Source organism: Pogona vitticeps, chromosome 1, assembly GCF_051106095.1.
Source record: "Pogona vitticeps strain Pit_001003342236 chromosome 1, PviZW2.1, whole genome shotgun sequence".
NCBI classification, from domain to species: Eukaryota; Metazoa; Chordata; class Lepidosauria; order Squamata; family Agamidae; genus Pogona; species Pogona vitticeps.
This window is the reverse complement of record NC_135783.1, coordinates 183,682,908-183,813,455: the sequence shown is the minus strand read 5'-3', so window position 1 is coordinate 183,813,455 and position 130,548 is coordinate 183,682,908. Positions and strand designations below refer to the sequence as shown.

General features: G+C 40.9%; 5 protein-coding genes across 20 annotated transcripts; 2 read left to right on the top strand and 3 right to left on the bottom strand.

The window, feature by feature from the left end:
• Positions 1-13,627: 13,627 nt before the first annotated feature.
• Positions 13,628-21,865, bottom strand: CLK1 (CDC like kinase 1). Of its 2 annotated transcripts, XM_020811756.3 has the most exons (13): positions 21,667-21,865; positions 20,959-21,116; positions 20,543-20,765; positions 19,197-19,287; positions 18,767-18,833; positions 17,729-17,845; positions 17,355-17,521; positions 16,974-17,068; positions 16,760-16,889; positions 16,338-16,420; positions 14,888-14,967; positions 14,138-14,228; positions 13,628-14,043 (listed from the first exon to the last, which is right to left on the bottom strand). In XM_020811756.3, exons 2-13 carry the CDS (start codon positions 21,114-21,116, stop codon positions 13,900-13,902), a joined length of 1,446 nt encoding a protein of 481 aa, XP_020667415.1. In that variant the 5' UTR covers positions 21,667-21,865; the 3' UTR covers positions 13,628-13,899. The 2 variants fall into 2 exon arrangements, with proteins under 2 accessions (XP_020667415.1, XP_078235931.1); XM_078379805.1 differs by lacking the exon at positions 19,197-19,287 and having other exon boundaries at positions 21,667-21,814.
• A 1,633-nt stretch (positions 21,866-23,498) lies between these two features.
• Positions 23,499-32,458, bottom strand: PPIL3 (peptidylprolyl isomerase like 3). 6 transcript variants are annotated; one of them, XM_078379870.1, is made up of 8 exons: positions 32,322-32,458; positions 31,837-31,875; positions 31,440-31,454; positions 30,084-30,158; positions 29,000-29,093; positions 28,010-28,077; positions 26,541-26,659; positions 23,499-23,830 (listed from the first exon to the last, which is right to left on the bottom strand). In XM_078379870.1, exons 2-8 carry the CDS (start codon positions 31,837-31,839, stop codon positions 23,704-23,706), a joined length of 501 nt encoding a protein of 166 aa, XP_078235996.1. In that variant the 5' UTR covers positions 31,840-31,875; positions 32,322-32,458; the 3' UTR covers positions 23,499-23,703. The 6 variants fall into 6 exon arrangements, with proteins under 6 accessions (XP_078235996.1, XP_078235992.1, XP_078236000.1 ...); XM_078379866.1 differs by having other exon boundaries at positions 32,249-32,388; XM_078379874.1 differs by lacking the exon at positions 32,322-32,458 and adding an exon at positions 32,015-32,122.
• NIF3L1 (NGG1 interacting factor 3 like 1) lies at positions 32,196-42,096 on the top strand. Of its 3 annotated transcripts, none has more exons than XR_012080841.2 (7): positions 32,196-32,442; positions 34,049-34,492; positions 37,561-37,726; positions 38,727-38,853; positions 39,469-39,594; positions 40,718-40,801; positions 41,745-42,096. XR_012080841.2 is itself a non-coding variant. In XM_020811737.3 (7 exons), the coding sequence occupies exons 2-7, from the start codon at positions 34,057-34,059 to the stop codon at positions 41,927-41,929; spliced, it is 1,137 nt and encodes a 378-aa protein (XP_020667396.3). In that variant the 5' UTR covers positions 32,307-32,442; positions 34,049-34,056; the 3' UTR covers positions 41,930-42,096. The 3 variants fall into 3 exon arrangements, 2 of the variants coding, with proteins under 2 accessions (XP_020667396.3, XP_020667398.3); XM_020811737.3 differs by having other exon boundaries at positions 32,307-32,442; positions 39,456-39,594; XM_020811739.3 differs by lacking the exon at positions 32,196-32,442 and adding an exon at positions 32,449-32,872 and having other exon boundaries at positions 39,456-39,594.
• Positions 42,097-55,993: 13,897 nt separating this feature from the next.
• Positions 55,994-111,821, bottom strand: HYCC2 (hyccin PI4KA lipid kinase complex subunit 2). Of its 5 annotated transcripts, XM_072978893.2 has the most exons (14): positions 111,684-111,821; positions 81,202-81,310; positions 77,090-77,188; positions 74,700-74,778; positions 74,414-74,515; positions 73,713-73,892; positions 73,113-73,193; positions 72,756-72,871; positions 72,158-72,253; positions 69,036-69,152; positions 68,241-68,328; positions 64,485-64,644; positions 62,861-63,028; positions 56,046-58,311 (listed from the first exon to the last, which is right to left on the bottom strand). In XM_072978893.2, the coding sequence occupies exons 4-14, from the start codon at positions 74,748-74,750 to the stop codon at positions 57,713-57,715; spliced, it is 1,758 nt and encodes a 585-aa protein (XP_072834994.2). In that variant the 5' UTR covers positions 74,751-74,778; positions 77,090-77,188; positions 81,202-81,310; positions 111,684-111,821; the 3' UTR covers positions 56,046-57,712. The 5 variants fall into 5 exon arrangements, with proteins under 5 accessions (XP_078235924.1, XP_072835006.2, XP_072834994.2 ...); XM_078379798.1 differs by lacking the exon at positions 62,861-63,028 and having other exon boundaries at positions 55,994-58,311; XM_020811766.3 differs by lacking the exon at positions 81,202-81,310 and having other exon boundaries at positions 111,684-111,819.
• A 249-nt stretch (positions 111,822-112,070) lies between these two features.
• Positions 112,071-122,103, top strand: NDUFB3 (NADH:ubiquinone oxidoreductase subunit B3). Of its 4 annotated transcripts, XM_020811771.3 has the most exons (4): positions 112,137-112,210; positions 112,915-113,063; positions 120,784-120,921; positions 121,859-122,103. In XM_020811771.3, exons 3-4 carry the CDS (start codon positions 120,788-120,790, stop codon positions 122,019-122,021), a joined length of 297 nt encoding a protein of 98 aa, XP_020667430.1. In that variant the 5' UTR covers positions 112,137-112,210; positions 112,915-113,063; positions 120,784-120,787; the 3' UTR covers positions 122,022-122,103. The 4 variants fall into 4 exon arrangements, with proteins under 4 accessions (XP_020667428.1, XP_020667429.1, XP_020667430.1 ...); XM_020811769.3 differs by lacking the exon at positions 112,915-113,063 and having other exon boundaries at positions 112,071-112,210; XM_020811770.3 differs by lacking the exon at positions 112,915-113,063 and having other exon boundaries at positions 112,086-112,216.
• Positions 122,104-130,548: the final 8,445 nt, after the last annotated feature.

Below are 130,548 nucleotides of genomic sequence, written 5' to 3'. Positions count from 1 at the left end.
ATCAGCTGCTCAACAACAACAACAACAAATTCCAGTGAGGGAAATCTCTGAAAAATCAACTTAAAGAAATTTCCCCAATATTAGAAGGGGGATTGTCCCGAATCTTTCCTGAATTCATTTGAGAGAGCTTGTTGAGACTTTGAGGTTAAAGATAATGACAGGATGATAATTTTAAGATCACCAATAAGTGGAGTTTTATCTGAGCTTTATTCACAGAGGCCTCTGGAGCAAGCTAGAGATTTTGAGGCTTATAGAAAGATGGTGTATTCCCAATTTGAGATTAATTCAGAGCACTTTAGAAGGAAATGTAGATTTCAAATAAACCTGAGGAGTCTTTTACCCAACTTGGGGCATGTTTGACACAGTATCTCAATAAATGGCTGGAACAGGAACACATCACCTCCTTAGACCAAATGAAAAATGTGTTTGGGTTAGAGCAATTTTATTCAATTTTGCCAGGGGAATTGCATTATCTGGTCAAGTACAAGGATCCTTTTAAAATTTTTATTTATTTATTAAATTTATACCCTGCCCATCTAGACCAAAGTCTATTCTGGGTGGCTAACAATAAAAATGGAATAAAAACAATATAACAAAGTAAAATACATCAATAGTAATATAGTTCAAGATGGGGAAAAGAAAAAAAATTAAAGTGATGACAGGAGGGAAAGCCTGCCTAAAGAGCCAGGTCTTAAGTCTGCTCTTAAAAACACCCAGCAAGGGAGCCAGACAGATCTCTGGGGGCAGACTGTTCCAAAGGCAAGGGGCGACTGCCCGAGAAGGTCCGGTTTCTTGTTCTTTCTCTTAAGCCTTCCTCGGAGTTAGGCCCCTCAGCCGCCCTTCCTGGCTCGAATGAGTGATTCGGATAAATCTAGATGGGAGGAGGCGTTCCGCTAGATATTGAGGTCCTAAACTGTTTAAGGCTTTATATTGTCATCATTAACACTTTGAAATCAATGCAGAAACAAACAGGCAGCCAATGCAAGGCAGCCATAGTAGGGGAAATATGCTGATATTTTCTCGTCCCACTGAGAAATCTGGCCGCTGCATTCTGCACTGTTTCAAGCTTCCGCATCAATCTCAAAGGTAGCCCCATATAGAGTGTATAAGAGTAGTCTAATCTCAAGATTACAAGCGGGCCAGAGTGGTAAGTGTCCCAGCATCAAGATAGGGATGCAGCTGAGCAATCCACCAAAGATGGAAATATGCAGAGCGGACCACTGACACCACCTGGGTTTCCATGGTGAGCGCCGGATTGGGATGGACCCTCAAGCTGCGAACCATACTCTTTGTGGTGAGAGACACTTCCTCAAAAGAGAGGGAGTTTCCCAAACCACCGATGGAGGGGCCATCCATGCTCAGGACCTCCGTCTTGTTTGGGTTCAGCCTCAGTCCATTCTCCTGCATCCATTGCAGTACAGCCTCCAGGCAGCTCTGAAGAGACGGAACAGCATCCACTGTGGTTGGAGAAAAGGAGATGTAGAGCAGGGTGTCATCAGCGTACTGATGGCACAAAGCCCCACACCCCCTGATGACCCCACCCAGCGGCCTCATGTAGATATTGAACAGCATTGGGGAGATAATTGAGCCCTGCAGAACACCACAATTGAGGCTCCACAGGGCCAAAACACTCTCCCCAAGCTGTACTCTCTGAGGACAGTCCTCCAAGAAGTATCGGAGCCAGGCAAATGCCAGACCACCGATTCCCATCTCAGAGACTCCCCAAGAGGATACCATGGTCGATGGTATTGACGGCGCCTGAGATATCAAAGAGGACCAACAAAGACATTTTGCCCCTGTCAGCTTCCTTCAGCAGGTCATCCAACAGGGCGACTAATTCCATTTCCGTACCATGGCATGGCCTGAAGCCCGACTTGAATGGATCCAGGGCATTGGTTTCATCCAAAAGAGCCTGGAGCTGGTCAGCCACCACCCTCTCTACCACTTTGCTAAGAAAAGAAACATTGGCGACAGACCTATACAGTAATTGCCAATGTTGTCCACCGCCAAACTTGGTTTCTTCCTTATGGGCCTAATAAGTGTCTTCTTGAGGGCAAGGGGAACTTTGCTCTCCTGGAGAGACCCATTAATTATTGTCATGGCCCATTTAGTTGTTGTAGGCCTGGCTGCTTTGATTAGCCAGGCCGGACAAGGGTCAAGGGAGGAGGTGGTGGCACAACAGTGGTCAAGCATTTTGTCTAACATATCTGGCGTCACAGACTGAAAGAGATCAAGTCTCATCAGGCAAGGCAGAGCACTTGATGTCTCTGCTCGATCTACTGTGTTCAAAAAAGGAGAGAGGTCCCGGCGGATGGGCTCCACTTTAGATTTTTAAAATGCTGCCAATTGGTCAGGTGAAATACTAGTAGGAGGCCCATCACTTAGACCAATTCCGGATAGATAGCAAACTATACAGAAAAGTTCCACATGCTGATTTGAAGCTTCGCTTATCTGGACAGCGAGGTGAGCTAGACTGCCAGCCCTCACCTTAGTAAGGTAGTGGTTAGTCGTGATCCTGACAGTTTTCCAATTATAATCCATTGGGTTCTATCTCCAAATGCACTCTAGTGTTCTCCTGTTTTGGTTCATAGCTCGCAGCTCCTGGTTAAACCAGGGCGCTGGCCAAGCTCTGCAACAGAGAGGACATTTAGGGGCGATCATGTCAACAGCCCTGGTGGCGGCAGCAAGCCAGCCATCATCCAGAGCCTCGACAGAAGCACCAGTCAGATCAGCCGTAATCCTGGAATCATAATGGATCCAGTAGCCTTCAAGGGTGGACCATTAAAATAGGTCTTTGCTCTCTGCAGAGAGGGAGAGCCACTGAGAGGTTATATTTTATTAGATGGTGATCCGACCATGACAAGGGAACTGACACAAGGTCAGTTACCATCAGACCACACTCACTCTGCTCAGTGGAGAACAGATCTAACATGTGACCACCCACATGGGTGGGGCCGTTAATATGTTGGGACATGTCCAAGGAAGTCATAGTTTCCAAGAACTCAAGAGCCAGACCAGAAACCTCTGCATCTGCATGGATGTTGAAATCACGCAAGACCCAAAGCCTTGGGGATTCCAACAGTGCCGGGGAGACAAAGTCCACCAGCTCCGGTAAGGAAATGGCTGGGTCACAGGGAGCGCGGTAACCCAGCAAGATCCCTATCATGAGTGCAGCTGAAGAAGATCTGGAATCTGAGGGGTTAATTACAGCTGAGGAAAGTGCTGGGCAATCAGATTCACAGACAACTGAATCACCACCAGATTCTCCTCCCTCAGTAGCCAGAGTGAGGGATAAGCTTTGGCAAAGACTCATGACACAAAGGTCTGAAGCTCGCATGGATGCTTCCCACAGGAATATCAGGTCAACCAGCCCTGAGTTTTAGCAGGATGAAGTGTTTTCTAGGAATTAGATTACTGTTGCTGCTATAAAATCTGCACCCAAAAGGCTTGGAAGTTTGTGAAAGCAAAAAGTCAATACTCTGGCTCGCATCCATGCTCCTGCTTATCTTGGACCTTGCTTTCTTGACCCTTAGCTTTGGACTCTGGCTTCTGACTATGGTTTGTGTTTTTGGCTTTGGCAATTTGGCATCTGTTTATATCTTCTGGACTTCTGATACTGGACTGGCTTATTGGACTTTTGCCTTCTGAAACCCCTAGGAACGTGACAGATTGCTTCCACCACCACACTCTCTCCACAAGATGGAGGGGGAGGCAAGCAAAGGTTCTGGTCAGCTGAATGCTGTGGTTACTCAGGTGCAGTTTCTTCCACAAATGGAATGCTTCAGGGATCCGTGTCCACATCTGGTTCCACCAGCCACCTTGGCTGCATCAGGTTTGACAGTTCCGTGATATCCTTGGCATACAGGGACTTTGCTGATGTATTCTAGGAAAAGGGGGGCCGACCAGCTACCTCCACATCAACCCTATGTTTGTGCTATCAATTTGGTGTCTGGAGCACCCCTCCATTCCCAGAGAGGTATCTCATGTTCTCTTTTATCAGCTGCTTTCATTTCAAACAGCACAATTTTTTCTTCACTATAAGAAGGCTTAAGGGCATTCACAGGAACAACCCTTTTGTCTAGTAGTTCAACTCCCTCAAGGATGTCATTGAGGTTACTCATTTCATGAACAACTCCATATGGACTGTTCCTGTTCAGTTGTAACTTGTTCCCCTTGATGGGCCTCACCAGAAAGACCTCATCTCTAGGAATAAACTGAAGTTCCCTAGCCCTTTTGTTATACCACAGTTTCTGTTTGACTTTTTGTGGTTTTAGATTCTCATCAGCCAAATCTAGATTTCTTTCGAGGTTGATTACCACAGAGTCTGCACATGTGAGCACATTTTGGGGGTCTTCTTTAACAATCTGATCCCAATTTTGCTTAATTAGATCAAGCGGACCCCTCACATGTCTCCCAAATAATAGCTCAAAAGGGCTGAAACCAGTACTCTCTTGTGGGACTGATCTGTAGGCATATAAAAGTAACTGTGGGTTTTGGTCCCAGTTCTTATGGTTCTCAGCTAAATAGGCTTTGATCATCCTCATGAGGGTCACATTGAATCTGTCTGCCAACCCATCACTTTCCGGATGATAGGGAGAATTCTCTAATTGTTTTACTCCACAAATCTGCCACAATCGCTTCATAAGTTTGGAAGTAACTGATGTTTTTATAAGGTCTGCTTCAATACTTTTAACAGGTGTAGAGATTTCTGGTAAAGTGCACATCTTAACCTCAGTCTGGTCACTGTTATAACTCTGTTTCTGGCACATATCAACTTTCTGACAGAAATTTCTAACCTGTTTTTCTATTTCAGGCCAAGGAAACTTCTGGGTTATTCTCTGGTTGGTTTCAATTATACCCAAATGTGCATTAACTAAGACTGAATGTCCCTTTTCCAAGATTATTGAATCATATTTATCTGGTACCATTAACTGGCTTCTAATCTCAGGCCCTCTTTTAGAAATATTAATCAGTTTTTCTTTGTAGAGCAACCCACACTTTATAATGAAACGTTCAGGACATTCAAGTGTTAAATCTTTATCATCCACCTTTTCAAAACAGATTTTTAAAGTGGGGTCTGCTATCTGATCCCTGGCAAATACACTTTTCTGAGATATTTCTAAAGAGAATACCTCAGCTTGGGGTATATTTTCCTCTTGTTCTTGAGAGTCAGTACCATTACTAGCTTCACTTTGTTCAGATTGTGATCGAGTAAACACAAAGGCACTCTTGACATGCTTTGTTAAGTCAGTACCAATAAGAAAAGGTGTAGGAATTTGAGAAGAGACCCCAACTCGCCAAACTCCCCGCCATCCTTGATAATCAGCTAAAACTGCTACAGGCAAAATCACTATCTCCTTCCCAATTCCTTTTAGAGTCAAGTTCTGATCCGGAATTATACACTTCTGAGGTACAATATCTGAGTGGCAGATGGAAACCTGTGAGCAAGAGTCTCGTAAAGCAGTGTAATTATGTCCAAAAATTTTTATTCTGTCCCCACCGAATTCCAGTAACTGCGAATTTGCCTGAATATACAGGCAATGTCTAATTTCAGCTATAGGCAGATCTTCATATTCGCTTGTACTCTGCCTACTCAAAGTATCAATTTCAGAAGAGCTAGCTGCTGCCTCTGGTTTCGATTCCATGGCTACAGAGCTCTCTCTAGAGGGAGTCATCTAGCTGTTCTGTATACAATATACAGACTTGGCATCTTTTAAATTCACTCTCTGAGGAGAAATTTCTTTATTTTGTTTTTGTATTAAAACACTGGGAAGCAATGTGTCCCCTACCCTGACAAGCAAAGCAAATTTTATCTCCCCAAGAGCTTTTGTTAGTGAATTTTTCTGATTTCTCTTTTTCCTCCAAAATCTGGTTCCTGGATTGGCTCTGCCCAGAAGTTTTATCAACAAAATGGCCGCCCATTTGAGGCTGACCCTGACCTAGCTCTTTGGAGTGCTTTGGGTCCCATGTTTTCCTCATGCCTCTTCCCTCATAATTTACAGGCCCCCTTATTTGAGAAATAAAATCAGCAATCTGAGCAGCCTGTCTAATGTCAGAGGGTTTCTTTTCCTGCACTAAATATTTAAGTTCACCATGGAGTAAGGAATAGAACTGCTCCAAGCCTACAATAGCTTTTAATTGTTGAAAAGTCTGTACATTCTCCTGTTCTAGCCACCTGTCCAAACACCTCTCTAAGTTAAACCCAAGCTGTGTATAAGTTTCATCTGATCTTTTTGTAAGCTTTCTGAATTTCTGTCTCAGGTGTTCTGAATTTATGCCAAATCTAAGAAAAACCAACTTTTTAAACTCTGAATAATCTTTACTGAGTTCAATTGGCATATCAGCATAGACTTCCGCCATTTTCCCACTAATCAGAGACCTTAAAATTATCATTTTCTCTGCTTCTCTGAGAGAAAAATCTGAGGCTGTTCTCTCAAAACTTGTAAGGAATGCTTCAGCCGAATCCCCTTGTTTATAAGAAGGAAATTTCTTTAAATCTGCTTTTGATATTCAGCTCTCCTCATTTTCCCTATTATTATTATTGTTCTGATTCAATAATTCCATTCTTCTTATCTCAAATGCCATTTTCTCTCTCTCTAAGGCAATCCTTTCCCTTTCTATTCTTTCCTCCTTTTCTATTTGTCTCATCCTATATTCATGTTCCTGGGCTAATTGAATTTTCCTCAGTTCTGATAACTGTTCCCCATTAATTCCTTCCTCCTGCTCTGAGGTAAACCTGTCCCCTTCTTCATAAAACACCTCTCCAGCTCCTTCAGTCATCTCTGGAGACTTTGACTCACTTTCAGCAATTTTACTGCGCGTTAAAGGCATGTTTCTTGCTCAGAAGGCTCCTCACTATTTCCAAGCCTCTGTTTAAAATACTTTTTTCCCTTTCCTGCGTTAAGGTCTGATATATATATTAGCAGTGTGCTCCAACTGATCTAACACTAGAAACTGTAACCAAGCTTCTCTAGCGTCTTTTTATCCCATTTCACTGGCCTCTTGCCAATTTCAGGATACTTTATTTTATATTGCTGCCTTTGGCTGCTTTTATATTCACCACAGCTCTGCCATCCCATTTCACTGGCCTCTTGCCAATTTCAGGATACTTTATTTTATATTGCTGCCTTTGGCTGCTTTTATATTCACCACAGCTCTGCCCTCTCACAAGAGCTGTTCAAAATGGAGATCCTTCAGCTTTGCTGCGCTTGGTCTGTCCTCTCAGAGTTCACCTAACTCAGGACCCTCTGACCAATTTGCCACAGCCCCTGCTTTTGGGCTAATCTCCCTCACAAAATTGACCTTACAGAGGTCATAAATCAGTTGTCCACTCTGAAGCTTAAGTGCCTCTCCACTAGATTTGCTCCCCGTGAGTCAAATCCTAAAGAGTTACCCACACTTTCCACTCCAGGTGACACTAACTGAAGTCCTTTTGCTCTGGTCACTCTAGCCAAGGCTTTACTGGACAACTGGACAACTCGTATCCCACACGCTGGCACCAATTTATATTGTGGCCGCCTCCTCCTACGTCACAGAGGGGACGCCACTTCACACTCTCTTTCTCAACACACGCTGCCACCAACCACACACATATATCTGACTCCTCAGACAAAGGTATGGATTTTAAAAAGGAAAATGATTGTTTATTGTAACAAGTAAATAAGTTAATCACTATAATCAATACATAAATAAAGTATCCCCTCAAACACACTATCACTCAGACCTTAACTAACACAGTACTTCATGCCCTAACTCAACTCTCACTCTAACTCTCCAAAAACTGTCTCACATCATTCACTCCCCCCCTTATATACACAGCTCCACCTCCTGGAGTCCCACCTCCTGCCCCGCTATAGGCAGAAGAGCTCCAGCATACCATTGATAGGCAGGTGACGTCATCACAGCCGTCACACTTTGTGATCATCTATTTGGAGTACATTTTGATTTACTCCTGAAACCCTGCTCAGCACACATAACATGTTCGCCAGGTCTTACAACAACTATGAGATCACTGCCTCTACGCCAAGCTGGAGAAGTGTGAGTTTAACCTGCAGGAAGTCAAGTTCCTAGGCCATGTTTTGTCACCCTAAGGGATCCAGATGGACCCAAAGAAAATAGAAGCAGTTCTGACCTGGCAGAAACCCCAGAACCGTGAAGATGTGCAGCGGTTTCTCGCCTTCGCGAACTATTACCACCAGTTTATAGTAGCCTATGCGGACATAACCATGCCTCTGACCCGTCTCCTCTGGCCCAAAGAACCATCTCTTTGGACTCCGGAGGCAGACCATGCCTTCACCAACCTGAAAACTCGCTTCACAACCAAGCCAATCCTGCATTATCCAGACCCCCGACTACCATTTACCATGGAGACGGATGCCTCCAGTGTGTCCCTGGGTGCAATGCTGTCGCAGTAGGAGGACCCCTCACAGCCATTGCAGCCCTGCACTTTTTACTCATGTCAGTTCACACTGTCAGACCACAACTACACCGTCTGGGAGCGGGAACTCCTGGCCATCAAAACTGCTTTCGATGTCTGGAGGCATTACCTTGAAGGGGCCCATCACCCTGTCCACGTTTTGACTGACCACCGGAATATGGAACACTTGCAGACAGCCCGACGCCTCAATCAACACCTGATCAAGTGGTGCCTCTTCTTCTCCCGGTTTGACTTCTGCATTACCTATATCCTGCAGACCCAGAATCGGAAAGCCAATGCCCTCTCCCACAAACCAGAATACACTGTATCACCCTCTGAAGAGACTCCGATCGCACCTATATTATCACCCTCAGTCTTCGCAGCCACCACAACCTGCTTGTCCGTGGCTGCGGAAATTCGGGCCAGCCAAGCTCAAGATCCCTGGGCCAAGCAACGCTTGCAGGAACTCGAAAAGGGCCCTGCTGGAGACTTCGCTAACCACCAGGGTCTCCTATTGCACCGAGAGTGCCTGTATGTTCCTCCAGAGCCCCTCCGAGCCAATGTGCTCTATTTGACCCATGATTCCTCCTGCAGGACACTTTGGTCGGTATAAGACTCTGCATCTACTCACACGGGAGTTGTGGTGGCCCTGGGTTTGTGCTGACATTGCTCGTTACATTGATTCCTGTGAGGTTTGTCGTCAAGCCAAGGACATACTAGCCAAACCTCCAGGGCTGCTACACCCACTAACCATACTAGCCGACCTTTGGGACACAGTATCTCTGGACTTCGTCACTGACCTCCCATGGTCACAAGGACACACCTGCATTCTGGTAATAGTGGACCTGTTCACCAAAATGGCTCATTTTGTCCCATGTCCCAAGCCTCCCACAGCTCCAGAAACAACTCAGCTTTACCTTCAACATGTTTTTTGTCTACATGGGCTCCCAACACAATTTCAGATCGTGGCTCCCAATTCATCTTCTGGTTCTTGCAAGCCTTGAACACCAGTTTAGGTACCCAGGTGCACTTATCGGCATACCATCCTCAAACAGATGGACAAACCAAGCATACTAATGCCACCCTTGAACAGTATTAGATGGAATTAGATGGCTGCTGCTGCTATAAAATCAGCACCCAAAAGGCTTGGAAGCTTGTAAAAGCAACAAGTCAATACTCTGGCTCGCATCCACCTCCTGCTTATCTTGGACCTTGATTTCTTGACCCTTGGCTTTGGAATCTGGCTTCTGACTACGGTTTGTGTTTTTGGCCTTGGTAATTTGGCATCTGTTTGTATCTTCTAGCCTTCTGATATTGGACTGGCTTGTTGGACTTTCGCCTTCTGAAACCCCTAGGAATGTGAAAATCCCAAAAATGTGCTACAAGTGTCTGAATATGCTATTTCTATTAGTGAGATCAGAGATCCTTGATTCTCTGAGGTAAAAATCAACAGAAAAGGATGGGACAACAGCAGAACATCCCAATCCAATGGAAATTACTTCAGACAAACCCAAGCTGAGGGAAACCATTCTAAAGTGAAATCTTCATCCCCAGAGCACAGTCCCCTGAAATCAAATAGTCCTGAGAGAAAAACTAATAAACCCCCTTAATCGGAGCATAGGGCCAATAAGAAATGTTTTTCCTGTAGAGAAAAGGGACATTGTTTTCCCCAATGTGAAACACAAAAGAATAAAAATGACAATCAGCCTAAAAAGGTATTTTGCTTGCAGCATAATAGGTCGCAGCAATCGGCATTTGAAGTTGAGGCCTCTGCCAGCAGCAGAACTGTTGCTAAGGAAATGGACTTACCCAGAAATTTCTGAAGCCAGAGTGTTACAATATTTTTTATCCAGTGTGATCAAGAATTGCAAAAATTACCACAGTGTCTGGAATGGTGTTACAAGTTCAGACTTCCTGCTTAACCATCAGGTGAATTTGGAAACATCCCATGGCCCCCAAGACATGCTTTAAGTGACCACAGAATTTCCACATAGTGGACAAAATCCTGTGGCATGGTATTTTAAGTTACAAATAGCGTAGCTCCATTGAATCTTTAGAACTTATGGAGGAGCTAACTCATCAAATTCCTGCCAATTCACTGGGTTTACTCTACTGGTGACCTACCATGCTAAGCTACAGGGTTGATTCCATACCATGCTAAGCTACAGGGTTGATTCCATGGATAAACATGGTGATATGTACCATACAGTGGTGCCCCGCTTGACGGCGATAATGCATTCCAGCAAAACTGTACAGTGAAATCGTCAAGCAAAAGTTAAAAAAAAAAAACATTGGAATGCACTGAAAACCCGTTAATGAGTTCCAGTGGGGGAAATACCTGCTCGTTTTGTGAAGATCGCCCATAGAGAACAACTGATCAGCTGTTCTAATACGCTGTAATGTGAAGCTTCCGTCCGGAAAACACTCATTTTGCAAAGGGAAGCCATTTTACAAAGCTGGGAAAATCGTCAAGCGAAAAAACGGTTCTCGAAGCAGGGACCGAATCGATGTAAAGCGAAAAAAACCCATAAAAACATCGTTTTGCAATCGCTATAGTGATCGCAAAAAAAGTCATTGTAGAGCAATTGTGTCGTCAAGCGGGGTACCACTGTATTGTATTAATATAAAGCTGAATTAGTTAGGTATATGGCTGTGGAGCCTTGGGCAAGCAGCATAGTACTAGGGCATCCTTAGAAGAAAGGAATGAGAAACCACTTCTGAATATTCTCTACCTGGAAAACTGGAAAAAGGGTCACCATAAGTCAGAATTGACTTGAGAATACACAAATCACTGAATCTGGCGTAGCTTTGCTTTGAGACACAGAAAGCAGAGCACCTCCCACTTTCTTTTATAGCTGTTACATAGTTGATGGGCGATACAGAAAAGCTATTATATGTATTTTTTCTTATTTTGTTTGCTAGAGATAATAAATCCTGTTTTTGGTTAACACCAAAGGGAATAAACTGAAGTAATCCAAGGCAATTTCCAGAACGTTTGCACATAGCTGTTGTCCCTGTGATTGGGTTTGTTAAAAGGCTGGGACAGTTCCTCATTTTGGGGGAAATGACGATTGAGTCTCTTTGTGAACTTTAACAGATTTGATGGTTGTTGTGGGTTTTTCCGGCTCTGGCCGTGTTCTGAAAGTTCTTCTTCCTCACATTTCACAGTCTCTTTGGCTGGCATCTTCAGAGGACAGTACTCTGTGCTCTGGTGTAGTTTGCTTGGGAGTGCAGTATTTATGGCTGTGATATAGGCTTTTGTCCTATTCAGGAGATGGGTGATTGTGTCTTGTGATAAGGAGAGATTATCTGTCACTGTGATTGATGAGTGTCATTAAGCAGATGTCATTAAGTGGTCTTTTGTGTGTACAGTGGGGTCTCAACTTAAGAACTTAATCTGTATTGGAAGGTGGTTCGTAGGTCAAAAAGTTCGTAGGTCAAATCTGCATTTCCTATAGGAATGCACTGAAAACCATTTAATCCATATCTGCTCTTTTCCGTCCATTGAAACTAATGGGAAGCTGCTATTCCGCCTTCTACCACTAGAGCGGGATATTTTTTTCTTTTTCCTTAGGCAGGGAACAGTTTGCAAAGCACTTTTGAAATCATTTTTTTTTTCAACAAAGCCAATTTTAAAGCATGTTTTAAATCACTGGTTCCTAACCTTGGGTTACTCAGGAGTTTTGGACTGCAACTCCCAGAAGCCTTCACCACAAGCTAGGCTGACTGGGGTTTCCGGGAGTTGCAGTTCAAAAGCATCTGAGTAACAAAGGTTAAGAATCACTGTTTTAAACCATAGTGTGCTGATTTTTTTCAGCACAAAGACACACAGGCAGGCTTTTTAGGTGCTGAGCAAGCCTCCCCAAGCCTCTTGAGCCAGCCAATCAGCTGATAGGCGGGGAGAGGAGGGTGCAGGAGCGGGGGGAGCACAAAATGGCTGCCAGGCTCCCTTCTGGTATGGGCTTTTAGCTGTTTCCTGCTTTTTCCTGCTGTTTGGGGGCCACCAAGGCCTGGTAAGTGACTTTCTTTTATTTATTTTTTAAGTTCCTGACCTTTTTTCCCTCTCCAGAAGCCTCTAAGGGGAGGGGGCACTTTTTTTCCAGTTTGTAACTCGAGGGAAGTTAGTATGTCGAGTCCTTTTTTTCTCTATAGGGTGGGTTCATAAGCTGAATTGTTCGCAAGTAGGGTCGTTCGTAAGTCGAGGCCCCACTGTAGTGATCCCCGGTCCTTGTGCCTGGTTAAGAGTCCGTTGACCTTTTGCACACTGTATTTTTCAGAGCTGGGAGCCAAGCTTTGTTGAATTTGAAATTTTCCTCTTTTTTGTTGAAGTTCTGCTGGTCCTTGTGGATTTGAAATCTGTTTCAAAGACCTTTATTTAGAGCACTGGTTCTTAACCTTGGGTTACTCAGGAGTTTTGGACTGCAACTCCCAGAAGCCTTCACCACCGTGCTGGCTGGGGTTTCTGGGAGTTGCAGTTCAAAAGCATCCGAGTAACAAAGGTTAAGAACCACTGATTTACAGCATGTTACTATAGTCTCTCAAGATTGGATGCCTAATCCAAGTGGTTCCAAACCTTGGCTTGAACTGCAATTCCCAGCCTTCACACAGCTGTGCTGGCCAAGGCTTCTGGGAGTTACAGTCCAAGAATATCTGGGTTACCCAAGGGTGGGAACTACTGGTATAGGCTACGACTATAATAGCAACATTTTCATACTAGCAGGAAAGAGTTGGCAAAACATGGGCCTCCTCTCCTACTTTAACCTTTCCCTGTTAATTCACAGGCAATAAAACTTTCATCAATGGATATACAATTAATTTAGTGGAACAGTTACTATTTCAAACACAGCATGACTATCAAGGCCATACACCTGCCTAACAAGAATTTCTTAAAAACTTTTAAGCTTTTGACTTTGAAGATAATCTTGAGTACAGCCAAATGCCTGGTGTTAACTAAGGAGCAATAATGATACTTTAGTAAGTGCAAGTGGGCACAGCAGATTATGAATCAGGTTTGATCTCAGTTAAACGCATATAACTGGGCTGGTAGACTCCTTCCTTCTCCATGATAGTGGACCATGGCTCTTCAGCAAGCATGTACGAAAACCTCAATCTCTCTTGTTAACTATGTTCATGCCATTAATGTGCAAATTTCACTAGTATGAGCTGCTCCACCACCAATGCTGATCAGAAATGATTCACACAACTCCTGTATTCATGGTCACAATTTATTTAAAAAAGGAGAATAACAACATTAAAGCCTAGAGCAGTTGTCTTTGTACAGAATATCAGAATGAAAAGATGGGATTTATCAAAATATTAACAAACTGTGCTGTCCATTTTTTTATTTCAAGAGCTAGATCAATGGACTGAACACAACAGTATGAAAAGAAATCTACAGAGCTAATTACAAAATAAATATTTAAACATGTTAATTGCTTTTATCGACTGACACAGTCATATATCACCTACAAAATTGTAGCTATTTACATCTTCCCTTTTAATGGGGAAAAGAAAGGATGTTTTAATGCTTCTGCAAGTGTAATTCTTTTGGCAGGGTCATACTCCAACATTTTCTGAATGAGATCAAACAGCTTTTCATGGTCAGCATCATGGCACTGCATGAATTCCTGGAGGATGTAAAAAAAGATAAAAATAAGCACCATTCAACTCAATTGACAGGGGAAACTTCTGTAACACTGAAGTTTCAACATTCTCTCTTACCTTCAGTGGTTTACAACGCCGTGATACATATCTGCCAGCAGAACTATGCTCATCCCAATCCAACTGGTCATGGTGGAAGTACTTGCGTTTTCTGGTTAAGTACAAAGTTAAGTTTACTTTAGGATAGTTCTATAGAGTGCTGTTTATATAAAATATTGGACATGAACTATAGAAGCATTGACAAACTTATTTGCAAGAACACTGGGGTTGGAAACTTTTTCAGAACTATATGCACTCAGTGTAAGACTGAGCAAAATAACAACATCCTTGCTGAAATAACTTAAGCAAAAAAGCAGCAAGAATCTTTAAACAATCTAAAACTGGCACGTTCAAACTGAGAGCAGCAACTTGTCCCCACTCAGATGCATCATCACTCCACCTCTATCATGTGAAAAGACCCAAAGACAAGCTCACTGTACATGGAAATAAAGCTTATTTCTGCAAATATGAATTCAATTCAGAGTAAATTTTTGACATAGCTTTCTGTAATACTTATGTACAAGACTTCTAAGAGAAGTACCCACATCCTTGCAGAATTGCTACTTCAGGCATAAACCCACTTTGGGTACTTTGATTCCATACAATGCAACCAGAAGTTGCATGTTTTGATTAACACACTATCTGATGAGGACTGCCTTTTGAATAGTAATCAGACAAGTCAGACTTCTTAGGGTAGATACAAAAACTGTTGGCACTGTGTTACATTGATATGGGGAGATAGCACTCAGAAAAACAGCTTAAAAACATTACCTGCTTTTCTGAACCATGTGAATAGGTAATGGTCCCAGTATTTTTTGCATCATTGCCAAATGTTCTTTGCTGTCATGTGTCTAAAGGAAAAGAGAAAGTCACTATTTAGTATTCTTGAAAAATTACTGGAAAACTAAAGCTAAAACTCTTGATTAGATAAAGGGTATATTTGTTGGTTCTGCTGGCAAACACACAGCTTTATGGAAAGCTAGTCCCTTTTTCCAGGAAAAGCCACTTAACGAACTTGTAGCTAAATTCAGCAGCCCTCCATAATGGTTCAAAGGATATGACCAGACATATCAATGCCAGCAGATATACTCTGCGTACAGTAGGGGTGCAAAAAAACATACACCAGCCAAGGTCCTGAGACCAGAGAGCAACAGAGCTAACTCCATATGAAGGTTTTTTTCCTCCTATTCTTTAACTGAAGGCATTTCTGAAGCTAAATTACTCAAGTTTCACATGCAACAGGCCCCTTCCACTGGTAGTTTTTAAATGATCATTGAAACCTGCCTTTTTAGACAGGCCTTCCTGGAATTGACAACATCATAACAGCAGTTATCAGTGTTCATATTATCAGTTATGCCACCATGCCTTTAAATTACTTTTAATTATTCCCAGTTAATTCTATGTTGCTTTTGCGTATGTGCTTTGTTGTTTAATTTTAATTTGCTATGTTTTGTTTATTGTTCTTAAATTGCTGTCTTTTATGTTTTGTATTGTAAACCACCCAGAATGGCCTTGGCAGCCAGATGGGCGTAGAAAAGATAGGTAGATACATAAATAAATATCTGCCGCTGGAAAACAAACAAACACAAACAATTCATTTCTAAATATACAGTGGTGCCTCGCATAGCGAGGTTAATCCGTTCCGGATTAACCTTCGCTATGCGAAAACATCGCTAAACGGGAATAAAAAAGCCATAGGCTTTTTTTCCTATGGCTTTAAAACTCACCGTTAAGCAATGTTTTTCCATAGCGCCGCCATTTTGCGCCCTCGGTAAGCGAGGGCAGGGCGTGAAAATGCGGCACGGACCTTCCGGCGGCCATTTTGGAACCGCCGATCAGCTGTTCTCCCTGCTTCGTTCTGCGAAAATCGCTAAGCGAATTGCTTAGCGATCATCGCAAAGCGAAAAAACGCTATAGGGGCCATCGCTGAGCGAACGCTCCAGCGATGGCCCGGACCCCCTCGCTATGCGAATTCATCGCATAGCGAAGCACTCGCTAAGCGAGGCACCACTGTATTTTGGTTAAATAGCATAGATGGGTTAGTAGAATAACACAATAGGATTCAACCCTCTAATCTGTGTACCAGTAAGACTTTAAAGTCTCATTTTACTCAGATGTAAACTAGCAGTAGTGTTTTAATGAAAAATGCTACATTTTAAAAAGCTTCCCACTAAAGATCATCACCTGTGTCTCTGCAACAAACATTTCTGTGGTCACTTACCGGAAATACTGTGAATCCAAGGTAATACTCAATAAGAATGCAACCAATACTCCACACATCACATGGCTGTGACCATCCCAAAGCTGTGGGAAGACATTAAAAATGTGAACTGTTATTCCATCCACTACAACTTAGGTTTACTGATCTGAACATGAACTGCTCTTCAGAAATTTTCTAAATATGCAGATTTTTTAAACTGAAAAATCATTAAGTAACATTACTGAGAATCCCCCAACACTTCCAATGTAAGAACAAAATAACAGTAACAAATAGTGTGGCAAGTTAACCAGAAATGAAATTAAAATTTATGGCAACAAATACAGCAACCAAAACAAACAGAAAGCTCTTCAGCAACTCCAGGGCTGCAACCCTAAGCTTACTATTTTAAAGCATGTTCCAGAAATGACACGTCTTCTACTCACCCAAAATAACTTCAGGAGCTCTGTAATGCCTTGTAGACACAAGAGTACTGTGATGTTCATAGTCATATGTTGCACTCCCAAAATCTACAACTTTAATATCTGGATTTTTCAAGGTGCGTTGATCTCGTTTCTAAAACACACCAAAAATTACTAAGCATATAAGCAAAAAAGTGTATACAATGAATAGTTTTTCACACTATGAAACTGGATTTACCAATTTGTGATTATATTCTTCTATGTAGTCAGACTCCACAAATAATATGTTTTCAGGCTTCAGATCCGTGTGAGTTAGTTTATGTGAATGCAGAACTATGGGGGGAAAAAGTGAGTTACAATTATTATTCCTCCTCTGAAAATTACTTTCAATTTTAAGGGTCTATCAAAGTTAGAACCAAAAAATATTTTATACATTTTACTGTTTACAGCATAAGCATTAATATTTTACTCAGAAGCCACTTTCATACACATTTTTCTTTCTTTTTAAGTTAAATATACAAATGTGATATACTGTATTTTTCTCTTAGCCTTTAACTAGCCTTGAGCTTTGGAAAGAAAGAGCTTAGAAATTATAATAAAGTATCCCATGTATACTTACAGTTTACAGATTTACAAATCTGGTATGCCATTTTTCTGATGTGATCCAAACTGAATGGCTGAAAACTGTTTTCTTTAATGAAATCATAGGTACTAAGTCCCAGAAGTTCGAACACAATGCAAACATGACCATGATATTCAAACCATTCCAACATCTGGACACAGCGACTGTAAATGCAAAGAAGGTCTTTAGGAAGATGTTCCCAGATAAAAGATGCAGAATATAAACACAACTGAAAAACCTACAAATTAACATCATGGCTACTTTACAAAAGGAAAGAAAGACACTGTTACTTAAGAAACATTTTAGTTTTATTTTGTTTTCAAAAGTGAGTTACCAAAAATTACATATTTTCTACTTCATAATATACTTACAATTTGTTATTAGGATCTGTTGCTTTTAAGTGCTCCAATACTTTTATTTCTGAACGAGCTGCTTCAGAATATCTATCAACATTCTTTACTATTTTTACTGCCACATGTCTACCACACCTAAAAAATGAATTTCAGAGTCAGTAAGCATGGAGTTATAGAATAATTCCTTCAAAATAAATTTTATAATAAAAGTTTCTATTATTTTAAAGAAAGAACCAATATTCATTTAATACACTATTTTTCAAAACATGTTTTCTTGGGAGGAGTGGAGAAAATACAGTAATTAATTTCAGCAACTTTACTATATCTTGAAGGAAACGTATTTACCTTTTCTGAAGCCCAAATAGGGTATAAACCCTACTATAAACCCTAAAAAAATAACATAACACTGCTCTGAGGCAAAATGCAACACTGGCACATACTAAATTCAAATTCTCCCAAAGCTTGCAATTTATATAAGAAAAACAAATATTTACACACATGAAAAACTGGAGAAACCCATATAAAAGCAGAAATAACAAATGTTAGAAAAGTGGAAAACGAACGGTGGAATGCCCCAATGAAAATTGGACATACTTGGTATGAGGACCAGGGTAGGAAAAAGAACCTCCCCCAAAAAAAGGAAAATGGAGCACCCTGAACAGAGTGATCCACACAGCATTATTTTACTTTATATCCCACTTGTTTTACTTTTATTATTACTATTCCTACACCGTTGATACTGATGAAACCTTATAAACTAATTCAAAAAAGGACATTCCATTTTCTTGCAATGAAAATTTCAACAGTCTGAGACACATCAATTGGATGAAAGATAGATAGATAAATGCATAAAAATGCAATTTACACACATTTACGTCTCTTTCTGAAGTGGGGATGACAGGACTTAAACCAAAGGCTTCATGGGAGGTGGGTTTTCAGAAAGAAATTCAAAGAGACATGACACAATACAAGACTTATGAAAATACCAATTTTAAAGAGCAAGAAAGCAAAAATGGAACGTGCACAACATAAAGATCACCTACGAACAGAACTTACGCTTTGTGATCAATGCATTCCACTACTTTTCCAAAAGCACCTTCACCCAAGATGGAGATAATTTCATCTAAAAACAGGAATGGAAATCAATTATACGAGTAGTGACAAATTGTAATTATTAACACACCATGCTATGTAACAGGCTGTGCCGCTATATAAAGTGTAACTAAATGTATTTAAAACATTTAATTGGACATCTCTTCAAGATAATTACACCTAGCTTATTCTAAATTAGCTGTTTATTCTTTTGTAAAATTCCAATTAACGTTTAACTTCTATATAAATATAAACCCCCCCAAAGAAAAAAAGAAAAAACACAGAACGGAAAACAAAACAAAGAAATAAAAGGACTTCCAAAAACTCCTGACTTCTTATCTAAAAGAAATTATTCTATCTGAAAAGTGAATAAGTTTTGAAAAATATTCTATACATCTTGCACTTAGTACGTCTCCACTCTGACAGATCAGGTGACCCTCCTCATCATCCTCTACACTCCTCGATCTTTTTCTTCGGTGACTCCTCTGGTAACGGCAAGTGCGCAGCACCAAGATCATCCAGCCAATCAATAAACCCGAGTGAATTCAGGGCAGAATACGAAATTCATTCAGCAGGGAGATATTCAGGCATTCAGATACGCGCCAGGCCACAAACGGTTGGCAGGAACAATTTCAAATTCCCCAGAATTTCACAGGGCAGATAGTTTAGGTTACAGGAGAAAAACATGGCAAGGAACAGATTTTCAGATAAGGTACTTCAAGTGGCAAGGCATCAATACACAATATATATGCTTTAAAAATATGGTTCACTAGAAAAATGATATATTTTAAAATTTGCAATTAAAATCTCTGCTCCTTAAAGCTGTTATGTTCTTGACCCATGCCGGATCACTATGTAGGTCTCACAAGGGAGTTCACAAAAATTTAAGGAATTTAAAGTACAACTCACATATATCTCATTTATTTATAGTTCCCTGTGAGTAATAACATAATTTACAAAGCTATTTAACTACATACACACCTACTGAAAATTTCTGTCTTACATGTATTAAAATCATATACATTCCTGTGCTTGTAGACCCTTTCCCTGCAGCTAATAGGTGAGCAGCACTATCAGCTCTGACAGTGATGATCACCAATCAGAACAGTGGAAACAGGGAAGAAAAACATGAAATATGCTATCAAACTGATATTCCAACATCACTAATACATGCAAATCCCACCCTAAAAGAGCAAATCTGATAGTCTGGTAGCACAGATGTGCACACACAAAACAAATCCATACAAGATCTCCCCAGCCAATTTAAAATGGCTGTTTTCTCTGACTTGCTCACATCAGAAATTATACCCATCTAAGTAAGGAGACATTCAATACTAAAGTGTCCACCAAGATTTGTTTACAAGACATTTATTCCACTTCATCTCTGCACTGCCAATAAGACCTCTTTGGTTTTATAAGAACAAATACAAAACACCTACAGTCACAGCTTCTATCAAATTTGCCAAAATATACCCTATAACTGCATTTTCAGCAGACACCTGATTCAGGAAGCCAAAAGATCAGTGGAATACTGTCTGATAAACAAGTAATAATAATCATTCTAAACAAATATTCACCCAATGTTAAGCAGCTTTTTTTATTTGAGGAACAGAAGACCTAACAGCAGAAATCACACATTTTTAATATTAAAATACATTTCCAATTCCCTTTATTTGCCTGTTATTATCCTGATGAACAGATATATGTAATCATGTACAAAATCTTCTAAATCATACATACCGTGTGTGAATGATGTGAGTTACTATGATGAGTCCTGTGTTTTCTTTTGTAACTGCTTCTGCCACTACGCCCTGATGACTTGCTACTGTGGTGGTGACCATTTTCATGGTCTTTGCAATGGTGCCTGGTTTCAGACAGCTGACTGTAATTGTTCCTGTATTCTTCAACATAGCGACGTTCATAGGGATCTCTTTCATGGAAGGAGGTGGCATCTGAACAAAGGCTAGGGGCAAAACCACACATGCACACTACTCATTCTCCTGCAGAACACACCACAGTTCTTGTACACAAATATCCAATTTGAAAACTGACATATGCAGAAGCTGCAAACTATCAAGCATACAGCTACCTTTAATTAAATCACAATTAACATTTGAAAAACAAGCTTACCATAACTAGGAAAGAAAACACCTTACCTATCGTTTGTTTGAGTGTCCTCATACTTGTAGCGCTTGCTCTCATATGCGCTGCTGTATGATTTTCTTTTTCTCTTATGATGGCTGCTACCTTTTTGGGGATCCAAACATTGTTTGTCATCCCAGTTAGAATAGTCGGTTCGTTTCGAGTACCGCATCTGCAAATACGAATAGGGTCACAGATCTTTAGTCATGAGAATACAATACAAAAAGCGGCGAACTGCGGCGATTACAATACTTGATTCCTACGCGTTACAGAGAAATGGCTATAAAACACCTCCCACAAATCTGTCTATTTCGCCGAAAACACAAGGGCCCCGCTGAGGCGACGCTCCTTCAGAGGGCAAGCGCACGGGGCAAGGACGCAGCTCGGCCGCCGAAGCCATTTCCTCACCTTCTGGGACAGGAAGAAGGACAACATGGCGGGCCGCCGCCGGGTGGGGGAGGGGAAATCCGCGAGGAAGGCCCCAGAAGAGTCCCTTCTCCGCCACCTCACCAGGAACCCTCTGAGAAAAAGGCCTGCAAACACACACACACACTCCCGCCCACCGCGCGCCTCCTCTGGGGCCAGAGGCTTCTTCCTTTCCTCAACGCAGCCCTTCTGGGAGTCCTCCAGGCCCCCCCCCCAAGCACCACCTCTTCGGTCATTCCCCCACCCCGCTTCGAGACCCCCTCAAGGGCAGGGACGCAGCCACGCTCAAGACTTACTGCTCCTTTGGGAAGGCGACGCCGCTCCGCAAAACAACCGCAATCCGCCGCTGACGACCTTTCTCTCGCCAAACAACGACGAAAACAGCTCTCAACGACAAAATGGCGCCGGCTAACGACCTGGAGGGGCAGGGAAAGGCGTCACAATGGATTACGCATGCGCAAACGTATCCCAGCTCCCGCGGGGGGGTACTATTGCGTCACCTCGTGGGCGGGGCGGCGGTTTTTTTCCGGACGGTTTCCTTCCGCCCCTCAGGAACGGTTCGGTCGTGTGAATCCCTTGGGCAGCCGAAGAGGCCTCGGAGTCGGGTGGGGGAACAGGGTGGCTCTTTATTGCCACGACAGCCGGCCCTCCCGCCGCTTGAGCGGCTTTTTGCTCGGCGGAATTGGAATTCTTGATTGGCAATCTAAACAACTCAAGGAGGCAGTGGGTGTTCCTTCATTCGTAACTCTTAACGACCGCAGCCCCATCTTGGATTTGCTCTTTGTTTTTGAGGTGCCAGGTGATGGGATGGATCTGCCCTGCCCTGCCCTGCCCGGGTGTGGGATCAAGGCATCCGCTGACTCATCCGAGCCTCTAAGGGAGAAGAGTGCCTTATTATCCTGCCCACATATTGACTCTGACACACAGCATTTCTTTAAACCCGCCATTAATAACGATGGGTCGCCTTTACATTTTTTGGCAGACTACATATTCGATGTTTTGAAACACAGGAACCCAGGTTGAGTAGGCCACGAACTCGTTGCTTTCTCGGCTGCTTCTTGCTAAAGAAGGAAGGGGCTGGGGAGGAATACTGGCCATTCGCTGTTGCTCCCTTTGTATCTTAAATGGGGAAAGTGCTGTTAGGGAGAACTTCTGAGGGCTTTGGTTCTCACTGTTGCCTTGCAAGACAGCAAATAAACTGCAAAATTTCAGAGTTATTTTTCTTGCTTCTACAGTGCCCCGGATGTCTAAACATCGGGCCACATACAGTACTGTGATTGGTTTACAATGTAGGTTCAGTCTTAAGATGAAGGCTACTGTCTACATGAATCTCTGGTATTGCCCAGTGTGGTGTAGTCAAGTGGATAGAGACTAGGACTTAGGAAGCCTGAGTTCAAATTGCCACTCAGCCATGCAGACTCACTGGAGCATGGAACTGGTAAAACCACTCCTTAAATCTCTCTTACCTTGAAAACCCTATTAGGGTCACTAGAAGTCAGTTCGAACTTGACAGCACACAACACGTGTAGTACTGGTATGGGATTATGCCCAACATTCAAATTCATATGAGCAATGGCTGACCCTAGATATCTGAAAACATAAAAACCAGTTGTAAAATAGCTCTCTCACCAAAGCAGAGAGATACCTATTGATGAGCAAGTCTGAGAGTCCATAGAACCTGTTGTACCACCTGTTCAACCAGATCCCAGACTGGAAAAGGTGACAATTGACACATGAGGGTTGCCTTCTAATACAACCAGAAGCCAAGCCATCACAGGGATGCTGGTTTATCATATAGAAACAGTATGCTGACACATATTGTCTAATCACTTACATGGTGTGCCTTTATTATGTTGTTTGAACACTTTCACTCTGGGAGTATCCACACACACTTCACAAAAGGCAGAGCAGAAAAAACAGTACAGCAGTCTTTCCTATGACTTGATGGAAAGGAAACCAGCCAGAACAGCAACATGTATAGTTATTCCTGCCGAATATGTGGCTAGTCACATGGCACATACCAGCATGCTGCTCATACTTGATAAGCCATAGTTTGAGAATACGTCAGTGTATTTCAGAAAAGCAACTATTATATCAAAACAAAAGAATTTCCAGCCAGAAAAAGATATTTTTTAAAAAACATTTATATCAATTTTTTATTAAAAATAAGCACTTAAAAAACTAGAGACATCAAAAAACTGGCTTTCTCTCCACAGTGTGTGTGAATTAGAAAATCTCAGAAGTCCTTCATTATAGAAATACATGCAGGAATCCATCTGTCTTTTGAAGCCCCACGGAAAGTCCTTCAGAAATCAGTTTCAGAAATACTGCAGCTATTGAGCAAAGGGATTAGCATGGATTGTGACATCTTTAATATGGACATCACTAAGGGGACGGAATGTCTTTTCATTCACTGGCAATTTCTCCAGTTCATCCAGGGTATCCAGACCATCAATTACCCTGTGTAGGAAATGATAAACAGTTACAAAAATCTTTTTGCACAGAAAGATACACATTTTATATTTCAAATGTTTAGCTACCTAGAAGGAACAAAGAGTCTTATGCACCTGATTCCCTCTATGGACCAGTGGCATCAGGAAGAGGGGACACCTCCGATAATGTTGGATGACAGCTCCCCTCACTCCTAAACACTGCCCATGCTGGCTGGGGCTGACAGAAAGAGAGTCACAGACTCCCCGCCAGTTTTGTATGCTACAGGACAGTTGCAACATTAAATATTTTCATTGGAAGTTAATAAATTTCAGTGGAATTTTCTCCCAACCGAATGCACAGACTGCATGAGGCTGTTGATTAAAATGTTTAGGTGTCCTTTGATTATTACATCTGTAAATACTCCGAGAACAACTCAGATAAAGGGAAAAGCTTGTAAATTTAACTTTTGGTTAGCAGGTATTAAGAATAATAAGCATAACTGAAAGCAGAATTAGAAACACTTAAATATTCGCTTAAGGGATGTGGTGGCTCTGCGGGTTAAACCACAGAAGCCTCTGTGCTGCAAAGTCAGAAGACGAGCAGTCGTAAGATCGAATCCACGCGACGGAGTGAGCTCCCGTTGCTTGTCCCAGCTCCTGCCAACCTAGCAGTTTGAAAGTATGTAAAAATGCAAGTAGATAAATAGGTAACACCTTGGTGGGAAGGTAACGGCGTTCCGTGTCTAATCGCGCTGGCCACGTGACCATGGAAACTCTACAGACAAACACTGGCTCTATGGCTTGGAGACGGGGGTGAGCACCATGCCCGAGAGTCAGAAATGACTGGACTAAATGTCAAGGGGAACCTTTACCTCTACCTAAACATTGGCTTAAGTTAGTGTAAGAAGGCCTAACTATGCTGGACTGCAATTTTCCATTACTTTATTTCTGTGTAGCAATAAATTGTTTGCCACAGGTTATGAAGAAGAGTTTTTAAGTTATAACTATTACTGTATTTTATTTCTATTTTTGCTATACAGATTGTAACATGCATCCTAAACCAGCCATTCTCAACCTTGGGTAACCCTGGTGTTCTTGGACTGCAGTTGCCAGAAGCCTTTACCACTATCTGTGCTGGCAGGGGTTTATGGGGGTTGCAGTCCAAGAATACCTGGGTTACCCAAGGTTGAGAATGGTTGCTTTAAACCATGAGTGGACAATCTGAGCCCTCTTGTGTTTGCTGCATTGCTACTTCCAGAATTCCCCACTACTGACAATAATTGGTCACCCCTGTTTTGAATGCGTGTGCGGAAGCATTGTGAACAAACAACACATAGTGCAAACCAATCCACATACATTCAGCTGTAAATCGTACACTTACTCCTATGCAGTTCATAAGTGTACACTATACAGAATGCCAGCCAAAACCTGCCACCGTGAGCAGCGGGTACAATACATCACCAGAAATCAAGGATGTTTCCATTTATGTACCAGGAAATTGAAAAAAGGAAGTAAAAAACTTATTTAATAACAGGTGCTTTAAACAGCTTGTCCCCCACAACCTTCTTTGTCCATCTGCCTTAAACTAAAACTCAGCTAGAGCTGCAACTGTAAACTAACTAGGGAGCAATTCTAATACAGTGGTGCCCCGCATAGCGACGTTAATCCGTTCCGGATTAATCGTCACTATCCAGAATCGTCGCTAAACGGAACTAAAAACCCCATAGTTCCTATGGGGTGAAAACTCACAGTTCAACGAAGATCCTCCATAGCGCTGCCATTTTCGCCACCTCGGTAAGTGAGGAAACCGCGCGAAAATGCTTGCGGCGGCCATTTTGGGCACCCAGCAGCCATTTTGGAATCACCGATCAGCTGTTCTAAAAACATCGCAATGCGATGTTTTCCCATTCAATAGATCGCTATGCGGATTCATTGTTAAACGGTGCGCTCGTTATGCGAGGCACCACTGTACAGTGGTAAAAATCCTATTGCATAATTACGCAAAAGGCATAGCTTTTAGAGGCAAACTGCTGTTAGGAAATCTCTATAGATACTAGCTGTTCTATGCCAATTTGCACGATTCAGTGTGAAATGGAGACTGCTGAACGTATGGCAATTCATCTTTAAAAGGTATGCAGAAGGCGTGAACAGGATTTCAGCCAATGGGGTTTACTTCAGAAGAATTAGGCTGTAGTTCAGTGAGATCATATGGCCCTCTAAACTACTGTAAGATTTTTTTCCCCTGAAAGGTAATTCTGTCATTTAAACCAGGAGCAACCAACTATGACACCACTACCTCCATTGTTAGGCTGTAACTATGGTAAGCCCTAGGAACCATAGCCAATGATGAGGAATTCTAGGAGCTGCAATCTAGTGACATCTGGAAAGCCACACTTTACCCAGATGGGTCTTTGAACAAAGGTGTATTTTTTTTTAATTTGCTACTTTATCTGCATTTTCATATTACATTTCATGGCAATGTCTCAATTCAGCTACAGTTGACCTTTTCTTAATTTCTTGTTTTCCATTAAATTAATATCACCTCCGAGATTTGGGAATCAATTATTTCCTTAATCATGTGAGTATCACATCACCTCAAAAATGTCAACTTTTCTGATCTGTTTTACAGCGGCTCCAAATTATCCTGAACCAAGCAGGTGGGCTGCACAAGAAGGCCCTCTTCAAACTTCTGGAATATCATCCTTCAATTATTTATATTGTTAGGTTCAACAACTTACTTCCCAAATACAGTATATTTCATATCCAGATGTGGCTGTTTGCCATAGGTGATGAAGAACTGAGATCCATTTGTATTTGGACCATTATTTGCCATAGAAACAACTCCACGGACGTTGTGCTAAAAGAGAAAGACACACAAAACAGAGCAACACACACTCATTTGTAGGTGGAAGTTATTTTCCCTTTTTTGTGGTTTGTGACATTCTTCTTTTACCAAATTATATTGACGCACCTTATAGTAAGAAATCCCAGAAAACAATAATTATGTAGGCCTGGTTCATGTTTAAATTGGATAGTTCTCTTTGACCCCTCAAAAGATATGCTCCACCCCTGCAACACCACCTCCCCACTCCAAACTGTCCTCGGGCCAAGGTGACAGCTCAGGGGCAAGGAAGCAGCTCCACATTTTTCTTTTTTAATTTCCTGCCCTTTTATTTCCGACCTGAGAGGCAGCACTAATTGTTCACTTTTATCTGTTGTTGTAACTGTTAAGACTTTTAGATGCTGTAAAATACAATCCTTTGCATGGATAGAGCTACTGATTATCTCTGTGCTCCAGCATGTGTGCATTTGTGTGTTTCCAGTTATCAAGATTCTTATGGCCTGCCCTCATAGTGCAAAAAGTATATTTTTGCTTCCTAATTTACAGAAGCAAACATTGCTTCTTTCATGTCAATTCCCATGCTTCACTAAGAAACTGCTTAGTAAATGTCCCCTTAGAAACTTCACTACATGAAAAACCTAAGTATTTGTCCAATGAAGTGGGTTTGCCTGCAGAAGTTCACATTAAAAAATACAAAAGTTTGTCTTTAAGGTGCTACCATATTTCTCTCTCTCTCTCTTTTTTTTTTTTACCTTTTTATTTCTATTTGTTTTACTTAGAATGCTAAGTACTGCAGTGTGCAGATTTCCTGGTTGCTACGACAACGAGGAGTGTTCAAACGGACTGCACAATGCCCAGTTTGGCTGTGTACATGGCTCTTCAGTGCCTCTGCCTTACAGTGGCCTAAACACAACACCTTTGCAGAAAGACATGACAATGATAATAGTGATTAATGCTACCACATATTTTGTGGCCAGGAAGCAGCCACTATGTCAGTCTGATTAATTTATGCAAATAATATTTACACCAAAGTTCTCCCTAAACTGAATGCTTTTAATAAAATCAAAACCACAACCAAGCATGTGATGGATAGCATGGTTAGTATTATGCCACTGATTTGCCATCTCCAGTAGCTTTCAGCCCATGTTTGAATAACCTTAACCTTAAGGAAGGTGGGGAACTTTGGCCCTCCATCTGGAATCCCAAGCGGGGGAACCACTGTTCTGCTCACTATGCTGGGGGTGCTGACACTTTTACCAGAGACAAAGAAAAGATCTGATCTGCAGTGCACAGTTGCACGAAGCTCAAAGCAGCTTCTTCACAAAATACAGAATATGGGGAAAAAATTGAAAGAACAAAACATACCTTTAAGTATTCACTATACTCATCTTCAAATTTTCTACCCCAAATACTAATTCCTCCTTTTCCAGAACCTGAAAGAGCAGGAGAAGAGGTGCAGAGGGGAAATGAAAAGTTTGACAAATTGAGACACTGGGTCACTCTCTCATTTGTCCGGAAGAAAAAGCTACCTACTCCTACATGTTTTCAGCAAACTGACAAAGGCTCAGCCAAACAGAAAGGTATCCTTATATGAGCATGAAAGCAAAATAGTCCCTTTCTTGAGGGTGAAGAAAGTGGACTAACAAATACCTATACTCAGAAACATATTTTTCTTTAAATTTAACAAGCAGCTGCAAAAGGTTTGCTGAAAATTGTGTTGAAAAATACTTGAGCAACCTTGACAGCTACCTGTAACAATGGAAATATATTGCAAGGGAAGAGAAATATATTTCAAGACTGGAAGATTACATTATCTATTTTTAAAACTATTTCTCTGTTGAACTGGTACTCACTGGTTTTTCATAACAGAACAGAATGGGTGTTCAGGTGGTCTCCTAGGCCAACCTGCTCATCCTCAGCAAGGTCCCTTACAGGTCATCAGCAGGTGCAATTGGACTAGTGGAAATATAAAATTACCTACCCCAGACAAATATATCTGACGTTCTTCCTATTTTCTTTCAAGCAGTCCCTCAAGGGATCTTTATTTCAATTCAAACTGGAATCAAAACTGCTTTTACTATGACTGATTTTGTTTAAATTTGTTTGTAGAATACCTTGTAATCTGCGTTTACCTGCAGGCACTAGAATGCATATTATGCTACTATTAACTATATTCAGGTTTTAAGGAAAAAAGGTTTAAGTTTATTGCTATTTCAATAATATTAATGGCTCTATTGCTTCAGATACTGTATGAGCTTTTATAAAAATAGTTTGATTTGGAAACACTTCTAATTTTGAAAAGTCACATACATATTACTTTAATAAAACAAGCAAACTTTTAACAAAATGAAGTACCTGTTGGATCACCTGTCTGCACCATAAAGCCTTTGATATTTCGGTGAAAAATACAGCCACTGTAGTAGTCGCTAGCACAGAGAGCCAGAAAATTCTGCAGAAAGAACAAGAAAGCTAGTTAAGAAATAACGTAGCAATGATACACAATCTATGAGAGAGACACACATTTCAAGGCCCAGTGCGAACACAACTTTTTCTGGAAATCACAGTCAACTAAGGTTCAGTGAACCACAGAAAACCTAAGGGCTCATGTACATGGGAAAACAGCAGACATTTAAAGGCAACCAAGCTCAGTAATAGTAAATTGAAAACAAGATTGAGAAAGTATGTTTAAAAAGCAAGTAAAGAATAGATTATAAACTGATAAAATAAGACAACCTGGAAAGCAGAAAAAATAACACTTTTTAAAGCCCATAAATGATAAACCTCTGCATAAAGACCTCATGAATATGATGATATCTTTTGACTCTCTGTCTTCCCCTCTGCTTGAAAACTGGACATCATCATGACTCTTCTAACTTTGGATGCAGCAGTTCTAACAGCCATGTTCTGCTGCATCTCAAACAATCTCCAAGGGGCTTCACCCAAGACATTTTTCTCCTTCCTGAACTACTTTACCATGGATGACCAGCAGTGACAATGTGTACATTTCATTTCTCATTATATGACAAAGTATTCTAACTTTTTACATTTTGTGTTTTACATTTTACGATTTCTTGGTCTTTAGCCATTCATGTCCATCCTTTGTTTTGTTGGCATAAACGTTCATGGACCAGACCTCTTCTGCAATTGCATTTTCAGGTGCACTTCAGAGACGGAGACAGAATAGAGTCTATAAACTCTTATACTACTAAAATGCGTTCATCTTTAAGATGTCACAAGATTATGTTGATTTTGCTGCAAACCTTGATTAACAAATCTAAAAGGCTTTGGTTATTGGGTCAATTACGGTATACTGTGATATAAAGGCTATTGAATCATGAAAACACCCAACCTAGCAGCTTCAAGCAGGAGTCACTAAACCAGCAGAACACGGATACTTGTTTACATTACAAACAGCCAGTTTTATAGTTCCATTACATACTTCACAAGCCTTGGGTGTTCGTTCACAGAATAGCTCTATTTTAATATCTCCCACATCGGTGTGCAATGTCACAGCCTGTGGATTAGAGTGGAATAAGATAAATTATTAATTCAGACAATTTAATTGAATTATTACTTTAGTTTTTCCACCAACACATTAAAAAGAATCCCCAATTAAATCCATACAGTTGAAGATGAACTGATAAGAGGAATGAGATCAACATACACAAAGTGATTACACCACCCTAAATGATTTACATGGCTCAACCATTGAGCTCAGAATACTAGAAAGTAAATGTTTTATATTGCCCATCAAATAAGCAGATTTTCTTGAGATGCTACTCCCTTTGCAAGAAATGAAGATTCATATAAAAATCATAATTTAAGATACAGCCAAGTCTGACCCAAGACATTTCGCTATTCAGGCAAAAGCCAAGATAGCACCTTCCTCCATTCCGTGTGCAGAAGCTGCCTTGACTTCATCCCTCCACCACCCTGGAGAGCAGCAGGTCAGTTTACAGAGGTGGAAGACCAGCTGTATCTTCCAAGAGCAGGGGAAGTTCCCCCACCCCTATGTACAGTGGGGTTTTGACTTGAGAACTTAATCCGTATTGGAAGGCGGTTCTCAAGTCAAAAAGTCTGTAAGTCAAGTCTCCATTAACCTACAGTGCATTGAAAACCAATTAATCCCGTAACAGGCCGTTTTTGTTCCATTTTGGGTTTTTTCTGGTCTGTAAGTCAAATCTCAGTCTGCAAGTCAAACCTAAATTTTGCGGCCAGAGAAGTCTGTAACTCAAAAAGTCTGTAAATCAAGCCGTCTGTAAGTCAAGGGTCCACTGTATCTGGTACAGTGGGGTCTCTACTTAAGAACTTAATCCGTATTGGAAGGTGGTTCTCAAGTTGAAAACTTCTTATGTTGAATCTGCATTTCCCATAGGAATGCATTGAAAACCATTTAATCCGTATCTGCTCTTTTCCGTCCATAGAAACTACAGTAAATGAAGAAGCTGCCCCAGTCTACCTAATGGTAGGGGCATTGCTGAGAGGTAAGGAGAAAGTAAAACTAGGAATGGAATTGAATATTCATAAGATCTAAGAAGAAAACTCAAGAGTATCACTGAATGTATCAAAAATGGCAAAGTCCTTTTTCTGAGATCTGAAATATTCTGCAAAATCCAGTGGAACAGAGAGAATCTTGTGATCCAGGTATCATTTATATGTAAGTATTTTTAACAAATATCTAAGTGTCATATAAGTACATGGAATCTCCCCCCAGCCAAGAATATATTGGGTGGCCTTTCAATTCAGGACATTTAGCAAAAGAGCAACAAAAATGCATCCTGCAGCAGGCACTTACTGTATATTCCTTCTCCTCTCAATGTTCAATGTAGAGACAGTTCCAAAGGGGGGGGGGGAGTTTAAAGCAATAAATAAATAAAGAATAAATAAATAAATACACACACACACACACACTGTAAGGCCTTATTCTTTCTTTTGCCCTCAAAAGATGTTGGTGTGATACACTTTGTTGACTCTTAACTCAAGAAACACACTCCAGCATCAGCTGCCTTCCATCAAAGGCTAATTTTAGTTTTCATGAACTTTAACCAATGCCACTAGTCTGTTTTCATGGATTCACTATTCTGAGATAATGTATGAACACAAAATAATAAATATGAAAGGACAGCTACCTGTTTTTCTTTTTTAAAAAAAAACCTCGCAAGGACTTAGGAAGAGAGTGAAATCAGCCTCACCATCTCTGCAGCCAGGAAATCCGCTCCTCTTCAGGCCTCCTGTAAATAACAACAGAACAGCTGGAAACACCTGGAAATGTCAGCTAGACCCAAACGCCCGGGGGGGGGGGGGGAGAAGGCCATCCGCAGACTAAAAGAGTGGCGCCGAGACTCCCCACGCTTCTCTCTCGTTCCATACCTAACGAGGAACTGCTGGGATGGGGAGAAGCAAAGTTGCACTTTTCTTAACCTAGAGTTACAACATGAGGCAGCGACACATTCGTGCGTCACCTTAAAACGCTTTAACATAACCTGCAGCCCATACTGCAATAATAATAATAATAATCCGAGAACTGCAGAGCTGAGAAGGCACCCTATAAATGATCCCGTTCCACCCTTCAAAGAGGCCCCCTTGGGGACTCGAACTCCCAACCTCTCGCTCCGCGGCCTTCGTCTCCTCCTTTCCACCACGCAGGCCAGCTCCTGCGGCTGCCCGCAACGCGTGCCTGTTCTCCACGCCTCCTCCTCCTCGCGTGTTCTGTTGCGTCGTCGGAACGAGCCTCGTCCCACTCCCGGAGGCGGGCGGGGAGAAGCCGCCGCGCGTTGTCCGGGGCTGGGGCGCCATTGGTGAGTAGTGTGAACGCTGCACGCCCGTCTGACGCGCCCTACGGGAGGGCGAGGATTGTGGCGGCCCAAGGGCCCGGGAGAGTCCGCTTTGTGTCCCAAAAACAAAATGGTGGCTGCTCCGTTGGATAGAATGGCGAGGAAAAGCTGCCGGGGAGGAGGCGGGCGGCGGAGGCGGAGGGAGCGACGGCTGCTCTGGAAAGGGGCTTCGGGGGACGAGATCCTTCTCACGTTGCAAAGCTATCTGTATGCCCGAACGGAACAGGCACGGAAGGCGGCAAATTGACCCGCTCTGGTCGATTTATGTTTTATATAGGCACAAATGTGTGGACTCGCGGGGAGGGGGGGAAAGGGGTTCAGATATTTACGGTGTGAACTTGCGCTGCTTCGCCCACGGTCACAGACCCCAGAGCGGCACCAGAAGGAGAGACGGGTAAACCATGCTTGATTCCATGTATATGGGTAGAAACCCCTTGGGGGTGGTGGGTGGTTGAATCACCATATGCTGGAATCGACTCAGTGCATAGAATCCCTATATTATTCTGACACGGATGCACACATCCCCATTATGGATGATTGTGTTGCTTCCAATTGGTGGCAGTCCTCCCAGAGTTTTCTAGGTGTGCAGTCTACTCTGATGTGGTCTTCGGTTCCTCTTTCTGGTGGCATCTTGGAACAGTGCAGCTGGGCCTGGCCATGCAAGTGGCAGGGCATGTATGTAACCACCTCTGCCAGCCCAACATACTCCAGGACAGGTGATCTTGGTTGGTCCCTTCCTTGGAGCCACCGTGGGGATAAAAACTCGCATCCCCTGACTTCTCAGCCAAGCTAAGAAATTCCTCTTAATTTCAGTAGGAATTAATAGTGGGTTTGTTGAGACCAAACAGAGGTATGGCTAGCATGGACCTTCTGTTTGAGCATTTTATTTGCAGGCCAGGGGCTAATGTGGTGCAGTGGCTGGAATATTGGACTACAGTTTAGGAGTCCTGGGTTCAAATTTCTATTGTGCCATGAAATCCATCTTGGACTGTCTTGATATACTTTACAGAGGTGTTTAGGAGATAAAGTGGAGGAGAACCATGCAAGCAGACTTGAGTTCATTGATGAGAAGGTGGAGTGTGCATTGAACAAATTTAAATACTGTAAATAAGACACGCACCCATATGTAAACAAAAAGTAGAGTTGCAGCTGATGAAATGATCTGGATCCACAAAGGCTCATGGCGTACTACGTTTGTTCGTTTTTGAAGTGTCATAAGACTTGTTGAAAAGAGCAAATGGTAGGGTTGCCCAAAAGAAAAAAATCAAAGGAAAATGCTAAAACACTTAAGCACAATATCTTTATCTTTCTGTGCAAGCTTTCAGTTCCCCAGAACTCTATTAAGTAAGGAGTTAAAGCAAGTTTTTTTTAAAAAAAAGTGCTGGAGGTGGCTGACTGTTGTTTAAATCTGCATATAAACTTTTTCTATCTTAGAATGGATTGCACTGAGGAGGGGGTCATTCTTTTCAGTTTTTATAATATGTGTACCTGTGTGATGATGAAGTCTTTTCACACTTTATTTTCCTTTTTTAATATTCCTAATTCTGTTTCTTGCTTCTGAATTCTTTAGAAATCCGCATGCAACCATCTTGTCTGAAACTGATTCCTCAACACTTTCTGCGAGTACAGTCCTGGATTCATTTTCCTTTGCGAGCCTTCATGGATCTGAAAGTTTTGGTTTCTTCCCTAAACGATTTTGCTTCGCTCTCTCTTGCTGAAAGTTGGGACAATGTGGGGCTTCTGGTTGAGCCCAGCCCTCCCCACCCTGTCAGTACGCTCTTTCTGACCAACGACCTAACAGAGGAGGTGATGGAGGAAGCACTGCAGAAGAAAGCCGACCTCATCCTTTCTTACCACCCACCTATTTTCCAGCCATTGAAACGCATAACATGGAAGACATGGAAAGAGCGTCTGGTGATCCGGGCTCTGGAGAACCGAGTTGGTATTTATTCTCCTCATACAGCCTACGACGCTGTACCCCACGGAGTCAATAACTGGCTTGCCAAAGGGCTTGGTGAGACATTCTTCTTATTAAATACAGTGGCGCCTCGCTTAACGATGTTAATTCGTTCCCCAAAAAATCGCTATGTGAAAACATCGTTATGCGAAACGCCATTTCCCATAGGAATGCATTGAAAACCGGTTAATCCGTTCCAATAGGAACGGATTGCCGTCCTTAAGCAAAAAAAACCCATAGGAAACATCGTTAAGCGATACAATGTTTCCTCCATTGGAAGCCTATTCAATGCATTTCAATGGTTTAGCGAAGTCAATTTTTGCAAATTTAAGTGTGCCATAAAAGGGTCAAAAACGGTTTTAAATGCTTGGAATAGTTTCTGCACCTTCTAAAACGGGTGCAAACTTAATTTGGCTTTGATCTGACTTTTCATTAATTTTTGCTGATTTTTTTTCTCCCCCACCAACTTTTGACAGCTGTCAAAAGTTGACAGCTCCATTGTTTCCTATGGGGGAGGAAAAAATTCACAAAAAATTAACGAAGACTCAGAACAAAGCCAAACTTAGTTTGCACACGATTTAGAAGGTCCTCTAACGAACCCAAGCATTTAAAACAGTTGCTGACTTTTTGTTAAATTTTTGTGAATTTTTTTCTCCCCCATAGGAAACAATGGAGCTGTCAAATTTTGACAGCTCCATTGTTTCCTATGGGGGAGAAAAAAATTCAGCAAAAATTAACGAAAAGTCAGATCAAAGCCAAATTAAGTTTGCACCCATTTTAGAAGGTGCTCTAACTAATCCAAGCATTTAGAACCGTTTTGACCATTTTAAGACACTTTTTAAAATGAAAAAACAAACATCGCTAAGTGAAGCAGGGGACCTAAAAACGCATTCGCTATGCGAAGCATGGTCCCAAACTTCGCTAAGCGAAATTCACCCATAGGAAACATCGTTAAACGGTGCATATTATTTTCTTTAAAAAACCATCGTTATGCGAATTAATCGCTAAACGAGGCACTCGTTAAGCGAGGCACCACTGTATATGCAAAACAAGTGTCAAAGAATCACAAATTAGTACAAGGCAAGATCAACCAGAACCTCTCTTTGTGCTTTAAAGATTTTTTGATCCTAGCAGTTGTCCTAATATTTATGAGTCCTGCTGTCTTTACCGTTGAATAGCACTGCAGGGGCAGCAGGCTTGAGTATCTCAAATGATGGTTTGCAAACAGATGGCAATATCAGAAGAAGCCAGATTGCCTCCTGGGTATTTAGAAAAGTAATGAGCAGAATATAGATTTCATGGTTTCAAAACATGACCAGAGCTACTCAGAGTACTGACCACTAGACAGGCAGGGTAAGAATGTAAGAAAATAAATATTTAAATTCTTATGCAATAATTGAGATTATAGGAGTGGACTGCATGCTCTCCTGCTCTGTGCAAAACATTTGTCTCTTAATCATGGTGAGTTATGGCTGAGTTGTCTCTTAACTGTGGTCAGTACTCTGTGTTGATCTTGTCAGACTCTTTCCAGATTTGATTAAAGGGGGGTAATCCCTGTTCAGTGTTAACTGCAACTGAGGTTAGTGCAGGAGGTAAATCAAAGTCATGGTTAGGGGCAGAGAAAGTTAATGCTAGAAAATGGAAGAGCTTCGAGAAGGGATCACGTGATCCCCTCCCCAAGATCTTGACTACAGGGAAGAGGCTGGAGTGTCATGTCTATGTTAGATCTGCACTGACTGTAGAGTACCCTGTCCATGTGGATGGGCTGTATGTGTTAACAGTACATCCTCAGGAACATCTCATGCTCCACCGTACAGCCAATGTGGGAAGGGGCCTATCTTAGCTGGTCCTGATTCTTAACCATGTGCATTAACAAAACATTGCAAACAGCTGAAGTGCCAGGTCCACTTCATTGCCATTCATTCTGGATTCACAAATCTGAAACATGAACGCATTTTACCTTATTCCTGCAAGCAAGAGTTACCTGGGAATTGCTTTGTGTTTCTTTGCATTACAGAATCACGACAGTGAGCGATGCTTAAAAAAGTATCCCAGTCATACCATTCACAGGCTGTCATGCTGCTGCCTGTGAACAGACAGTATCTCTGACCACAATCTGGTTTATACCTTACCAATGTTGCTGTCTTGCAAAATGTGCAGGGAGTGAAGGGGTTGGGGGGAAAATCGCTGCTCTGGTTACTCCCTCTTGTTCAAAACTCTTTGCACATTTTGTTAATTAAAGTATGCAGTTGAGGCAGCTAGTAAGAACCTTTATCTTTGGCACGTGAGGCTTTGTTTACAAACCTCTTTAAATTGTATTAATTGAACCTTATACAGTACTTAAGTCCTAACCTTGTAGCCATAGGAGGCAGACATCCATGTAGGCAAGAGAGCGGATTGGGCAAGGAAGGGGAGGAATAACCTGTCTCTGTTATGTCCAAATAGCCCATCTGAGGAGAGGTACTGCTCTGTTGTGCCCACCCTAAAAGATGCAGCAGATTACTACGAGAGGAGAAAGAGCTATCTTCCCTTCACAAGCTGCTTAATAATGTTTGGGGGTATATGTTAATGCAGGGGTAAGGAATGTTGGGGTTCCCCCCCAAAAAATATTGCTTGGCAACAACTCCCCTCAGATCTGGCTAGCATCGCCAGAGGGCAAGGCATGGAAGGGCTGCAGTCTGACAACGTCTGGAAAGCCACACATTCTCCAACTCTCATTTATAGGGTTGTAACTCATTGCCTTGGAAGGTACGCGTGCTCACTGTTTCATCATCCTCAGCTTAGAACTGCAGAGCTGGAAGGGTCCCTATGGATCATCAAGTCCAGCCCCTGTCAAGAAGGCACAGATGGGGGGAATCAAATTCCCAATCTCCGGCTCTAGAGCCAGAGACCTAAACCCCTGAGCTATCCGGCAGTTTGCATATACCACTTCATACGTTTACGTATGGTAGGGATAATCCCAATAAGCTGGCATGGAACTTGAACAGTCTGTAGATTAAAATTTATAATAGCGGCTAAAATGGGACATTGTTTACTTTAAGGTGTGTGGTTTGGTTTCTGGGTAGGTTCAGCTTTGCCTGTTGTGCTGTATAAATAATTGGGCATTTTGCTTTCTTTTCCCCAAGGAGCCTGCACCTCCGTTCCTATCCAGCCTGCGGTGGCTTTGACTTACCCTACAGGAGGGTCCTACCGGGTTGAATTCAGTGCTTGCCCTGGTGAAAACTTGGAAACAGTTTTGTCCAGGGTGTGTGCGTTGTCAGAGGTTTCGCTCGTCACCACTGTCTCTGCTAGGTATTGGCGAAAGCAATCCAAGGCTCGTATCTCTTTGGTGAACAATGTCAGGTTGCCGGAAGCCATCAAGGTCTTGTAAAGAAACATTTCTCCGAGTCCTGATTTAGTAGCAAAGATGCGTGAAAAAAATAACAGAGGGCTGAATCACATGCAAAACCAGCATAACTTGACTAGCTTGATCTTATTCAGAGACATTTCTGATCAGCTAGGTTTACTGTGTCTTGTAAGAAAAAGGGATTTGACATTGTATTAGTCAAAAACAAAAAAAGTGATTTCCTTCACTCCAGATATATATCTGCTGAAGTATGATTTGTTTCCTAAGAAAGCTTATACCAAATAAATCATTTGGTGTCTGGGTTTTGTACACTGGCCTTTCTAAGCTGGTAAAGTCTATAGAACCAAGCATTTCTTAGGTCTTGCTTCTAGCCTGACCAAGTCAGTGGGGTTGCTCATCTTCTCTTTTAACAGGATAGTGGGTCTGATCTGTCCCTTCTATATGGAGGGGTGCAGCTGGGGAATACAGAAAACAGCCTCACATCCGGTCAAAACAATTTATCCATCTGGCCCAGTGTCCTTTGTTTTGACTGACAGCAGCTCCCTAGGCAGAGAGGTCTTTCCCATCAGTGGCTCCCTAGTATTTTAAATGGGAAAAACTGGGGTTAAGCCCTGTAACCTTTGACATGCAAGGCATGGGATCTCCCACACAGCGGGAGGGGGGGCTGCCCCATGTGTTCTGGTCCTGCATCTGATGCAGCCCAGAGCTGGGAAGACATGTGTCACAGCCTTTATTAGATTTGAGAGCCTACCAACTTGAGCGGGGTGGCTAGGCGCAGAAAGTGTATGACATAAAACAGTGAGATGGTGTAACAGCAATGCCATCAGGGGTTTCCCTTCAAGAGAGAAGTCTAGAATTAACATTTAAATATTAGTCAACATAAGGATGATTAATAGGGCCTAGCAGGCATTTTAACTGAAAAACCTCCACTTTGCTTTTTCCAAGAGTTGACGGTGAAGAGCAGACACGAGTCAGCTTGAACTGTACCCAGCAAGCCATGTTGCAAGTGGTGGCCTTGCTTTCAGAGAACAGCCTTCTCTGCCAAAGGACTGAAATCATACCATTAGAGAAGGTAAGCCACATCCATGTATAGAGAGACGTATCTTCAGCACAAGCCATGTTTGAGAAAGGGCTTGGCCAGGAGGCTGAAAAGGTGGTGGTATGGTGGTAGAGGACTTACCTCTGAGGATGAAGGTGGAACGAATGGACCTCCCAGGAGGTGCTCCCTGTCCAGCTGAAGTACACAGTGATTAGGACCTGCTGAATAGAGTGGAGCTTGCTTCTGATTGAATGTACAAATAATTGGCAGCCAAACGGAATAGTTCTTAGCACAATTCGTAGATCTGCTTTTGAAACAGAGAAAACGATTGCAATCACTTGCTGGAAACAATGACTAATGCATTGGATAACCCTTTAGAGCAGTGGTTCCTAACCTTGAGTAGCCCAGGTGGTCTTGGACAGCCATTCCCAGAACCCTTCAGCACCAGCTGTGCTGACTGGGGTTTCTGGGAGATACAGTCCAAGAACACCTGGGTTATCCAAGGTTGGGAACCACTGCTATCTTATGCAGGGTATTTGTGAAGTGTATGTTTATAGAACAGGGATTTGAAACTCCATTGCTTGCTAAGTGAAAAGGATATTTAAGGGTGCCCAAAACCTTTCATTTCTTCTCAGCCTCTTATTTCAGATACTGGCATGGGACGCTTATGCACGCTGAAGGAACCCATCTCAATATCTGTCTTGGTTGAACAAGTGAAGAGCCACTTAAGACTGCCTCATGTTCGCCTAGCTCTTGGAGCTGGAAAGTCACTGGGTATAGTAATTAATTAACTATCTTATGATTCAAAAGCGATATGGCTGCTAACCTGTGCCCATCCACTGCCTCAAAGGTCCAGGATAAGGTACATCAAATTTCGAAGTGGTTTGTTTGGGAATCAGGTTCAAGGTTTTGATGCTCACATATAAAGTCCTGTCAGAGGGTCTTTCCCAAGTGTCATCTACCTGACCCACCAGATCTTCTCAGGCCACACTCCCAAGAGAGGCCTGAAAGTCATCTGCTAGAGGTAGGGCCTTCTTGGTGGTGGCACCAACGTTATGAACTCAGCTCCTTAGCCCCCTCCCTGTACTCATTTAGGAGGCAGTTTAAAACAGTACTATTGAGGGACGCATTTCACCTCAACCCCAATTGAATGTCTTGCCTCCAGTCTTGCCTCTCTTTGAAAATTAGTTGCACCATTGTTTAAGGTTTTTGACTATGTTTTTGCTATTTATGCTGTATTTAGTGTTGTGTGGTTTGTTTTAACTGTCTGTAACCCGGCCAGAATAGTGCTTCGGCATTAATTGGCAGTAAGTAAGTAAGTAAGTAAGTAAGTAAGTAAGTAAGTAAGTAAGTAAGTAAGTAAGTAAATAAATAAATAAATAAATAAATAAATAAATAAATAAAGTATTCCAGTGCATGTCTGGGAGGACTTACTCAGAGGTAGTTCTGAGGGATCTATTCTGTAGATTAGGGATTGCAGCCTACAATTTGAATACATCTTTTTAATCAGATCCTGAAGTGAAATGAATGAAACTAGTTGAGAACTAGAACAGAAATTGTTGAACCAGCTGGAAATATTTCAAAACGTTTTAATCCAATAACCAGCCTCTTCTGTTTAAAAACCATATGACTCCAAAGCTGGAGCAAACCCAAACAAAGGCATACTAAATAAGACAGGATTTTTATTTTATTTTTTAGTTTAAGTGGAAATGTGCATAGGTGTTCCCATTAACTTTGGGTTATTATTATTATTTTTTTTGGAATGTCAATTCCCAGAACCTGCACACTAGCACAGCCAGTACAATGGACTGTAGTTTACTAACATCAGGGGGCACCTATGTTGGGCACAAATGGGAAGATGCATAGCATTAAAAATAGATATATTACTCTTTTGTAGAGTCTCAGGTGAAAGTTGTTGCTCTTTGTGCTGGATCAGGAAGTACCGTTCTGCGAGGTACAGAAAGTGATCTCTATCTCACAGGTAAGGTCCATTCATGTGTGAAAGCTCTGAATAAAATATATTTTGTTATTCTGGAATCTAGAAGGGGAAAATGTAAATATAACAAAACTGAAACCGACAGGATAGGTGTATTGCTGTATGCAATTACCCAATCACTGTCTAGTCTGAACTGAATAAAATTCCACATTTGTTTTGTTTTTTTATCCTTCTTTTACAGCTGTTCTTTTTCAAATAAAAAAGAGCAGTAAGTAAAACAAACAGAACCCCCCTTGATCATTTGCAGGTGAAAGAAGAGCTTTGTCCAATCATTGTGGAAAAGAGGGGGCTGCCCCCCCATCCTCCACATGGAAAGTGACGTGACTGCAAAGGAAAGGTTCCTGCACATGGGTGGGCTCTCCAAACCAGCAAGAACCTGACACTCCAGAGTTCCTGGTTCTATGCAGGAGCCTTTCCTCTGTAGGTGTGTTGGTCTCTGTGTGTGAAGACAACAAGATGGGAAGGAAAGGGGCTCGGGGATCAGCTCAAAGTGTTTCTGAGGGTACAAAAGTAAGTGATAACTGACTAGGGCTCAAGTTTGACAGGCAAAGATGAGAGGTGATATGCAAGAACTTTGCATGGAACAGAGAAAGAGGCCAAGTTGGGGGCGTGGAAGCCCAGCCCAGTCCTCTTGTTCTTTGGGGCACCCCCCCCCCTTGTGCCTATATCTGTTGTTTCCACGAGGACTCCTCTATCCTGGCACTGCTGTTGTCTGGCCTAGCCCAGAACCTCCTCTCTGTGATACACAGTCGTGCAGCTACAGCAGTTATTTATTTCAAAAATTCTTCTCTGCTCTTTGGCCATAAAAGCAACTTAGAGGAGCTTAACACTGCAAGGAAAGACCAACACGCGTTCTCCAGGGACTTTTAAGGAATGATCAGGGCTCTGTCCCCGTCTTGAGTCACAGGTCTCTTGATTGCTTTTACAGGAGAGATGTCCCATCACGATGTACTGGATGCTGTTTCGAAAGGGATCACGGTGATTTTGTGCGAGCACAGTAACACCGAACGGGGCTTTCTGTTGGAGCTGCAACAAACCCTGGCTGCGCACCTTGAAAACAAAGTCCAAGTCATCATTTCTGAGAGAGACAAAGACCCCCTTCAAGTGGTCTAGGAGAAAACAAAGCCACTGTGTAAAGGCCAGAACATTAAAGTGCCTCCTTGCAGGATTTAATATGGAAGCTCTCATATTGGCAAAAGAAAGAGCTAAAAGAGTCTATTTTGAATTTTGAAATGTTGATAACAGTCTGTCTGGACATAAATAAATAGCTGCTTAACAAACTGGTTTTTAAAACATATTTTTCTTTATCACAGCCTAGAGAACAATTTAAATATTTAGGTGTCTTTATTTCACTACATCCTGAACGACTGAATATTTAATTTTTCTTTCCAGGTTTGTGTTTTTCAGGAGTATCCACCAAGTTATGTTTTCCTATTACAGCCATTTTAGGACAGTAGGCTGGTCTGAGTGAAAGCGGTGTGCCCAGGAAGAGGACATATTTGAACCATCAGTCCAACATTTAATCCACTGTACTGACCAGTGCAAAAAACAGCCAGTATTCCTGGAGAGATCTGAGTAGTTTCAAGAGAAAGTGACTTTAATATCTGGAAGTCCTGAACATCTCTAGCAGCTCAGACAGCAAGCATTAGGTTTCACAACAGCAATTCTTCCTCTGTAGTGCTAGATTTATCCCTGTGACAAAAAAAGCTGTCCACACCAGGAACTGTGGCAATCAGGATGCTGGCTTCCTGATCACCCACGAGGGCCCCAAAGAGGCACTGAGGACCTGGCATCTTTTTATGGTGTCACTGAAGAGGATGCTGCTCTGGCAGAATGCAAGCAGAAGCCAGAAATGGTCACTCTATGTATTGAGTCAGTTGGTATCCTTCTAGACCTTGTTATAGGAGTATTTGGACACTGATTTACTGTAGAGAGACACGATTTACATACTGAGGAATTTGGATAACAAGCAAGAGTTTACTAGCGGGTTAATGTAGTGAGCTACTTTTGAACGACTGTTCTTTAAAGACAGGCAGACTAAAAACCATTTTTAAAGCCAAAGGCCTGATTGCCTAACAAAAAAACCCAATCAGTAATAGGTCCAGCCTGATTTGCTCTGATGGGGAGTTGCATTATTTAGGCTACAGAGAAAGGTATGTCTTGTGTACCCATCAGTCTGGACTCTCAGGGTGATGGGATGTGGAATATGATCCCCACTGAAGAACTGATTCCCAGCACCTAGAAAAGTGAGGAGAAATCGCTTGATTGGATTGCTAAAACATCATGAATGAGTGAGATTTGGAGTGCTTCAGCTGGAAGGAGACAGGCAGACAAAGAAGTCTACAAGTCATCCTTGTTAGATGTGAAAGCTTAAGGATATAGAGTAGATATATAGTTGCAAGATCAATTATGCAGCTGGCAAAGAATTAGTCTTTATTGGTTTTAGCCTGGTGTGTTGGCAGTATTAGGTGTCACCTCAGGAACAGGAAGTCACTTTTCCATCTCTGTGAACAAAAGGATACCTGTGCTGGGTTGACAGAGATGGACAACTGACCCCACATCCCAAGGCCAAATTATGAGACTGGGAGCCATCAAACTGGGTTTCTGCTGCGGATGGGAATAGAAGGACCTAGAAAGATGGCAATCGCCATATTATAAAAGGTGAAGATTATTAGCACACTTGGGGGAGGGGGAAACAAGGCCAAATGGAAAGTATTACAATGGTGGGTGGCAAAAGATGGAGTCCTCAGTTTACTGAAGTAGGCAGTCTTTCAGATAACAGCTCCAACACCTCTGATTCAGTTTGGAAACAAATTATGACACCGCAATTGGGTCAGGACTAGCAGTGCTGCCACATTTTATACTAGCGATAGACTCTAAATACGTTTCAAGGGTGCCTGCACATTGAGTACAGTACATTACAGTAGTTCAGCTGAAAGAATTAAGGATTGGATTTCTGTGGCCAAATAGGCCTTCCTTAGAATTTTGCTGTTGCTGTAGTGAAAGCTGAGGTAAAGTGCTCCTGGCCACAGCAGCCATTTTGACCCACCAAGTGCTGGGACTAGGAGCACCTGAAGCTGGGGGCCCTGAGAGTACAACCCTATCTGGAAAGGCTGTTGCCCTGAACTGCATTTTCTGGTTACTAGCAAAACCTCTGTTTTGTTTGGGTTGAGCCTCAGTTTGTTCACCCACTTCCACCCCTTCCAAACAGCAGTTCAGGATTTCCATAGCACACCCCCCCCCCCGGATCAGCTAAGAAAGAGATAACTGGATATCCTCAGTATTTTGCTGAGACGCAACCCCCAAATGCAGTATGACCTCTCCCAGCAGTTCTGTATAAATGTTAAAAAGCCAAGGGGACAATATTAAATCCTGAGGAAACCCGTATGTTGGAAGCCCTGAGGCAAAAGAACAACGCATCAGAACCATCATCTGGAAATGGTTCCCCAAATAGGAGAAGAATGACTACAAAATGGAATCCCTGAGGTATGTTGGAGTCAAACAGCCAAGAAGGATGTCATGAACAATAGTTATTCAATACCTCTGAGAAAGAAATCCAACAGACCCAACAAGAATACAGAAGTATCTATCCATCTATCCATGCCGGACATCCATCAGTATGTGTACCAACCCCCCAGACCACACCTGAACCCAGATTAGAACCAATCTAAACACTGTGGTGATATAACCTCATATCCCATGGAGATCAACATGTAATAACCAGTGGGCAGAGCACCAGGAATGGGAAATGGCAACTTCCAGAATGCCCCAGCCATCAACATCCTACTTTTACACAGTGGATGCTCTGCTTTCTGTAAAGCAGCACCGACGGCACCGAGAAGCCAGTGCCGATTTAGACAATGACACGCGGAATGATAGTGATGTCCCTCAGCCATGAGTCGAGAAACAGTAGGAGAGGAAGGCAAGAGGGAGTAGATGGCACAGGGAGCTACGGTGCCTGCGGGAGACCATGGGCCACCCAGACTATTGCTACCTAGGGTGGAGTTTGAAAACACGCACCCAGTGATGTTTTCAGCCTGCATTTTAACTCGTCTTAATAAGCAGAACTGGCACAATCATCTGCCATTAAATTCTGGGACAATTCTGTATTATGAATGCATCTGAATCCATCTGGTGGCCCTAGCTAGAGAAAACCTTGTTAAATCAATGGGATTTATATAAGTTTCAGCTTATATAACAGCTTCAACAGCTGGATCTATTTTAGTTGGGACTCACCCGATTGTTGTCCAGAGACACAAAACACTTTGAAATCTGCTATCAGGTATCCTCCTCTGCCATCATCACCAGCAGGCTCTAGCAGAGGAAGATGGAGAGATAAGAAGGGCAATTCAAAGAGTCCTACAGAAAATCCATTCTGCTATTTAATCCTCCATCCTCTTTTCCCTTGGCACCTTCTTGGATCATGAGTCTGCTGACAATGATTGTCTTTTGCCGGTTTTATGTGAATTGCTCCAAGAAAAAGGGTAAGAAAGACTTCACAGCATTAAATGAAAATACCAGATTAATGCACTAAAACTCCATAGCAATTAATAAAACAGAGACTGAAATTAAAAAACCGTCGCCACCTTTTTAAAAAGCTAGCTAGATAGCTTGGTGGTTTAGGTATCTAGCTGGGGAGCTACAGGTTGGAAATTCAATTCCCAGGAGAAGAGCCAGCCTGTGTAAGCCTTGGGCAAGCTGCACAGGTCCCAGGGCGCCCCCAGAAGAAGGGAGTGGGAAACCATTTCTGAGTACTCTTTGCCTGGAAAACCCTGAAAAAAGGCTTGCCGCGAGACAGAATCAACTTGATGGCACACAATTATTATCTTGTTTAAAACCGACACGGATGATGTTGCATGAAGTCCAAAGATGGGTGGCGGAAAGGAACTTCTATAAACATAGGGCCACGCCTAACATTGAAACCACAAAAGCAAGACGGCCTCTGTACAGAAGAATACATTGACACAGCAAGTGGATTAATTAGGAGAATTTGCTGCTCTTTCATGACACCCCTGACAGTGCTGCCACTAAGGATAGGTAAGCTAGGAATGTAGACTTCTTTGCTTTTTCATTTAAGAAAGCCTCCTTTTAAAAAGAAACATGCTGTTTTTATGTATTGGCAAACGATGGCAGCATTTACTAAAACATGTTTGAAATTCAACCACACTGCCGTGAATGAAAACATTTCTTTAAAAATTATATATATGCTTTGTAAAGTATGCTTTGTATAACCTTTCTTATTTTTCCCTGTCCTGAATACAATATATATACCGTATTTTTCGCTCCATAAGACGCACCTTTCCATAAGACGCACCAATTTTTTAGGAGAAGAAAACAGGAAAATATAATCTGTTTTCTTCGCTCCATAAGACGTACAGACTTTCCACCCCTCTGTTTTGTGGGGAAAAAGTGCGTCTTATGGTGCAAAAAATACGGTATGTATGTAAGAAGAAAGGTTATACAAAGCATACTTTATAAAGGTATTTCCAAAGGTAGTATTGACTTGGTACGGTAATATGAATACCCACAACTGTGACATCAGGGGTGCATAACCTGTTCATCTTCCAGTGGGCTTTGTGGTCTCTTCCCCCCCCCCCACAATCCCCTATAACATTTTATACAGGACAAACAGGACCGCCTTGGTGCAAAAGAATAAATAGACACAGACTGACATTAGAAACAATAACAGCAAAGGTGTAGTTCTTTGGAAAATGCCTTCTATAGAGACTAAGGGGCAGAGGGACTACACCTCCCAGAAAGACCTATACCTCCCAGGTAGTGCTGGGAGTTTCTTTCTTTCTTTCTCTTTTTTTTTTGAAAGCAGAATCTGACTTAACAAGGCACCAGTGGAGATAAGGAAAACTAGTCTTTAGACTCTTGTTTCTCAGCTGCACTTCTCAGAATTCTTGGAGAATCTGGGGAGTCAGAATCCCAAAAATTCAGAAGTCCCATCCCTAGTCAACTCCTTAACTAAAGGCAATTCCCTGCACAGATTTACACCCTTTGATTTATACTGGCATATGTACTTAATAGGAATTTGGCCTGTGAGTCAGTGTTTAATAAATCCAGTTCTATGTGTGCAGATATTTTTCCTTCTAAGGAAATCAAAGAGTGGAGTTCACCTCCAGTATTAACCATTGACCCTTGCCCTAGAGTTAATGAGTTGCACACTTTACACAAGCCCTCATCATACACTTGACATTGAATGTTTGGATGCTACAGTCCTTTTTACAAAAATGCTGACTTTTCATGGGCTTGAAGTTTTTGAGACTGGCATTCAGACATAAGTCTTCCACCTGGCTGCAGTTAATCAGTCTAAATTGCATATTAGAAAGGATACAATTTGACAGTTTTTCAGACATAAGTCCTACAGATTCACTGTGTGAAGTGCAGCCAGAAATTCTCCCCCCCCACACACAACCCTCTGCAGGTTTTGAGGGATGTACTGAAAAGCAAAATACTGTATATTTCTGAACTACTGCATAGAATGCGGGTACAAAAACCATCTTTTCTCATCACTGTGGGTGTAACAGTACATGTGGACTGAAATATGACACTGACAGCTTTCCAGAAACAGCACAATATTTATTTAAACATATTTATGTATATTTTATTTATTTATTTATTTATTTATATATATATATATATATTCTGCATTGCAGATTTGTTTCAGTTTTATACACTTGTATTTACAATGATTTAAAATATTCTCTATCTCTGGCAAATATTTACAAGGTCAATGGTTAACTACATTTCACATTTCAACAACAGTCAACAGCATTAACCAGATTCAGTAAGACAGTTAAGATAATGGCTTACATGCACCAATATAATGATCTTCAAACTTGTCATCTGAGTTCTGTTAATACAAGTTTTTTACAGGTCCGAGATTAGGGTTCCAACGCCATGAAGACTGTGTTTTGTCACATACCCATTTTGATCAGCAATTCACCAGCCCCAAATTCTGAATGTTTGGGATCTCATATCACCATGCATATTCATGCTGGTGAAATAGTAACATAATTCAAGTTGTTCTGCTGAATAAGATTTAGCCTACAGTAAGTGGAGTATTTGCTGCCTATGATCCTTTTGGGAATGAGGTAAAATAGGTTACATGTCAAAAGAGTAAAAATCCTTCAAAATATCTTAGTTCAGAGTAAACCTTTATATGACAGATAATAAGGGGGAAACAGGGGGTGAGGTTTCCATAGTAGAAGGTTATATAGCTGTATGTCAAATTGACTGCAATTCCTGCACGATCAAAAGATTAATTGTAAAGCAGGCAATTCTATTACAAATATTTAAAAAAATCTACCAAGCCTTCTCCCTTCACAACCTGTAAGAAACAAGAGTCTGTAAAAGGACTATTGAGATCCAGCTATGTAATTTTAAATTGAATGAAGTGGCTGAAGAATTGTGAATAACCCTGCCTTTCAGAGTACAGTATATGGAAGTGTCTTCTCAGTGAAGTAAATGCTTTACTTTCCATACTAACCACTCTCCAAACAACAGTAGCCAGAAGATAATTACTAATGCCCACCCACAATTTCTACATTAATGTTGTCATAAAAATTTTAAAATAAAAGTTTTACACACACACACACACACAGTAGACACACACACTCAAACAAACATGAATGTTTTCACTAAGATGCTTATATAGAATGACCCATAAAACAAAACATTACAGGCTAGAAGCCATATAAACTCTTGAACACAGATGCAACTTCAAGTCAAAAAGAAGCTATACTGTAGTTGGGCAAACTTTAGGAAATTCAATAAGTTTCCCCTCCACACACTAGTTTCAGGTCCTCTTATAGATATGATAAAGACTTGAGTCATGATTAATGTAGGTTGGCTATTAATTGCAGGAATGAATACTGTTAGTGCCAGAAAGAGAAATATTCTTGGTCCATCTGAATTAAAGCACCAGCAAGTGTTCTATTACTGTTCATCTAGTACCAACATATTTATATTTCGGCATATAAGTATTTGATTCTTCAACATCTAGTATAATAGATAACGATTTCAAAGTCAGCTTTTAAACAACAGAAGTCAAAATATATAAAAATTCTACTGTTTTACGTGGCACAGTGGTTAAACTGCTGTACTGCAGCCAAAACTGTGCTCACAAACTGGGGTTCAATCGCAGATAGCCAGCTCAAGGTTGACTCAGCCTTCCATCTTTCCAAGCTTGCTGGGGGGTGGGGCAATGTGGCCTGCATAATTAACTTGTAAACCACCCAGAGTGTGCTTGAAGCGCTATGGGGTGATATATAAGCAGCACACTTTGCTTTGCTTACTTAGTAAAATGTTTGCCAATTAAAGTCACAAAAAGAAATGGCTTTTTAGCCTAACTTTGTTTATTATGAAAAATTATCATCTACTGCTGCACAGTATTTTTGGGAAAGGGCCATATGCCCTTTCTGAGAACTTTCCTTTAGACCAGGGGGTCAGATGTCCCTCTAGCTTTTGTTAAGTGTAGCCAAGATATCTACGATGAGAGTTCTTTTCAAACAGCATCTGGATGGCCACATGTTCCTGACCCCTGCCCTAAAGGTTACTGATACCTGTTGAAGACTATATGCACTTTTATCAAATATACTCAGGAATTCTAAAAAAGTTACATCCCAATCCCATGCCTATCTAAGTTCTTTGAAGCTCTGCAAATCCAACCAGTTCCAAACAAAGTGTGATTTATGTAACTGCAACCTCCAATTCTGATAATCCAAAAAATCTATTTATTTGCTTTTTAAAATAGCTATTTCTACATACAGTGGTGCCTCGCTTAACGAGCGCACCGTATAACGACGGAATCGCATAGCGATCTCTTTTTTGAGATCGCTAATGCGATCGCTTACCGATGGCCTCTATGGCCAAAACTCGCATTGCGAAGATCGGTAAGCGTTTCGCTTACCGATCTTCGCATTGCGACGCCGGGAAATCAGCTGTTCGGCGGCTCCAAAATGGCCGCCGGATGACCCAAAATGGCCGCCGCAACCATTTTCGTGCCCTGCCCTCGCTTACCGAGGGCGCGAAAATGGCAGCGCTATGAGGAAACTTCGTTTAATGGTGAGTATAGAAGCCATTGGAACACATTAAACTAAGTTTAATGCGTTCCAATGGCATTTTGCGTCCTGTTTAGCGATGTTTCCTCATAGCGAGGGCTAATCCGGAATGGATTAACCTCGCTATGCGGGGCACCACTGTATTCTGCTCTGCTTCTGTTTTTTTTAAAGCTCATGATACTGGAATTAGTCTTGCATACACTGATCAAAATGGTTAAATGGGCATATGCAAATAAGTTATTTTCAAACTCCCTCTGCTTTTCTCTCTAGGAGCTTTCACGTTTGATAAATACATTCTGCTCTGCCTAATCAAGAGCTATTTGCAAGCACATGAGTGGATGTAAACATTCTTTGGAAGCAAACTGGGTTAACTGTGAAAAGTAACATTTTCCACATAAGTATGAATAGCCACGTGGGGTGTGTACCACATAAATTTAGGCATACTTAAGATACATTGAAATCAATGGAATAAGTGTAGAATTCCCACTTCTACTGTTCTAAGCCACAGTTTATCACTGAAAAAAGATTCACAGTGAATATGTGCCTTTTTTTTTTTTACAGGACAACCTGACTTTGCGGAGGCTTCTGGAAGTATGTCCACAAAACAAGGCATGTATTGTCCATGCATTTTAACAAGAAAACCCCAGGGTTTTTACAGCTGTGCCACTGCTGAATTCAGTAGGAGGAATCTAGAGATGGTAAAAATCAGCAGAGGCTGCCAAAAACAATGATCCCCCCAATCAGCTTTCTGACTTAGTATTGTCGATCCCTACTCTGTTTCATTAACATCCCAAAACTGAATTTGTGTAACACATTTAATACCACAGAATCTATCAAATAAAAAAAAATATTGGGGAGTGACTAGAACTTCCTAGTTGAAAATAAATATTAATTTAATCATATCAATATAAAAGCTAATTTTTAAATGCATGCTGTTTTGTATCTTCTTGTCCTAACCAATGAGATTTTGTGAAACCAAATATTTAAAATTACAATTTTACCCAAAGAGACTTTTGTTAGGTTTGACTGCCCTTAAAATATGTTTTTACATTAGAAAAGCAGTCTCAGTTTGAACAAGTTTTAAGACAGCACTTTCTGCCCTAAAATTACTCCTTCAGAAGGGACTGTCTGTAACAAAGTGGGAAATACATTCCTTGACAGGTAAATACCAATAATTAAAATTGATCATGCAAACATTTTTAATACAATAAGGATGCACTAATTTTGTAACTGTGTAGGAATAAGTATTGTCTTATGATTTCATAATTATATTTACATACACTTTCAAACAACTGAAGAAACTGACTGCCAACACATAACAAATGAATGTACTTATTGAATACACACATATTCAACAAAGGAAAAATGTTTCTGCTGTTTACAAAATAGTGCAAAAAGAAGTGTGAAAACATCCTGATTTTCCCTACTTCAGTTGCAGAACATAAAAAGGTACACACTTTAAATCCAGAAAGAGGAAGAAAACACTAATATATATTTGTAAATCCTACAACTATAAGTGACATATGGTAACTGTGATATGAATCCATTCTTCCAGTATGGAATTATATTGCCTCACACGGAAATGTTTTTTAACAACTGAATCAAAAGTTGCCACTAACTTGCACATCTCCAATGGAATTGAATATATTTTAGACACCATACAATACCTTTTTTTGGATAAATCTTGTCTGAGCCTAATTTTGTTTTGGAACAATCTAGTCACTGCCTTTCACACTACTGACTGAATCATGGAACTACTTCTTCCAGCCAAATGTCATCAAAATAGCTTGTGATCAAAGCCTTTTTATTTATTTGCAAATAAATAACAGCTCCTCTTCATGAATAAAAACTGGGCACGTTGTTCAAATGGTTGAAATGCTTAGTCATAACATTGTTCTTCTAGAAAGGTATGGAGGTGGAAAGTGTTGCATTAGATTACCTTCTTACTCACTCATGTTCACAGATCCTTACTAAAACACCTAACATTTTCTCCACCAATATATACATCTACACATGTAGGACCCATAATAGTCTGGTCTCTATCTCTATTTTATGTGGAATACAGTATTTATAAAGAGCTGCCATCACTACATAATTAAACCCAAGCCTTTAACAGCAATAATGAAATACAAATATCTACCTCTCTCTCATTTCTCAGGTAAGTTCTTCCAAAATTAATTGCATAAACAACCTGTAAGGTAAATGGGAAGTGAGGGTTCATTTGGATACTCTGACCCTTCTCGTATTAATCTGGTATCAATTGCTTTCACTGTCACTTCAATTCACCTTTAAAAGCATAATAGCTGAGAAAAATCATGTTTCTTACAATGTTTGACTAACTAGGGCCAAGATCCAAATACAGTGGTGCCTCGCTTAGTGAATGCCTCGTTTAACGATGTATTCGCTTAGCGATGAGGTTTTTGGAGCGATTTTCCTATGGGGAAAATTCACATAGCGATGTTCGGGACCTTGCCTCGCTTAGCGATGAGTTTTAGGTCCCCTGTTTTGCTTAGCGATGTTCCATTTTCGCTATTTTTAAAGTGTCTTAAAAGGTTCAAAAATGGTTTTAAATGCTTGGGATCGTTAGTGCACCTTCTAAAATGAGTGCAAACTTAATTTGGCTTTGTTCTGACTCTTTGTTAATTTTTGGTGAATTTTCCCCCCATTGAAATGCATTGAACCTAAGTTTGACAGCTGTCAAACCTGCAGTTCAATGCTTTCCAATGGGGGGGGGAATTCACCAAAAATTAACAAAGAGCCAGAACAAAGCCAAATTAAGTTTGCCCACGTTTTAGAAAGTGCATTAATGATCCCAAGCATTTAAACCGTTTTTGAACCTTTTAAGACACACTTAAAATCGCAAAAACGGACATCGCAAAACCATTGGAATGCACTGAATAGGCTTCAATGCATTCCAATGGGGGATACATTGTTTCGCTTAGCGATGTTTCCTATGGCCATTTTCGCTTGAGGACAGTAATCCGTTCCCATTGGAACGGATTAACCAGTTTTCAATGTATTCCTATGGGAAATGGTGTTTCGCTTAGCGATGTTTTCCCATAGCAATGTTTTTTTGGAACCAATTAACATCGTTAAGCGAGGCACCACTGTATGTAATTCCGTATCCAGAGCCAATGGATTTCGGATTCTTTCCTCCTGCTGCTTCTGCTCTCTGTGACACCAAATCTACTCCAGAGTTCCCTCCCCTCCTGAGCAGGTTTTTAGGATGCACCAGCAGCTGCAAGCTTCTGATTTTGGTGGATGCAGCAGGATTCTGCAGACATATACCGTTGGATCCTGAGCTAGGAGACTGGAGACCACCCATCACACTTGCCTGCTCTTTGCTTCTTCTCCTTTCTTTTCAAGGGTAAGTGTTTTTAACATTGCCTCTCTCCTAAGTCGACTGTAACTGGCTCACCAACATTGCCTCTCTCCTAAGTTGACTGTAACTGGCTCACCAGAAAGTGTACCTGAAAGCAAGTGTTCTACTCTTTCTATATACAACCACGCGTAAACATACACGTACAGACTTACAGTCTGTATCTGTTATGTATGGAGTAGCCTATATACATACACTTTAAATCCTAGTATGCGAGTAACAAAGAAAGAAAAGGGAGAATCTGAGAAGGAAAGAGGCATATGCAAATGCAAAGAGGAAAGCACAGTGACTTCAGGGCACTCCCAATCTCAACTACAAATATAGTGGTGCCCCGCATAGCGAGGTTAATCCATTCCGGATTAACCTTCGCTATGGGAAAACATCGTAAAACGGATCCAAAAAACCCATTGGAACTCATTAAACAAAGTTTAATGCGTTCCAAATGGGCTCAAAACTCACCGTTCTCCAATGTTTTCCCTTGTTCCGGCAGCCATCTCGGGTGTGCCGGCGGCCATTTTGAGCATCCCGGCGGCCATTTTGCGTGTACCCGTGCCCATTTTTGGTGTTCTGGCAGCCATCTTGGTGTACCGGCGGCCATTTTTGTGTTCTGGCGGCCATCTTGGTTGTACCGGCGGCCATTTTGAGAGTCCCAGCGACCATCTTGGGTGTACCGGCACCCATTTTTTGTGTTCCGGCAGCCATTTTGGAACCGCTGAACAGCTGTTCCCCCATCGTAACGCGAGCATGCCCTCGCATTAGCGATGGGGAAATCCGCATCGCAATGCAGATTCATCGTTCAACGGTGCACTCGTTATACGAGGCTCCACTGTATGCAGTTGACAAAAATGTTACATTAAGCCAGTACTTTCATCTACAAAGCTTTAGTACAGTGCTTCCTGTAAAACTTTGGGACACCTTAGTGTAAAGCAGCAGATAAATCATCAAAAGACACTGAAACAGCACCAACACAACTTGTTAAAACAACTGCTTAACATCAGTAGGTAAAAGTCATGTCTTTAAGGAAAGACAATCAGCAGCATTTATCTGTCACAAGAATGTAAAGATCTCAGGACAACATAAAGCATATCACTTGAGTACCCAATATAATGAATTTCCATACTGAAAGGGATAACATTAGAATGCTACATCAAAAGTGGACAGAAAAGCACTGTGAAGTAAAAACAGCAAGCAAAGATTTGTAACAGATCTGATTTGAAAATATTCCAAAAAGTTACTAAAAACAAATGAAACACAGAATGTTTTACCGCACAGCAAGGGGGGGGGGAACAATCATACAGTTAATTTTGGTGTCAACACCCACATATGAATCAATCCCCATCCTACAACATGTACACATAATTTTGTCTCTTTGATGTGCTGAGAATATACAACCTATTTTGGTTCTCTGTTCTATTTACTTGAGACAACACTTCCACCTCCTTAAGCTGTGTACTGTTGAACACATTCAAATCTGATAGCAGGCCTACCAATAACCAGGTAGCATGATATGCATGTATGCATCTTGTGGGTATGCAACTACATATCAGAATATGCTGGCATTGTTCTGTCAAAGTGCTTTTGAACATCTGCCTTCCATTTCTTTCATGAAAACCCAAAACATACTAAGGCAAAAAAGCAATTTGGTCCTAATCAGAGCACTTTCCTCTCTTTAATTATGATTCTATTTTGGGTTCCTGGGTAGAGTATATCAGCCAGGACACAAAGAGTGGCTTTAAACATATACTTCTGTGTCTAGGCATTTCCAGTGGGCTTCTTTCCCCTAAAATACTGGAATAGCAGGAACCATGCCACTATACAGTATCACAAGCTGCTTTTTTAAAAGTCCTGTCTGTTTTATATGTTTGATAAGTGGCACGGTGATCTACTGAATACAACATCCAAGCCTGAAGACCTTTTGCCCTTTTCATGTAGTTTGGAAAAGTTCCTCTTTTTTCTGCACTGCAAAGCCGAGCAATTCTGGGAATATCAGTCCAAAAAGGAACTTCTCCCAGCTGTGGGACGGCTCTGATCGGTACTCTAGAAAACTGACGGGTTTGAACCATCACCTTCTCCACACACCATTTCTATGGAACAAAAGCACTTTCACAGGAGTGTATCTTCTTGATACTACCTGGAACAATTACAGCAGAGCCACAAAATAAAGCTTAGTCTATACCATACATACTGTTTATTATTACTCTGGATATTTTGTACTTGCATTTCATCACAGGCAAAACCTTCCTGAGCTTCAACTATATGATGTTTAATTATGTAAGGGCTCCTACAGAACAACTTAAGTCCTATTTTTGTTGTTGTTTAGTCATTAAGTCATGTCTGACTCTTCGTGACCCCATGGACCATAACACGCCAGGCCCTCCCATCTTCCACTGCCTCCCGGAGTTGGGTCAGTCATGTTGGTAGCTTCGATGACACTGTCCAGCCATCTCATCCTCTGTCGCCCCCTTCTCCTATAACAATTTAAAAATACTATTTTTAAAAATACTATTAACTAGTTACTATTAACTAGTAAATACTATTCACCAGTTACTATTAACTAGTTACTAATACTATTAACCAGTTACTATTAACTAGTTACTCCTATAGCAATTTTAAAATATTATCTGCTTGGCAATGTTTCTTTAAAAAAATGAAAGAAACCCAAAAACCCAGTCCCCTTTCAAGGGAAGAGCCAACGAAGGGAAAAACAGCAGAGGAACTGGAAGCTGTCGATTACATTTTAAAAGGTATTTTAATTATTCTTTAGCAGAGTAATTATTCTTTAGCAGAGTAATGGCACTTGGTAATTCTGAATATCATGGTCTTTAATTCATCTAAAAATAACCTATTATGTGTCTAGTCATCTCAGTCTTCTTCCCCCACACAATGCATCCAAATTGTTAAACAGCAAGGAAAAGCAACTTACATCTGTTCCTTATATGAGTAACCTGCACATTTCTAGGACAATATACAACAGGGATAAAAAGGCAAAACAGCCTCATTTGATTCTTATATATACACAAAACCATATGAAACATGATGAATATATATATTAGAATAGAAATACAATGATCTTCTATAGCACAGATGTCAAATATTACCCACACACCACTCACATGCATTCAAGATTAGATTCAATGGATGATTTCCCAGATTGGTTAAGCAGGGGGAGAGAAGTCTGTAATCCCCTCCCCCGTTACATTAGCTAGATAAAATAAGCGTAACTGCAATGGATAACCAAAAATATAGGCAGTGAACTGGTATCCTTCCAATAGAGAAGATTGCTTGAAAAAAAAACACAAAACCCCCGGGTTTGGGCACTGAGTTAGAGGGAATCCTGATGCCTCATTCTCCGCAGCAACCATTACCTCTGTCCCTGACACTCTGTGCTGGAGAACATGGCTAACTGTAGGTTGCTGAAAATATTCTGTGACCATATATAGTCACAGCACAGCAAGCAGCATAAAACCTTACAATCTATACTTGTTCTTTTGCATTTCAGAGATGACTACCTTACAAAAATAGCTTTATTTTCAAAAGAGCAGCACTGAATAGTAATTTCAGAAAAGTCGGTATGCCCATTTTATGCATCTCAATTATTTTAAACATAATTCATCTTTCAAAGTCCTAGCATATAGGCAGAGCAACCCTGTGTCCTGGTGGGGGAAGACATGTAACATTAAATATGGCTACAACGCCATTTAAGTGCATTGTAACCTACATTGTCTACAGCACAGCCCACTCTTCTCTGAGGGGGCGTCAACACGAAAACACACATGCCTCAGTTGCTAAACATTAAGCTTTTGAGGGATAAGAGTGGAGGATGGTAGAGATGAAGGATTACTCTCATTTATTTATTTATTTATTACAAAGTGCATTTAAGCCACCAGGAGCAAAGACAGCATTTCCCTTCCTCAGAATTGATTGCACTAACTCAGAGGTCCAAAGTCCTACTAGAATCTCTGAGGCACTCCTGGTTCCAAGAGACACAAAAAAGAAATCACAATCCAGTAGTCTTTGCAGAAACTGTAGACTGAGAAAACTAACCCGTTTCTATTTCTTGAAGAAAAAGAAAGAAAGCAAAAGCTTCATTTCCATAGGGATCACATTCACCATTTCCTCTGATCTTCTCAAGACTCACAGTGTTGAAATGGGACTGGATCATCCTACAATGGATTGCACATCACCCAAGGAGAAAGGAAGGCATGGAAAAGGCATAAAAGTACATTTTATAACTGCATCACCACTACATTTACTGGGGTGGGGGGGAGGGAAAGGAAGGAATATAACACGAGGTTTTATTGCTGTTTCAGTACAAAATATAGTATGATATCTAAAATGAATCGAATGAGCTCACAAAAGCCAGGATTTTCACACTACAGGATGATGGCCTGCAGGTTCTGCTCAAAGAGAGACTGGGTATAAGGGAAAAGTATAGGAAGGACAATGAGGTTAAACCTGGGATATCAGTTGCATATTGAAACTTGGAGATCGGGACTGCTTGGTCAGAGGAGCTCCTGGCGAGAGGCCATCTTTCCCATTTCCAGCTTGGCCTAAGCGGTCCTCCTGCAGACTGATGGTTGAAAATCGATTGGTGTTGCCGGCAGCTAAGTTAGTAACACCATCCCCGCCCATGCCAACCCTGGAACCAGCCTGACTGCCATTCACATAGTCAAATGATTTACTGGAAGAAGCACTAGCAGTCCGGATCAAGCTCACGCTACTGGCTTTTGGCACCACCTGCCCAGCAGGCAGGCTCAAGTGTTTCTTTGTTGGGGTCATTTCAACCGGGTCTGTACTGAGATCAATCGACTGGTGCATGTACTGCTTACGGGCAGATTCTCGAGGGCTCTCCATGGATTTGGTAGCCAAAGCAATCTCTTTATCCTTGACTGAACGCCCACTTGCTCCTTTCCTTAAGCTTCCTCTTTGGGATGCGGATAAAGGTTTGGACCCAACCGGTTGGCTGCTCAGGGATGCCCCGGATGAAAATCCTTCATCAGCATCATTAAGGTTCACAGATTCTTCTCTTCCATTCACACCCTCAGCATCTGCAAATTAAAGATGGAAGACTGAGAAACTAAAGCATCACGGTGCAGATTTTCAATGTTTTTACGGCAATGCTTTTGAAAAACAAAATACTGTTTACTCATCATTCTATAAACTTATCTGTGGGCCACAGTGTTTTTATTCAGCCAAAACTGCTTTCCAGTGCAATTCTCAGGAGAAATAAGTTCCTCTGAGTTTAATGGAATGTATTTTCTAGTGCACATGCTCAGGATTACATTCACAATAACTTCTTTGGCAGAACTCTATATTATATGTTTAGTAGAATAATTTACTTTTTATCAACACAAATGCTTAATTTACTATTTATTGCTTCTTTTTAAAAACTAGCTGGGTCCAGCCGTGTTGTATTAAACTTTTCTGGAAAGTCCCAAAAGACAGACTATAATAGTAAAGCTGCATAAAGGTGTAGTCTTTACTGAACCCTTACACTTACTAAGATATACCACTGGGCACAAACTTCTGAGTAAATATGTTTATGATTGGTTACTTTCCTACAAGCTTTATTGGAATTACTCTTCTTCACATTCTTAATACTGAATGCCAAGCTAGACATGAACATAAATGTGTTGCTTCATTGGAATATTTGCAGATGAGACCAATAAGGAGTGGGTCATTTCTGGCCTACTGGAAGAATTACTGTGGGATTAACAAAAGTATCAAAATATTCTTTCTGTTTAGCTATATTAATACAACTCCATCTTGTAGGGCTGAAGTGCCTCTTCAACCAGTATAATTTTGAAACTAGTATTTGGAACATGAAAATATATAATCAGCTTAAGAACAAAAACTAATACCATGAGATTCCAAGGACACTTTTGACCGTTTTCCTTCTCCTTCTCAAAACTGGTTACATGGTGCCATTCCTCCCCTGCCATAATCCAAGATACAAGAGTAACACAGGGTGGCCTCTCACACTGACACACCTGCCATGGGAGATACCTTGTGAAATGTTTCCATGTAGCTATGGTGAAATGCTGGGCCAGTCCCTTTTGAAAGGTACTAAATTCACTACACAGATAACCACCACGCTAACATCACAAATGTTGAAAACATGCAGGGCAGGGACAAAGTCTCTATGAGTTTTTAACCATCTGCTTGGTGATAGGTTTTCCATTCTCTGAATTAGCACCAAATATAAGAATTTCCAGCACCAACTCCAAGCCAGATTTAAACAAGAGGACTGGCACCTTGGAGAAGTATTCCTGTGTCACTATATTGCAGCCCTCGATTTGGCATCATCTGTAAGCTTATCAACCTGCTATTGTCCAACTGAGTATGTAGAATTCTCTGTTTTAACTCAATCCATGCCCGTGCCGAATAGCTCAGTGGTTCAGGTATTTGGTGGCAGAGCTAGAGGTTGGGAGTTTCCTTGATAGGGGGTGGATTCAGTAATCCATATGATCCATTCCAGTTCTGCAGTTCTGTTATTATTGTTGTTGTTAGGGATATGGTTATGGAACTCCCTATTTTGTCAAGTGATTTCTGATTCAACATAACTTTTCATTTGTCTTCTCTTTCCTCAAAAGTCTCTTCAGAAACGTAATTAAACTGACAGATATTAGCATTGAGAAATAATTTAATAAGTGTGGAGAAAACAGTATTTTGCAAAATAGAAGAATATTTCTTATTTTTCTATACAATAATGTTTTGCCCACTTCATCTTTTTCTACTTTTAACAAAACAAATAAAAGACAACCGTTTTGTGTACCTTGCACTTTCAGACAATGATTCCCAATAAACCAGGCATTTAAAGAGAAAGCCATTCTACACATTGTATATTTCACACACACCCAAAAAGGAAAAAGCCATTTCATACGTACCTTGGACAGAATGCTCTGGAAGCAAAAGGACCTTTTTATCAGACACAGCATTCACATTATTTTATAAGATCATCATGCAAAACCAGATGATAATGTGTTTAAGTTGAACAGCAGCTTCTGCCATCATCACCACCTCTCTCAACCCTTTCAGATTCTAATGGATAGCTCACAATTTGCACGGAGAGGCCTATGACTTACAAGGCCAAAGTGTTCCATTTGTACAACTGAAATCTCATGGCTGTTTAGCAAAAGCACTGAAAATAAGATAGCAGACCTGAATCAATATTTGACAGAGCAACAATGCAGAAAGGAATAAGAGAGGCTTGGTGTGAACCTCCTTGACGCCGCCACCATGCAAAGGCTCAAGCAGCTCTGCAGTGCCCAAAGGTGAAAGACAGATAAGACCACATGCAGGATAGTACCTTTCAAGCCAGATCCCAGACACTCCAGTAAGGTTTGAACAATGTGCTTACCTAATTGCTCTTTAAAATACTCAAACTGTGCTTTACAAATATGCACGTGATTTAATCTGAGGTCTCCACTGAAATAAGTCATTCAGGGAAAATGGACAGTGCTCTTCTCCCACAAAAAAAGTGATTTTCTCCTTTACCAAACCCATATAGGCAAAAAACAAAAAAAAAAAACCCACTTGTGGTGTAATGATAGAAACAAAAAGCAAAAGTACAGAACTGGTTTTTCCCCCCTGCTGAAATATTTTTAAAGTTATTTTTGGCACTGAGTAACATCAAGTTACCGTATTTTTCGCACTATGACGCACTTCCCCCCCCCAAAACAGATTATTTTTTCCTGTTTTCTTCTCCTAAAAATTTGGTGCGTCTTATGGAGAGGTGCGTCTTATGGAGCGAAATATACGGTATGTCCTGGGTCCAATGACTATGAACTATTATTCACACTCAAAATGAACACACTCCCTTTAATGTACACATCCCTCCTTACAGACCTTTTGTAATTCACTGGGTTTATATCCCACCTCACCCTTGCAAAATAAGACACCCAGACTGATGCCAATTGACAAATTATTTCAACTAAAAAGTATTACGCTTCAAGATTCAAAGCATAAAACCTGGAACATAAGAAATCAAGTGTAGCCGAGAAAAAACATTTTGGCTCAAATACTAATTAAAAGTATTTGTTAACTCAGTTCTCCACAACACCTCTAATATAATAACCAAACCCAGAGCACATTATGTTTTTTGTAACCAACACTAATCTCTCCTTATCTTAGACCACCAATGGGGAAAAGACAGTATTGCTTAATTGAAACAAAAGCAACCTGTAACATTTGGATTTAGAAATAAAAGCCAGAATTCTTCCCTTGATTAGTCCAGCTTCCAAAATGGGATGATGCACACTGCAAACAAAAATTATATGGCACAACATTTGAAGTTATCACTCTGTTAAAATAACCAAACTGTTAAAAAAGAGGGAGTGCTAGAGCACCCAAGCAACCATTTTTCAAAAGGAAGTTCTCAGCGTGTGAGGGATTTTTCAGCCTCCTTCTGGTCATGCACATGCAACGTTCAGTTAGTGAAACAAAACAGACCAGTTGGGAAAAAATGGAGAAAAGGTGTAGTGGGACCTCACTTACTGAGCATGCTCAAACTCACTGCACCAGGAGCAAATTATGAAAGCTTAAGGCCTCTGTAATTTTCCATTTAACTTTTTAGTCTTTTTATCATTACAAAATGTTTGTTGTGTAACAAAATATGAACTCTTCAGATTTTTTATATTAATCTTCTTTCATGGAATTGTGAAGCATGGGCAGGAGGTAATCTACAAAGACTACATCAGCAATGCCAAAATAATGCACTCAAGAAGAGAAAGAGGGCATTATAGAAAGAGATTACAAAATGTGAGGAATTGTGAACAAGCCAACATTGTATGGCAAGTCAAACATCCCTACATCGACCCTAAAGTCACTGTGGACTGATTACAGGCACCACAAAGAAGGAGAGAACCTCTTAGTAAAGAGGGCTGGTTGGCAAATCACTTGAATGAAAAGAAACTAATTGCTGTATAAGGCTATAAGACCATCTCCCTCCAAGAATGGACTGCGTCTATGAATGCAACCTAGTTTGAGACATTGCTTCATAATAATGAGAAACATGCCAACTTAGTTTAGGTTTAGGAAATAGTTGGCCCAGTCACAGTAGTCTCATGACCAGGAGATCAAATACTTAGATGAACAGAAACCTGAGTGAACCGGAAGTTCAAATAATAAAGTAAAATTTGAAAATTATTCAACAAGAACACCTTCAACACTCTCTTAAGCATACTTTCCATTAAAAAAATAATTCTACACCCTACCGAGAGTCTAGATTTCCAAAATGATCTCAACATGTTTATCTGGTGCATTTTCTCTCTTTTTAAAAGAGTCAACATGCTCAGTAATAGTATGTTTCCAAGCAATCCCCAAGTTACTGGGTGTGGCTCTTTGCCTTATTTTAGCCATGCCAAGCTAAGGTGTCCCATTGTGAGAATCAGCTCTCACAATATTAGAAAAGGTAGCTCCAGATCTGGTGCTAGGCATGAAGAGGATATGCATATTAAAAAGAAAAGGAGGGGGAGTACACCCTGGGATAGTGAAAGCACGTGCTAGAAAGGAAAGGGATTCTGCTTGGGCATAAGGAACCAGGGACCTCCCCCAGCAACTGCCTCACTACCTCCTGCTTCCTCATCTCTGTCCTACCCTCTGTTGTGGCTGTAGCCAAGTTGGGCTCCGGTGAGCCATGCTCAGGGGTCCTGAGCACCAGCACGTCCCCCTCTTGCTTGCGTTTGATCCCTAGGTCTGTGGAGCCGTGTAGGATCGGAGATCCGGGAATGCTCAAGTCAGCATCATTTGAGAAGTCAAAGCCATCTGGGATTCAACATACAATATTTTAGTGCTTTTCTACTCTTTCCCTAAGCATTCCGACCCAGGCAGGGAAATGAAGGTTTACATGGAACACACAAGAACACTCTCAAAACAGAGGGTTCAGTGAACACCATATAACATAGATATGCTGTACTATAAACAAGAGACAAGCGTACAGCATGTCAATAATATCAATAGTAAGGACTCACATGACCAAAGATTTGTAAAATGGTTATACTTGGTTTTAGAGTCAGCAGGAGAGTAGTTTCATTTTAGAACTTGATTTTATGCACATCCCCTTCCAAACAAATGCAGCAATCAAAGCCTGAAACACCACACTACTAGTAAAACATTTAGCACCCACCCCAAAGGAGTGTTGCCACATCAAGATTAATAAGCTATCAATTTCATATTGAGTCTTGTGACACAGTGGTTAAACTGCAGTACTGCAGTGAAGACTTTGCTCGCAACCTGAGTTTGATTCTGGGTTCAGGTAGATAGCTTGAGGTTGACTCAACTTTCCATTCTTCCAAGGTAGGTAAATTGAGAACCCAGCTTGCTGGGGTGGGTGGGTGAATGTGCAGTCTACATAATTAAATTGTGAACCACCCAGACAGCGTTTTAAGCACTATTAAGAGGTATATAAGCAGCACACTTCATCTCCCCCCCCCTTTATTTTGCAAGTGAGAGTGACTCTCAACTGTTTTTGGAACCAAATTTTAGTCAGGAAGTTATTCATTATGGTGAATGTTTCCAAATTAGCTTGATACATATCACAGTTACAATCACCATTATGATTTTAAGAACAGGGCCTCAAAATATAGTTCCAGGGGATAATTTAAATTATATGTACCTGGCTTAAAACAAATATTAAAAGTTTTTGAAAGACGTAAAGTGCCAGTTACCAACTTAGTTAATGAAAATTAAAATATAGTGTTTTCTAGGTACAAATTCATCTGCCTCTATATTGGCCTTGTATAACATTTCAAACTGCAAAATAAAATAAACTCTAAATGACTTTTTGGGATGTAAAATACTTTGAAAAGGTGGGGAAATGTTCAAGGCTTAAAGCTGGGAGATGTTATGTGGTTGCAGTTGCCTGTAAACCTTAAAGGATTCAGACAATTTAAAAGTAGAAAGGCAACTTGATCTAGCCTATAAAATATGGAAAAGAATTTCACCAATTCATAACTTCCAGCTTTGTAACAAACTTCCAAAATCACAGAATATCATTTAAAAAACGTAAAACTTTTTCTAGATTTTTGGCAACATAAAGATTATACTTACCTCCCCATAGGATGTAATCTTAAATCATACATTCATGCATATAATGTATGAAAAACAATTTGCACCACTTATATATTACAAAAACTGGCATTTTGTACTACAGAAACCAATTGTAGCAATGGAGATGGGTAATGCTATTCTACACTAACCACTTTGCACCAGGAACGCTTACCTTCTCTTCTCCAGCGATGTCGGCGGATTGAAGCCGTTGTAATGGCTGTACGCGAAATTCTCGGCACCGTTGGTGTAACCTCCACTTTCAAAACTTTCTGTCCTCCTTGTGATGCATCCGGAGCATCAAAGGGCAACGAGTTCTTCATGGCATTTGCAACCTAAAACAACAGCAAAATGCTGTCTACATCTGTGACAAGGTGTTCTTTTAGCAGCCATTTCTTTTCTACTTGGGCTCCTATGCCCTAATTTATTTTTCTTCCCATAGGGCTCCTAAAGGAAATTAAGAAGTTCCACCAAAGCAAATGGTTGGGTGTCTATGTTCTGTTAATGTACAGGTGGAATGTAATAATGTCCCTGTCCAAATGGACTCTGGTAGTGATGAAAACACAAAACAAGCATGAACAATGCTAAATCAATCAATCAAGCCACTCAGTTAGTTAGTATTCTATTCCTTCTAATTTCCCCTTGAATCTTCCAAATTCTTCTGTCACCTCTACACCACACACAACTCCTCATTTTGTCACTTTTCCAGCCTTCAACCATCACAATAACCACCCCCTTTCTCTAATGGTTACTCCCTTATTTAAAAAGCTTCCACAGCATTCTGAGGGCTGCGAGGAGACCAAGTCCATAAGGGGGAGGATGATACCCATCAAAATACTGTCAACTAGCAAACTGAAGAAAGAATGGAACAAAAAAGTGTGAAGAGCATTATAAATTAAGACTCCAAGCCATAGACCTTTGCTAAATAATTATGAAAGGATCACTGTTAAAACTGACCAGTCCATTTGGGTTCAGACACTGCAGTAATTGAAAATGGAAGTGTAACTTTAGACATCCTTGGAAATGAGAGGGAGAAACCGATGAGGGCAAGGGCCATTTAAATCATACACAACTGTATTTTCAAACAACGTTTGAACAGTTAAAACACTGATTTAAGAAGCTAAGCATTGCATCCGTCTTTGGGAAAACTGGATGAAAACATCTGTGCTAATTAGAAGACACAGAAGGCCTTAAGGTCACTGCCAGGCAATCCATCATTCTAGGATTCGGTTGGCACTTTGAGACCTATTTAGAAAGAAGCAAACATACACACACATACCCATAAATCAGCAAGGATTTTCAGTCAAATTAATTTTTGATTTGAGCTCATTGTTATCTCTAGTCAGGAGTGAAACCTGAATTAAAATACAAATCCACCTACAACATATCAGTATAGTTGGTCCCAGAGGAATTCAATTTTTCACTGAAATTTTCAAACTAGTAATGCATTCCATCTTTTCCTAAAAGAAATACCCAATCCAATATTTCACCAAGCAAGAAGTATTTCAATTACCCTATTAAAAATGTTCAGGCCAAAATGAAGAGAGCCATTAAACCAAATTTACTGGAAAGACATTTCTCATGTTCACCAAGAAATAGTATTCCTATCTCCCCGCAAAAATTAAAGCTATGCAACACAAACACTGATTTGTATTTAGGATCGTTTCTAGACCCTCCAACAACAATGTGAGACTGTAGCATCAACTTTGTTTCAGAAGCACCACAGGTATTGAAACTCTGCTTCATGACTTTACACAAATTGGTAACTGGTGAGCCTGGATCAAATCTGCCACCCATCTACAGATAACCTAGAAATGAAAGGCAGATGGAGACGATGGTGTCAGGGGTGAAAGAGCTTCCCAGCAGCCCCTATTTAGGTTAAAGGCTCTAAACTGCATCTCCTTTTCACTTTTTCAAAAACTAGTTACAGTCTCACAGATAACTTTCTTCTTCATGTACAGTCAGTTTTGTTTTGATAATGAGAACTGTACCAGCAGTTTTTACCCCCTCACTCTTCAAATGACATCTTACAGTGAGCTTACACAGACTATTTAGGTCCCCAGGGTCCCATAGATAAGAACCACGGGCGAGAGGGATTCATTCAAGTAAGGCAACATTACAAGTAACCCAAACTCTACAGTACAGTATTTACCATCACAGTATCTGATCACTTGGAGTTCAATTTCTGCAGCTATTACCAACACAGGTTAATACACTGTTAACCAACTAGAACACCAGGCTAGATTCCAGTAAACTATCAAATTAGAGAATGTAGGCTACTTTGTTAAGAAGCTTAGTTTGTCAGGTGACAGAAAAACCAGAATCATAAGCCAAGAAGAAACCTTGGCTTACAGTTCTAACTAGTTGGCCAACTGACGTGTCAAACCTTCTAGTTTGGATGCCATACTAAACAAATGCCAGATGGACATTTCCTGGCTTTTTAAATTATTCTCACTGGGAGCATCAGTCAAGTGGGAGAGATCAAACAACATGCATAAGCAATATGGACTCACTCCTGGTAAGCTGGAATTTATCATTATTAATAATATTATCACTGTATTTTTCCATGTATATGACCCCCATGTATAAGACGACCCCCTAATTTTTACCCTTGCTGAAAGTGGAGGAGCAGTCAATGGGCAGCCGCGATGGGTGGCCCAGTGCAGCTGCTCCTCTGCCTTTGTCTCCTGCTGCCTCCGCCATCTGATCGCCTCCTGCAGTGCGACTGCCGGGGCTTATCTCCAGCTCATGTTGCTGCCTTGTCCCCTGCCTGAAGGAGACAATTGCTGGAGGAGGCAATATGACAGCGGTGGCAGTCAATGAGCAACGCAGCTGCTCCTTTGCTTCAGTCTCCACCTCCTGCTGGTCCAGTAGTTGCCTCCAGTGCCACTTGTGGGCTCAGCAGCAGTGGCACTGGAGGTGGCAATCAGATGGCAGCAGCGGCAGCAGTCAATGGGCAGCCACGAGAAGCGGCTGAGCACGGTTGCTCCTCTGCCTCCATCTCCTGCTGCTGCCTTCTGTGTATAAAACGACCCTCAATTTTTCCTCTAATTATTTTAGGGGAAAGTGTCATTTTATACATGGGAAAATACAGTATTTATTTTAGTTCTTGTTTATCAAGATATCTGAATAGGTCCATCCGCTGCCTCTGCCTAATGATTCTTAGACGTCAATGTCTAAGAACAGGCATGGTTTTTCTCTGCCTCACACACAGAGGATAGAACACTGATACATAACCACATACACTTGTATATCTAAAGGTATCACATGTAGTAGGCATGTATATAATCCATGCAGATCAAGAGACAGTTTTGTTCAACAACACACATATTAATCTCTACTATGCTGCTACACTCTTGCTGACAGAGAAGTGCAGGCAGTAAGTGCACTGGTAGGCAGTCAGCAGGTAAGCATGCTTAAATGAGCCTCAGGAACCATCCTACCTCTTGAGGATACTAACAGCTGATCCTTGCACCCTACATCTTCAAGTCAGGGAGGCTTGTGAAAAAGGAAGTTGGGAGGCTGTGACTTCCAATTTCAAACTCTTCTGCCACTAGGTTCAAGACAGTAAGGAAAAGTCCATGTTCCATCCTTTCATTAAGCTAGCTGCCCAAGCAAAGACAGCGCCAACAAGGGCAAGAGAGCTGAAAGCTGAAGATCTCAGCTGTCACTAACATTATCTTCTCTCTTTTCCAATTCTTCCCTCAACTGACCAACATCCTGGCCAACCCTGGCACACAGCTGATCTACAGTCTGGACCACAGTTTATCACAGGATTGTGTGACAGTACTACAGACGATAAAATTAAATTTTAAATTAAGTTAGAGAGGGATTTGTACTGCCACACAAACCATTTAGAAATAACTCATTAATATTAGTAATGTATACTCCTTTTAATCACATCAATTGATTGAAGCATTCCCCCTCTTACCAACAGTGGCTGAGAATACAGTTCAAGCTGTGCTCTATAAATTATGTCATTGAGTGCTTCCTGGCCAAGCTCCCACTGTCCATTGTAACTGCATGTGGACAAAGAAAGAAATCATTACTTTTATGAACGTAAGCTTTGTCCTTCCACACTTTCACTTATTTGCCAAAGACAGTTTCCCAATACACCCTTTCCCCCGCTTTTGCTACCACCTTCAACAATCAAGTTACTCTGAAAAGCAACCATCCATCTCAGCTGCACACTGTCTGAACTTCTTCTAATTAGGATAGTAGCATTAGTAACATAATCTAGCAAAAGGCTTCTAGAACAAAAACATTTACATTATCAGATTATTTACCAAAGCAGTACATCACACAAATACTATACTCACAAAGAACAATGGAAAACTGTGTGTTAAGTACTCCAGCAGAGGGTTATTCTGGTAGACACATCTCTTTTTGTTTTTACACATAAACAGACACACAATTTATGTGTACTCACATGTGTATAGTTACGTGTAGGAGTATATAACTTTCATGTTTAAAGGTATGCTGGTGTGGTACGTCTAAAACAAGCCAGAAGTGCAAAACTTCAGGGTCTAATGTTGGTAGCCTGATAAGCTAACATTGGCTGATAATGTATTAACAAAATGCTAGCTAACTGAAATGGCAGATCACAGGAAAAACTAGATAATAAAAAAGGGGCCAGTGTCCAATGCCTCAGAAGCCAGGTGATACAAGAAGAACCATATTTAATTCAGCCAAATACAGGTTTCTTGCCCAAACTCTGGATACTTACACAGCATAATAGACTCCAGTGAGCAGCTGTACCATAAAGTCAGGATCCAGTACCACCCTGCCATAATCTTCCTTCCAGGGTTTTTCATGCTGCCGTGGAAACCCACACACAGAGAGCCTGGAATAACATACAGTAATAGTGCTTATAAAAATTAAACCACAAAATTTGTGTGGTCTGACAAACATTTTGAGTAAACTAGTTGTTACATACAGTACTGATGTTACCTGTCTGTCATGGGTTTGGAGGGAAAGTTCCATCCTATGGGGAGTGGAAGGCGGGACATCAGGAGGAGGGGCTGTACTGTATATATATGTGGAGCGTGTGTGGAGAAGTTAGGAGAAGCTGAGGAGAAGAGCTGAGAGAAGAAGCTTGAGTGGGAGTCTGTGTGTCAGACAGGGTACTACTGTGTGTCAGTCAGTACCAACCTGATAGGTTCAGGTGTCTGTATGGTTAGCCAGAACTGATAGGTTCAGGGTCTGTGCTTCAAGTTAAGTGTTCTGTGTGAACCAAACTGTGTGTATGTATGATTGAGACTAAGCCACGTTACTGTATCTTATTCACTTGATCATTTTATTTTCCCTGTGTGTTGTTTTAAATAAACCTTATTCTTTTATTTGTTGAAAATCCATCCCTGGTCTGTGTGACTTCTTATAGGGAATGGTTGGTGGCAGCTTAGTGAAACTGTGGCATATCCCAGTAGGTCTGGGTTTGTCACACTAGTAACCCTTTCATCAGTTATAGACTGGGTTAGTTCCAGAATTTGTCGTACTTGAAGGAGGACCTCTGAAATCAATGGGACAAGTCACATTAATTTAAGCCCCTCTACGCTCAACTCATTGTGTTTAAACCAGTATATAGGCTCCAAAACAAGTTACTTGAAAATTTTGCTCTCTCTAGAAAAGGATATCTATGGGAAAGAAACAGTCGAAAGAGTCCATAAACATCTCTTGCAAACCAGATGCCAGAAAAACCAATGTACCTTTGTCCAGTTACCTCTTTCTGGGAGATACCCTAGTGCAGGTTCCTCACAATTTATCAACACTCCCTTGTTCTGATCAATACGAACTAGAAATGTGGCTTTGCTGTAACTCAGTAATTACTGGTGGCCATAGGACAGGTAAATGTGAATAAGCCCAGCAAGTGGAATTTGTGATCTAGCCCAAAGCCAAAACATGCTTAGACTGATTAAGATGATCCTTTTAAAAGCAGTAGCCCTCTTGCCAAAAGGATAATGAACAGACAAGGACCTGAGCTCTGAGAAAGCACACTGTGGAGCCTACCTAAATGAACCTTCCTCCAAAAGGGCTCTCAGGAGCATGAAGGATGGGTGCTCAGTTTTGACAAAAAGGATCAGAAGAGAAATGGAAACTGGGATTCTAGGGACAGCTTTTCTCTAAGCCCAATGGCACAACTGATTTTCACAAGGATTTATTGTATACAGTACTATAAAGGCATGGATTTAGTATGTGCATGCTATGCACACTGCAAAATTCTGTTGGTAGAAGGCATTATGGAGAAACATACCCTGTTTTTCTGAAAATAAAACCTGAAAATAAGCCCTAGTATGATTTTTCAGGATGCTCGTAATATAAGCCCTACCGCAAAAATAAGCCCTTGTTAAGTGAAACCCCGCCCTCCACTATTATGCAGCAACCGGAAGAAGATGACATCACTGTATTTGAATAAACGTAGATCGTTGTACATGGAAAACAAATATATCCCCTGAAAATAAGCCCTAATACGTTTTTGGAGCAAAACTTATATTTGGGGAAACATGGTACAGTGGTGCCTCGCTTAGCGATTGCTTCGTTTAACGATGTATTCGCTTTGCAATAGGTTTCTTTGAGGAATTTTCAGCATCGTTTAACGATGTTCTCTATGGGGGAATTTCACTTAATGATGTCCGTGTTTGCTCATTTTTAAGTGTCTTACAATGTTTGGAACATGTTTTAAATGGTTGGAATAGTTAGTCCACCTTGTGAAACCTATGCACACTTAGTTTGGCTTTCTTCTGAGTCTTCGTTAATTTTTGGTGATTTTTTGTTTTTTCCCTCATTGAAATGGAACATTTCGACTTATGAACAGTTCCGGTCGCAACATTTTGCTTCGACTTGCGAACGGAGCTTCCACTTACAAAGAGAAAAAAGGCAGGGGAAAAAGGCGGGCAATTCAGATTTTGAATTGTAGGTGGCGACAAGGCTGCTTTGTACTGTAGCTCTTGGGAGAGCCTCCTTCTGCTTTGGAATAAGCGCACGTGTGTGTGTGTCTACAGGGAGGTAAGCTGCTGTTTTCTCCTTTTAAAAACTGTTTGGGTGGGTTTGGCTGGAGCAGGTATCTTTCTGTGCTGTGTGGGTGGTGGCTTTGCTGTTTATTTTTGAAGGTTTTTCTTCTTCTTCTTAAACCTCAGCAAAGGAGCACCTTCCGACTGGGCTTGCTGTATTCTTTTTATTTTTTTGGTGATTTTCTTCTTCAGCCGGAACGGATTAATCGGTTTTCAATGCATTCCTATGGGAAATGGTGCTTTGACTTACGAACATTTTGACTTAGGAACACCATTCCAATACAGATTACATTCGTAAATCAAGACACCACTGTAGTTCTTTGTTTCTTAGCCCAAATTCCATGGATTCACTGTATGAAGAGAACTATATTTTGCATGATTTAATTGAATGGAAAAATTATTTTAGCCCTTAACTACATCTCAGCCGCCCAGAGTAGTCTATGACTAGATGGGCAGGGTATAAGTATAATAAATAAATGAAATAAATTGATTTATTTACTTATTTACTTATTTATTTATTTATTTATTTCATTTCATTTCATTTCATTTCATTTCTACCCCGCCTATCTGGTCGTTGTGACCACTCTAGACGGCTAAATAAATTTAAATAAATAAATCTTGCACATAACAGATTAAATGATCAAAGGAAATAATGGAGACACAGATTGTTAGCTCTCTATGAAGCACAACCCTGTATAAAAATGTTAGGGCAAATGTAACAAGCATATGTGAAACAAACTTATTAGCATATTGATGAAACCCCTCTAGTCCAAACAAAACAAAACAGAACAGAACAAAAAACCACTATTCCCAGTGGCACCATGAAATGAACCATCCTCACCTGGAACCCATTCTGCAAAGTGACTGATATGACGAGGCAGGCATATAGACAATAGCAGAGTTGTAACAAAGCATCAGAAAGCTCAGAACCTCAAATCTAAAAAGAAACAAATTGAACAGGGAATTGAAATTGTTAATATTGTACTACAAGGTAATTCTGTTGATGGGCTGATTAAGAGGAGAGAGTATCAAAACATATCTTACTTACTTCATTCTGCTCAGGTTTTGCACAGAAGTGTTACAAGATACAAAAGCATAATTATTTATTTCACTGAAGAAAATGTAAGGTGAAAAAAGGAAATTGATCTCTCTTTACTCCTTTTCATGACAGGACTGGATATCAGATATACTTGACAGTCTATATTCACAGATATATCCAAGATACAAAAAAAATGCCAACTGGGAAGAAAACTCTAACGTATCAAGCAAAGAGTTAAGAACAAAGGAATGCTGTTAGTAACAATAAACAATATCCACTGATCAGACAATCAAATATTTTCTGTTTTGCTGCATTCTCTCACACTTTGAAACTCTACCAATGGTGTTTTTTAAAATTCCTTATCACTTAAATATACATTGATAATGTATCCCATGCTCACCTGTTCTGTGCTGTGAATGTTTCTCTTTGAGGGTGGAGGTCACTATAAACCACTCTGATAAGGTCATGCTGACATAAGGCTCCCTCAGTCAAAGCCATGGATCCAATAGTAGATGGCTTAAAGATTACCAAAAAAAAAAAAAAAAAAAAAGGTCAAAATATTGCTTAAACACAGCTTCAAGATACCATGAAAGTGCATGAGATGGGTCTTAAAAGGCTAATGCATAGGATCATCCCTTTTGGAGCACACCAAGATGTTTAACAGGTCCCGAACAGAACAATTTACAATTCTCTCAGAAATCAAGGACTCAACTTCACTTCTAATCAGAGCCCCTTGGCAATGCAACTGCACTCTTACCTCATGGTAAATTGATGGCTTGGATAGGGAAGGAATAGTAAAAGATAAAACTTTATTGTTCCCGTCTTTGTCAGCAATTTCCTATAATGAAAGGAAACATCTTAGCATATAAAACTACTCTGCATCATACTACCATATTAAATACCACCAGTTCTACTTCTAAAGGCCACCTCTTTTTTGGCTTGGATTTAAACTTCAAAGAATCATGATATCGTTCATTTCTCCACAGTAATACGAGAAGAATTTACTGGTGGCAGAGTTTTAAAAAGTACTGTCCTTTTAGAAAAATATTCTAAAAGGACAGGAGTCTTGGAAACATGATAAAAGATAAGGAAAGAGGCATTTGCTTCAGGTCCTGAGTTTGTTATCAACTTATAATGACCCTAATATGGTTTTTCAGGAATGCAAGAGGTTCAAGGAGTGGTTTACCACTGCAATGCCTGCCCTCATCAGTTTCCATGGCTGAGTGGGGATTGGAACTGAGATCTCCCAAGTACGCGTTCAACACTTTGCCCACTGCACCACACTGACTCGGAATTATTACCATAATATATGAAGAGGAAAGTACTTCAGCAGTTCCTCCTCCCCATTCTCACTTACCAGATTGTAAATCCCTAGAAGCAGGGCCTCGATGCAACCATTACTTTGCCTATCTTTGCTGGCAGTGAGACGCAGATAAACCCAGACCAGTTCTGGCAAGAACTGCAGTGTAAATCTTTTGAGACGGACCTCAGAACTACGATATAGTTCAAACAGTTGGTGGCAGACAGGTTCCAGAAGCTAGAAAACATGGGGAAAAAAAACCCAGCAAACACACAAAATAACAAAAAATATTATTTCCCATTAATTCATACAATGTATTTACATCAGTTTCTAAAACAGGAAAGAAGCAAAAATTAAACCCTTGAGCCTTGAAACCAGAGGTGGGTCATTTTCAGATGCTGGGCACATAACACTCATCCCTGGACCTTGGACAGTCACACCTGCTTTCACAACCTCAAACATTTTTCATACAAAAATAGAAGAATTACTGGAAAAGCCTCCATACGGCCACAATAGAGGTCAAAATATTTTTCATTTATTATTTGCTCGCACCTCTCAACATACTTCTGGAGAGGCAATACCAGCCAAATAATAGGCTTTTTCAATGGGCGTTGGTTTCAGGCAGCCAGTAAGAATCCTGCATGAACTGCTTGCCCACACTAGATAAGGAAACAACAGTGAGAAAGTTCTTTAACTGAAGGTTATTAGTACAAATCTTGCTACTCTTTCTAAAAGTGATTTGGCCATCTCATACCAACCTCATTATTGGGGTCCTGAATGACCTTGTAAAGAGCTGGCACCAATGTTTTTTTCCGGTGAAGTGTTGCTGCATAACTGGAGATCTGCATTTCAGGTAATGCCTAAAAGAAAAACAACACTCATTCTCAGTACTGAGAGCCATGAGCAGATCTGCCTGACCCAATCTATATCCCCAACAAGCAACTGCAAGGAGGTGCTGGTGGTGGTGCAAAATACCTTCACATCCAGGAGCCACCCAAGGAAGTTGTATAACTTATCTCCCACTTTAAAAAAAACTCTTCTCACCTTGAATTCTGATAGCCATTCTTCTACCACACCACGTTCTGATCCAAGCATCTTCTTGCAACTTCTACTTCTCTTTTACCTTTGGGCAGGAGAAGAAATAATGAAGCACACGATAGCTACAAGGCAAGCTCAGAAGAAGCAGCTCCAATGTTCAATTATGCCATTGTATCTCAGCAGCCCTAATGTTTCTTTTAAACACATCATTTCATTTCTTAAGATGTGTTCATGCTTTTAAACATTGTCGGGTGGAGTGGGTGTGTGTGTGAATGCACCACTGTCTTCAAACTACCAATGCTTGTCCTTGTACCAAATATAGCACAATGAAAGATCAACTAGAAAAAGTCAAAATGCATCATGGAACAAAACCATGTGATGTCCTCTAGTGATAAATCTGGCAATGAAACAAAGAAAAGCAGTTTCAAAAAGCCTCTTGAAGTCAAATAATATTACATTCATTTCCTCTATTTGTTGATGAGAAGTTATGATACTCTCGTTCTATGAATAACAGGTCTTAAGAGATCTAGAGAAACAGCTTGAACCAGCTTCTAAATTCCTAAATTGAGTTTCATAAGTTTGGATTCTTTCTGCACTAAGCCTTTACTCTGCAAAATTGTTACTGTGCAGCTATTTGATCTTTTGCAGATGATGTCCACTGGACAAAGCTTTTCTGGATCACAACAGATCAAAAACAATAGAACATCTGGAGGAATTTTGCTACTAAATATTTTTCATTATTCATCTTCAAACCCCAGCCTTTGGAACAAAAGGAAAACCATATGAAATGACAATTTTAGTACAAGCAGAGAATATTCACAATGTCCTCCATCAGACTGCCTTTAATCTCTTGTGTCAATACAAATTAAAATCCCAATACAAGGGATTTTAACTTGTATTGACACAATAAAGCAAAGGCTTTGAGATAACTTATTTCCAATGTCTTTTTACTTCTGTAAATATTACTTCTTTCATTCTCCGAAATCCCTTTTCAGGCAGGGTTCCACCTGAGTAATCTATATACAGCTACATACTGCCTTTATTTAAATACCACTTCATACTTTTCACTCACATTAATCTTTTTCTTTCTTAATTCAGTGGCCAATATGCTAACATTTCTCCATCCGTAAGAGTTTGCATATGTTAACCAGGATGTATTTCTATTGATACCAATGATATCCCATATATGTGCTTTAATTCTATTCAGATCATGCTGCTTTCTATGTCTAAGATCCTTTGTTTGATCAGACTTTTGGTTTGGTCATAACTCAGAGACATTAGATACTGATGTGAGAATCCATAGTGCCCCAATTTGTTCTCCAACAGTTCCATCTATGGGGAGACAGAGTTGTCCTTTAATATCAAATTGTTGAGCCCAGAGTTAGTGTGATTCAATTTTAACCAATAGGACAGAACAATTACCCAACATCTAGCCTCTATAGTTACTAGTCCTGTTTCCAGACGAACCATTGCATTTGATGCATTGATTGCCAGCAATAGTATGGCTTTTAAAAATTTAGTTTGAAGTTTGTTTATAAGATTAATTAAAAATGTGAAAGTTAAAATAGATAAAAATAATGCAAACGGTAATATAATTGTGAATAAAATTAAAAAGGAGTGGAACTCAGCACAAACAACGTTCCTCTTCTCAAGCCCAGATTTCTTAATTAATTTGTCCAAAATCATTTAAAACAGAAAAGACGCCAAACAGAGAAAAGAATAAAATGAGATTGGCAAAACTGATTTTAAGGACTTTGTGGTGTTTTCCTTTATTCAAGCCACCCAGATGGAAATCAACTGGATCATTTTGTCGTATTATTGGGAAGCGGTATGAATGTTTCTAGTTATATGGAAGGTCGATGGCTGGTTCTAGTGGACAGCAGGTAGTCTCCCTTTTTTTGTCTGTGGGGCTTTGCTGCCTTGATTTTTCCACCCTTACGATCCTGTAAGCTTCTTCTCCCTTAAAAGAAGAAGAAAATACCCTCTGCCTATTATGGAAATACAGTAGACTGAAATACTAGCAATTCAGCTACCCAAATTCTTTATTTCCTTTGGCAATTCAACCTGCATATTTGTCACTTGATGGTTGCTGCCTCAAAAGCTGACTTGTAGGCACATAGATGAAAGGTCACAGTTCAAATCACAACGTTGATCACCTCAAGCTCAAAGTCAAATTCAGACACTGAACTGCCAGTCAAAAGATATGAAGAATCAAGTGATACAGATGAATGGACCAACTGGTTATTTTGGAAACAAAGGAAAAGCTTGTAAAAAGAAAAATAAAGAATATCTCCTACATAGCTTCTAAGTAAGCTGCTGATTACTGTGTCCTCATTGTTTCTTTAGCCCTCCTTCACTGATATGACATCAAATGCAAATGTAATATTCCACCCTACCTGTTTGAATTAGATCTCTAATGGAGTTGGTGGAGGGATGTTGCCATTTTCCAGTTTGGAATACTGTACATCTGCCTGTCCTTCAAGTAATCACCAGTTCTATTTTTTAAAAAACATAAAATAAGTGTTGTTTTTTAAAAAAAGAATAAAGCAAACTATGTTAAAATATAAAAATATGAATTATTATGAAGTGCTATTAGGAAATACACCTTTACATTTGTTGATTTTTAGTCTCTTAAGAACCAGCCAATGATACTTTGTATAAACTACTTCGGCTGAAAATATAATTTTCAGTAGAATCCACAGACTGAAGCTTGAGCTTGTAAATGCTACTAATGGCCAAGATTTTATTGCTTAATGTAGTAAATTAAACAAGAGTAGACCCACTGAATCAATGGGGATTTAGTGAGTCACCTCCTCTGTAAATTCCATTTATTATGTTAGTTGCACTTAGAGAATGCTCGTCTGAATTGATGGATCTTATGGAGAAGTTGATTCACTAAATCCCCATTGATTAAATGGGTCTACTATTGTGCAATTTCCTATGTAAGGAAACATGTTTCTGATTAACAACAGTGTATGATTACATATGAACTCTAAGCCTTTGGATATCCCAGTCCTGCAAAAAACATCTTTTATTTTCTAATTAGACCATTTAATCTGCACAAGAAATGTACAAGTCACTGCAGGGAGGAGGGGTCCTGAAGCCTTCAGGATCCCCCTCCACCCTGTCCCCTTAGCTGGCAGCCACCCCTCGCTGCTCTGTACAAGTCACTACATAATATGGGAGGAAGGCACATGTTTCTGTACTGCCTCCTGTCTCAATTTACAGAAACTAAGCACTGGTATATAGAAGAAAAATATATCTGTCCAGGAATAAACTCAGGAGTGAGTCCTCACGCTTTCAGAATACCGTGCTTTTACTATTATAACTATTCTTGTATATATAGTTATATTGTTGTTTAGTTGTTAAGTCACGTCTGACTCTTTGTGACCCCATGGACCAGAACATTCCAGGCCCTCCTGTCTTCCACTGCCTCTTGGAATTTGGTCAAATTCATGTTGGTAGCTTCGGTGGCACTGTCCAACCATCTCGTCCTCTGTCGTCCCCTTCTCTTCTTGCCATCACACTTTCCCAACATCAGGGTCTTTTCCAGGGAGTCTTATTTTCTCATGAGATGGCCAAAATATTGGAGCCAATATTAATATAACACCAAAAAGGTCAAAATCCCGTGCAACTTCCCAAGACCCCCCAATCTATATTGGCCAGAACTGTGCACAAAGTGGAACACAGGGAAGCTGATGGCACTCATAGTCTGCAAAAAGTTAAATATTCTGATGAGCATCTGCAGACATTCTAATGAGATGACAAAGATGGTTTAAGTTTATATCTAGAATAATCCTCCAGAATTCTAGGAGCAAGAAATGAAGTAACATTTGATTCTCCATTTTTGAAGATATAAAATCCAGCAGTAAATGTAGAAGTAACCCAATTCTAACTTGATTAGTCTCTCTCTCTCTCTCTCTCTCTCTCTCTCTCTCTCTCTCTCTCTCTCTCACACACACACACACACACACACACACACACACACACACACACACACACACACAGTCACAGAGAGAGAGAGAGAGAGAGAGAGAGAGAGAGAGAGAGGATGAACAAAAAACCCTGAAATAATCTCATCAGCCAAGCATATTAAGGAAGAGCCATACTCAGAAGTCAGACAGTCCAATATAATGTAAGTTACATGAAGGGACGTGATGGCGCTGTGGGCTAAACCGCAGAAGCCTGTGCTGCAGGGTCAGAAGATCCGGCAGTCGTAAGATCGAATCCACGCAACGGAATGAGCACCCGCCGCTTATCCCAGCTCCCGCCAACCTAGCGGTTCGAAAGCATGCAAATGCGAGTAGATAAATAGGGACCACCTCGGTGGGAAGGTAAACAGCGTTCCGTGTCTAAATCACACTGGCCATGTGACCACGGAAAGATTGTCTTCGGACAAAACGCTGGCTCTATGGCTTGAAGAGCGGGATGAGCGCCGCCCCCTAGAGTCGGACACGACTGGACAAAAATTGTCAAGGGGAACCTTTACCTTTACCTTTACATGAAGCTTGAAAATGTCCACACAGCATTGGGTCAAGTCTGCTTTTGACATACTATCTATCCCAAAAGAAATTTCACCAGAATGGCTGTATTTCTGCTTATCTAAGCATCTCCCTCTAAGGAATTCTTGGAATGCTTGCTTTCAATTTAGTGAGAAAGTCATTTACTTAAAATGCACCATTTCTCACAAATTTAAATGACTGTGAAATTGTCATTTAAGTACTGTAACTGCCACTTCCCTTGGCTATAATTAGTATATTTCCATATCAAACAGTCTTTTTTTAAAAAAAATCTTCCTTTTAAAAAGTTACTTGTAAAAAATCATCCTTGAATCTCAGAGAATGCAACAAATGTCAGTCAACTGCAGTTATCTCCTATCTGGAGAATGTACTGTATGAGGACAGCTGGGGCTCTTAGACAATTCAGGAAAGGCCTCCTATTTGAATTCATTTCCATCTGGTCTAAGGCTATGCTTGACACAATAAACAGTTGCTTAGTCACTGATGGACAACCTGTGCTGGTAGAAAAGGATGAGTGCAATCCTGTAAACTCCTCTTGCAGGAGTTCTAATTTCTACTGACCTAGTATCTACTGGATTACAAATTGGGAGCGCTGCATCCTCATGTTTGAGGGCCTAATTCCAAAAGATAATAGCACCTGCACAATCCTGTGGCATTCATACTATATTGTAGGTTCTAAAAGAATGATCCCTATACTTCTTAATGATTATATAAATCTATTTACAGAATCAATTTAAAAGTGGAAATGAACTTCCCAGAGGTTTCTGAAACCACATGCATGGATTGTGTAATATGTTCCCTCAGATAAGTAGCTTCATTTGTGTAAAACATAATCCATCATTTCTGCTTACTCACACAACTAGAGAAAGCACAACAATACATAGATCTCTGAATGGATCCAGTTGGAATACAGTGGTGCCTCGCATTACGATGTCAATTCGTTCCAGCGAAATCGCTGTAGAACGAAAACATCATAAAGCGAAATTTAAAAGCCCATAGAAATGCATTAAAACCTGTTTCATGCATTCCGATGGGCTTAAAACTCGCCATCCAGCAAAGATCCCCAATAGGGCGGCCATTTTCGCTGCCTGTCTTGCAAGGAATCCGTCCCTAAACACAGCGGGGAGCCATTTTATTTACCCGGCGGCCATTTTGAAACCGCCGATCAGCTGTTGGAAAATCGTCGTTTTGCGAAGAATTGGTTCCCAAAGCAGGGAACCGATCATTGCAAAGCGAAATTCCCCCATAGGAAGCATCGTTTCGCAATCGCAAAAAGTTCATCGTAATGCGATTTCATCGTTAAACGAAGCGATCGTAATGCAAGGCACCGCTGTAATTGTTTTTGGCCTTGTGACAAGGGCCTTCCTTCCATGAATCTAAATATCACTACAAAACCCAGAAAGCAAATCTGGGTTTTGTAGTGAATCTGTGAATGTTGCAGAGACAGCACAATGACATAAGCAAAACCTCACATTAGCAAGTGCAACCAAAACTGTAATGTCCTATTTAAACAAAAGTGGGTAAGAGAGAATACTGTAATTACAAATAAACACAGTGTTATCCAACCTTTTTTTAAAGGCAAAAAACATGTTCTACATGTTTTACTGAGAAACAAGAAATACTAGCTTAGTGACAGAATGCTTCTCAGGCATCTTGACATGCCACAATACAATCAGAACTTAATGGGGGAAAACTCTTCGCTACATACACATGCCACCAAAAGATCAACCTGTCACCGCACTAGAGATCTCTAGCTAATGCTATGAACACCACTCTGTCTAATACCACTTCAATTTCTTTTAGCCCCCATTCAGTCACTAAAGCAGTTTACATAGCAACAGAAACCAAACCTTGACAAACAGAAAGAGTCTAGTTACCAGAAGAATGATATCAGAAGCTATCGTCAGAATTGAATGATTTTTTCAGTTCTTAATCTTAACCAAAATTAACTACAGTGAAAAACAGAAAAAAGCCTCTATAAGTGGTACCTTGCAAGATGAATTTAATTCGTTCTGCAGTTAATGTCGTCTTGCGAAAAATTTGTCTTGCGAAACACGTTTTTCCACAGGAATGCATTAAAATCTAATTAATGTGTTCCTATGGGCAAAAAAGTAAGAACAAAGTCAAATTTGGTTTACAAAGGGTTTATTAAGTGCTCTTTAAAGCCATACACATTGTGCAGATGATTTCAAAAATTTCAATCAAAAAACTAACTTTTTAAACATTATAGAAAAACATTTAAAAATCAGCAAACATGAGGCGGGAACAAAAAAAGGTAAACATTCATCTTGCAAAGCGTGGCCATAGGAACATCTGTCTTGCGAGTCATCGACCCCATCACCAAAACCATTCGTCTTGCGAGTTTTTCATCCTGCGAGGCATTCGTCTTGCTAGACACCACTGTATTAGATATATGTGTCAGCATCATTTTTTGGATTTTAAAGAAATGGACAACGAGTATTTTTCCAGCCACGTTCCTTCAATAATTATGTTAGCTATTTATGTTAATAAATTCAATGTCTACTATGAGAACTGCTATTCCTGAAACTTATGGAAAAAACATTAAGAGAAGACATCTTAATAGGACTACAGTTGAACATTACAACAAAATAATATTTACAGAGGAATTACATAACTTAATGGTGATAAAGAAACCAACATTGTTAAGAGTATTCAGTATGTTGCTTCAGTTATTAATCAAAATAGAAACTGCAACTAAGAAATCAGAAGACCGAAAATGGGAAGGGCAGCTACAGAAGAACTAGAAAAGATCCCTAAATGTAAGGATATGCACTGGCCACAAAGACCAACATCAGCCATACTATGGTATTCTTGATTAGTATGTACAGATGAGAATGCCGGGGAATGAAGAAAGCTGACAAGAGGAAATTCAGTTTATTGAAAATGTAAAACTAATTATCTTGGATTGCCAGAAATATAAGTGGTTCTAGAGCAAATCAACCCTGAATCAACCAGAAGCCAAAATGACTACACTGGAACTATTGTGGTTTGAGTATAACTTAAGATAAGACCCTCTACGAAAGAGAATAATGCTAAGAAAAGGCGACACGAAAAAAAGACTCACCATGAGATGTAGTGACTCAATAAAGAAAGCCACAATCTTTAGTTTGCAAAACCTGAACAGGACTGTTAATGACAGGAGCTTTTGAAGGTCACTTATTCATAATGTCCCTAATTCACTTGGAAGCGAATTAATAAAGACAGCAGTTTAACATGTAGAAGTTATCCATCAGTCAAGGTTTCAATTCATTAGAATTCTGCAACAAAAAGTATCACTCATCATCTGACTTTACTCTAGAAAACATTTATTCACCACTACCAAATACACGACTCTCATTTCTTACAGTGAAATCTATAAAAACATGATATTGGGTATATAATGAAGAATATTTGGAAACAAATTCAGAACATTTTACCAACAGTTCCCAAGCTTTTGTGGCACACTATCGTATTTTCAAGCTCCAAATGTGAGGTGATCAACGAACTGTACTGTACATAGAACCCAAAGCTTTATACCTGTGGTCTAAAAAGCCATATTGACACATGCTGGAGATAAATATAAGATACTGCATTTGTTTACATTCCTCCTCATTCCTCTTTTCTTCCACCTTGCGTTTTTCCACCTTTCGAGGTTTAAATTGCAATCTTCTCACCAAAATCTCATCCTTCTTGTTATACAACTTTGTAAAGCATTATATACAATAATCCTAGCATTTGAGTACCTTTAATGTAGACTGAGTGCAGTGTCATGAAAGAAGAAAATATTATTGAAATCATAGAAAAGTAAAGTTGGAAGGGGCCTACAAGGCCATCAAGTTCAACCCCCTGCTCAGTGCAGGACTACAATCAAAGCACATCTGCCAGGTCTAAAGTTTTTCTTGAATCCCTCCAGTGTTGGAGCACTCATCAACTCCGGAGGTAAATGTCAGTTATCATTATACATAATTCTGAGAGATAAGCAACCACTGTGCTATATTATTATAATGGGAAAAATTGAGAGAGACTCCTCAGGCACCACCATGACTTATTTCCTTCCCTATAAGGTCCGGTTTTCATCTATTACATATTTAATACACTGATGAGAACATACTATAGGTTTCAATCTTCCCACAATCAGAAATGACTGAAACTCCAGAATACAGTACAAAGTTTCTACTTTTATGCACGGGTACAATTATGGTAATCCAGGGGGTATCCTTCTTAGTCTCTTGCAGGAAAAATAGCAAAAGGTATTATAGCACCTTAAAAATTAACTAGGCTTTTTTAGCATAATTTTTCATGGACTATAAAGCCCATTGTATCTGATGAAATACAATGAAGTAGCCTGCAATCTATGAAAGCTTATGCCAAATAAAATATGTGAAATGGGACTACAAGATACCACAAGATTTTTCATTAATAATGAGTAATTATTTACTACACATAGGGTTACCATATTTTTTGAACTATAAGCCCCATAAGTCGACAGGAATTTCTCAAGCCAGAATTTGGTGGGGGAGCTGTTAGAAAAAAAACACCCAAGTCCTCTCTGGTGTTTTGAATAACTTATGGCTGAGAAATAAAGGCTCTGTTGGGCATGATCAATTATCATGAAAACAGAGGATGAGGCTGGGTGGGGCTAAACTCTCTGGGAACTGGTATTAGGGGTCTGATAGTTTCCTGCCAACCATGCTCAATGGCTGTCAGGAAACTACCAGGCCCCAGGTTACAAACAGTCTTTGTAATGCCTAGAATCCTAGACCAAAAGATGAAAAAATACAGCCCACTATTCTAAGGGTCTGTTAAGTATGAACTGCAGAGGCATCCATACCAATATGCAGAAAATCTAATCAACCAACTCAGTGTGATCCAAGAACTGCTTTGAAATGCTTGTCTCTGGAACAGATTTCTCTTATCATTTTACAAGCTCCCAACACCAGTTTCCCTAGAAACAGCATCATGCAATCATCCTACACTGAACCTAAAAGACTCTTGTCAGGTACTGCGCAGTAACCCAGCCAACGCAAAATGAGATAGATTACCAATCCATCTTTTGTCAGCTCCTGTGACAGGGCTGGGTTTTCATCTGTTAAATGCAACACAGAACACTGCCTCATTCAAATAAAAGCAACACTTTCTAGAATCCTCACTCATGCATTTTCTTCTTCCTATATCTGTTCCCATTTCCCGGTAAAAGATTTCCACTGTATAAATAAATCTGTTTGGCTGTGTTAGACATCAAATCCTGGGAAAACAATTGTTTTAAGATATTGTGCCTAAAGGTTCGTGTGACTTTTCTTCAATTGTCTGATCATTCACACTAACATTTTGGCATGTGCTCATCCACCTTAGTATATACAAGGAAGGAGCTGCTTGTTCTCTTAACAAAATTAAACATTAGAAAATGTTTAATTTTGTGTCCAACTGCTGTCAGTACTACAGTCTCTTTCAAACACGTATCTGGCTAGGTCCAGTTGAAATGACACTATTTATTTTTCAAACTTCAATATCTAGACTATTTTTTAACTGTTATTGGGTCAGTGACTGCAAAAGAAATACTACTACTACTACTATTTTTTACTGGAACAATTCTTGAAATTTGCAGATATATACATGCTTCTCAACTACTTACTTGCCCCTGGGTAATTCTCTAATGATCAAAAAATGGATCCTCCTCTATGCACTGCAACATTGGAAAAGTTAAATATGCACCTTCTGCTGTTCAAAGAAATGAGGACCTCATAATCATTTCAATATTCAAATGAATGAAATAAATGTCAGCCTCAGAGGGATATTTACTGTATTTTTCCATGTATAAGACTATAATTTTGTCTAAAATCTTTAGACTAAAATTGAGGGTTGTCTTAAGCTAAGAAGAGAACAAAAACAAGTGGAAGGGAAAGCAGGAATCAAAGTGATCCTGCAAGGCTTTGTGCTTTCCCCTCCACTTGCTAAGCCCGACTCAGATTTCTTAATTTTGGATTAGAAAAGTGGGAGGCATCTTATACACGGAAAAAACGGTATGTGGTCATCTGCACCTCTTCTACTAAGATGTAAAGTAACCTTCCCACTTTTGATTCTTCTTTTTTTCTCTTTACAGTTTTTAAAATTACAGTGTTTTGTTTATTTTCTTTCTCCTTTGCCTTTATATAATCTTTGCTAAATTAAAAAAAACTTAAAATTGAACAGTGGAGCTATAGAATTATTCCACAGAATAAGCATATTATTCTGCTTCCTTCTGATATTGGGATCTCCTGACAAAGGGATTTGTGTACCATGCTCTGCTCTTCTATATAGTAGCTGAAAGTGACTTGCAGAACCAAAAGTTACTATGAAAGTTCATATTTGCTTACAAAGCTCAAAATAATTCAACTCCACTCTTTTGTGATTCTTCAGCCTTCAATCACATAGGAACCTGGCGCCAACTTGTACTGACTTCAGTAATGTTTAGTTCCCAAAAGCAACATTCCTAAGCCAAGAAGCTATTATGCACGTGTCCTTTTGTTTTCTATTTCTTGACCTGCATGCAATCTGTATGACTGCTTAAAAGGCATTTGTGCCAACATAAACTGCAGCTGAACTAAAAAAACAAAAACAAACAACTAATGCATTACCCTATTCTTTTTTACACTTTGAGAACATGTCCGAGTACATGCATATTCATTCAGAGACACAATCTACATTACAATGTTGTCAGAGAATTCCAAGATTGAATGAATTTATGCATGTCTCAACTTGCAAGAAAGGCATGGTAACTTACATGCTGTCATGTGTTCTCTAACATAACCAAATACCTGCTGTGACAGACCAATGGGTTTAGGGAGTCCTGCTCTAACCACTCAGCACACTACCCTGCTGATAGTGAGTGAGTCCAAGAGAGTTAAAGGTGGTGATGGCTAGGGAACCTGCCTGGTCCTGGTGCCTCCCAAAACTCCAGTCTGACCTGACCAAGCGATGCTTTCAGGGAGTTCCAAAACTTCCACAGTTAAATGCTTTAGATTCCACGAGGTTGGGGCTGGAATTTGCAATAGCTGAGCAGACTGTTGAGAACAAGATATTTTGGAGGTTGCTCGTAAGTCGAGGGTGACTTGACACCACATATCAACAACACTTTAGACTTAGCATTTCAAACCAAACCTGCAAAGTAGAACTGCCACCACACCCAGACTCCCAGTAGGTGATCAAGACAAGACCTGGTTTTAAGTACCACAAACCCTCTCAGCAAAAAATCCAGATGATTAAATTGAGACTTTTTAACATTTTATTAAATACTGTACAGTGAAAAATGCAAAAGTTTCAAAAGGCTTCAAAAAGGCATCAAAAGTATTCAGGAGCAAACAATGAATCGCAGACTAAGGCAACAGCAACACCAGAGCAAACTCAAAAGAAAATAAGAAAGCCAACTACCTAATATTTACACACTAGCATAGCATCAATATAGTCTCGGAGCATGCATAGAGTGCATCCCTCCCAGAATGGTATAATATGACAGCAACTGAGCATAACATCTCCTAAGAGAAACTAAGCCAACTAAATTCTGAACTTTTTATACCTTAGTTGTCACCTTCTAGACCTTGGTTTGTCCCCATCAGGTTTCAGGTTCCCTCAAATGTTCATGAAGACAAGAGCAGTTTCTACCCACCTCCCTTCACACGCAGCTGAAGTAAGTTTCCAATCATCACAGTACCAAGGAACAATCTGACTTAGCCTTGAAATCTTTGCCCAAAAGATAAACCACAGGTGGTATATCTACTCCTCTGTGGGCAAAATCTCTCCCACCTTTCTCTCAGCCAGCCATTCCCAGGTACTGAGAAAAGCCTAAATTTTCCAGAAAAGTCCTCAATCTATGTTTCCTCAATTTCTTCACACCCATAAAACCCAAATCACATCTATTTCATAAGCACACAAAGACAGTAAAAGGTCCCTTTGTAGCAATTGAATAAAACAGAAGACTGTCCCACTCAACTTGGTTCAGTAAATCTCTTAAATTAACTTTGTCCTCGTACATTAGAAATCTAGATCTGGTACGATCATTACCAAACAAAATGGGTCTTGATCCAAAGCAGGCTTGGACCAAACTAAAAGGGTCTATGGGCAAATTTTTAATGAGAACAGAAAGGGACAGAATACATCTGGTGGATTTTCAGCATCCTCTCTTACTTGATTTGCTCTGAACTATTACAGCCCAAACTAGTAAGTCAAGATTATTATTAAGCTGGATGAGGTTGATTCATTAACTCCAACAGCAATGATGTTATACTATCATGCTGTATCACGCAGCTATTTTGCTAAAGCTAAGTAGATTTCAAAACTGACCAATTCCATGAAGAAAGATTCAATATAATATTTGCATGAAAAGTCCCAAGTTTCATGATGTACGAAAATTTATACACCAGATAAATTCATGCTTCTGCAATTATTGTAAGTTAACATAAAATGCACAGCTTTAGATTGGTTAATAGAAATATATTTTGAATGATATAGTATTAGTTGGACTATGTCAGCAATTTTGCCCGTTATGCTTTGGATAATGTGGGCATATGTGCATGAATAATGCTAACTAGTAGAACTGTGCCAAAGATGATTATTCAGTACTTAGTCAACACTGAAATGTAAAAGAAACAGGCTATTTTAAAAAGGGGGATATCCAAACAGAAGACGACAGACTGACAATTTAATCCTAAACACACTGCTTTGAAAATAAACTCCTTTTACACTTTATGGCTGTTTTAAAAGCTCACATGCTTAAAACCAAAGTGCCAATTAACCAAAATTGTAGCAGTCAGCTGTCTTATAAATATCATTTGGCTCCAGTATAAGCAATAATTCATTAAAGGACAACAGAAGTCAGGGAACATCAGACATTTTAATCATCATCATCATCATCATCATCTTAGAACTGCAAAGCTGGAAGGGACCCTATGGAGTGAGTCCAGCCCCTGTCAAGGAGGCAGAGTGGGGAACTGAACTTCCAATCTCCTAAACCACTGAACTATATGTGTCTCTCGCTGGTGTGATGTGTTCAGTTTGGCTAGATATAGGAGGGGAAATACATGAACCAAATCCTCCCCTTATTACAAGTATGATTACACTTTCTAGGAATAAACCTTAAGAAATATAAAAAAATAACACACAGCACAGCACTACTGCTAAGTACTGAGCAACCCAATTTGAAGCTGCTGAAAGTAACATAAAAGCCACAAGGGTATTGATAGCATTGCTAATCGATAAAGGAAACTGCTGGCTTTCCACGAATTTCACTCAAATGCTTTAACTTCCTTTTAAGGAGAAAGGTGGGATAAAAATATTTTAAATAAAGAAAAAAATAACTCAAGTAGGTTCAAAAATAAAGTATGCAAAATATAAACTATGTAAAAAATAAAGATGATCAAGAAATATCTTAAACTGAATAAAAAACAGCCATTTAGCAGAAGCAAGAAATGCTATAACTTAACAGCGAAGCTCCAGTGCCATCATCTGAAGCAAATAAACGTACTGTATCTCGATGAAAGCTCAGAAAAGTTACTTTCTTTGGCTAAAACTCCAAAAATTTCCAATCCAGCACAAACACACAGTAGGATTTGGAAACCAAAGTTTGACATTCTACTTATATTAATTATTTTGCCTCTCAAAATTGTGCTACTGCATTTATATATCATTTCAAATGAAAATTCTTTATTATAAAATAACAGCATTAGCAATTCAAAGTGAAATGTATGCTAAATATGCAATAGTAATATTATACATCAGATATTACAAGGCAATGGAACTGTCCATCATTGAAACAGTTTTTTTAAGACAGATGGAACAAATAACTTTACTGTTAATATTTGCTCTACCAACAAATAAAGGATTAACGAAAGAACTAGAAGGCAATGACATAAAACATTATCCAAGTGCATATGTAATGTTCTTTGGATGCCAGACTAAATCTCAATTCTGGGGGTGCCAGAGCAATTCAAAAATTCTTATGGCTTCTTCTGTAGAACAGGCATACTGTATTGGTCAAGTTTTTATCAAATTATTGGTTACAAGATTAACAATCACTTAACAAAGTGATTCATTTTAAAACACAGCCAGAGGGAAGGAAGAATTCAACAGTACCTATTAACCTTTGCACTCAAGGAAGATGTCCATCCCTCTTAAATGAATTCGAGAGTCAGCATTTATAAACTGAACACAGGGTGGATTATACCTTTATTTGGCCACTAAGAATTACTACCATAAGCAAGTATTTTACCCCAAAAACCCCTCATCAGGCTGAGAAGGTATTGACCCACCCATTCCTTTGGATTCTGCATGAAGACTCTCTTTCCTTTTTTGTTTAACATTTACAAGTCTTCTAAAAGTTGACATATCCTGATTAGAGATGGACACAAAACCAACCAGAAAGTTCATTAAAAAATCACTGATTAATTGGTTCAGGTCGATTCAGGTTCGTCAAAACTGACAAACTAAAACGAACTGAACCAATGAACTTTTTAACCAATTTAACCAACTACTGTACCTGGTTTGTTTGCCTCAACTGTCCCCACAACCCCCGCCCCCTTCCCACTGCCTCTGTCATCTCCCTACCTTGTGCTGTTGTCTCCTCCTCCTCCACTGTCACCATCTTCAGACATGGTTGCCAGCTTCCCTTCCAGGAGCTAGACCTACTGTCTCTGTGCATAACGCCCCCCACGCCTATAAGCTGACAGGCATGGACAAGCACAGAGACAGCGGCTTGGCTTCTGTGGGCTGGGCCTGCTTTCTCTGTGCATGTGCCAGGGTCCCAGCTGATCAGGGAAATCAGCTGGGATGAACGTTATCTGGAAACTGTGTGGCCACACAGCACCAGATCAGAGCGACACAGTGCAGGATCGCCCATCTGCAGCCGGCCCAACAATGGAGGAGGAGGAGGCGGCGATGGCCAGCCCAGATAAGGAGGCAACAGAGCACTGGGAAGGGAACAGACAGGCAGCAGAGGGACTGTGGGGGGCTTTCCCTCCCCGAAGGTACAAACATTTTTTTAAAAATGGACCAGTTTGTGGTTCATTTTTTTAAAGTTCAGAACTACCATGAACCAACATTTTTCTGGTTTGCACCCGTCTATAATCCTGATATTACACTTGAATGTTACCATCATTATTTTATAATCACAACTGATCCTGACTAAGGAATACAAAGCAAAAGTACACATAGTACAAAAGACAGAGCAATAGCAAAAGAAAAATTTCAGATATTGGACAAAGCAAAAATGACTTCTTCAGATCTCTCCTATCTACCTCATTTAACTATTCCTCCATGAGACAGCAACTCCATAAAGTATTCTGTTCACCATCAGATTTCCACCAGTCATAAACCATTTATAACAGTTGTTCCGAGATGTTACCAGACCACAACTTCCATCATCCAAGCCAGCATGGCCAAGGAATCAAAATTAGGAAGCAATTATATATATTTTGAATTATACACAAGAAAAAAAGGAGGTGAAGCACTGAAGTCAAGCAGCAAAAAGCTGAAGAGAAAAGGACTCTCCCAAGTGCCTATATTTATCATTTAACAGCCAACACATTTTAAGATACTATTTCCTTCCTCAAGCACAATCACTATACACACACACACACACACGTATACATACATACATACATACAGACAGACAGACAGACATACAGACATACAGAGACAGAGAGCTAAAGAGAGAGAGCTATACAGTATATAGTTTTTAGCAATGTTTTGTGTGTGTGTGTGTATTGCTAAAAATGTAACTTTCTAGGAAAACTTAACACTACTGTACTTTGCTGCATATGCCACAAAACTAAAATTAATGCTAAAGAAAATTTAATTTTTATTCCACCTAGTGTATTTTGCATGTTGCATTTTTCACTAGTAAAAATGGCTTCCATGTATAAAAGACTTAAGTGTACACAAAAAATAGTGTAGAAAAGAAATTGTAAAGGAAGGTGCTCTCAGACTAGAAGACAGGGCCTTGAGAAGCAAAATGGTGACCAGAACCGCAGCAATGATTATAAATTTTGTATACACAATTGAATAATTTCCCTAGTTAAGTATGAACAGTTTACATGAAGCTAAACCACACATTACTTATGCGATGAGAGAGACAGCTACTGTTGCTTATTTTAAGATTTAGCCATTTTAAAATAGCACAAATAAAAACACCAGAAACAGTCTATGACATTTTATAGCCCATCAGCTATTCCTGCAAAAAATACACTGGCCTGCAAATACAAATAAATACAATAGCTTCTCCACCCTCTAATACTAGTTTAATAATTCACTTAATAGTTAAATACAATGCTGCCTATTGTTGACATACTATAATTATTCTTCAGATCTGAAGCCAACGATCCATGAGTATAGAAACCAGCTATCTTGAGGTCTGATGGAGATCTATATGCCAACGTGTTTGTTGTACCTTAGACAAAGCAAATATTAATGTATCCCCAGAAATACATCTTTGCCTTTCCTGATCTTCAAAATCCCCGAACTAGAGCAGATAAGAACAGGTTACTTACCTGTAAACATGGTTCTTTAAGTGGATTCTCTATGAATACACACTGATGGGTTAAACAGCGCCTGCGCTGGTTCCTCTCGGAATTTTCCAGAGCTATGAGGGAAAAGATACAATGTTTGAGTTGCCCTGCACTGCGCAAGTGCAGCCCGCCAAAAATCCCCAGTTCCATGTGCCCGCACATAGAGAGAGTTGGACCTCAATCAACAGTGACGGGCAGGTGGGGAGGTTGGGCGGGTCGTGTGTATTCATAGAGAATCCACTTAAAGAACCATGTTTACAGGTAAGTAACCTGTTCTTCTTTAACGTGGTTCTCTATGAATCCACACTGATGGGTGACTACCAAGCTACTTACAGGATGGTGGGCCGTCACTGCAGCAGTGATGTAAGGATAGCCCTCCCGAATCTGGTCTCATTCTTGGCCCTGAGGTCCAGTCTGTAGTGCTTGATGAAGGTAGACACACTGGACCAGGTAGCTGCTCTACATATATCGGGGATGTCTACCCCACGCAGCAGGGCCGTGGATGTAGCAACAGCTCGTGTAGAATGAGCCCGCAGGTTTTCAGGGAGAGGTTTGTGCTGCAACTCATAGGCCAACGAAATGGTGGAAACCAACCATCTGGACAGGGTCGACGTCGAAGCAGCAGTCCCTTTACGTTGGCCATAGTAACACAAGAACAGTCTCTGGACTTTCCTGAAGTCCTTGGTCCTTGAGATGTAAAAGGATAATGCACGACGAACGTCCAAACAGTGGAGCGTACGCTCAACATCTGAAGAGGGTTCGGAAAAAAGAGTAGGCAGCAACAGAGGTTGGTTGACATGAAAGTCTGACACCACCTTGGGCAGGAAGGAAACATCTGGGTGTAACACTACCTTGTCCTTGAAAAACTGGAGGTAAGGGGAATCAGCCCGGAGAGCCGCCAATTCACTAGCCCTACGGGCAGAAGTGATTGCCACAAGGAACAAAGTCTTCAGGGATAAAAACTTCAAGTCACAGGTAGCCATTGGCTCAAAGGGAGGACGAACCAGTGAGTGTAGTACTGTCTGTAAAGACCACTGAGGTAATGGTCTTCGCACAGGGGGTCTCATGTTGGTGAGACCTCTGAAGAAAGCTTTCACCGTTGGATGGGAAAACCATCTGGAAGACTGAGATCCCTTGGGTTGAAAGGTTACAATGGCTGAGGTGTATACCTTTAAGGTAGACTTGGTTAAACCAAGATCAAACAGGTGCCTGAGATACAGTAGCAATGTAGATAGAGAGACGGGAGATGCTTGTAAACCCCGTTCCGTAGTAAATTTGAGAAAGCCTTGCCACTTGTGTTGATAGAGGCGGATGGTAGAAGGCTTTCTTGCCTTGTCGAGAACTTCCATTATTGACGGGATATCCTCCACGCTGTCAATTGGAGGGAGTCGAGGTCGGGATGGAAAATCGACCCCGAGTCCTGAGTTATTAGGTGAGGAATGAGAGGAAGCTTGACCTTGTCGATTGCTGTCTGCAGAAGTAGAGAGAACCAAGGTTGTCTGGGCCACCAAGGTGCAATCAAGATTGCTTCTGCTTGCAACTGGAGGGCTCTGACTACTGACCTCTGAACCAATGGAATGGGAGGAAACAGGTAGAGAAGGCCCTTGTGCCAAGGGATCATGAAAGCATCTCCCAATGATCCTGGGCCCCGTCCTGCCCTGGACGCGTAGCGGAGACATTTCTTGTTGGAGTGCTTGGCGAACATGTCGATTGTCGGAGTTCCCCATCTGTGGCAGAGTTCCTGAAAGATCTCTGAGTCCAGTTCCCATTCGTGGTTTTGAGTGGGACGGCGACTGAGCTCGTCTGCAACGATGTTGTCTGTGGTGGCTATGTGGATAGCTACCGGGTAGATGTGCTCCTGGTAGCACCACTCCCAGAGATGTATGGACAGGAACAGAAGGGACTTGGATCTCGTTCCTCCCTGCTTGTTCACGTAAAACATCGCTGTGGTGTTGTCTGTGACGAGCTGAATCGCCCTGCCTCTCACTAAAGGTAGGAAGGACTTCAAAGCCTTTATGATGGCTAGCAGCTCCAGATGGTTGATGTGCAAGCCCTTCTCCTGAGGGGACCACAGAGCGTTTATCCGATGACCCTGGTTTGGACCGTCGAGGAGTGGATTGAAGAGGGACAGCAGCCAGATTTGAAGTGAACGCATCTTGAGGCGAGCATGGGACAAGGTCGCCGTCGTGGAAGCCATGAGGCCCAGTAGATGTTGTGCAAGGCGTGCTTTTACTCTTGCTCTTGGCCTGAATTTCTTTATGGCCTTGTGCAACTTTCTGATGCGTTCTGGAGGCATGAACATCCGAGCGTGCACAGAGTCTAGCCTCGCTCCGATGTAGTCCACCACTTGAGATGGAATGAGCTTGGACTTTTCGTGGTTCACGGTAAGACCTAGTGCTTGTAACGTCTGGAGAACATACTGAGTGTCCTTCAAGGCCTGATGTTTCGAGGTCGAGACAATCAGCCAGTCGTCGATGTAGGGAAACACCTGGATCCCCTGAAGGCGCAGGTATGCTGCCACCGGAGCCATGCACTTGGTGAAAGTCCTGGGTGCTGTGGAAAGGCCGAAGGGTAAGGCCACAAACTGAAAAATGGTGTTGTTGAAAAGTAGACGCAGATATTTCCTGTGGCTCTTGTGTATGGTGACATGGAAATATGCGTCTTTTAGATCCAGGACCACAAACCAGTCTCCTTGCCTCAGAAGATGGATGATGGACTCTAAGGTCACCATCTTGAACTTGCGTGCCTTGAGAAACTTGTTGAGGCTTCTCAGATCGAGGATGGGACGGAGTCCCCCGTCCTTCTTCGGTACCAGAAAGTATCGGGAGTAAAAACCGTCGAGGACATCCTCTGATGACACCTTCTGGATAGCCCCTTTCTGAAGGAGAGTCAGGATTTCCTCCTCTAGGATCGGGTCGAATGATGTAGGGTTGACCTGTCCTAGAGGAGGCAACCTTATAAACTCCAGGCGGTGACCGGAGGTGATAATGTTGAGAACCCAGATGTCGTTGGTGATGAGAGTCCAGTTGTGGAGGTAAGGAGAGAGGCGGGTGGTGTGGGAGGCCGGCAGTGGAATGGCCGGGGAGTCAAAGGTACTGTTTCTGTTTTCTTCCAGGTGCTTTGAAGGACTGCCTCTTACGGGACGGCTGGGACCTGAAAGCAGTAGATGAAGAGGAAGAAACCTGAGGCGGGCGTTGGGAAGAATTGCCCCCATAAGGACGGTAAGTACTGGTGGAAGGTTGTTGGTAGGACTGGGTGGTGTACTTTGGACGCCACTGAGGTTTGGACTGCCTAGGTGGAGGTTGGACAGAATATGACTTAGCCGTTTTCTTACTTTTATGTAAGTTTTCCAGGTTCTCATCAGTATTCTGGCTGAAGAGGCCTGTGGCATCAAAAGGCAGATTTTCCACTCTAGTTTTAATGTCCTCAACAATGTTGGCTGAGCGCAGCCAGGCATGCCTCCTTAAAGTGATAAGGGAAGCAAAATTCTTGGACGTGGCCTCTGCTACATGGCGGGCAGCCAGTCGTTGATATTTGGATAATGTGAGAGCTTCCGCATGAGTGTCCAGACAGAGCTGTCTAATGTCGTCTGGGGCCATCTGAAGGGCTGGAAGAACCCTAGACCAAAGTTGTTTCTGGTACGCGCCCATAGCCACCAGATAATTCACTGCACGCAGAGTAAATGTGGTCATAGAGTACATGCGACGTGCCAGAATCTCCAGCTTCCTTCCCTCCTTGTTGGTTGGGGTAGGATGACCTTTTGAAGGAGTCTTAGTAGAGCTAGACTCCACTATTAAGGAGTTAGGTGCGGGATGCATTACTAGGAAAGAGGTGTTGTCACCATGGATCCTATAGAGATTCTCGGTTCTTTTCGAAATCGAGGTAGCATTGGCAGGGTGCTCCCAGAATTCCTTAATAAGATCCATCAGTTCAGGTATGAAGGACAAACTGACTGGATGTGTACGTTCGGCCTCGATATCCCCGAAGATGAGATTCTCTTCTCTTCTCGGGGACTGCTCAATTGCAAGTTTCAAAGCCTGAGCCATACGGCCAACCATTTGGGTGTAAGAAGAAAAATCTTCCGAAGGAGAGGATGGTTTCAAGTTCGCTGCCTCTGGAGGCAAAGGTTCCCCAGGGATCGGAACTTCTAAGGACACCTCCGACTCGGTGTCGTCTTCCGCACCGGAGGATTCCTCTCCTGGATGCTCCTCCTCTGAGTGGTATGGAGAGGATGGAGGACGAGGTACTTTCGGCCCCGAAGGTGTCTTTTTCGGGGCCGGAGGACACTCCTCTGCAGGTCGTCGAGGTGGTACTACAGGCGGTGCAGTCGGGGCATCCGTCGGCGCCGTAGGCTTACCGGAGCCTGTTCCCGAAGGTCTATTCGGGGACGGGGTTCGACGCGGAGAATGTGACCGAGAGGATGAGGAGTAAGAGTACTTAGATCTCTTTCTTCTATGTCTCCTATCTCTCGAGGTGGAAGAAGACTCAGTAGAAGAATCCCTTCTTCGCCGTCTCCGGTGGGACCTCTTCCGACCCCGACTGTATTCTGAGTCGGACGGTGAGGAGTCCCTTCGGCGTCGGTGGCCTCGACGGTGCCTGCGTCGATGACGGGGCTTTTTCGGCGATGGTTCGTCGTCGGCAGAGTGTGAAGCTGGACGCCGAGGGACTGGATCTTCGACCGGCTTGGTAGGTCGACCCCGTGAGGGGGGAGAAGATACCGATCGACCCGACTCCGAGAGGAGTGAAGGAGATCGGGTGGTACGCCCGGTAAGTATTGGGCTGAGCGGTATGCTCTCGGCGCCGGCAACGAGCTTGTCGAGCTGGCTAACCGTAGGCGATTTTCCCAAATCCACCGGAGGCGGTTGGCGAGGTGGAATGGGGGCGCCTAAGTCGGAGACCGAATCTCGGTCCCGAGAAGACTCCTCAAGGAACGGAGAAGGCACCGAAGCCGAGACAGGTGGAACGACCAGGGTAATCTCCTTGGTCTTCGCCTTCGTTTTCGATGCAGCCTTGGACGGACCCTTCTTCGTCGGTGCCGAAGCTGAAGAAGAAGGAACATCAGATGAAGACTTTTTTCCCGTAGGCAATTTCTTCGATTTTCCTTTGGAAACCTTCGTGGACACCTCCTTGGATGTCGAAGGAGGGGAAGAGGAGACCAAAGTAACCGAGGAACGAACAGTGGAGACCGACTGAACAGATTCCATGTCCGACGGTTGTGAAGCTGAGAGAGTGCGGTTCCAGAGAAAATACTTGAGGCGTTGCTGACGAGATTTTAGGGTCGCCTTGGTAAATTCCTTGCAATGTTTGCAAGAAGTGGGTGAATGGGTCTCACCGAGACAGAAGAGACAGAGAGAATGATGGTCCTGGAAGGGGAGCTTCCCGGAGCAAGCAGAACAGCGGCGAAAAGGTCCCTTTTTCGCTGACATAAGCCAAGCGTTGAACGAACGGTAGAGAAAGTCAGTAATTGAAGAAATCCTGCTGGCGCGTGGCGCCTCAGCAGGAGGTAATAGGCCTCAATCAGGATCAAGCGGGAAGTGAAAGTACTCGCAATAAGCACGCCAGAGGCAAGGGAAGGTCAGCCGGTCCGAATTCAGGGCAACGGAGATGCGGATAGACGATAGGCAAGCCAGGTCAAGACCAAAAATTCCAAAAATAGCGAAAGGAGAGTAAAATCTCAAGAGCTCTAACCGAGAGGTTCCAACTCCGCGGGCGGATAAATGGAACTGGGGATTTTTGGCGGGCTGCACTTGCGCAGTGCAGGGCAACTCAAACATTGTATCTTTTCCCTCATAGCTCTGGAAAATTCCGAGAGGAACCAGCGCAGGCGCTGTTTAACCCATCAGTGTGGATTCATAGAGAACCACATTAAAGAAGGATTGATTCAGAACTTTTGTCATGAAAAAGCATGTTCTCCACTCCTTTACTATAATAATTTTGCTAGCTTTACAGCAGGAGTGAGCACCTATGGTCCTCAGGAATTTGTCAGACTGTACCTCCCAGCTATGCCAGCCAATAATGAGGAGCTGCTGCGAACTACAGGCTGCAGGTTTATTATTTCTCATTTATACATAAACCATCAAAATTTGCCATGTTGAATGGACCACCATTAGTTGGTGAGCCTTCCTTCTGTGCTTGAAGCTTCGGAGTTGACAAGGATTATTGAGCAGCTGCCTAGCGAACTGTGTCCTTTCCCTTGGTAGGAAGACTTGTGTTGTGTGGCAGCAACAGGGCCAAGATACTTAGGCACTTCGGCCAACATAGGTCCAAAACACCACTCTCCTTCTTTCTGCTCCCAAGCAGGAGGAGGAGGCCAGGGAAATGGGGTTTCCTTGGCTGCTGCCAGTACACACATCTGAACAGCAGCCAAAATCAGTATACACCATGCTATTTGCCCTGAAAGAAAGAGGGTACAAGGGCTTACCATGTTGCTCTGGTCAGGAGAAGAAACAATCACAATTTGCATTGGTAGCCACAATTCTTTGCTTGACTACCAAGGCCAGCTAAAAATTATACAACCTGTAGAAATTCAATAGCATTTAGTTTGGGGAAAAGAGACCTAAGCCACTGACTGAGCTATCCAAAAAAACATATGTCTGTACTTTAATGATAACTACTATCACACAGCAAAATCGGGATGTCACATAATTACCACTGCACCAGTGTAATATCATAAAGCCATGAAATTATATTTAGATTCCAGGCAGATCAAAGTAGCCATTTAAAACTATGATGCTGAACTTACACCATATTTGCATAAAGCTACTGCATTTTAAACATGCAACTGAAAGGACACTGACTCTCCTTCTCAATAAAAGTGAAGTTAAATGAGAGATGCAAATTAATTTTGCACTGGATTATTAACTTATTAAACTGTTTTAGCTGATGGACACATTAGTGATGTGAGTATCTGTTGAGACTCCACTAACAAAGAGTATGTGCTTATTTCTTCCCTGTCAGTCTCACAGAGCTCAGAGACTGACCCAATGTACAGAAAAATCTTTATGGCACAGAAGAAGTAGAGAACAAAGTTCTGCATATTTTAGATAGGGTTTAAATAGGTTATTAAGCTCTTAAGACTTGAGAATAACTCACAGCTGTTTTTCCCATTGAAATAGCATACCAGCATGCTCCTTCTAAAGTTATACTTCAGATATCTCAGTTCTTAAACTGGTTTGTTATGAAGTATGTGATGCTACAGTTCAAGAAAGTGCTGGACATTTCCTCAGAAATATTATGTACTGTCTTTCTTTGCCCTGTCTAAGAAAGGGAACACATAAAGCATACTAAGGACCATAAAAATAATAAGCAGCCGGAAAATAAAACTACAGTGGTGCCTCGCTTAGCGACGTTAATTCGTTCCGCAAAAATCGCTGCAGAACGAAAACGTTGCTATGCGATATTAAAAAGCCCACAGAAATGCATTGAAACCACTTCAATGCGTTCCTATGGGCTTAAAACTCACAGTTGAGTGAAGATCCTCCATAGCACCACCATTTTCGGCGCCTCTAAAGCGAGGAATCCGTCCCTAAACACAGCGGGCGGCCATGTTTTTTCCCCGGCAGCCATTTTGAAACCACCAATCAGCTGTGCGAAAATGGGGGCTTTGCGATGATCGCTTCCCTGCGATCATCACAAAGTGAAAATACCCCATAAAGAACATCGCTAAGCGATCGCTTTTGCGATCGCAAAAACAGCATCACTAAGCGATTTCATCGCTAAATGGAGCAATCGCTAAGCGAGGCACCACTATTAAGGTAAGAGAAACAAAAATGTTTTTAAAGATCCATAGAAATGAATCACTCTGCCAAAAGGATTATGCAGAAGTATAATAATACCAAACCATACAGTTAAACTTTTAAAGACCAAAAGCTATCCTGGACAGACATTACTGCATGCTTCCATAAATAGGCAATGGCCAAAGTCGTGTTGCTTAATGTAGTAAATCACACTAAAGTAGCCTACTGAATGAATTGAGATAAGTCAATCTCTGCATAAGTCCCATTGATGTAAATGGGCCTGCATTATAACTTACGTTAGCACAGCTATAGGATTTTGGCCTTTATTTTAGATTTGCATAGTTGCCCTTCATTCATATCAAGGTCGTCCAAATCTATCTGAAAACAGACTCAGTGGAGATCAAACCAGGAGTATATGGGTAAATTGTTTCTAAATTAACAGGTCATGGTTTGAAATCAGCCAGAAAACCAAAGTAAAACCACAATTTGTCTGCAAATGAATTGACAAGTCACAGCTATTGGCCCACCTCTACCAGAAGTTCCTGTGTTACAGAAACAGGAAACCTAAGTACAGAATACTTCACTGCAGATGGAAAATGAAAGCAGTCAAGCAGCTCAAACCGAGGCTTGGGTTCCCAACTACGTGCAGTAGAAAACTTGGTTTAATCTAATGTCTGAATTGAATAATAGTATTCATTCAATTGAAATATAATATAAAATACTGATTAGGCTATTTTGGACCAGTCATCCACTTAGATAACTATTCCTTTAATCTGGCTGGCATTTCCTTCCAGAAATTTAGTATGGAATTCAACAGAACAATGTTTTATTTATTTATTTATTTATTTATTGGACTTATATACCGCCCCACAGCGCTACAAAAGCACTCTCCGGGCGGTTTACAATTTTTTAATTATACAGGCTACACATTGCCCCCCCAGCAAGCTGGGTACTCATTTTACCGACCTCAGAAGGATGGAAGGCTGAGTCAACCTTGAGCCGGCTACCTGGGATTTGAACCCCAGGTCGTGAGCACAGTTTTAGCTGCAGTACAGCGTTTTAACCACTGCGCCACGAGGCTCATGTTACCGGAACCCATACCAGATTTGCCCTTTCAACCATTGCCCCAAAGTCATCCTGCAAATATGTAGCAACCCTATATTGATTCAGTCTGCCCCGTCCATTATGACTTGCATAACTTTTGCATGGCCTTTTTCTTTCGACTTGTAACTTGACTCACAGTGCTAAAGCACTCACTGGGCAATTTACAACATAATTATGCAAAGATGCTTCCCACCACACTACCTGGAACATTCTCTTTGCAAAACATATGTTCTACCCCAATGCTATTATCTATTCTGTAGTTCAGTAGTTCTTGTTATCTCAGAACAGACTTACAGTGACCCTAATGTGGCTTTCAAGGTAAGCGAAATATTTAAGGACCGGCTTTACCAGTTCTACTTCCCCAGTGAGTTTCCATGACTGAGCAGAGATTTGAATCCAGGCCTCCTGAGTCCCAGTCCACCACTCTAACCACTACATCACACTGGGTATCAGTGGCACCGCACAATAAATAGACTTGAGCTCTTTCACAAAACAGCCAATAATAAGAGATTAAGTCTATTTATTGTGCGGTGCCACTGATACCCAGTGTGATGTAGTGGTTAGAGTGGTGGACTGGGACTCAGGAGGCCTGGATTCAAATCTCTGCTCAGAGGAGTGTGAAAGAAGATTGTTGAGCCTGAGATGCATTACAGACTATTTAAACCTCCATTTATCTCTACCAGCACATTTATATACAATATAGTTGGGGCCTGAGATATAAAAGTATCATACAAATCTCCCCGGTACTTAAAGCCATGAAGAAAACAATTATAGCCAACTTCTGGTAAAGCAGCATAATATCAACTGACAAACCATTCTCGTCTCCAAAAGGTTCCCCATACTCTTTGCTTTCCAGAGTTATTTGACCACAAAGTGTTTAAAAAAACACCTTGAGAGAAGGCATTTAGTAATTGCTTATGGAAGAGGTGAAGACACTCTGGTTTCTTAGATGTTCTGGACTTTCAGACCCCAGAATGGATAACAGTAAAGGATAACAGGAACTGACACCAAAACACATAGAAGATCATAGGCTTCCCATCCTTGCATTTTACCAACATTTGCTTCATCTTCACTTCACCAGCACTACCATAGTTTACTATGTTCATTTGCAGAGACTACAAAGTTATTGGACTGCAAATGACCTTTAATTTTGTAACCTAACATCGTCAACAACACAACATACAAAAGTACTGTTTGTGTCCAGTACACGTTGCCCTGTAGCACAAATATGGTTGTAAACAAATGCTTTCCTTGCAATTAAAACAATTGGTTTAGCATTAAAGTCCAACATACAAGTTAGCTCATTGCTCTTTAATGCTATTCTCCCCAGTGACATACTTTTGATCACTGTTTTCACAAATTGAAGATTTCTATATGTTACATGGAAGATTTTCAAGGGATGTATCTTTAATACCATTTTGTTTTTGGATTTTATTTTTTAAATGGAATTTTTTCTAAAAGAGAAATTGCCACCGTAGTCTGAAGAGCCATTGATCCCAGTACCAAAGAGCAATATCTCTATGAAACCAGACCATACCGCACTGAAAAAAGAAAAAGAGGAATAACCTTATTTTTTAAAATATTACAACTAAAATACAATTAAAGTATTACACATACTTAAGGTAAATTGGTGGATGGGAACTAGAGAGTCAAGAAGCAGTAAATGGATAATAAGTAATGCAAAAGAAGCAGTGATTGGTCAGTGGAACACTTGCCCTTTGTCTGGATGTTGGTGGCAGCAGGGTCTGAGAAAAATGCTCTCCGTGATTGCAGATCATTCCATTTTCTCTTGAAAAGCAAAGAGGGCTAATATTGGTCCAATAATTTACATGAAGAGGAGAATCAAAACTTACCACTACATAGAAAGCTGGTAATCAACCTCTAACCTTCCAAAATGTGTTATTTGCTGGTATTCATGTTTTGGCTTTTTATCTACATTGCCAATCTAAGCAGTTATAACAATAACTCTCTAAAGCTTTTAGAGACCTTAAAGGGTCTGGATACAACCATTACAGAAACCCAACAATTTATTAATTTTAAAAATTGCTCCTAGGCAAAGAATGGCAGTTTAACATGAGAATCTAACAATACACAAGAGAAGGTAAAAATACTCTGTTTCATGAGAGCTAAACACTTAATGAAACAATTATATAATATGAATAATATAATATGAAACTACTATATAAAATAGTAATATATTTAATGTCAAAAAATAAGTCAGCTAGTACAGTGGTTCTTAACCTTTGTTACTCGGATGCTTTTGAACTGCAACTCCCAGAAACCCCAGTCAGGACAGCTGGTGGTGAAGGCTTCTGGGAGTTGCAGTCCAAAACTCCTGAGTAACCCAAGGTTAAGAACCACTGAGCTAGTATTTAGTTTGGTTGTGTTGTATATTTAATATATATTATTTTCCACTTAAAAACAAATAATAAAACAATGAAACAGTATAAATATACTACAATACTGTATTGAAAATTACAACACTTTACAAGATAGAGATGCAATGTCTTAATTAATTAATGATTAAGGAAAAAAGGGTAAACAAATAAACCTTTACTAAATGTTAAATTCATGCGATTGTCAATGCCTGAAAAGAGGGCAATCCAGGCTGTAGGTGGCAATCAATATTGGCAGTAGATCTATACTATTTAAACATATCCAAAGCTAGGTGTTCCCAATTTCTAAATTTAATTCAAGCACATACACTGGAATAATTAATTATCGCCACTTTATACCAAATTCTTGATTTGTGTGAAGACTGTATTGCACAAACTTCAGCCATGATGAAACATACCCCCATATATAGGAATTAACTAGTAGAAATTTGTATAGAGGACAAAGCCAAAGCAAGTATAATATTAAGCTTGGACTTAAGCAGGGTAGTGTGCTGATGGAAAGGGAAGAAACAGGAAAGCAGGTAAATGAAGGAAAGAAAAAGTACAACATACATTAAAAATGCTGGGCATAACTTAATTACATAATTACCTACTACATAATATTGCTGATTAATATCTCTTTAACTTGGACAAATTTAGACATTAAATTAGGCACAGAAATTTCATTAAACTAATGTTCATACCATCTATTATTAAGAGTACAATTAAATAGTAAACAGATACTAATCAACTGTACAGAGCAATCCTTATACTTCATTGTTTGTTTATTTATTATTTAATATTTATTTATTGGATTTATACCCCACACAATCTGGCAACCAGGCCACTCTGGGCAGCTAACAACAAAACAACACATGATAAAAATAAAATAATACATTCAAACGAATACGATAGCCAACAGGATCAATTAAAAGAGATGGCTATGAAGATGGTTAAAAGGATGATGAAAGGGTGGTAAAAAGGGTAGTAAAAAGGGAGGCTGATATCTCAAAAATGTAATGTTCAGGGAAAGCCTGGCAGAAGAGCCAAGACGTCAGTGCTCGTTTGAACCCATTCAGCGAGAGGGACAGGCAGGGGGTGACCACCAAGAAGGTCCGGTTTCTTGTTCTTTCCCTCAAGGCCTCCTTTGGGGTCAAGGCCCTCAACCGCCCTGTCTGTGATGAACGGGTATCACGAACAGATCTGGCTGGGAGCAGGCATTCTGATAGGTACTGAGGTCCTAAACCATTTAGGGCTCTGAATGTTATCTTCATAACCTTGAAGTCAATGTGGAAACAAACCGGTAGCCAATGAAGGGTGACCAGAATGGGGGAGATGTGCTGGAATTTCTTTACCCCACGTATTAATCCGGTTGCCGAATTTTGGACCAGTTCAAGTCTCTGCATCAATCTCAAGGGTAGCCCCACGCAGAGAGCACTGCAGTAGTCTATTCTTGAGATTACGAGTGCATGAATCAGCATCTTGAGCGCCCCCACGTCCAGATAGTGATACAGTTGGGCAATCCTCCAAGGACAGAAATGGGCTGACCAGACCAGAGATGCCACCTGGGTTTCCATGGTGAGATCCGGGTCTGGGCAGATGCCCAAGCTACGAACCTCACTCTTCTTGGAAAGAGTCACTCCCCCAAAAGAGAGGGAGTTTCCCAACCCGCTGAAGCCAGGGGTGCCCACGTGCAAGATTTCCATCTTGTCTGGATTCAACCTCAGTCCATTTGCCCTCATCCACTCCAGAACAGTCCCCAAGCAGCATTCGAGGGATGGAACAGCATCAACTAAGTTGAAAAAAAGGAGAGGTAGAGCTGGGTGTCATCAGCGTACTGATGACACCAAACCCCACAACTCTGGAGAACCTCACCTAACGGCTTCATATACATATTAAATATTAATTGTTGGAAGGAGTTACGATGTAGTAGAGATGGCCCTCCGAAAGCCTCCACCTGCAGAGAAAAGATCTGATGGAGCAGAGTCCACTACACCAAGCTTCCTGCTGTGACTGGGCAAACAAGAAAATGCCACTAGAGATGTTTTCATGTACATTAGCAGGTGGAGCATTATATGTACAGACTGTAGGCAGCAGAAACTTTAAAAACACTGGTTCCAAGGGCTGCAGATCCCCAAGTGACTACATTTTTGCCCCCTCCCCCAGTTATGCTACCCATAAATAACATTGTGAAAACAGGGAAGAGTAGAATCACCTGCCACTTCATCTTCCAATTTGGCCAGTGCTAATCATGAAGGCTAGGGATGGATTAGCAGACGTGCTTCTCTGCTCTCCTTTGATCCCATCTTGACTCACTCAACCCTCTGCTAGGCTTTTACAACCTACTGACTCCAAACAGCATTTATATACAGTTATTTCACAGATGGTCAATTATTTTCAAAGTATATAATCCACCTTCCAATGTTTACGCAAAACAGAGAAGTCAAACATTACAAGTGAGAGCAGGGAGCATGACAGAGCATATGACAGTGCATAATGGAGCAGATAAAGTGCCCTAGGTTTTCCCTTTTAAGAGATCCACTTTGAGCGAAGGTTTATTGACTAGTGGGAGTGCTTCCAAAAACATACTAAAAAAGGGAACTCCTGAAAGCATATTACAGTACTTCATTCAGGAAGAAATGCAGTTAAAAGTCTTTAGCTAATTAAAAATTATTCAGCCCTTCAGTTTATCATCTGAATAAAGGACCAACAGATTTATTAGATCATTGCAGTCCTTGAGCTGTGCAGCTTGCCTAATATCAAATATGCAGAGAAAATAAAAATTCATTTATGGAGGCTGATGAAGTAAAGGTTTTGTAAAGCACATAGAGTACACTCTAACCATGACATCTACATGAGAAAATGCCTTCTCAGCAAATTGCTTTAAGACCCTATTATTGAGCTAAACATCACAGCCCCTTTGAAAATAAGGTCTACCAGAGTTTTTCAATATTAGTATAACTTGAGGATATCTTAAACTTACACTTATAAATGTTATGTAAAAAAATATTTTGCTGTAAATGCAACTTTTGTTATGAGCTAAAGGCAATGAAACATTTAAAAGAAAATAAATGCATGCCCTTATTCTTCTCTATTTCTTAGCAATAAATACTCGCATATCTGCAGAAGTATTTGATGTCATGAGCAAAATTCAAATGTTAAACTAGAACTGTAGTTATAAGGCATTGATTTATCACACTTGCATTGATTTAATAGGTCTAGCCAAGACTGACAACAGGATTTAGCTCCATACAATTATTACTGAATTATACAACATATGTTTCTGACTTTGTGAACAGGTGCATACTCTGGCAGTACAGAAGTAAGTAGTGATCATTTATTCATTTATTCATTTATGCAGTTTCATTTTTTAAAAAATTAATTTACTAATACATAGACAGCTTACTTCTAGTTTCCACTGAAGTTACTATGAGTCATCTGAGCAGATTTTTAAGCTATAGAAATCAGGACTTGCAATAAAACAAGTACATCTGCTTTTCTCAAGGATATTATAGCAAAAGGGGTAAATCAGGATATAACATTCATCAAAAAGAGGCTTAGATTTCATCTCATTTACAAGATATGTGAATTGATATATTAAACTGATAGTAAATCCTAAAACATGAGCACTAAAAACAGTGAACACAGGGCAAATTAGCTCATAATCTGTTATGAAACATTTTAATTAAACTGTGTACAAGAAACACAATGCTGCCTATTTCATATGGTTGAAAGGAATTTTACAAATTATTTGCCTTGTAGCACAAAGGAATTTTTCATGTCTGATGCCCTTCTGAACACAACATTAATATCAATGTTTGTAAGCCAAAGGGACATTTGATACAAATGGATTTTATACCACTATTCTACGATGGCTGTTATCTCAGTAATAAGAGATGAGCTCTCGATTTTCAGATCGTGTCACATAGAAGATGGTCACAAACCTTTTTTATGTGGATTTGACACAGATCTACTGGTGGGGGAAACTGTACATTTAACATCCCCTTTTCCTGGGTTTACCTGTCAATTTTTACAGTGCCGTCTCAAAATAGTCATCTTAGAAGTTGGGGTTTCCATGCAGACAGCTTCCACAATAAAAATAAACGAGGGAGCCCTTTGAATTAACCACAAGGAATAGTAAGGTATTATGCAGAAGTCACTCCTTTTTGAGAACTAGTGATTTGTTGTAGTTTTGTGCACTGAAGTTGCCTCCAACTTAAGGTGACCCTATGAATGAGCAGTCTCTAAAATATACTGCCCTCAACAACCCTGCCCAGCTCTTGCAGATTCAAGCCTGTGAGTTCCTTTAAAGTGTCTGTCCATCTCATATTTGTTCTTCCTCTTCTCCTGCTGCCGTCAACCCCAAAAAATTAGAATACAAATATGAAAGTTAATGTATACTAAGCTATGTAAAAATAGCTTAGTATACATTAGTTATTAGTTTGTGAGCTTCAAGTTTTCATAAGCTCAGGTGTGTTGGGTTACAGTAGGTCAGAGCAGTGAATTTCCATAGTATGAACATCACTGCATTCATACAGAACTTGACATAAATAAATTACAAGAGGATGACAAAAAGACTTAAGTTTGTAGTCTGAGGATTTAGCAAGTCTGGCTGTCTAAATTTTCTTGGACTGCAACTCTCATTATACCAGTGTAGTCAATTTGACAGATGATCCAGGGCTGTATGTTGCTTGCCCTAGTCTAAAAGCATAAAATAGATAATTGTGAAGAGATTTCTGATGAACACATTGTGGTAACCCAAAGATCACCACACTAGTATTTAATCAGGAGAATTTCCTAGTTATTACATTAAAATAAACTATCCAACAAGTTTAATGCATATTCCTCTCTACTGTCCTCAAGTCTACTTACTGGACAATACTGTTGAACAATAATGGAGCTAGAATACAGTACAGTGTTATCTCCATCGAGCCAAGCAATACAGAATTGTTCCAACATCAATAGATTACTATAGAAGTTCTCAGAAATATTTGCATTGTTAGTGAAAGCAAAATTATTCTACAATCCAATAAACAGCAATCTTTGTTACTATCGTATAAACCAGTGGTTCTTAACGTGGGCGATAATGCCCCCCAGGGGGCGATTTCATTTTTCAGGGGGGCGGTAGAACAAAAAGGGGCGGTGTGGGGGCGCTGGAGCAGAAGGGGGGCGGTAGGGGGGCACTGGAGCAAGCCAAACCTGTGAAGATGGCTGCAGCCTTTTTACAGTGTGCATGAATATATATTTTCCTCCAATTTTAATTTAGTTTCAGACTTTTTGTCTTGAAATTTTTAGTTCCTGCATTTGTTTTTATGCCCTTTTTATATTTCTTTTTGCGTCTTAAAATTCACTTGCAACTAAATCATTAAATGTTACTTTTTGGGGGGCATTTCATTTTCTTGGAATTTAATTTTTTTTTCAGGGGTCATTGGATTTAAGTGTCTTAAATAAATAAGTAAGTAAGTAAGTAAGTAAGTAAGTAAGTAAGTAAGTAAGTAAGTAAGTAAGTAAGTAAGTAAATAAATAAATAAATAAGATATCATCACCGCGGGGAGGGGGGCGATGATAACTTCCTCAATGGCTCAAGGGGGCGTTTCTTTCAAAAAGGTTAAGAACCACTGGTATAAACCCTGTGTGTACCTTGGCAAATAGGAATTCAAGATGAACTCGTGTAACCCTGAACAAATACATACATTTCCTTACAGTGAACTGGCTACAATTTAGACAAGAGATTTCAGTGAAATACTTCCACATTCACCTGATGCACTCATGAACTCTTCCCACCAACAACTCCACCCTAGCCATGCCAAAGTAAAAGTTCATCTCTGCACCAGTCTCCCAACACAGATATCTTACTAACTGCTACTTGCAAAGAACAGAAGCACTAGAGCTTGAAGCAATGCATGCATATGGTAATATTTAAATGCAACAAGTTGTAGTCCACAGCTAGGATGGGTTAGGTTGGTTGGAAGCCTGGGTACCAACAAGTCTGTAGGATTATAAAAAATGCCTTCAGTAGCAGCCATACAACTGTACATTGACTTGAAATTACTGATTTAAGAAGTTGCATGTATCTAGCTGCTGCTCATTTACCATTTTCAACAGGACAAATTTTGAGGGAGAAGATTTAGTGTAAAACCGCTTCACAATTTGCTCAGTTTTACCAGGGTCCAGAAGCAACACAGTATTAATGTCTCATAAGAACATTATCTAGTCCAATTAGTAACAATGTAACCATCTGTGTAGTTCAAAAGAAACATATTCTACTAAAGAAGGCAGATTGTGTCCAATGACAAATTCCTATGAATCAAAAATAATATTTTCTTTGAAAATGATCATAACCACCCATGTTAAGCATACTTCAGTGACAGCAAAAAGTAATGTGTCCACTTAACCATAACATACTACATACAGTGTATGACAAATCAGTAAGTGTTCATGTATAAAGTAGTCAAAATCCTTCCTTAGCTGGAGATATATCATTAATCGCTTTTACATCTTATGTAAAATGAAGCCTGTGAAGACACCTTTGCTTCCACCTGGCTTGTCACTGCAACTGAGGAACTGGAGATCTGTCAGATCTTATCTTAAAGAAACGAAGATGTCAACTATAAAATGAATTAAGGACAGGCAACAATGGTCTAAATGGAATCATTTTCTCCGGTATTTAATTACCTTATACAAAATATTAGAACACTGACCAAGATTATAATAGAAGGTTACCCTGAATAAAATTTAAAAGTCTGACAAAAATTGTAGAGGATAACATTTAAAAGAGTATCCAAGCTTCTACCTAGACTTTATCCTAAATCAGAAAAGCCCAAATATGGAAACTACAGGTAGTGCAGAATGCGGTGGCCAGATTACATAGTGGAGTGAAAAAATACCAACATATCTCACCCACTCTGGCCGCATTGCATTGGCTGCCCATCAGGTTCCGCATCGACTTCAAAGTGTTAACGCTTACGTATAAAGCCCTAAACGGTTTAGGGCCTCGATACCTGGTGGAACACCTACTCCCACCAAGATCTACCCGTGTCACTCGTGCAAGCCAGAAGGTGAGGCTGAAGAGCCTAATGCCGAGGGAGGCCCGGAAGGAAAAGACAAGAAATCGGGCCTTCTTGGTGGTGGCTCCTCGCCTCTGGGACAATCTACCTCATGAGATTAGCATGGCTCCCTTGCTGGGTATCTTAAGAATCAATTAAAAACATGGATGTTTCGGCAGGCCTTCCCATCAGATAATTCCTGACGCCCTTTTCTTCCCTTTCCTATTGTCTCTTCTATCTTGTTCTATGTTTTTGTTATGTAAAAATTGTTTTATAAATAATATATATATACACACACACAGACAAACACACACAGAGTATGTATATATATTATTTTATGTTGTTAGCCGCCTAGAGTGGTCCTCATCCAGATAAATGAAATGAAATAAAATAAAATAAATAAATAAATACAGCATATTGTTCCTGAAAAACTAGTTGCGCTCTTGAAAGTCGAACTCTTGTCTATTATTTTAAGGAAACCATTCTAAACTGTATGTTCAGGTGTCAATATGGTAGCCTTTTCTCTTCTATCTTCATAAGCACCTCTAGCTTTTTATAAGAAGTTACAATACATATCACGTTTCAATGTATGCTCTATGCAAGGTTGGTAAATGTACATCAGCATGCAATATTGCTAAGCGGTTACATAACCTACAGATATATAGAAAACATGGCTACTAAGTTTGCTTATGTATTTGTTTTGTTACATTTCCCACACTATCATAAGTTAAGGAGTTGCGGCAGATTCCCAAGAGCAATTCAGAAAGCAATGTCAAGTGTGAAATTTTTGCTTATCTTGGCAAGGGGAGGGTATTAAGCATCCCAGTGATGAACACCATGAAATTAAAACACAAAGCACAGCCTTAAAAAGGATTAGGCCACTTGTTTTGAGGAGAACAGGAAGTGTCTTGCTACCATTTCTGATAAGAACGCATTGAATCCCGAGTTTGCCTTCAGAAAAAGAAATGCCTTTGAACATGTTAAAAACTTTAAAAACAATTAATTTTTTTTTAAAAAAATTAGAAAACAAGCCTGTCTTGACCTGAGATAAACGCTCCAAGATAAAACAGTGGGATTTCAGGAGAGTCCCCGAGTGGGGCTTATCCCAGAAGATGTATGTGCAAGGATGAAGAAGGTCTAGCCTTGCGAAAGAAGGTCTAGCCATGGGAAGAAGAAGGCTGAGGAAGAGCAACCGTCACGTCCAAGAGGCGTATGAAGGAGACCTCGACTGGTCACGGGTAAGGCGAGGGAGAGAGAAGCTAGCTGCCTGTCCGTTCCTCCTGTGGTAAGCAAGGGGAGGGAGGGAGGGAGGGAGAGACGGCGGGTGGGGAGATCCTGAGGGAAGATGAGCCTCGGAGCCCGAGGGAGGAGAGGACGGAGCTGGACCTCCAGGGAAGGGAGGAAACGTAAGGGCTGAGGTCAGGGCAGCGAAGGGGAAGAGCCGGCGGGCGCTGCTGACAGCTGAGCGCTACGGAAGGGGAGCCAAGCTGCCACTGCCTCCGTGGATCCAGCGAGGCTCCTTCAGGTGCCCCCTCCGTAACCGGCCTCTGCTCCCGCCGCCGCCCCCCCCCGAGCCCCACTGCGGGTCCCACAAGCAAAGAACTTGAAGGCGGAGGAGAGGAGACCGGGGGAGACCGCCGAAAGAGAGAGAAGGAAGGGCGGGCTGTCGGGCTTACCGGCGTCCTGCTTTCCTCCGCCCCGCGACCGCGACCCCTCAGCGTCCTCCCCCTGCCGGAGCCCCCACCACCATGGTTGCAGCCGCGGTGCTTCACGTCGCTTCGCCCGTCCGCTCGCTCGCTCGCTTTCTTTCTTTCTTCACCCGCCCCCCCCCCCTTTTGGTCCAGCTGCCGCCTCCAGCCCCTGTCAGCAGCGGCAGCCGCGGCCCCCGCAACGTAACAAGTCGCCCGCCCATTGGGCAGTGGCCCGCCCCCAACAAGCGCCGCGTTCATTGGCTTCCGTACCTCGCCCGGGCGCGTGCTGGCTGGGAAGAGGAAGGAAGGGCGGGTTTTCTCTCGCAGCGAATAGGAAAACTCCGTCAGGAGAAAGAGTCCGAAGGAAGGGGCGGGGCTTTGCCTTCCAGCCGCGGAACCTGTTTGCGCAGTCAGGTTTCCCTAGGGAAGGTAGCACCCGAGAAGGCAGCCTGGTTTCCGTTTCCGGTTAAGCTGTCGGAAGGTCTGGCGAAGAAGTGTCATTGAAGTATAAGGTGCGGGTGAGAGCGATTTTCATTCTGTTTCCACCACCACCACCCCGGCAGTTGGTTTCTGGTTGGGTTTTTCAGACGAAGCCCCATTATCTGCCGTAATGTCAGGGGAGGGTCGCAGACGGGACTTGTACTGGGATGGCGAGTCTATCATGATGGTGCAGTAACTTAAAAACAAAGGCATTGTAACATTGACTGGTTCCCTCCTTGTAAAGAGTTATTCCTGTTTTCCAAAGTTGTTGTGAATAAACTCTGGAATTAGTGCTTCTTTGTCTTTCAGATGAATGGCAGGATAGTGTTATTATACAAAACTTCATATGAAAAGGTCGATGCTGAGGAAAAGCAGGTGTTGAATGGTCTTCTGAGTGCCCAGAAAAACATAACCCTAAAATTTGTAGCGTTATGTGATCAGACACAGAAAATAACCACGTTCTTGAAATATTTGGAGAAAGGAATTATATAATTCAAAAGTGATAAATATGCAGCCTGTGGTTCCAAACAGCTTCAGTCAATGTAGGCGAGAGGAAGGTATTACCAGAGTTCATTGCTAGCTTGCATTTCAGCCTAAAACAGCACAGTAATATGCTAATCTAGTTACTTATTAGCTAGATTGAATAGTTAATCTTGGTTGGATTAGAGTTTGCTGACCACAACCTGTCTTTTTCTTTTTTTCTCTCTTCTTTTCTTGCCATGGCAATAATATGAAGGAAAATAGAGGTTGAATTGGGATTGTGTAAAAACCACAAAACAAATCTTATGAGGTGGTATGTGAAGAATTGATTCCAGTCTTCAAATGTGCCAAGGGGCCATATGGCTCCCATTGAAAATGGCTAGTGTGGAGCCATAGCTCAGAGAGGTAGATGCGTTAGCTTGCTTCAGCAGTAACAAACAGAGATAGAAATAAAACTATTGTGGCGTTTTTAAAAATAAATGGGACATATCTGAAGAAGTGAATTTATGAAGGAATGAATAAAATAAATTTATTAGTATTAAAGGTGCTACAATATTTAGGTTTTTGTTGAGTCAGATTTGTTATCATAGCTTGTTTTTCAATGGCCTTTGCTTGTTTTCTGCACTGGAATTATTCACACATCAGTGGTATAATGTCAGTTCTGCATTCCACTCACCTCTTGTGTACTAAATATAAAGAATAGCATGGTTGGTGCATTGTCACTTTTTCCAAAATATAAAGATTTTTTTGCAAGAAATCTTTCTCATGTTTTAGCTCGCCCTAAGTATTGAATTACACTGTCAACACATCAGAATTTAAAAGAAATTAACATGATTATTTTGGGAAAGTGATTAGAAGGGAAAACTGTTATGAGAGTGATGATAGTATAAGAATCTGAAGTCCACCAACACTTTACTATTCCTTTAAAAAATAATTTATCCTGATTACCCTAGTACAGGCTTTAGCCTGCTCATTGTACATTGGAGGTCACAAGACCTGGCTTTACAGAAGCAGTCCAGTATTATTAATGAAGTAATCATCTTCAACTTATACTGTATGTTCATCTTTAAATAAATTTGTCCCCTGCACCCGCAGTGCTCAAGCTGCTAAAAACAGCTCAGCTGTGTTTCTGTTTCAGGTGAAATGGCTAAATATGAATTCCTCAGACCTGAAATAATGATAGTTGACAAGCCTTACTGTGAGAACTGAGTAGAATACACACATTGATGACATTCAGCTGTTCAACACTAGTATCGTTTGAGATAGTCCCTCATTCATCCTTCTTTAGCTTTTATTTCAGATGGGAATCTCTTTACCATTATTGTAGACTATAGTCAGTGATTACCTGTGATGGGTGCTTAAAACCTGTAACTGATGCTCAGCACAGTGTGTGCTATGTGGTGGAAATAGGGTATGACAGGCCACCAACACTTACACTACTTTGTGAACATTTGCATTGGTTTCACAGACTGGTTTTTGATTTATTAAATGTAAATAGCATTAAAGCTGTTTATGCATAAAGATTTTCTTCTTTGATCCCAGCGTAGTCTGGTTCAATGAAACATATGGAACTAACATTGGTCTGAAGGCAGATGTTACCTTTCTTCTGCTTTACAAACTGGGTACTTGCTTACACTACACTGGAGGAAGTGAAGTGTATGAGGGTGGTCCTTCATGATGAAAACAGCAATTAAAGTGATCAAATAGAGACTGTTAAATACCTAAAACAAAGCATCTTATGAAACCATACAAGTTAACAAATTTTATTTGACCTAGGCTTTTGTAGGTTGTAGCTCATTGCATCAGACAGATGGGCTGCAGTCCACAAAAACCTTGTGCCAAGTAACCAAATTCCCCCCCACCTCTGACTTGGAAAATCAGTTGAGGTGAATGGTTCCTAACTGAGGAATAGTCGGCATGTTATAGTGTAATGCTATTGTTGGGGTGGGATGCAGACAGGACCCATCACTTCAATTATTCTGGCTTGTAGGCTCTGCGTGGTCTTTGGTTCATCTCTGTGTTTGGGACTGTATGTTTTACTTCATTTTCACCTTACCTTGTGCCCTTTTACCAGTAAAACAACCCTGTGAGGTAAATTAGGCCGAGAGACAGTTTCTAACTGATGGTCTTCTAGTGATGTTTGTAAGCTGAAGGAGAATATAAACATCTCCATTTTTAAGTGTGACTCTTTAAAGACTTCACCACACTGACAGCAGTGGCAAGAAAGTCCTGCACCACCTCCATATGGGCAAAAGACTGACAGCAGCCTTCCTTTATGTCCCCACTATCTAGAATGTCAATTACTATAGCTTTTTTATCTTGTGATTGTCCAGAGACTTCAGCCAATTTAAAAGACAGAAACTCACTTCTGATGGTAGCTAGTGTGATAGGCGTATGTTACATTAATGTTTCAGCATTTCAGCTGACTTCCTATTGTCTCTAAAGGATAATTCAAGATGCTAGAGCATTGGTATAATCTGTAGTAACTCCACCTTGTAAAAGTTAGTGTTCTTGTTTTTCAATAAACGTTAACTCATTTATAAATGGTCATAAATATAAAACTGATTAAAGTACATTTGTTACTTGGCTGCGCAATCCTGTACGTGTTCAAACCTGAGTGTCATTGTTTATAGTGGCACTTATTCCACTATAAAGCTTTACTGCCTAAAATAAGTGTCAAAAAACAACTTGGTTATAATTTGACACTATTTGTGCTGTCAGCCCAATGTTTCAAGTCCTAGGTGAACTGTGGATGCAGGAGTATCAGGCAGGAGTTAGGATGGATGCAACATGTTACTTCTTTATCGAGATGTAGAATTCTACCCTTCATTTAAAAAAAAGTTAATCAAGAACATGAAGTCTTGTCAGAATACATTATGCCTTGGAAATATAAATTCCCATATGAAACTTGTGAAAATTCTCATTAAAATATACTTTCTGATCTATCATATGGACTGAAATATGCCAATTTAATTTATTAGTTACCTATTAGTTGCATAATTTAGGTCTCAGGATATGCAGACTCTCTTCTGGTGCTTGTCTTGCTTCAGTCAAATGCATATGCTACCATTAGAAAACCTCATTTTCTAATTTATTTTATATACAGTCCGGAGTATAACTAATGCAAGTCAGTACATCTTGTTCATAAAAATTGATGTTTCACTACTTTGCAGAGCAGCTCTTAGAATCCATGTTCTTTAAAGATTAATCGTAAAATCAACTGTTGCTTTTAAATAAATAAATAAATTTATTGTCATTGTAAGTCTATACACATAGTATACACATACAACGAAATTCACACAGACACTCAGAGACCACACCCACATGCACACACATAAAAAAAAATCCCCAAACACTCCCCCCCCCACTAAAATACAAGCATTTACATCATCCAACTGTTCACTACTGGTGGTCTTTAAAATCATTATTAAGTGCAATTATAGCTCTGGGATAAAAACTATTTAGAAAACATGTGGTCTGAGTCTTAATTGTTCTGCCAGACGGTAACAGTTCAAAGAAGTTGTAAGCAGGATGGGGAAAGTCTCTTAGGATGTTGTGTGACTTCCTCAGACAGCGGGATGTGAAGATGTCATCCAGGGTTGGTAGCTGGAGCCTGATGATATTCTGGGCAGTTTTAATGGTTCTCTGTAGAGCTTTTTCGTCCGCTACAAAGCTACTCCCAAACCATTCATCTTATATCCATGCATGATGTTACTATATACCTGATCCAAGGTATTTTTCCCTCTAGTGGGACAGTCTACATACAGTACTGATAAAACTTAGGGAGCTTATTTAAATGTGATTTAATGCAACATTTAACTAATGAATAACATATTGTTTAAAATGGCATGTTTTCTCTTGATCATAGTTATTTTTTTAAAAAGAATTCCTTGGGATCTGTCTGATTGCCATACTTTAGTGTGGTCAAATATTGAAACTCAAAGTGCTACCATATAACAAAGGGTTGCATTCTCATTGGCTTCCATTAAATGTTGTTAAAACAAATATATGAATGGTTACCATTCAAGCTGGGGTGGGTGGGTAAAACCAATCATGTACCTTTTCTGTTCTTCAATAAAAAGGGGAAAAAAAGATTCAATGGTGTATCTGTTATGCTCCCTTACCCAGTCCAGCAAAGGAGATTCCCAAGAGAACCAGTTCTCAAGACACTTTGGTAGATCAGGAATCATGAACCTCACTCGGATTAGCCATTAACAAAATAATCATGTGCTTAGGGCATTAGCAAAGGAAGGGGGCATCACAGTTTTTTTCAGTGCTGGATTTTCCATGGGCCATGGTGCAAACGGTGCATCTTCCTTAACTAACCATATCATCCATCCAAATCCTTTGGCTCTCTCCATCCCTCTCTCAAGAGCCCCAAGAAAACTACTTCCCTGCCTAAAGTAATTAAGTATGAACCAGTGAATGCGATGTCGGGAGATCTGTCTCTGTGGCCCAGTCCTGCCAAGGCCACAGCCGAGTACCGGGCAGTGGACCAGGGATTGGGGACTCCTGATTTAATCCATTGGGGTATATCCCCCCTTATAATTAGAAGCTGGAGTGAGTGAGACATTGTGGGATGGCAATTCTCATAAAATATTGCCAAGTTATGAAAGTTGTAGGGAAGATGCTTGCCCGTGTTGTGCTGAAGAGACTCCAGGTGCTTGCAGACAGAGTCTACCCAGAATCACAGTGTGGATTAGATCCACCATCGACATGGTATTTTCCTTCAAACAGTTGCAGGAGAAAGGTAGGGAACAATGACAGCCACTCTTTGTGGCCTTCATAGATTTCACAAAGGCCTTTGATTTGGTTAGCAGGGATAGCCTTTTTAAAATACTTCCCAAGATTGGATGTCCACCTTGACTCCTTAACATTGTCAGATCCTTTCATGAGGAAATGAAGGGCACTGTAGTTTTTGATGGCTCAACATCAGGTCCCTTTGACATCTGACGTGGAGTGAAACAGGGCTGTATCCTCGTGCCGACTCTGTTTGAGATCTTTTTTGCTGTCATGCTGAAGCATGCTTTTGGAAGTGCAACAGAAGGCATCTATCTCCAGACTAGATCAGATGGAAAGCTCTGTAATCACTCTAGATAAATATACCAGATGGGCGGGATATAAATCAAATCAAATCAAATCAAATCAAATCAAATAAATAAATAAATAAATAAATAATAGATTGAGAACAAAGACCAAAGTCGAATTGAAATGCATGTGGGACTTTCTCTTTGCCGATGATGCAGCTGTTGTTACCCATTCTGCTGAAGAGCTTCAACAACCTAGGAATCATTTTAGTAAGGCCTGCCAAGACTTTGGACTAACAATCAGCCTGAAGAAAACACAAGTCATGGGCCAGGGTGTGGACTCAACTCTCTCTATTACCATCTCTACACAAGAATTAGAGGTTTTTCATGATTTCGTGTACCTTGGCTCAAGGATCTCTGTCACTCTAGATGTCGAGCTGGATAAACGCATTGGCAAAGCAGCTACCATGTTCTCTGGACCAGTGGTTCCCAACCTTGGGCTTCCAGATGTTCTTGGATTGCAACTCCCAGAAGCCTTCACCAGCACCTCTGCTGGCCAGGATTTCTGGGAATTGAAGTCCAAAAACATCTGGAGGCCCAAGGTTGGGGACCACTGCTCTAGACTCACAAGGATAGCTCAATAAGAAGCTGATGACATATACCAAGATCCAGGTCTATAGAGCGTGTGTCCTGAGTACTCTTCTGTACTGCTGTGAGTCCTGGACCCTTTGGGCATGGCAGGAGATGAAGTTTAACATGTTCTATATGTGTTGTTTTTGATAAAATTTTGGTATCACCTGGCAGGACAAAGTTCCAAATAGAGTAATCCTAGATCGAGCTGGAATTTTTAGTATGTATACATTACTGAAGCAGCGACGTCTACGTTGGCTCAGGCATGTTGTGAGAATGGCTGACAGTCAGATTCCAAAAGATCTCCTGTATGGAGAATTAGGGCAGGGAAATCGCCCCAGAGGGAGACCACAGCTGCGATACAAGGATATCTGCAAGTGGGATGTGAAGGCCTTAGGAATGGACATCAACAGATGGGAAAATTTGACATCTGAGCGTTCAGCCTGGAGGCAGGCATTGCATCGCGGCCTCTCCCAATTCGAAGAGACCCTTGTTCAGCAGGCCGAGGCAAAGAGGCAGTCACGAAACCAGCAAAATCAGGGAGCTGGACAGGGGACAGATTGTATTGGTCTTCAGTGTGAAAGGGATTGTCACTCTCAAATTGGCCTTCTCAGCCACACTAGATGCTGTTTCAACTCCTCCATACAGAGCACGTTGCCATAGTCTCTTGAGACTGAAGGATGCCTACACACGATGAGAGTTGTGCCCCAACATTGCCTGCTTGTATTTGAAGTGTCTGGTTGGGCTTAGGCTTGTTTCATTTGCTTGTGTGGGACTTATACATGGAGCCAATTTTTGTTGTCTCCTCCTCGAGTCTTTCTGTGTAATTTTTTTTTCTATGATAGCTGCTTTGAGAGCCATTACAGATTGTCATTCCAGGCTGAAATATTCTGAAACAGGTTTCCCTGTGTTGCTCTTCCTGAGGTCAGATTTGTGTACATTTGTGCTTTTGCACAGGATTGTCCTTATGCAGACAGTAGAGGGGCACTGGTAGCAGACAGTGACATAAATCCCATTAGCAAATGACCCCGTGATATTGTGACTGACATTGCTGGGACCCTTGATAGTACCAACAGTGTAGATATGGGGGGAAAACTGGCACAGTCCTGTTCCTGTGTTAACGAATAATTTTCACTTTGTTCATTACCTGTATCTGGACTTGGACATGAATCTGACCATGACAGAATAAGGGGACATATATTTGCACTTCTGCATCTGAAGAAATGGCTTTTAATCCTTGAAAAGTCACACTGAAATACAACTATTAGTCTTTAAAGTGCTACAGTATTTGTCCTATTTTGTGTTTTGCTAAAGTGCTGAAACAGATCATCGTGACTATTTCTTTGCAAATTACTCAGAAGGAAGAATTTGAAAATTACTCAGAAGCAGGGTGAGGGAAAATCAATTATTTATGTTAAGATTGAATTGATTTAAATCACAATTTAAATTTTAAAATGATTTTTTAAAATTTAACTTATTAAAAAAATCCAATTAAAAAAATTTAACCATGATTTAAATAATAATTTAAATCAGTTTGATTTAAACCAAATCTACCTTGCTCTGAAGGAAGAATTTTATGTTGGGGTTGTAATCTTTCCCTGGCTGTTGCAGTCATTATGTTTTTGAGTCCTGAGCAAATAAAGATTGTATGTGAGTCACCCTAATGAATGGTTTATTGGACAACACTTATCAAGGGTCAACAAATCTACTTCAATGAAATCTTTGGAACTAATTTTCTACAGTATTCATAAATTGGAGGATTCAAAGTATGAATTCTCTGTTTTCCATATTTAACAAACCTTCCTCTTCACTACCCTACTATTTCATGATTTCAGTAAATCTGACTTTAAGATTGGGTGAAGTGTGTTGGAATGAAATTGGTGAACGGAGGGAAGATTTTCAGAGGGAATCTGACTTGGTTTACAAAAAGAACATGACTGGCAAGAGAAGGGTGCTCTCTTTTATAGCAAGGCTAGTCTTCCCATCCATTCAGTGGAAGTTATTAGTAGGCTTCAGGTACTATGTGTAAGTAGTACAAATGGAGCACCACTTAATAAATCCAGTTCCTCTCATTCCACTTCATTTCTTAAAGCAAGGTGGTCCAGTTGTTGCCAGTCTTTCAGAAACTCTGTTTGAAACATTATGTTATGAAAATCACAGAGGGCTTTTGTCATTAAAATACTCTGAATAATATAATTTTTCTTATGTGGCCATAGGGTGGAGTAGGGTGCACTTCTTATTGTTTTGCCAAAACATTGGTCTAGAAAATCCAGTTATTACTCCCAACTAGAATAGGCCCATTGAATCAATGGTATTTATATGCACGTTGACTTGCTAAATTCCCTTTAATTCAATGGGTCTGCTCAGGTTGGGTCTAATAATTGCATTTGGATCAATATATATTTGCACTGCTTATATACATTTGTAGAGTATATCTTCTTGATCTGCTTTTAAACTCTTTCTTCTAGAAACATGGGGCATGGAAAAGAACATGAGCATGGCAAACTACAGCTTCCCGATTACAGGCAGTGGAAGATAGAAGGTACTCCCCTGCAGACTGTCCAAGATAAGTTGGCTCGGCGAGGCCTCAGGGATCCCTGGCTTCGGTAAGAGCTGGCATGACTGCAATCTTCTATTTGCTCTAGTCAGGGTTGGGAACCTTTGGTAAAAGTTTGTGGGAGTTATAGTTCTACATACCTGGAGAGGCAAAGAACCCCATCCAAATAAAATCAATGCTCAAAAGTTCACTTCAGCAATGGCATCAAGTTAAAGTCTTAGAAATCTGCTTCAGAGCTTCTTGTCTCCCTACTGGAAGCTTCTCAACCGGCATTCAACAAAGGAAGAGTCTAGGACAATCATTGTCCACTTCTGAAGAAGTCTTTGTTATATTAGGAGGAAAGTAGGTTTGGTTGTATGATGTTACTATAGAGCTGTACAAAACTTATATAAACAACAACTGTGGTCTTTACAAGTATGAAAGTAAAATGCAGTTCTCCTTTAGTTCTAAACGAACAGGTGCAATCCTGTGCATGTCTGCTTAAATGTAAGTTTCATTGAGACGGATGAGACTTTACTGTGAGGTAAGTGTGCATAGGATGGTTCCCTAAAATCTATACAGTGATTCATTATATCTGTTTGCCAGATGTCTATTCTTGTTAAATTGCAAGCATTTATAGTTCTGAAAAATAAGTACCAAAGGATATTTGCAAGAAACAATATAGTTAAAATCCAGCAAAGTAATTTGATTTTGGATTATTTGAACAAATATTCCCATTAGGGCATTAAAATATGTCAAGAGCTATTCTTCCACAGACAACTTCATTTGAAACTGGCACCAGTAGCCCAATGTTTATAGTCGAGAATCATGGAAAATTATATGAAGCCTTGGAAATATAAGCATGGGGGTGTTTATTAAAGACCCTAGATTGTAGACAACAGTCTATACACACTTTGTATTGAAATGTTGCTTCAGAATCTGTCATTAAATTTCTAGGCAATGGGTTGAGTGGCAGAATTAACTTTTGGTCTTTGTATCTTCTCTAGCAATGAAGCATGGAGATACATGGGTGACTTTGCAAAACCTGCCACTTTGACAAGCGTCATATTCAGAGGTTTCAAGTGGGGATTTGCAGCTTTTGTGGTAGCTCTGGCAGTTGAGTATGCCCTTGATAGTCGAAAACAAGACAAAGATGAGGGGCATCACTGAAGATGTGTTTCTCCTGCATTAATTAGCCGTATGTTCTGTCTTTTCATTGGAAAATGCATATTAAAGTTTCACCATTCAGGAATGTCCATGTATGGTTTCTTGTGTCCTTGTTGAAGAAGGGATTGGAAAGGAAAAAAGATGACCCCTGCTTAGAAAACTTCAAGAGTCTAGTCAGTCTCCCATTGGGTTATTTTTCTTCTAAGAGCTGTGTTTCATTTAATTGGGAAGAATATAAATAAAGAAGGACAAACTTACATAGCTACTCACATTTCTGGGACCTCCCAGAAGCCCTTTATATTCTTGCTGTAGGTGGCTGTTATAAATACAATTGTTTCTCACATGCGTATCCTACTCTTTAACCGAAGAGCTTCTGCTTATCTTCACAGGGACCTTGTGAGGTAAGTTAGGCTAAAAGCAGTTAACTGGACCCTAAATCATCCAGTAAGATTTGCCATTTAAGTAGGGACTTGAGCCCAGGTTTCCTAAATCGAACATGCTCGTTCTTTTCCACACTGGTTTTCCAAAATGGTTCTTAGATGCACCCATGAGGCACATGCAGGTTTACATCAGGCAGGCAATATCTGTTGGGTTATTGAATGCATGACGTAAAAATCTTCAAACTATCATAGTTGTTGTGTGTAATACTATAATAAGTGAGGACTTTTTAGTCATATACAGATTAGGCTAAAATGGTTCTGATTCTGAAGATACTCTGTTCCTATCCTAGATTGGGGTTATGTTGCATTCTTCCTCATCCATTGCCTTCAAGAAATTCTGACTGGTATCATGTACTAGTGGCTATGAAGCTTTGGTGGCCGTTTTTCATTCAACTTCTGCTGCAACGCATTATAGTGCTTTATCTCCAAAACCTATGTGTCTTCTCAGACACATAGGTACTTCTCAGAGTGTACCATCCATCTCTTCAGAAAGAAGCGCCGGGGACACCTGTCGGGCATAGGAGAGGATTTACAAGGAATATGCATGGCAGGAGAGACAACAGAGAGTGTTGTTGTGGCAGGAAAGGAGAGGAGGATAAAAGGGGGAAAGGAAAGGAAAGGAGGGGGTTGCTGGATATTGAGGAAGGAGAGGTCAGAAAGTACTGTACAGAGAAAGTGGAGGAAAAGGAGGATCTAATAGAGTTGGTACAGGAAGACTCCTAGACAGGGGAATGGATAGAGTTTAAAGTGCCTAGAGATTTTGCAGAAAAAGAGTGGAAGAGGCAGATGTACAAAAAAAACCACCTTATTGGGGGGAAACAGAGGAAAGGAAGTGATTTCAAGCCTGGCAGCAACTAGAGGCACCATGGAGAGGGGGCAATCAGGCAACAGGGAATCCCGGGAGACCCCGTGGAACCAGTCCATTCAGACCCAAGTTGAGGAGAGATCCAGGAAAAAGGGCTTGGGAGCCACAGGTGGGCTGGACCTTTCACACACACCCCAGCAATGCTGTCTAGGCTGATGCCAGAAGTTTTGGGCACCACACCTAAATGGTATGGGCAAGTTTGGAATTCTTCTCCCCGCATGTTGAAGGGAAACTTGTTGGCATTTGATGATAACCAATGTTATGACCCAGCGTTGAAACAGGAGGTGGAGGTCTCAGTTAAGAAAGACCATGAGCAGATGTTACACAATAAAGATGCTTTATTGGAGAACCACGAGTTGCGTGACTTGTCTATGCATCACAACATTCAAGAAGGAGACAGAGGGGCTGAGAAGAATCACAATGGTTCTGTGTGGTTCTATTAGTATTCTTTTAAATAGCCTTTAATCCATTTGCCCTTTAAATTGTATTTTATATACTACTATGTGTTCATTTTTAATCTCAATCTGTTTTTAATCTTACCGTGAGCTGCCCTAATCCCAGTTTGAGAGAAAGGCAAGTGATAGAGAACAGTACTGAGAGAATGTTATTCAAATTGGAGGAGAGGAAGCGCCAGGTATTGCTGAACCCCAAGCTCCCTTGGCTCCAACCAGGATGGTACTCCAGCAATTTGTGAAGAATCCCAGCTTAACCATCCTGGTTTCTACACATCCTCCACTTTGAACTTGTTGATTTAAAAAAAGTAACAAATAAAGGAAACTAAAAATAATATATTAAAATGTTCTGAAATATGCGATGCAAATGTTGTTCCTATTCAAGAGTTAATTTTCTCATTTCTCCACACCTTTATTTCAACCCACGTTTCCCAGTGTCTGAACAAGATTTGGCACTATTCAGGCATTTGGAAAGCAGGTGGAGGTAAATGTGTGAGGAGGTGGACTGCTCTGGCCTCTCATACGAATATCCCTGCGCAGCTGGACTTAACAAGCATCCAGCCCTTGAGGTGGGACCTTCCATTCATGTATCTGGCAGCCTCACTCATCCTTCCAATCACTCCTGGAGCGCCACTCTCTTCCGACTCGGCTAGCCACTCTAGGTAGGGGGAGGGAGGACGAGCGAGTGGCCGGTCCAGCCCCAGGGGCCAGACCCTCCTTAACTCCAGCTATGTGGGGATATTCGTATACAAATACCCCCATTTCTAATGCTCATATCTGCTTTTTGAGATGTACAAAAGTAAACTTAGATGGTTTTATTAAGAAATACACTGGAGCTTGTTTATTGCATTCTGGAGTAATAAACTATACGATGTACAATCATTGTTCTTTTCTCTTTGGTAGATGGTTTTAATCAAAGTTCAGTCATTTTGGACAAAGCATTACCCCTTGAGAATATTCTTGAACCTCTTATGGCATTGAAATTTATAACTTGTACATTATATACAGTATGCAATAAAATTTAGAATAACATCTTATTCAGAATGCTGTAAGCAGAATGCTCCTTTAACAGCGAAAATTGTATGTTTAAAAAAGACTTCACAAAGCAAGGCAAGTTTTAGATTAAATGGGCCACATCATAAGAAGAGTGTTGGTATCCCTCTCAATATACGTAACGATTCTGTCAGAGAAATTAGTTTTATAATATTGTTTTTTAAACCGTTTGATTTATGTAGGAGGGAGGAAAAATCCTATTGCAGATACCACAAACGGTTCCTTTCTTTTGCTGTAACTGTAGCAACAACTGTCCTACAAATAGGCAGAGCTCTCTATAAGCAGGGACGTAATCACTTTACGGATCAGAGTTCACAAACACTGATAGCCACGGGGATCTACAGCTCTCACATGTTGGTAGCTGAGCACAGTAACAGGAGACCTTGTGCCAGACACAAGGAACTAAAAATAGAATGGTCGTCAGTCAGAACCAGAGGGCTGACAGGCTTTCTTGCTTGCGTTGTAGATGGGATATTTTAGCATATCTGTGGCTAGTGATGCACTGCACGCATTTTAGCTGAGCGAAAAAAGGAAAGCAAAAGCAAATTGACCTGTGCACTGCTTTCCCAATAAAAACCAACTGACATGGAAGGAGATAGTTGTTGAAATAGCTTGCCTGCAGGCCGCTTCCTTTTTAAATACCTTATTTTGCCAATAGTTTCCAAAGTGGCACTTCCATCTGCGCCTAGGAGCAGCTTGTGCAGATAGACTAGGCTTGATAACAGCTTCGAGACTGCCCTAGGGATGAGGGTGACTTTGAAAGATGTGCTTCATGAATGTTCTCACTGTGGGCATTCAAAAACATTCAAAAACAAAAAACTGCAGGGGTGTGTTAATCAGGTCCTATTTTGGGGATACAAGGCTACACTGGACAAAAGGTCTGTGCACTACATATATATGGCCTATGGACTGGATCACCGACCGGTGAAATGGCATTGAGGAAATCTTTGGTTTGTTTCATAAACAGCAGACCTGACTTGTTTTCTGTGGGCAAAACCGGCAGAGGATTTATCCCAGCCTGGACTTTGGCACAATGGAATGAGCAAAAAAAATTTAAAAATACTTGATTGCTATGGTAACAAGGCTTTGGCTGAACTGAAAGACAATGGAATGCTATGGACAAGCTACCAGGCTGGATACTTTCAATGGCCCCAGGCTCAGAGTCTACCTTCAGAAGAGACTATGGTCACTTTGTGCTCCACAGGACAAGGGGATGGTTTAGTCTCTGGGAATAAAGAAAGGCAGTGCAATGCACTTTCCCCCACCACAATTTGCCATCTGCCAATACAGAACTGAATTTTAGGGGTGAAAGTAAAGAAACTAGCCAGAATACAGAAAAATTAGGGACATTAGGTGATTGTCGCTTGGAACAAAGGAACTCAGAGAGTCACACTCATACACACTCACATGCAGATGCTTTTCAGTTCACTTCTTTTTATGTTATTTTTCCTTTTGTAAATTTTGTCTGATCTGGGGCTTTGGGGCCTTAGTTTATTTGATTCTGAGAAAAGGTTCAGTTTTTACAATGGGTTAGATTGCACCTTACGGGAGATTCTACACCTCCCTTATTGTTTTCTTTTATGTACTTATTTGAGAGAGAGAGATATATATATTTTAATATTTTATTTTACATTTTTCCCTTCTGATTTTCCTGTTTGGATTCTCCTGGATCAATTTTCCTGCACATTTACCTACATCTTCAGGAACTTGTGCCTTCTAATACTGAAGGTCTTTCTTTCTCAGTCTGTAGGCCAAAGACTGATGAGCTTCAACTACAGGGCTGATAGAACGTTGGGGCAAATATAGTATTTTATAAAGGGCTGACTGCGGCCAATTTTGCATAACTCTAATTTCACCTGATACTTTAATACAGGCTGGTCTTCTTTCCTTCTTTCATTTAATCATTGCATTGCATGGTGTTAATAATTCATTGATTTTCATCCGATTCTTTCTATACTGTGCCTTTATTTTGTGGATCTTATTCATTGTCTGTCGGCTATGACTTAAATATATCTTCAAATTAATTGGGCCCGTGAATAGCCTCAGGTCATCTCTAGTTACCCATTTCGCCCACTGGGGCAAATGAAGGGTCTCATTTTCTAGGGGCAGTTGGGGTGCCTGAGAGTCCAAAAAGATGTGCCTTAGGGCTGTCCTTTGCTCACCCCGTACAACAGTGAGAGCTGAAGACTGCTTTAGAGATGAATATGAGATCATACATACAGTATCCTGAGCTACCTTTTCCTTTTGAGTCAGAGCTCCTGTGTACCAGCCTGCTGCAGGACAATTCCAAATTTTGCAGAAGTACCTTTCTCTCTGCCAGCAGTTTCATTATTTGTTGGGAAGCGTTTATGATAACTACTTCCTCTGAAAGGAGGCTTAAGGTATAAGAACTGACAACTTATGTAACTGTTATGCTGTAAACTGCTAGTTCTTGCAATGTGAAATGCTTACATATATCTGAATGACAAGGGAACAGATGCATGTAAATCCTGCGTCATTCCTAGGATCCAGTGATATGTATTTTAAGAATAAATTCTTATGATGATAGGAAACAGCCTTCATGCATCATCTGAAGGACAATCTATTGGACAAAAAAAACCCAGGCAAAGGTATATTTATAAAATTATGGCTAAAGGATTGTTCCTTCACTGCAGGTCACTTAATAATTAGGAGAACAGAATACATAGCAAACATTGTATCTCCATCTCTAAATATCTGAAATGCTATCACACAGAATACGAAGGAGACTCATTCTTGGCTGATCTATCAAAAGAGATAAAACATTTAGTTCAGGTACTGCTAGAAGGAACGTCCTAATTTTAAGACTTCTTCAATACAGGGAATAGATTGTTCCAGGAGGTGGTGGCAGGCTCCCCTTTAATGGAAAAACCTATGCAGATTCCAGGCAGACAGGTGTCACCAGCCATCTGCCAAGAATGCCATTGTTACATCTTGCAGGGTAGAATCCTATGCTGAACAAAGGGACTGAGGGAGATGACCTTTTAAGTCCCATCCAATTCTGTAACTTGAAACAAACTGAGAGTTGCTGCATGACTAAAAGAAGGAAATCCTTCACCTCAGGATGGGCAGAATGCTACCATCACCCCTCTGGATATTCATGTCCTGCAGGCGTTGCCTTCTCCTTGCCTGTCACCCTGGTTGACACCAGGCTGTAGAACAAGAATCGAAGGAGAAGGAAGACCTACCATCAGCCTTCCAGAAAAGCCAGCTCCATTGGGCTTTGCTCCTCGCAACTGTCATTCATCAGCCATTTAACCCAGACAAGGAACCTCATAATGTTAAGAACACATGCCAGCGTTTTCTGTTTTTTCTCTCTCTCTCTTTTCCCTCCCTAAACCTTTTCTTTTGGTCTTTCGGATTATGAACTTGAGTACAGGGGCTGTCCTGTATTTTGTAATTCAGTGTTGCAGCTTTTCCAACTGTGCAGTGCTATATACATTTTACATGGGGCTGGACAGTCCACTTATGATTGTGCTGCTGCCACAACCGTTGCAAAGCCTTCCATTGGCTCAGGAGATCGCGTTCAGCTCACCACTCCTGGCAGGAGGTGGGCCGACAAGCCTCTCTGCCAGGTCAAAGAGTGGCTTGCCAAACACGATTTCTGAAGCCATTGGAAGGCTCTGCGGCGGTTGCAGCAGCAGCACAATTGTGAGTGGACTGTCTGGCCCTCGTTATCTCCACCTGTGGGGGGATATTCTTATACAAATACAAATACCCCCATCTCTAGTTATGATAGCTAAATGGAAGCACCATCTGTTCAGTGGCGAATCTCAGAGCATTACATGCTAGTTCAAAATACTGTAACAGTCAAAGACACTCTTCCTTCTAATCTAAGTTGAGGTTTCTTTGAAGTGTCTAGTTGGCCTCTGTAACTCTGCCTCGAGAGATAACCACATTGTTAAGCAAGGGAACCATAGAACCAACACCACTGGGATCTACACAACATTATCTACTTTTTGAGCGACTTCAGGATGCTAAAATGAGATGTTACCAACATACAAGGTGTCAACAAATTTATAGCAAAGCATTTTAAAATGGTACTGTCTTTGATCTTCTTCCCCATTATAGAAAAACAAATTATTTGCTACAGTTCATCTGAAGGATGCCTATCTCCATACCACTATTAATTAATTACATCATTCATTCGTTCATTCATTTTCCATGGGAACACACTTTTGAATACCATCGATCCATCTGTGGCACTGAGTGTTTACCAAGCGATCAGCAGTCATTGCATCAGATCTATGAAAAAGAGGCATAGTCCTGATTTGCTACACCAAAGGTTTAGTTGTTGCACCACCAGACATCATTTCCTTACTCATCTCAATATCACCTGTACCTCTTTTCAGTTTGGTCCTTGTATCAACACTGACCACTTTCTCCAACACAAGACATTATAGTCATAGAAGCCAGGTAAATATGATATTGAGCACTTGCCACCATTCCAGAAGACAAGGCACTTAGGATGATCACTATAATGTACTGTATTCCATAACATCAAATGAAAAGTGAGAACAGTATATGTATTCACACTTCTTGGTCTCATGGCATCCATCATTGCACCCCTAGGCTTCACAGAGCTCCAGATACATCCTCTACAGTTCTGGTTCCTACAACATGCATGTCCACTCAGTTCTAAAACACCATGTCTAATTGGTTGCTCCCTTCAGCATCCTCTTCCTCCAAGGATGGGACAACATGAACCGCCTTTTCTCAGTACGCCTTTCACCTTCCACAACCTTGCCTCACAGTTAGAACAAATGCCGCTTCCATTAGAGAGATTATTGCCTCAAACATGGTATTCAACCTCAATGGACACCAAAGGGGCAAATCATCATATAAACACCCTTGAGCTACTGGATCTGAACCCAGCCAAAGCCTGTCTGTTGATTCTGACTGGTAGCAAAGCCTAGGTAGCTATTAACAACTCTACAACTATTTGCTACATTTAAAAAAAACGGGGTGGGGGGTGGGGGTGGGAAGAGAGACTTGTTCCAAAACCTTACTGGACCTCACCTTTTGCCTTTGGTATCACTGCATCCAGGATCAAATTTATCCAGTAGCAGTGCTAGCAAGTTGAATTATCTGGAGAATCTCCTCAGATCTCCACAGAACGTTAATGAATAAAAGTTTCATCCTTGACTTCTTAATCAGCTGTTTGTTGTGTGGGGAGAACTTCAGATTTGCTTCAGTGTCCAATGCAAGGCTGCAACTGTACTGAGGGAAAAACAGCTGTGCTTTCTGCTCCTCCTGTATGTCACAACAAATGCTTTATTGATTATCTCTTTGGATGGATGAGATCAGTTCAAAGTACTGGTCGTGACCTATACATTCTATAAGGCTCAGGTCCAGGCTATTGGAAGGGTCACATCAGCCCATATTAAACTCCCTAGCTTCTGAGATCTTCTGGGGAGGCTCTTCCCTCAGGCCCACTACCCGCACAAGGTTACTGTATTTGGTGAGGACATAAGAGAGGGGCCTTTTAAATCTCTACTCCCAGGCTGTGGGATGTTCTCACCAGGAGGCCAGGTTAGCCCTTCGCTCTTGTCCTGTTTGATTTGTTCAACTGTAAGTAATTAAAACTTTTATTTTTTTTTCCTATTAATGTCTCAGAGTGAATTATTGAGACCTTAAGTGTTAGTTAATGAGAAAGGGGATAGACTACTCTGGGGAACATGAAAGTACCGTATTCTGCTCTG

Bases quoted from the DNA above. Each gene is read 5' to 3' on its own strand.
- PPIL3 (XM_078379870.1), bottom strand. The intron at 29,094-30,083 runs GTATGTAATGGA...TTCTTTCTGCAG, and splicing joins GAACACCCAAGGCTTGTGAA to AATTTTCTGGCTCTCTGTGC. The intron at 26,660-28,009 runs GTATGTTTTGTT...TTTCTCTTTTAG, and splicing joins AGTATAGTGAATACTTAAAG to CACAACGTCCGTGGAGTTGT.
- CLK1 (XM_020811756.3), bottom strand. From the start codon at position 21,116: ATGCGGTACTCGAAACGAACCGACTATTCTAACTGGGATGACAAACAA. The intron at 20,766-20,958 runs GTAAGGTGTTTT...TTTTGCCCCTAG, and splicing joins GACACTCAAACAAACGATAG to CCTTTGTTCAGATGCCACCT. The intron at 17,522-17,728 runs GTAAGTATATTA...TTGCATTTACAG, and splicing joins ACAGATCCTAATAACAAATT to TCGCTGTGTCCAGATGTTGG.
- NIF3L1 (XM_020811737.3), top strand. From the start codon at position 34,057: ATGCAACCATCTTGTCTGAAACTGATTCCTCAACACTTTCTGCGAGTA. The intron at 37,727-38,726 runs GTATTGGCGAAA...GCTTTTTCCAAG, and splicing joins GTCACCACTGTCTCTGCTAG to AGTTGACGGTGAAGAGCAGA. The intron at 40,802-41,744 runs GTAAGGTCCATT...TTGCTTTTACAG, and splicing joins AAGTGATCTCTATCTCACAG to GAGAGATGTCCCATCACGAT.
- NDUFB3 (XM_020811769.3), top strand. From the start codon at position 120,788: ATGGGGCATGGAAAAGAACATGAGCATGGCAAACTACAGCTTCCCGAT. The intron at 120,922-121,858 runs GTAAGAGCTGGC...TATCTTCTCTAG, and splicing joins CTCAGGGATCCCTGGCTTCG to CAATGAAGCATGGAGATACA.
- HYCC2 (XM_072978893.2), bottom strand. From the start codon at position 74,750: ATGCTTGGATCAGAACGTGGTGTGGTAGAAGAATGGCTATCAGAATTC. The intron at 73,194-73,712 runs GTAAGTGAGAAT...CTTTCATTATAG, and splicing joins TTCTAGGGATTTACAATCTG to GAAATTGCTGACAAAGACGG. The intron at 72,872-73,112 runs GTAAGAGTGCAG...GTAATCTTTAAG, and splicing joins AGCCATCAATTTACCATGAG to CCATCTACTATTGGATCCAT.